This window comes from Anoplophora glabripennis, unplaced genomic scaffold (genome assembly GCF_000390285.2).
Source record: "Anoplophora glabripennis isolate ALB-LARVAE unplaced genomic scaffold, Agla_2.0 scaffold251, whole genome shotgun sequence".
In the NCBI taxonomy this organism is placed as follows: domain Eukaryota; kingdom Metazoa; phylum Arthropoda; class Insecta; order Coleoptera; family Cerambycidae; genus Anoplophora; species Anoplophora glabripennis.
In genome coordinates, this window is record NW_019416333.1 from 566,501 (window position 1) to 710,679 (window position 144,179).

General features: G+C 32.7%; 4 protein-coding genes across 5 annotated transcripts in view; 2 read left to right on the plus strand and 2 right to left on the minus strand.

Annotated features, from left to right (window-relative positions):
• The window catches only part of LOC108909515 (protein obstructor-E), a 32,315-nt gene extending 10,549 nt beyond the window's left edge, over positions 1–21,766 (minus strand). The window contains exons 1-3 of the mRNA XM_018713883.1: positions 21,658–21,766; positions 4,667–4,912; positions 2,055–2,255 (exon numbers count right to left, since the gene is read on the minus strand). Of these exons, the coding sequence (XP_018569399.1) occupies positions 2,055–2,255; positions 4,667–4,912; positions 21,658–21,703 (493 nt within the window). The 5' untranslated portion in view covers positions 21,704–21,766. The remainder of the gene's footprint in view (positions 1–2,054; positions 2,256–4,666; positions 4,913–21,657) is intronic.
• Positions 21,767–27,750: 5,984 nt separating this feature from the next.
• Positions 27,751–44,536, plus strand: LOC108909513 (zinc finger protein 235-like). Its single transcript, XM_018713881.1, has 7 exons — positions 27,751–28,002; positions 29,442–29,606; positions 29,699–29,918; positions 30,207–30,679; positions 32,567–32,889; positions 37,447–38,189; positions 44,239–44,536. Exons 1-7 carry the CDS (start codon positions 27,841–27,843, stop codon positions 44,460–44,462), a joined length of 2,310 nt encoding a protein of 769 aa, XP_018569397.1. The 5' UTR covers positions 27,751–27,840; the 3' UTR covers positions 44,463–44,536.
• A 114-nt stretch (positions 44,537–44,650) lies between these two features.
• On the minus strand, positions 44,651–121,171 carry LOC108909535 (aquaporin AQPAn.G). 2 transcript variants are annotated; one of them, XM_018713910.2, is made up of 7 exons: positions 121,032–121,171; positions 69,951–70,163; positions 63,301–63,444; positions 60,351–60,450; positions 48,826–49,019; positions 48,407–48,550; positions 44,651–44,805 (listed from the first exon to the last, which is right to left on the minus strand). In XM_018713910.2, exons 2-6 carry the CDS (start codon positions 70,152–70,154, stop codon positions 48,407–48,409), a joined length of 786 nt encoding a protein of 261 aa, XP_018569426.1. In that variant the 5' UTR covers positions 70,155–70,163; positions 121,032–121,171; the 3' UTR covers positions 44,651–44,805. The 2 variants fall into 2 exon arrangements, with proteins under 2 accessions (XP_018569426.1, XP_018569425.1); XM_018713909.2 differs by having other exon boundaries at positions 48,419–48,550; positions 121,032–121,170.
• LOC108909512 lies at positions 81,655–86,277 on the plus strand. The gene is given in 7 exon segments (XM_018713880.2): positions 81,655–81,849; positions 81,915–82,051; positions 82,053–82,207; positions 82,262–82,459; positions 82,532–82,863; positions 84,320–84,527; positions 85,571–86,277. Coding segments are annotated over 7 exon segments (1,932 nt in total).
• Positions 121,172–144,179: the final 23,008 nt, after the last annotated feature.

Sequence of the window (144,179 nt, forward strand, 5' to 3'; positions counted from 1 at the left end):
ATTTATTGACACTATTTGTGGCATTTTTTCTTAGGCGCGTCCATATTTATAAATTTGATTTTAAAATGCATGCAAATTTTATAAAAAATTAATTTCAAAAGTACAATTCTTAAACTAAAGAATATTATATAAAAATAAAATAAAGACAACATTGGGTGATTTTCATAAGAATATGTCATATTTTATGACTAAATCAGCACCAAATTTAATGCTAGTTGCTTTACTGCTAGGTACCATAATAATAAACCTTTATTAAAAAAATATTGAATAAAAAAATCAATTACAGCAAACAAATTCACTAAAAACCTTACGAACGTCAGTACCGTGTCCTAAATTGTGTTTTGTAGTGTAAAAGATTTTTTTATTAGGGTAGGTATGGTATAGTAAATTAATGGTTCCCTAGAATATTTAAAAGTATTAATATTTTATATATAATTTATACCAGATTACTTGCTTTTTAGAGGAAAAATAACGAATAACTATTCTCGTACGATTTCTACAAAATTGTATATGTAATTGTAATATCCATTGTTTTACTGCACATGAGCTTCTTTAAACACAAGTTACGTGATCTTATTTTGAAAGAGATCATAAAAATGTTTAATACCACCACACATTTTGTTGAAAAAAATACATACTCGTATATTCTAGTATTAATTGTCATATTTTTACTCTATTGTAGGTGTTAAGTCAATTAAAACATATTCAATTTCTTTTCTAAAAAAATCTTATCTAATGAAATCAAAGAATACTTATCAGAAATCTAGTAGTTGTTTCCCGCAATATAAGATTTTTTAGAAAAACTTTTGAATTTGATTTAATTAGTTTAATGTCTTTACAATAGAGTAAAGGGCATCATACAAGCTAGACTAATAGCAGAAAAGTCTGAATTATGAAAAAGTTATCACAAAATACAATAATACAAAATAGTATCGTGATCCATTTACAGAGTTCCATTAAAAAAAAACTTTACCATTTTCCCTACAGTTTGCACAGTTGAGATTCACCTTAAATGGACCCAAAAATGGGGTGGAGGGTAAAAAATTTGACTTTGATTTTTTCCAAGTTTTGTCAAGAAACTCAAAAGGGTTAAGTATGTTTTTTTGTTACAAAAGAAAGGAGCTCTTTATGGACTAAAAAAAATATATTGCTTTCAAATAAAAATTGATCTTAAGAGTTGAACTCATGAAAATGTAAAAGTACAAATCATGTTTTTTTATTAAACAAATTTCATCGTCATATTCTACGTTTAAATAAGAAAAAAAAAGTTCTAATAAATATAGGAACAGGTTGAGACAATTAAGGACCCATCAGTTTTCAAAATCCATAATAAAATCAAATTTTAGAATGACGTCTACCCATCTTGTCGGAAATAAAGTAATAAATCTCGATTATTTATTTTTAACAAGTTTCGGAGACAGAATAAAAACCATTTGTTTATCGTGATCAGTTAATATTTAATTGAACGTATTGTATATAGGTGTGACTTTAAATAAGGATTAGTTTTTTAAGGGTATTAATACGTTTTCTCCAAAATTCGGATCTGGTATACAGGGTGATTCACAAATGGTGACCAAAAATGAAACTACGTATTCTTTGGTGAATTTTAAGTGGTCTTTCCTATAAAATTTTTATTTAGGACGCTTCGTTAAAAAGATACAGGGTGTTAAACTTCAAAAAATATTTTTAATTTTTTTAAATAATTTAAAAACTAATAAGTGGAATAATTTAAAATATGCACATGTATTTATGTAAACATTGTTCAAAATCAGAGGGCTTTTCCTATAATGTACATGCTCCAGTGGCGGAGATACAGGGTATCGGTGTGTTTGTGTGTCTTCATTGTTAAATTTCTATGAGTTATGAAAAACCCGTTTACGAATCGAGAAAGATGAGGTCTGGGATACGTGTTTTAAAGGCTTCGTACTTATAAATAAATAAAATACACCCTGTATGTTTAGTACTGCCACATTATTTCCTTATCCGTAGTGAATATAAGAATTATGAGAAGAATTTTGTGGTGAAATATCGATACTGGTGAAATTCTACTTTACCTTCTGATGTGCATCCCCCACGCTTGGCTTCATCTGGCCAGGAGCAGATACCAGCGTTCACATTATAGACCAGACCATCCGGGCACGTTATCATGTTGAATTTCCCGTCCACGCAGAAGTAGAATTTATCGCAGACGTTTCTTTCTTCGTGAGAGAAGTAACCGTGCTTCCTGGGGCAGTGCTCGCTGGGTTGGGGTTCCTCTGAAAATATTTCAAAAATAAATTTTAGGCTACTGAAACTTTTTAATGAAAAACAGATTTTCCAAAAAAGACGCATTCGAAATTATTTAACCAAACTTAAAGATTGATATCGGATCAAATAAGAAATAATGGTGGTATGAAGAAATGTTTGTTTTCTAGATACAGGAAATTTTGAAAAAAATCGTGTATTCTAAAATACTTCTAACGCACAATGATGACAACCGTTAGTTCTCACAGTATGCCATAGGTCAGACGACTGACGCACAATTTGGCAATTTGAGTTAAATATCTACTGCATAACTTATGTCAGGTCATATGAACCCTGTCCCTTTCTGGCGATCCTACTGATGAAAGAATTTAGCTGATTACTAGAGCTCGGGACTCGGTCGGATGATCATAGCCGTCGCGTCGGCCTTTCGCTACAGCGCACCGTACGAAACCTGTAATAACGGCAGTTATTGGCTTCGCGTTTGCTTCGTGTATATGTGTTTTAATATTCTAATAATTTCGAACGCGCCAAGGGGTAAAAGACGACTTTTCGCTGATAAAGTATGCACATTTATTTATTTTTATTTATATCTACCTGTTTATTTATTTATTTGTTTATGATGAACACGCCTGTGACTAACTGACGAAAACCCCGAGCTCTACTGATTACTAGGTATTAGAGGTGTAATTCTCTGCTAGATGGGGCATGTAACCCGCAGTTAAAGAGTTTATTTCGCCTAGTGCAGCATTAGTTATGATTTCATGGTATCTACAGATTAGCAGGTCACTCTCTGTCAGTTAATCAAATCAATATTTTGTTCCAGTAGGCATTGAGCAGCAACGATAAAGATACAACGTACCTTGTAGGTTATACTTTTTTATTCGGAAAACCCTTCGTTTCGTTTTAATTTATTTTTTAAATTTACATTACCGTTACCAAACGTCTCAATGAACCTAAAATGTAAAATTTCAAATACAATATGCAGGCACAAAAAGTCACAAAATGTTTTTACCACCAGAATATTCCATTAATACAGACTCAAATTTTCTTTAAATTTGTTTGATCAAAATAGTTTGCCATTACAATTTGAATTTCATGGTACCTAGAAATTAGTAGGTTGCTCTCTGTTAGGTACAAAGCAATGCTTTGTGCCAGTGGGCAATTGAGATATAATACAGGGTGTTAGAAGTTTGACTGCCTTAATTTTATCATACGGTAGAATAGAATTAAAATAAACAAAAAAACCTTATATGACTTGGGTCCTAAACTCAACCATTTCCGAGAAAAAAAAATTATCAAAATCTCCAACTTGATGTACAAAAGTTCGAATAATTAAGGAATATTGACATAACTCCGTCCATAAAATATAATGTTTATCACTTTTTTGAACTTCTTTATGCTTAATTCTAAAAAAAATAATTAGCGTTATAAAAAATTTAAAATTCAATAAAATTCATATCGAGCAATGTGGCAACGGCGCGGCGGTTAACACGAGGTATTAAGCAGTCCAGCAACCAGCAATACACAATTCAGTTGGTATTTGGAATTCGAAAGTGACGGAGTGTTTTTTGTGTACCACTATTTCTTTTTCTTGAGGTGTTTCTCGCTTTTTTAAAATGTTTACTATACGTGATAATTTTCCAGCGAGTGCACGAAAATTGGATTCGAAGGTGTCGTGCGTGCATAGTAAATTTTGAGCATATGTTGTAGTTTGTTTTATACTTGAGCGTTTAAAAATTACTGAATCTCCTACATATTTTTCAAATTCATAATTTGATTAAAAGTTAAGTTCCTGTTTTAAGAGATTCATAATTACTAAAATTCGAGCTAAAATTTAAGCACAACACTATCTTCGTACTTCAGAACCGATACATTTTATTTTATTTATTTAAAAATTGGAAAACAATTGTCTTGAAATTTATTAAATGTTTCACAATATTAGTTGTTTACATTTTTGTTATGCCAGGACAAGTCTGCCGCGTGCACACGTGGTGTGCATCAGCTGTGCAGCATTAAGTTAAGCGTTGTTGCCATGTTGTGATGAAACTCCCCAATATTAATACTCTATATTTTAAAAACTGTCAATCTTATGCCTCTGTAATATACCACTTTTTTGTTCATTTATGATTACTCTATCTCATGCTGAAGCAACGACAGTCAAACTTCTTACACCCTGTATATTTTATAGGCAGTTCTAGTAGCATGCTGAACCAAACCTTATATCTCACCCACAATCTTCTGTTTTACTGGAAAACCGTTTTCGGGTTATAACTTTCTTTAATTTACATTGCCGTTACCAAAATGCTTACATAATTTTTACGTGTAAGCCCAAGTTACATCACTTTTCGTCGAAGCGAACTATTTTTTTTTTTAGAAAAAAACTATGAAAATATACTGAAATATTACTTTTTTGTGCACTTACGCAATTTAGGTCTCGCTGAGCAGTCGATATTGAAGGGCAGATCGCATTTTTCGTATTCGGTGCTGTAGTCGTTGAATACCTGACCATCAGGGCATAGTTTTTCCGTTATTTGGCCGTCTGAGCACTGGTAGTACTTGTCACATTGTTCCGCGTCAGGGAAAAAGCCGTCAGGTTCGGGACATTGGTCTGAAAGTTCTGCTTGCTGAGCAGCTCGGTTGTTCGATTTTTTTGCTCCGCTGACTATGGCTGAAAACAGAGACATGAATTAGTAAAAATAGTATCAGATAAACACAGTTACTTTAGCCGTCTACAGAACAGTGATATGCCGTCCTTCTCCCGCACTAATATCAAACTCGGCTAATCCTTAAAACTAGAGCGAAGGGTAGATATTTTAAGATTATTACGGAATATTTAACTAAGGTAATAATAACTAACATACTTGTTTTTGAAAATTTTACAAGTATGTTTTGCAAACGAAAAATCGTTTAATTTGTAATAAATCGCTCAATGTGGCAACAATGGTTCCGTCAATTATCGAAGAGACCGTAGAGACACCTAGTCAATTAATTTATAGAATCCTGCCTAAGAATCAGCGCAGGAATCGCTAACAATGATGTCACGTACCACAGACAAAATAGCTATCACCACAGACCACTACTGGAATAGGCCAGCAATTTTATATTTCCTTCTTGCCGATAGAGTACACCACCAGCAGAATTTTAGGCAGTATTTTAGGAAGAATCAAATGCAGCGACCTGGATTCCTACATGTGTCCCAGCGACATATAAACAACGGTTTGGCAACGTTGTCACGTGTACATTTTTGTGTTACTGTATTTACTTAAATGAAGGTATTGATAAAAATGTTTTAAAGAATGAACGAATAAGTACCTACGTAGTCAACTTAGACGATCAGATATTCTGCAGCGGTTGTTTAATCATAATTTGGTTAATTAGCTACTATTCAATTTTTGGTATTGAAATACTGTAGAAAACATACAGGGTGTCCCATTTTTATTCTGAAAAAATTCAGGAAAATATAGATCCAATTTAAAGGGACTTTGCTATATAAACTTATTTTGAAATCTGAACCCTTTCCGAAATACAGGGTGTTGAAGTTGAGTTTATTTTTTCATTTTTTGTTAATATCTCTTGGAGTTATAAACTAATTGTTCTCAAATTTTATGTGGTGAATACCACAGTGCACTAGTACTAATACACAAAACCCCAGCTTGACAGAAAAAGCCAGTGGCGTGCATTCCGCACTTATCGATACCTTTTATAAAAAGTATGTGTTAGTGCATTGTTCTGTCAAAAAGCATTTTTACGTTTTCTACATAATAGGCACAGCTACAGAGTAAACCGACATTTTATAAAATCATCCCTGATCTTAATTTTAGCAGAACTCGATCACTATTCCTTATCTAAGAAATGCTGAAGCGCACTCCTGGCTAATTGAATACTATCTGTGATTACTAACAATGATGGTTTTTTATGTTTGAAAAAATTAAAACATTTAAAATTCTATCAGTGATTTAATAACAATAATTAATTATAAAATTAATGCACATTAACGTTTAATAAACTAAACAAAAACTGTATCATTAATGTATCAATGAATATTTAAATATTGTTCAAATATTCTCAAATCTATTCTTTGATTTCTGTGCTCTAATGTTCTAATGTTCGTACATTACCAATTTCATGGAGTCTTTGAAATGCATCAGTAAATAATTGAGAATTTGGATGTCGTCTATCAGGAAACCTTCGTCTGTATTCTCGAGATGCCTCCAATGCGTTACCATTACACAATCCGTAACAGAACACAATATCAGCATATTCAGCATTTGAAAATGTATAAGGCATTATTAAAGCACTTAATGGTATTTTATAAAAAGCTAAATCCGAGTAATTAATGTAAAAAATTTTCGTTTCTCAACAAAGAGTGATCATGTCAAGTTTATTATGAAAACCAAAACTGTTTTCAAAGCAACTCTGATTTTTAATTTTCTGTCACTACGAGTGAACAAAGTGTATTGCAGCCAGTGGCTTGCAATTTGAACATTTAATATTATTAAATTAACCAGGAATGTGCTTTAACATTTTTTAGATAAGGAATACTGAAGCCAAATTAAAACAACCTGAGCGTTTCAGTTGTTGATTAAAACAGTTCTGCTAAAATTAAGATCAGAGATGATTTTATAAAATGTCGGTTTACTCCGTAACGGTGCCTATTATGGAGAAAACGTAACAATACTTTTTGGCAGAACAATGCACGGACAATTGAAATTATTTATTATTTTAAAGATCAGTCAGTGACGTAACACATACTTTTTATAAAAGTATCGGCAAGTGCGGAATGCACGCCACTGGTTTTTTCTGTCGAGCTGAGATTTTGTGTATTAGTATTAGTACACTGTGGCATTCACCACACAAAATTTGAGAACAATTGGTTTATAACTCCAACAGATATTAACAAAAGATGAAAAAATAAATTCAAATTCAACACCCTGTATTTCGGAAAGGGTTCAGATTTCGAAATAAGTTTATATAACAAAGTCCCTTTAATTTTATCGGATCTACCTTTTCCTGAATTTTTTCAGAATAAAAATGGGACACCCTGTATTTCCAAATAAACTAAATTCGTAATAATATTTTAAACAGTTTGTAATGTAATTTTTTAAATATTTGATGATGATGATAAATTTATTTACTAATAATGTATTTTGATATCCACTTATAAGTTTAATAATTAAATATTGAAAAAAACTTTAAATCCAAATGTACGACTTTTCCTTTGATTCTTTTGACATCAAAATTTGCTGGCATAAAATATATGTCTAAACTAAAAAATCATTAAAAAAATTAAAATTCATCCTTATTGAAATAACAAACAACGATTTTTATATCTAACCCATAAAACAACATAAGGAGAATATCTAAAAACGAAATAACATTAAAATACCTACCTAACATTAAAATACCTACAAAATAAATTTTGGAAACAAGAGGTGTGTGACGTAAAAAGGTCGTATAACTCGGAAACGGTGCGTTGAATTGAAAAAATAATTAAAAAAGTCTTCCCTACACCTTGGTTCTGATTGACCCTTCTGCGTTGAATGCAAAAGGTCCAAAGTCCGGATGCCGAAAAACAAAGTTAGTAAAAAATTGCAACAGCAGTAGCGAACGCATTATCTTATCTCTGTAAGGGATCACTGATTGTATCCATGATATGCAAAACTTGTGTCAATAATTATTTTATCTATCTAAAGAAATCAACAATAAGAGAGAAGTACCCATCTAAGGATACACAACCTGTATAATGCATTTTTTTTAAACATAGATGTTAATATTGTACCAAATTGGAAGTCGACGGACAAATCTAAAAACACTAATTTCAAGTTTTTAAATTCTCCCATTCCAAGGTGATATAAAATAAATAATCAATTAGGTAAATTCATAGTTTTAATTTTGCATTTATCACAAATGTGATTTCCAAACAAAAGATAAGTTTCATATCTCTTTAATTACATAATTGAATGCATTAAATTTATTTGGCAGTTATTATTTGGCAACAAAGCTACCGCTGGAACTGCCGCCTATTACCAAGTAGAAGAGTTACCACGCTTTTTAGTGCGGGTTGCCAATTTCCAGCATTTAACACGCAGTCTGTGGCGATAAACTATATCGTCTGCGCACATACAATAAAATTTCAAATAATCTTATATTAAATAAGAGGAAATTGATTTTAATTCATTCATCTAATAAAAGCTTGACATATAAAAGATCAATTAATCAATTAATTAGGAACAAAGCGTTGGGAAATATTTTAGAAACATTCATTATACATATTGTATGTGACATTATGAATTCAGGATTGAAACGAGATACCTGAGACTGTTATTCCTAACAATAAATTTATGCTGTTTTAAAAGGTCGTTGCCTCTTCGCAATTTATTTTGTTTGTTGAGGATTTCTTAAATGTATGCAATCAGTTACCGGGTAACACGTAACCTTTACTTGCCACATTCTATTTACAAACTGGGTGCCGGTTTGGGCCCACAGATGTTGATGATTATTGAAATATATACAGATTCACCTCATACTCAACCTTTAAAGATACTGGGAGTGTACTGCAGAATACTTTTTTGATGCTCACGTCATTAAAACAGATATTTACCGTTGATGTAATATAAAAGAAGAAATGGCAATACCAATTTGTTTTTTAATAAATGACAATTGCGTTTTTAGGTCAATTTTGGCGAATGCAGTTTTATTAAAATCGGCTGTTCTAAAATCCAGCGCTTTCCGAAATAAATTTAATTAATCTGAAACGCAATTGACGCTTTGCCAAGTACCTAGATCTGGAAAAAAATGGGCTAGATACCGGGTGTCCTGAAGTTAATGCAACAAAATTTGGTCACAGATTCTTAAGACAAATTTAGGGGACCCGTATTTTTTATTTTTGCCAAGTGGCCCCCTCTTTCGGAGATACAAACCCCTGAAATCCGCCCTTAATAATAGAATACACAGGGGTTTTAAGGTGGTATCTGAAAGTGCTACGCTTTTTGAAGGAGAACCTCCATAAGACGCTTTTTCGTGGACCTTCTTGTCTTCGGAACTAAAAAAATTTGGTCGCATATTTGAATTTCTTATAAATTAGTCCGCTAGAAAGCCATTGCATTTTAAAACTTTTTTGAATCTTTATTTTTTTCGTAAAACGCAATGTTTTCAAGAAAAATGGGAAAATGTGATCAACTGCATATTGTGATTCATATGAAATTCTACCTATCAATCGTATCTATAGTCTGTTTAGAAATGAAAGAGAGTAATAAAAGCTTATTATGTATGCAAATCGTAAATAAATGTAGTACTGGTGCTTATATTCAATATTTTTATATTATGTATTATCGGTATAGATGAGGTGTACTTTTAAAAAAACTTTGTGTGACCGGGTTGTACTAAATTGTAGCAGGTAGCTAAAATTTAATCCCCGACAATCCGTCTTTGTCTATGCCGCTTCAATTTCTCGGTCCATTTCTCTTATAAGTAAACAATATAAAAACAGCATTTCAAAACATGAGGCTACTTTAAGCATCATAACCGGGTTAAGAGGGTTTTTAGTAATTCAAATAAAATTATTCAATATTATTATCAAAATATTTATTTAAATTTAATGAATAGACTTTTATTCCACACAAAAATATATGTATTTTGAAAATTCAAATTATGGTGAGTAAATGTAGTGTTGTATAAATGTACAATAAAGAAAATAAAAAAGTAGGTATATTAAAATTCATCCTCTGAATATTCTGATGAATTATCTTCGTCTCCTAGATTGATAACGATAGGTTCCACAGTAACGTCAATTAAATTATCGAGTTCCCACATTTTCTCCTCTTCTTTTTGTACATGATGTATACATCTTTGCCAGTTATCTGCAGTTACTCGTTCCAAGGAATTTTTTAACAAAATTTTCACGTCACTTAATTTAAACGTCGTATTATTTCGCGCTACATCTCCTTTTACCTGCGCCCAGACTAATTCGATTGGGTTAAGTTCACAGTGATAAGGTGGTAACCGTAGTACCGTTATTTGGCGATTTGTTGCCATTTCATCGATAACATATTTTTTCTGATCTTTATTAAGATTGACAAGTGTCAAAAGTTCCTTTTTCACCATATTTGTTTCAAAAGAAATGTTTTTTCCGGATAACCATTGAATTATATCGGCTTTCCTCCAAGCAGTCGTAGGCGTCCGCTCGGTCTGCCGTGAATGGTAACTGGCATTATCCATGACAATTACAGACCCCGGAGGAATAAGATCCAACATCTGTGTAAAATACTCTTCGAAAACATCTGCGTTCATGTCTTCGTGATAGTCACCTGTATTTTTAGATTCAAATAAAAGTAAACCGCCATCTACAAAACCACTGGCACTACCTATATGTGTCACTATTAATCTTCGCCCTTTACCTGAAGGTGCCTTGAACCCTGTTGAAAGTCCATCCAAAAATGCTTGTCGAAAACTTTTTACATTTTTATCTTGCCATACTTTTGTTACAGTATATCCCTCGTTGACCCAAGTTTCGTCTAGATAATAAATATTCCTCCCTTCGTCACGGAATTTTCTAATTGATCTTAAGTAGGATCTTCGCCAACAAATAATTTCATCTTTATCGATAAGAACTGACTTCCTGTTCTGCTTTTCCCAGCAAAAATTCAACTCTCGTAAGACGGCCCATAATTTGCTTCTACTGATTTTTGGCAAATCGTTGTCCTCTGAAAGTTCACTTAAAATTTTGTTTAGCGTTGGTATTTCTTTTTTAAAATAAAATGAGTGTACTTTTCTGCGAATGACATTTTTGAAGAAATCATCTATAACGACTTTTGACCTCCCTGTAGATGATTTTGGGGGATTTACAGTATCTTGTTCATTTTTTGTTTCCTTTAAAAGTCTGTAGATAGTCGATTTTCCAATCCCTGTCATTTTTGTTAGCATTAGTGTTACCCGATAATTACCTGAAACGAAATATTACCACGTCCATGGCCGGTTCTTATCTCGGGGTTTTATTACTCTCTTTCATTTCCAAACAGACTATAGAAGCAAATATCTTGAATTTAATTGAAGAAAATTCGTTGGAAATATCGATTCCCGATTAACTGTTGCGTTAGAATCGTCAGGAAATGGTATTATTGAACTCAGAAATTTACCTGCATTTCATGAAAAATAATTGTAAATTAAAAATAAACATAAACACCGTTTTATTACAGTTTTTGTGAAGTTTTTATTAACAATTGGGTTCTTAAAATAAAATTAATTAGAATTTCATACGAAAAAATTCTAAATTCAATGGCTTTCTAGTGGACTAATAATTTTGAAGAAATTAAAATATGCAACCAAATTTTCTTGGCTCCAAAGACGAAGGAGGCCCACGAAAATGCGTCTTAAGGGGGTTCCCCGCCAAAAAGTGTAGCACATTCAGATTCAGTCTTAAAATCCCTTTGTCGCAAATTTAGTGATTCTTGTACAACAGGGTATCCGAGATATAAAAAAATACTATTTTTAGGGGTCAATTTCAGGGGGCTGTAACTCCGAAAGAGGAGGCCAATTGGCAAAAATAAAAAGTACGGGTTCTCTAAATCTGTCTTAAGAATCTCTGACCAAATTTTGTTGCATCAATTTCGGGACACCCTGCTTATATAATTTATCGATTTTTTACTATATTTTACTGATATCCAGGTTGCATCTATCTATAGACTAGGCGGTATCTGTTTTGGTTTGGGTGAATCGTATATCCACGGAGATTATTGGCTTTTTGGCTTTCAAATATCACTAGAAATTAAAATTTTTCTATGCGCATAAAAAAACCGTGGGCTTAACTTTTGGCGGCACAATATGTTAAAAAAATTCGAAAAATATCATATTTTTCTTCCTATTTAATTATGTATCTTTTGAAGAGTTGATTTTAGGTGAACATGGAAGAGGAAAAAAATGTTTGTAATTAAATTTTTTACAAAACATGACTAGTTACAAATCGAATGAATCATGATTATTACGGTAAAAATCGAAAAAATCGCAAAAATGGGGTTAAAAAACAATACTTTTTAGGGATTTTTTTGGGGTATTTAAATTGGGTATAGGACCATTATACTTGGCTCAAGAAAACTTCATGTTATGTAGAATCATCCCACCAAATTTCATCAAAATCGGTTCTATATATTTTGCATAATAATTTTGCAATCCAGATTTTGAAAAAAAAATTGCAAATTTTCAAATTTTTGCACAGCAAAAACCAAAGCCCTTAGATACTTGAAAATTTAAGCACATACAGAAGGGCTCTCAAGCTTTCAAACTTTTTTTGAAAAATTCGAATCCGTCAATTAGGAGAGCTTTGGCGCTTGATTAAACATTGCTCGAATTTTTGTACTTAGTAAGCAGAGAGCGCGGCCGCTTCGGCCTGCTCGAAATTGAATCGGCGAGTTCAAAACCGCGATGCGCTTAAAAATTTTTAATATATCACCACTAGAAAAATGTTCATTTCTAGTGGTATTTGAAAGCCAAAAAGCGAAAAATCTCCTTGGCATATACGATTCACCCAAATATGGCTTTTTGAAACAGATACCGTCTGGACTACTATATGAGTTACTTTGTAAAGTCAAATGATGATGAATGTGTATACGGAATGATTCAAACAAAACTTATTAAAAAACCAGCCGATTTGAGTATTATTATTACTGTGGTTTTCATAGTTGACAATTACTTTTATTGCCACGGTTTATAGCTATCAGTTAGCCCTATCATATACAGCGTGTTCAAGTATTGTTGCTACCAGCGGAATACCAGTTATAGTATATTTTGTAAATGGTTATTGGGGATAGGCTCTGAAGTGACAAAAGCTAGTTTTTTAATAATTCGCTGTATATGAATATCAATATGCTCTGGTCGGTCGAGCCTTTATTAGTCATAGGTACACTTTCAAACGTCTCGTGAATACTAAGGTAGTCAAATATGTTTACAAAAGCTGAAACTATATACAGGGTGTCCGGTAAGTACCTCCTAATCTCTCGGGAGTGTATAGGGGAGGTCAAAATAAAACTAGTCCTTCCTATAATTTTTTTTCCTAATGTGCCCCCTAACGGAGTTATGGGGGGTCAAAGGGGTACCTAGAAATTAACGTTTAGGGTTATAACTTTGAAACCACCCTGTATATTTTAATAAAATTTTCGTACGTTGTATTACACATGGAGCTCTACGATTTGATGCTAAAATCAACTTTTTGCTATTATCAGGTGTCCAGAAACGGACTGGCCCTATCACAATTTTTCTCAAAATTTTGACAGAAGTAATTTTATCAAACTGAAAATATTATTATTAGATACTCTGAAGGTTTTTCTTTAAAAATGGTACTCTTTATTTATTTCGAAAAAATGAACGGTTTGCGAGATAAATCGGTTTTGAAAAAAATTGGTAACAAATACAACAATTAAAATTTATTTTTTTTACATATTATTTCATGCATTTAATTTCTTTAACTTTATCAAGTCCAGAAATCTTTGAACGGGTTGGCTATACTTTATGAGCAAGTAGTGACCAATTAAAAATAACATTTGAAAAATAACTTACTTACAAGACATGCAACAAAGAACATTCAACAATGAACAAAGGTACCTAAATGTTACTTCGGTAGATGTTCAAAATGAGCACCCCGTACTTCAATGCACTTTCTAATCCTACGAATGTTTTCCCGGTGCACTTGAAATAATATTCCGTGATTATTGCGGAGATGGTCACAGTTCTGTGTTAGCCTCAGCAGAAGTTCCTCTCTACTATTTACGGGTGTTGAATAAACGTTATTTTTTAAATGACCCCACAGAAAAAAGTCTAATGGGTTTAGGTCGGGCGACCTAGGTGGCCATAATACAGGTCCGCCTCGACCTATCCATCGATCACCAAAAACATTCGTCAGATGTTGACGTACTAAACGATCAAAGTGGGGTGGTGCACCGTCATGCATGTACCACATTTCAGTTCTTATTTGAAGGGGCACTTCTTCTAACAAAATATTTAGATTTTCCTCTAAAAATTGCAAATAAAGAGCACCATTAAGTCTTTGCTCCAGAATAAATGGACCAATCAAATGATTCCCGATAATGCCAGCCCACACATTCACCATAAACCTTTGTTGGTAGCGAGTTTGAACTAAAGCGTGAGGGTTTTCTTCATCCCAGACATGTAGATTATGCGAATTAATTATGCCGTCTCTTGTAAAACCTGCTTCATCGGTGAACAAAATAGATGTACCAAAATTATGATTCCGAATATGATGCTGTAAAAACCAATTGGCGTATTGAAGTCTTTTTGGATAATCATCTGGAGACATAGCATGTACTTTTTGGATGTGGTACGGGTAAAGCAATTGTTCTTTCAGAGTTTCATGTACAGCCCATTTTGTAACATTGTTTTGCGCCGCAAGCTTCCTTATGCTATTTGAAGGATTATTAGCAACGTCTTCCAATATTTGTTCCTCTACATGAGGGTCTCGTACTCTCCTCGGGGCTCCTGCTCCACCACGGCGTGGCAAAAAGCTTCCTAAATAAAGGATTCGGAAGAAATTAGTTTCACTAACGTTTTTCACTATTTTTTTTTACCTGTTTCTCTTAAACTACGATCAACTCTTTCAAAAGTTTTTGGACTCGGCAAATGTCGACCCGGAAACCTTTCCTCATAAAGTCTTCTTGCCTCCACGGAGTTGCATAATGCTTCCCCATAAATTAGGTGCATATCAGCATATTCTGCACAGGAATATTCTTCCATTTTTAAATGTTATTTCTAACGGCTTAAAACGAATACCACAATAAAATTGAATTTTTATTCTGTCACGCGCCTTTGACAAGTACTTTAAAATCAACAGGGTCTAACAACGAAAACAATAGAAAAGAACTCCATGGAGACAAGAGCAATAATAATTTGTAGATGTATTTTGGTCATAGATGTTGATTTTACAAGAAACGGCATTATTCATTCCCTTAATTCACCACCAGTAAATGTTTATGGTGAATCTGTAGGCTGGCACTAGCGGGAATGATTTTATTGTAAAAAAATAAATTTTAATTGTTGTTGTATTTGTTACCAATTTTTTTCAAAACCGATTTATCTCGCAAACCGTTCATTTTTTCGAAATAAATAAAGAGTACCATTTTTAAAGAAAAACCTTCAGAGTATCTAATAATAATATTTTCAGTTTGATAAAATTACTTCTGTCAAAATTTTGAGAAAAATTGTGATAGGGCCAGTCCGTTTCTGGACACCTGATAATAGCAAAAAGTTGATTTTAGCATCAAATCGTAGAGCTCCATGTGTAATACAATGTACAAAAATTTTATTAAAATATACAGGGTGGTTTCAAAGTTATAACCCTAAACGTTAATTTCTAGGTACCCCTTTGACCCCCCATAACTCCGTTAGGGGGCACATTAGGAAAAAAAATTATAGGGAGGACTAGTTTTATTTTGACCTCCCCTATACACTCCCGAGAGATTAGGAGGTACTTACCGGACACCCTGTATATCTAGGTTACCTATATATTAAAGTAATGAACAATTATATATAAAAATATTCTTACAGGTACTTTATATAATAAAAAAACAAAAAAAAAATAGTCGGTCAACTATCTGATAGCTTAGACGCGTCGCTATAGTGGTAACGGGACTAAAAAAATCGATGAATTGACGTCCGCTATTTTATTGTTGAAATGTGCAGCGGAAGGCAGTAGAAAAGGTGTCTCATCTCGTGAATCAATTTTTTTCATTAGCAATATTATTTTTTTTTTAAGAATTTGGGTAAAAAATCAGTTAGTTTTTTCAATATATTGGAAAAACTATTGCTTTTAAAGAAAAGTTATTGCAAAAAACATAAAAAAACGTGGAAAAATAGGATTTTATTAAATTATCCATAACTTGGTTGTTATTTGTTGAAATTTTATAAAAAAATAAAGGTTGTGGTTTTATTGTGCGAAAGATGGTCGCTGTGGGCCCAAAATTCTATTTTTTATCCCGTCAAGGGCAAAAATGCATAACTTTAACCTTCTGTCTCTCCGAAAGTTATTAACAAAAAAGGGTTTAGAAAGTCGATTTTTCAAGCTTAAAACCTAACCTAGCTTTGTATTTAAATGGAATTTTAATTTATTGCCAGCGGCCTTTTTGATTTTTACATTAAAATAGTCATTTTTAACAATTTTTTTGATAAACATTTAGATTATCTCCAAAACCATGCTTAATATTTAATTATAAAAAGTGTGACTGTATAGCCAATTAAAAAACACACATTTAAAAAAAATTTTTCTGCGCCCTTTAGGAGCTGAGTTTGACTGTTCTTTTTTTCAAAAAATCACAGCGCCTCTGTAAAAATCAAAAGGGCCTCTGGCAATCTATCAGGCGGCATTTTGTAGATCTTTTTATTGCGCATATTTCGTCTGTTGAACACTTTTCTTTAAAATCAATAGTTTTTCCAATATATTGGAAATTATTAAAAAAAAACAATGTTGCTAATGAAAAAAATTGACTCACGAGATGGGACACCTTTTCTACAGCCCTCCTCCGCATCGATGTTCAAATATTATCTATAGCTGGTCAGTGAATAAAAAGTGATAAGTTATCAAAATTGGAAAAGCAGTTTTTGAGATAATTGAAAAAAATCATTAACTTTAATACCCCGTATCTTGAAAATGAAGCTTTAAAACATACAAGGTAATATGAACTTTTTTTTTTATTTTTTAATAAATTTTTCGGAATCTGAGACACCCTGTATATGATGGCTTGTGAATCATCCGGTATAGATAGACCGTAAGCCATATGGCTATAAATTACGTTATAGGTTCTCCAACATGCTATAAATATTAATCAACGAGTTAGCAAACCATTCTTAAACAATAGGTCGTGTCGTTGGTAGAAATATGTCGTAGGTAACGGTGTTGAACTTCTTAATGCACGTGAAAGCGATACTGCACAAAGGAATCTTATGGAGTAAAGGTCAACCTGTACTCGATTCCACAATTTTTGTTCTTATTGTTAATTACTAAGTACACACATGCTTTACGCCACATATGCATTTAATTCATGATAATCTATTTCTATTATTATTCTATTATTTCTATTCTGCTATTTGGTTATAAAATTTTAAACTGTCTCATTAATGCACCAAATCCGCTCTCCCGTATACTTATCAATGTTCCTTTCAGAGACACCCGTCAAAACCAATTTCTGCATATCCCGTTACACAAGACATCATGTTCTCCTCTTGCAGTTATGTTTAAATTAATTAATCAAGTTTCATCATGCAACTCCATTGACTTGTTTTCACCCCAAACAGTATTCTTAAGGTGGCCATATCCCTGGCCGAGAAATGGTGAAATTTCTGACATTTTTAGGTACTGAAATCTTGAAAAGTAAAACGTGTAGAACAAAAGTAAGCACAAAAATAAAATTCTTGATGTTTTTTTTATTCATTGTTACCATTTAAATTTACCCAAATAAAATAATAACTAAAAAAAAGCATTTGTAAAACATGCGTTTTCTGTTATCCTAACCCCACATTTTAATAATTATTTTCACGTACTTATAAATAAAAGTAAATAATTTTATATGTAGGACTAAGCAAGTAAATGTTATAAGAATATTTACATGTGGAGTTATGTCTAAAAAAGTTAGTATTTTCGTAGACTTCAGTACCTAAAACCTTGATGGGTTGATCGTTTTTTGCACCTGTTTATTCGTTTTACTGCGGCGTCTTTGAAAATACTCAGGTGGCATGACATAACATTCCTATTATTTGATAAGCTTTAGATTATTCAGTTATTAAACACTATTTAAAGAATATGGGGCCCTTAAAAGAAATTAAACTAATTTTTGTTAACAATTTACCATAATCATGTCTTATTATTGTAAAATCGTTATGTGGATGTTGTTGCCCTTCTGATATAGTGCTGCTATGTATTTAGAATATTACCATTCGTTAGTGTGCTTGATTTACGTACATATTGTACAATTCAGTGAAGTAATTTTTTTCCCTGTAATTAGATATTCATGCCTGTTGGGAAAATAAATAAATAAATAAATAAATAAGTATTCTTAAGAAGTGAAATCCATCGGAAATATTTTATTTCAATGTGAAAGATGATTTGGCATGAAAAAAGTTAATCTAATTTAAATTTTGAGGAGATGAAGAATTGACAGAAAATGTTTACGAAAGGGGAAAATATGAAAAGTCAGGGTGCAATTTGATATTGTATTTAAGGGATATAATAATTATAGGCCTAAGCCGATTCTGATGTAAGTTGCATATTGCATATACAGTTAGCAAATAGAGGTAGGTATACTGTTTCCATAAGTTTGAATATATCAATAGTTTCTCCATAGGTCATGTTGGTCAACATAGGGACACAATTTAAAATGTATTTTTAAGCAAACAATTTGCCATTATATTTTTTACCTCAAATTATTCGTAAAAACTAAGGGTACATTTCCAAAATGGCCAATACTTTATGTTTGGTTGAAATATTTGGTGTAGTGTAGTATCAAAAGTGACGAGATTGTTAGCTATTATATATGAAAACATAATAAAACATTCTGAACATAGTGAAATATAATCCAAGGTGTCCCTTGGATTATAGTTCAAGTGTAGCTTCCTTGGATGGAAATAAACCGATAAATCAAGTTACCCAGGCATAATCTCGCTTCCTTAAAGAGTTGCGGGCTTTCAAAAAAAATGTTTCATTATGTCGTTCTAGGATAATTCCTAACCTTTTAAGATACTTTAAGGGAGCTTGGTGAGATATAAAAACATTTTTAGGAGAGCCTCAGATAAATATAGACCCACTTTTTTACTAAAACATTTAAACATACACGAAACGATCTGTTTCCCATTTTTTGTATATACAGGATGTTCCAGAATAATGTGTACAACAGAAGACCACAGATTCGTGGACTCAAAATAGGCAGATTTAGACTAATTCACCTAATCCAAAATCGCTTCGTTTGGCCGCTAGATGACCTCAAACTGCTCATTTAATCAAAATTCTATAAGAGGACCAAAAACTTCCAAATGGTATCACCTATCAAATAAAAAATAGTTGTCGTTATTTAAAAAATTTTCACGAACTTCGACGCCATCTAGCGACCAAACGGTTTTGCCGCAACCAGCGCTTTTGGATATAGGTGAATTAACCTAAATTTGCCTATTTTGAGTCCACGAATCTATGTCCTTCCATTGTACACGTTATTCTGGGACATCCTGTATATACAGGACGTTTGTAAATAAGTGCAAAATATTTTAGGGGTGGTTGCCGAAGTTATTTAAACGTAAGTCGAAATATGCTTCTTTTCCGATGTACAGAATTTTAATTTTTTATTTATTTCTATTAATGTTTTAAAGATATTTGCTCGAAATTTGTTGCTTGTATTTTATTTAGAAATATTGAGAGCAACCTACTTATCAATTTAAAAATACATAACTTGCAATAAAATATGTTTTATTTTTTTCCTCGAAAACGGTGCATCCTACGAAAAAAATTGAAGAGACCAATTTCATTTAGAATTGATGGCGGATTTCTAAATAAATATCAAAATGGAAAAAAGTCAATGGCGTACCATTTTTTTTTATTAAAAAAGTTGTGGTATTCTCGCATGAACGCCACTGGTGCAAGTAGAAATATTATAGGATCACCCCAAAAAATTAACATCTATCCCTTCAAAGCGTTTTTCAAATTTCGAGTCAATATCTTTAAAACACTTTGAAATAATTAATAATAATAAATAAAAAACTAAAATTTAAACACTATCTCGGAAACGAAGTATATTTCGACTTACGTTTATATGAACTTTTTTTCACAAAATAACTTCGGCAACCACCCCCTAAAATAATTCGCACTTATTTATAAACACTCTGTATATTAAGAATGTATAAACGTTTTCATCCATTCGTTAAAATATAATAACATTATTTCAGGGAAAAAATGTATTCGATTTTCAACTGCTGTTGTGAATTACATAAAACTGAATATTTAAAAACATTCTAACTTGAATTAAACTTTATCTTTTTGCTAAATTTTGTATACTTTACTTTGAATGTAGTTTCGCGAAATAACATTTGGAGATTCGTATCTCAGTAGGCGCTGTTTTTCGAATAGACGCTAATCGTACGGAAGTCTTATAAAAGTACTTTGGCATTTTAGGTTGAATATTAATTACATTAGTGAATTTGCATTTCCTTGAATTATCATAGAAATATATATGACAAAAAACAGAAGATTGTTTCAAGTATATTCTTAGCGACATCTATGTTGTAAATTTCTTTTAAGTAAAAAATAAGTTCATGTTCTTCAGCTACTTCAAAACCCTCCTTAAACTAAATTTCATTGAAATATCTCAAATACTGAGACAACTATCTTAAAAAAGTTTATTAGGAAAAATATATATTTTGTGGGTTCGCAACTTAAAAAAAAAAAAACAATTGGTAATTTGATTTGAATCGATTTATTTTCGTCAAGGAAAACACCATTAAAATATGGCCCATTCGGTTTTGTACCCTATGTACAAAGTGAATTTTATAAGTGTACAGTTACAAGATTTTATATTTTATTAATACATTTTATCGAAGAAATCACACCCTCTGCCTTTTGTATTTCATTAAAAATGTAGATTTCGGATTCTTACGATTGCGAATAACAAAATTATCATTCTAAATAATAACAGTTTCCTTGCAAGCAGTTTTAAGGTGCAACCGTACCACATACTCCAAGCAAGGACACACATTGACGACTACAGATCATAACATTCTCTTTCTGGTCGTAAAACAAACTGTCTTACAGCTATATCTTTGGCAAACAGGATCCAGTTTTGTAGAAAAAAAAAATGAATAAAACATATGCAAAGAGATATGAGGTATGCTTCTGGATACGCTATTGTTAGTTGTATTTGTCAAAATTGGAATTAAATTAATCCTTTGTTAAAAAATGGCATCGCACCATATTGTTTTCAGTTTTATAAGAAAGAACTACTTTAAAATTATATTTTGAAAGCAAAAGCATCAGAACTATGAACTGTGAAGTATGACAATATGATACGTATTATTTTTTGTTAAATACGAAAGCTATTTTTGCAATAACAGTAACTAAATTTTGGGTTTTCGACACAAGGCGTTCAAAACTAAAAAAACTGACCACAGCCTCGTTACTTTATAAAACATTTTAAAGACTTTTAAAGAAAAGTTGCGTACATTCACTTTTACATATTGTTTTCTTGGGCAGGCGTAGAATTACAGGTAAAAATCGTTAATTATTTTCTTCAGCGACTTGCATAACTGACCACTCGAATTCAAAATTCGGACGAAACTGCAAATATTTTTTCCTTTGCGAAACACTTTAAACATTACGTATACATCTATGCATTACTTTCACTCGTACCGCTTAGTTTTTGTAAGTGATTTTGAACTCACCAGCACCGGCCAACAGAAGGAAAGCTAACACGGGGAACCTCGTCATGGCTGCCACTCCTGCACTTAACTAGAAGCGTTTTAGAGACACATAAAGCTTATAACAGCATTCTCCCTATAGCATGACCTTGCGGTACCCGGAGAATCGACTGCATTGTCCACCGAGGGCCAATTTAAAATTAAATACTTTCCGGTGTAATGAGGCAGGTTGCATGGTGCTGTGGTTACTCTAGATATACGTGTTATACATTATTTAGACGATTTTTTTTTAATATTCATTCAAGATTTGCCGATTTCACTTTCGTGGAGATTGAGAAAGTGCGGCGAAGGGGGAGTGAGATGCGAGGTCTCATTAATGCGTACTGTAACTGCTTGAAAGAGCAGAGACGCGCTTCTTGCACAAGAGAATTACCATTTGTGAAAAGATATATCTATACAAAAGTTTACAACAGTATATCGATGCATGAGACAAACAAATTAGTCTAACTAGTTCTGGTATTAATAACTGTGAAAGTTATTAAGGAATTAACGTTGATATTACCTTCCAAAATTTTGAGGGAAGGAGATACCTATGTGTTGTTCAAAAAGAAAAAAGTCAGCGGTGTACATTTATTTTAAAAGACCGTGCTAGTGTATTAGCATATCCACTTAGTATTTTAATTAATGTGTGTGGAAGAACGTGCACTTTTCCAGACACATGGAAGTATTCAAAAGTTTGCTCCATCTATAAAAAAAGGAAATAAACAGGATGTATCAAATTTTCGCCCAATTTCAATTTTTTTGTAATTTCAGTAAAATCTTTGAATATTTGCTTCACGGTCGTATTTATTATGTCAGTAGTAAAATTTCAATTTATCACCATGGATTTATGAAAGTTAGATCAACAACTTCTAACCTAATAACAGTTACACAGTTTATAGCTGAATCCATTGATAAACAATTACAAACAGATATTATTTACACAGACTTTTCGAAGGCATTCTACAGACTTGACCATAAAATATTACTATCAGAGTTTAACAAATTTGGTCTCTCGAATTCCCTATTACAATTATTTGAATCTTGTTTGTCAAATAGATTTCAGTATGTCCTACTTAAAGGGTATAAGTCTGTAGATTACTTAGCCACGTCGGGGGTCCCGCAAGGATCTGTTCTTGGACTACTCTTCAACATTATTATCAATGATATAATCGTAGATATTAATTACCTTCTCTATGGTGATGACCTGAAAATATTCTCAACCATTGAAAACATCGACGATTGTATACATCTTCAAAGTGCCTAATTTGATTAAAATTGATAACTGGTGCCAATTGAATAGACTTCCTATGAATGCTGAGAAGTGTAACATGATATCTTACACTTCAAAATCATCAAAAATAATGTTTGACTATAATTTTAACGGTCTTACTTTAACTCGACCTAACACTTTTTGCGATCTCGGCGTTATTTTCGATTATTCGAATATCTGAAGCTTATTTGTATGAAAATCAGCCTTGGTAAAATGACAACCCTCAAAATGCCACGGGCTCTCGGACTATAAACTAACGAAGCAATCTGAATGCTATAAAGAGACAATTTGTAGAGAATCGAAATACGAATAAAACGAGAGATCGTTCCGATCGAATAATTAGAAACGAAGACACTTTTTGCAAAATAAAATGTAAATGGTCGAAAGAATTATTTTTATTAGGCCTTTTACACATCAATTAAGTAAAAGGAAATGTAAAAAAGTAGGTAATTAAATAAAAATAAATGGTTGACAGAATGAATTCTAAATTAAATTAATCTACAATCTTGCAAACAAAACAGCTACAAATTACAATAAATGTTGAAAATGTTCACCATTTACCACAATACATTGTCTAACCCTATTATTCAAGTATTGACATTGTCTAACCCTATTATTCAAGTTTTGACTTGCGTTAAAAATTACTTTGTTGGACTCTGATATTGTTAACTCCTACAAATGTTTGCCATAATTCCTGGCAGTTGATTATTTTATTTTTATAAACAAGTGATTTTCAGTAGCCCCAAAAGTAAAAATCTAAGCGATTTAAATCGGGACTACGTGCTGGCCATATGTGTACACTATCTCTACCAATCCATACTTATGAGGGCAAACTTCATCTAGATAATTCTTAACATCTAGGGTTAGGGTGTCATATGGTGGGCACCATCACGCATGTACCAAGAGTCACGTCTTAAAGTTAAAGGTACATCTGAAAGAATTTGTAAATCATCTCTCAAAAAAGCTTAGATATGTTGCTCCGTCAAGTCTAAGTGGCAGTTCAAACGGTCCCACAATATAGTCATGAAGGATGCCATACTAAACGTTTATTGAAAATTCATGTTGAAAATGGTGTTTTTGTGGATTTTTCATCGCATAGGCATGGCTATTGCGCCATTTAAACACACCTCTTCGAATGAATGTGGCTTCATCAGTATATAGAATTTTGTTGTAGAACAGTAGATCCTCTAAATGGCGCTCTCGAAGAAACTGACAAAATTGGAACCTTGCTGGAAAGTCCTAGGGTAATAGCTGCTGGACTGTAGTCTTCTGAACACCGAAGATTGGCTTGTACCCATGGCTGCAGCAACACATCTTGTGCTGGCTTCTACATATTCGGCAATACTACTACAATTTCATCTCCCATATCCGCATCAATTACTCTCGGTCTTCACTTCACGCATTCCTGTTTTTGGGATTAGTCCACAGTACAGGCCTCCTCTGGAAAGTTTATTACCACATACTTTATAACTCCTGAGGCGCTTCGTTTTGACGAGTCTACCACATTTTTCCTCAGCGACTTTTCTCGATTCCTCCGCTTTTCCACTCGGAAAAGTCCAAAAACATGGCAATTTCCCGGGGTCTTGAAAAATCAAGACCACATCATTTATTTTTAGCTTAAGTAACTGGAAATTTTGTTGCAAATGCGGATTTAAATTTGTCCGACAGAAATTCTTCCGACACTGACGTGTCTACCGGTCGAAACATGCCAAAATAACAGGGTATTGAAAATCAATTACGACATAGGTAATTTTTAGTAAAATTAATTATAAATAATTAATTCAGCCAAAAAGTATTGTTGTCCGACAAATTTCAAGTCGTGTTTTTTCAGTCCGACAGCTGGAAATCGGAATTTTCACGGGGTATGAAAAATCGATTACCACATATCTAATTTTCATTTTTTCCACTTTTATATTTACTGTACAAAATAGTGATATAAGTGTCCGACGACTTAATGTCCGCAAATTATTAAAAAATCAATAAATCAATAATCGTGATGAAATTTACTTTTTTCACTCCAAAAATTTCATATTTATAAATGGTTATTAATTATTATTATGTAAATTATTATTTGTTTCAAATAAATAATTATAATATTGCTTATTTTATGCTTAAAAATTTAAAAGTTATAAACAAATGAAGTTATTTTTGAGGTGATTAATACTATCTTAGTGCATAATGCATTATTTCTAAATAAATTAATATTATACTTGATATAAAAATCCTTTTTTCTCTTTCAAGTTTTCATTCGCGTTTGTTATTTTTCCTTACAAAAATTTTCCTATTTTTCTAAAAGAAAATCCCAAAACTTTTGAGCATAATTTTTTTACACCATACATACTTTTTTGAAATCGTTTAATTCTTCTCTCGATATTTATTTGGCTAAATTGAGCATATAAAGATTTACAAGTACAAGAATAAAACGAAAAATATATACAGGGTGTTTCAGAAAGACCTCCCGTAAATAAAGGGGGTGATAGTACGACAAAAAATGATAATTTTTTGTCTTATGAACTATATGTCTTGTTTTCGAGATACAGAAACAAAATAAAACTTTTTAAATAACATTTTTATGAAAATTTCCAAACGGTGCGAAATATTTTTATGAAATTTGGTAGTCCGGGGTCTTTAAGGGTGCCAAAAATGTTAGTCTAATTAATTTTTGTATATTTTATAGAGGGCGCTAGTTATGCTACATTCTTATTACATTTTAAGTTCTATTTTTTTAAGGTTAGGTTTTTTACCATTCGCGCTACAATTTCTATTGTACAATTTTATTTTCTAAAAATAATGTACTTTTGTTAGAACTTCCTAATATGGACGATTTTCGAGAAAAATACAGTTCATAGGTATAGTTCATGACAAAAAATTCTTATTTTTTGTCGTCCTCACCCCCTGTATTTACAGGAGGTCTTTCTGAAACACCCTGTATTGTATATTTACATGGAATTTTGCTTAATACATAAAAATACCTTATTAGCAATTATAAATACATGTGCACATTTTTACGAAATTTTTTTCATCATTTTTTGTCGGACTGACGATTTGCGGATACATTTTTGTCGGACATTACAATTTTTGCTTATAAAAAACACTTCCCTATCGTGTGTTATTTTTGTCCGACATGTGCATGGTAATCGATTTATCATACCCCGTGAAAATTCCGATTTCCAGCTGTCGGACTGAAAAAACGCGGCTTGAAATTTGTCGGACAACAATACTTTTTTGACTGAATTAATTATTTACAATTAATTTTACTAAAAATTACCTGTGGTAATTTATTTTCAATACCCTGTTATTTTGGCATGTTTCGACCGGTAGACACGTCAATGTCGGAAGAATTTCTGTCGGACAAATTTAAATCCGCATTTGCAACAAAATTTCCAGTTACTTAAGCTAAAAATAAAAGATGTGGTCTTGACTTTTCAAGACCCCGGGAAATTGCCATGTTTTTGGACTTTTCCGAGTGGAAAAGCGGAGGAATCGAGAAAAGTCGCAGAGGAAAAATGTGGTAGACTCGTCAAAACGAAGCGCCTCAGGAGTTATAAAGTATGTGGTAATCAACTTTCCAGGGGGGGCCTGTACTGTGGACTAAATGAAATGAGCCAGTTTATCGTAGTCTGTCGTACAATAACTTGAAAGTTTTATGGTTTGGTTACCTTCTATCCGGATAAATCTCGAAATAACACTGCGCTGCTCTGCGAAAACAAAAATTTTCCTGGGCATACAGGCAGACCATACCCCGTATTTGTGGATTTGAAAAAATCATTATGACGTGGCATTTTAACGCAAATAATAATAATATATTACTGATAATAATTAGGTGGTTAATATAGTAAACAAATTGTTTTTAATAACAAAGCATACTTTGTAAGAAATAAATGTAAACTTATGCATCTCATTGAAAAATTACGTTCAGTTCGAAAACGGTCTACTTTTTTGGCTTCAAAGAAGTACCTAAGTATACCTTTTTTGTGTGAAATTGAATAATATTCCTTTATTTTTGTTGAAGAATGGACATACAAGGTGAACAAAAAATGTATGGCCATGTGAATGGACCAATAATGTTGCTGTAGGTGGGCGTCATCTTGCGGCAATGGTAAAATTGAATTGATACCATTTTCGTATTACGCATGCTGAGTAATAACAATAACACGATACCAAATTTCATTGACATCCGTTGGTTGAACAGCTTTTAAAATATTTCAGAAAATAGGAAATTGCAAAGAAAGTTAATGAAACACCCTGTAGAACGGAAGCGAGTAACATTTTGCAAAGGTATATTGGGCCCAAAAGCTTTATTTTGCTGCCAGCTATCACCTCTCAGTGGCACCCTGTATAGAGTACTGTAAATAATCTTCATTTTCATTAAGGGGTTCTTGTATAAATGTTGCAACACACAAATTTTGATAATCGACGTTCGATTCTATTCATTGATGGGTTCGTAGAGGTCCTGTAGTCGAAGTCCGCTTTAGTTTGGAATTTTTTTGGATTGTAGTCTCCTGGAACGGGTGATGGACTTGTCCTTTGACACGATACATTAACTTTGTATTGCGATTTTCAAGTTCGAATGTAAAATTATGGAATCAATGCAATGAAACATTTAAATTTTTCAATAACCACAAGTCCTGCCACCTACTTTGTAGTAGTATAACTAGAACTGCATAGTACAGATTCCTACTTGATCACATTTTAAGTTGCCATCTACAAGGCGAGGGACACATTATTATTGATTCGGAGCTCTGGCGGAGAAAGTGGCAATCACCTCTACAATTTATGAGAATGAACGTAAAGCCAAGCCGACCACCATTTTAGCGCGTCAGTTGTAGATTTTCCAATTATTTTGATATTTCTATTCGTGTACTACTAAGAAAGAATAAAATAATTAGCGTACGATGGAGGAAGATCGTGCGAACATACTACGGGAGATGAAAGTTTGTCGTTTTTGTTTGTCGAGTGAGGAAAGGGAACTAACAAACATCTATGATAAGCACGGAATGGACACGAAACATTATGTACCGCTTCCGCTACAAATCATGGCCTGTATTGCAATAGAGGTTTGTAAATTAACTAAGTTCGGTATGCATGTAAGAAAAGTTTGCTTTATTTCATCTATGCCGTGGGATGTAGGACTAGGATAATTATTAAATTTGTGTCGCTGCTTTCTCTAGGCCTTATGATTATTTAGATTGTAATTTTTACCTTCCTACCTTTAAGAGAGAAGAGAGATTTCTTTTTCCATGATCGTGTAGGAACATTTAAATTATTTTGACAAATTTGACAATGAACAACGACAAAAATGTCACTTTGACTGTATTTAATATATTTTTAAATTCAGTGTACTAAATTTTTTGGCTGTATAAACAAAAAAATATTTTTGTACACGGACAGAAATAGTATTCTTCGACATTCTAAATTGACAAATATGAATTTAAATTGTAATTTTTAATGCGAAAAAAAGGCACAACTGGCAGAACGTACTTAATTTTTTAAGTAAGTTTTCTTACTGCCAATGGTTTATTGTCTACAATTAATTTAAATAATTACGTTAACATATTTTAAATAACCACTATGAATTGATCACTTAATTTCGTGTCCTACGTTTTCATTACCAAATGAATATCTATTTTATTTTATGATTTTGTAAGAGCCGCCATTTTAATTCTAATCTCGTTATGTTATGTTCAGGGTTGTAGCTAGCTATAATGAACATTTGGGGTAATTGTTTAGAAAAGTTGTGTGTAATATTTGTATAGAAGTTGAAATATTTAATTTTTGATACCACTACATATATTCTCGGTATTTATAAATTGAATGGCCATGTGGTTAAATAGGACTACATTTACTAATTTGACTGGTTTTTGGTCTATATTTCTATATAGACACTTATTTGTAAAAATAATACATTCCCGAATTTGCTATAAGAAATGTAGCCTATTATATAAAACATATACGAGTATGTACATAGAATATACCATATCATAGCATTGGGATATAGTCGAATTAATAACTGCCAAATATCTTCATCCTCCTAACAGTCCCAACCTTATTTTCATTGTTATAGTACATTTTTCGGCACTATATATTTCTACAAAGACTCGCCTATACATTTTTAATTAGGACATTCTACATAAAACCTGTATATAACCATTTTTCTTAAATGTGTAGAATTCGTTACTGTTCTAAACAATTACCTAATAAATTTAATTATAATTCTCGGGACATTTAGCCTGCATTGACATCCCTCTAATTACGGGCCTGTGCCCGTTATATTTCTGGCTCTGAATAATAGATGGCAGCAGAGTTGCAAATAGGAAAATATGATATACTGGGGGCTCATTTAAAAGTTGCTAAAGAATTTATAAGCTCTAAAAAAATACGATATAAATTTTCTTTATTTTAGGAGGGAAAATAAATCTTATTGAGTGGACAATTTACTAATTTTTAAATTATTTAATCGATGTTTTCTGTTGAAGTACTAAGCTATACTTTTTAGGTATTTAAAAATGATGGGATGCCTCAACTTATATGCAACTATTGTAGAAAACTCACTTTACAAGCATACAATTTTAAGACCAACTGCAAAAAAGCAGACGATGCCCTAAAATTATTCCTTGCCACTGGACAATTTTCTAAACCATACATTCAAAAAGTGGAAGAGGTATGTATAATATGATAACTAGTAAATGCTTGTCAATATGAATTATTTGTTTCTTCAGAAATGTACGGAAATAATTTGCAAAATTCTTGCAGATAAAGACAAACAGGAAACAACCTGAAAGAAAAACCACAATTGTAAATACTTTCGCACCTGCCGAACCCTCCAAATCCAAACGGATGAAAATGGAAGATGGTACCGAAATAATTACCTTAAATTTCACATCTGCAGATGACCGAGGGTCTGTTCATCCTGGAGAAAATGAAAACGAATCAATTTTAGGATACGAAGACAACAGAGACAGATGTGATGAAGGTAAAAAATTAAATAAATGCTGACATTTCACATAGATATGCCTATAGAATCATTGTGCAGCAACACAGATCTGACGTCAATACAAAAACTCTGGATTTAATGTTAGTTTGCCAATTTCAGTAAATGGGGATCCCTTATCTTTTGTAAATGTTAATAAAAGACGTCCTGTTCTTTTAACTAAAATTGATATAATTATTGAACAATTCAGAAAACAATTTTAATTGTTTTTAAAGTTTAAACCATGAAGTTTTTTAAAGCATCAAATTACAATTTTTTCAAATAATTTAGATACTACACTCGAAGAAGAAGACTATTCTAATCTAGACGAGGACGATAATCCCGTAAACGCCGTATTAAAAGTCAGTCAGGTGAAAACCGATTGTTTTCCCTGCCCACACTGCGACAGAACGTTCCCGTTGAAGCAGCTGCTCGACTTGCACCTCCCTAACCACGATCGGGAAAGAAGCTACGAATGCTCCGAGTGTACGAGGAAATTCTTCACTAAATACGATCTGCAGAAACACTTGCAGACCCACAACGGCGACAAGCCGTTTGACTGCATCATCTGCAACAAGTCGTTCTCGAGGGAGTCGTTGCTGAGACGGCACGAGAAGATACACGTCGATGTTCCGAAATACGTGTGCAATCAGTGCGACAAGACGTTTTTAACCAAACAGTATTTGGATGCCCACCAGGAGAAGCACAAGAAGAAGAGACCTTTCACTTGTCAGGTTTGCAACAAGAGCTTCGTTTTTAAACAGGTAGGCTTAATTAATAAGTAAGTAGTTAGGTATCTAACTATCTAAAGAAAACAAACACGAAATAAAAATGCGACTATGAAGTTTTAAATGATTCACAATAAGAAAAAAACAAACAAATTATTAAAACTCAATGAAATAAAAGTATGTTTGCAAGTATCTATGTATGTTTCGACTACCTAAAGACAACAGATACAAAACAAAATTGTGACCTTAAAATATCGAACGCAATTATAACACCAAGAAAGAAAACACAGTCGTCAGTCGTCACCTCCATTCGCTCAGTTTATTAAAGGATAACGCGCGCGTTATCGTTCGACTTATTAGCTAAACAGTAGGCAAGACGGTGCGGGGGGAGGGTTGACGATCGCATCAAGCGAAGCGAGGTGCTTGAATTTTATTCTCGCGTCCGTAATTTTTTTGCGATTACTCCTAAGATATTCATTTAAATTATATAGTGTAAAAGAGTAAAATAATGTACATGAAATACTTAAAGCCCTTAACTTATTTAAAATGATAAGGATTAATACCGTATTTGTATAAATAGCTTTTACATTACCGCTTTATGATTGCCAATTTTTTACTTTTTTGTAGGCATATATAAGATACACAATTCCACCATACATTGATACACTACATAAACTTTCGGACCCCCCCGGCTCGGACGCGAGGCGCGGAGTCACGGGACGCCCGCGCGGCCCGGTCGAATTACAGTGACACGAAATTAATTTCGTTGCACATTATTTTGATTTTGCTATATCTCCTAAGGTATTCATTTAATTTGCATGGTGTAAAGGGGAAAAATAATCTTCATGAAATGCTCAAACCAACTAACGTATTTAAAATGATAAGGATTAATACCGTATTTGTGTAAATAGCTTTCCAATTACCGCTTTATAATTGCCCATTTTTTAAAGTATTAAAATGGATACAGTATGTTATCCTTAAGATATAGACATATGCCATCGCGGACTTATATAAGATACCCAATTCCATCATACATTATTTTGTTATATCTCAAAGGGTTTAGACAGCGTTTTCGTTGAAAGCTCCCACACGGCTTATTTTTTTTCCGACACCTCCAACAAATATCGTTAATGTATACAAAAACTTAACAAATTATATACTAAAACCTTCCTCGAGAACCACTCTATCCATTGGTCAAAACAGCATGAAAATCGGTGCAGTAGTTTTTGAGTTTATCGCGAACAGACAGACAGACAGACGTGGCGGGGGACTTTGTTTTATAATATGTAGTGATTATGTACTATAGAATAAAAATCAATAGCAAATCACAAACTTGTACTTACTTCAGAATAAGTAATAAATGACATAGAAGTTCTGTTATAAAGTTCTATTATCTCAAATTTGCTATAATTTATTTATAACTTCTTGACCAAATTATTGGATAAAATATTGATAAGTAAAAGCAAAACAAGTTTTAATTATTTTCGTGTTAAAGTTTGCAAAATAATTAAGATAAAAAATTATGCAAATACTATTTGCCATTTAAACATTAAAACTACATAAAATTTATTCAAAATTATCAGAATCATTATACGAACTTTAAGTTAATGTCCTTATTTTACTTTCAGCAAAATAGCATATCTTTCCCAAAATTAGTAAGGTTTTTACTATTTTTTTGTCTGAATTATAGTTGTTTCTGAATTAAAGAAAGAAATTCAACTTGATTGGTGTAATAGTTCTGAAGATATTGTTGCCAAATATAAGCATTTTTTAAACTTTGATAACCTGTAGTTGACAACAAGTTTAATTTTATTAATGTACTTTTTTTCCCAATCGTCCTACTTCATCTTAGCAATTTCCATATTTAACTTGTGAAACGCCCTAAACTATTTTTTTTATACAAATTTGAACAAACTCTTTTAGGGCCTAGAACGTCACGAAGTCGTCCACAGTGAGAACAAACCCCACAAATGCAACTACTGCGAAGCGAGCTTCACCTCCGCCATAAAACTGACTCGCCACATAACGTCCCACGCTGGTTTGAGACCGTACCCGTGCAAATTGTGCGGCAGGACGTTCCTCTTGAGTCACCACCTGACCCGCCACATGAGGAGCCACTACGCCATGCAGTCTTCCTCGCCGGAAGCCGCGATCGGACAACATAAGTGTGACATATGTAGCATGTCGTTCAGGAGGAAGGACTCGCTGATCAACCACAGTGCCATACACTCCATGGTGAATCTTAGGTGAGTTTTTTTGGAAATTGTACGTTATGTTCTAGGTAGAAGTGTACAAATTTTAAGCAGACATCGTTCGGATGGAAATAAACAAGAAACATACTTTTAAAAGTTAATTATTTGTAGCATAGTTTTAATTTTGTATTTATACATGTAAATACAAAATTTAATCCAATTTCTTAAACAAATATAAAACTTTTATCTCCATCTATACACCTATAAACACGTAAAAAAAGTATTTATGTATTTTGCCACCTGTGACAGAATTTAAAAAATTAATGAAGTATGAGGAGCATAATTATTACCTTTATTTTCATTTTTCATTTCCATCTGATGTCTGTGTTTCATAAAATATATGTAATAATTTGATGAAATTTTGTTCTGCTGAGCCCTGGTTTTACGTAAAAAAGATGGGATATCTTCCTCCAAAATATTTTGAATAGCTGCGAAAAGGTTTTCTTGATGCGGACTGATTCCAGTTTTTTTCAGTAAATTTTTATGAGACATAAGAATTTTGGTGCAAGAATTACATAATACTATAAGGTTTTAAATTAGTTTTTTGGTTGTTCACTGCCATGACTTAATTATAAACAATTAGACGCTAGAGAAAATGACTGTCAACGTGACGTATAGCGAAGACAATTTTGATATCACAAGCCTACTTGATTACAGTTATGATTTTTTTAGAATCATTGATATATTGTCATAGACATCGGTTTTCCACAAAAACCTACTTTCCTTCTATTTTAGTAATACTAAGTGAATTGTATTGCAAAGGTAAATATTTGAATTCAAAAATTAAATGTCTCATTTATTACTAAAGTGAAAGGAATGTGTTGTTTTTTATGTTTCATTAAGAACCATTTTGTTTTACTAAAGATTGAAACATTTTTTTTTAAAAGTTTGTATTTATGTAAATGAAAGTCTTAGGGCATGACAATTAATCTGATATTTTTCAAAAAAAAAAGTTTGAAGTTGTTTTGCGGTAGAGTTCCACATAACCTAAAACAAAACAAGAACATAATTTTAGCGGTTCAATATTTTTTGCAAATTTGCTTTTTTTTTTCAAATAATCTAAAAGTACGTAATTTACCTTAACGACAGATTCTTTGTAATCATCATTTTTCTTTTTCATGTTAAACGCATAATCTTCAAAAAATGATGACAACACAGTCTTCGATATTGTTGGATCTTCAACATTGTAGGATCTTTCCGCACAAAAAACTAGAAACTGCCTCCATACGCTTAATTTCGACTTCTTCGTATTTTGGGGAGTTAAATTTGCCACTTCTGCTTTTATGTTTTCGGAATTTTCATTTCCAAAACGAGCCATTTTTGAATTTAAAAAAACGCGTGAAATGCGATTAAATTATGTGACGTTTAAGAAGAAAAAAATATGTCATGCACCACCAAACAATGTCTATCTGTCAAGCCAACTTTATTTTGGCAAAATAAGTTTCAAAATGAACCATGTCAAATTTTTAAAATAAATTTTGGTTGTAAAATTTTCTTACAGAATCCCCCACGTCCTTGAATTAATGTTCGAAAATTTTTTCTCAATCACGCATTTTCCTAGAAAATTTTTCCTCGTCTGCAACTTGGGGAAAATTAAAAAAAAATGCGTTCCTTCGGAAAAATTTCTGGAAATAATTCAAGCACTAGGGAGATTATAAGTGAAAATTGTTTTGCATTTAAAAGTAAAGGAGGATATGAAAATAAACAATTTTTATTCAGTAACCTGGGGTTTAAAATGCCTTTTTCTGAATAAAATATGTCAAATCAAAGAAAAAGAAAATTTTGAAACCGGCCCCGTTGTGTAGAGTGCACGTAGCAATTTCAGGGACATCAACCTGGCGACATATTTTGCCAGTAGTAATGTTTACTTTAAAACACTTTTTTATGGGCTTTCGGTTAGAAAGCGACGGAACACCACTGGGTCTGAAATTGAATAATAGAATTAAAGTACTTACCATAAGTCAGTATTAGGAAATTCTACAAAAATTGTTCGAAATTATTTCCACAAGCTAATAAGTAGAGTTCGGGATTCGATCGGCTGATCATAGCTGTCGCGTCGGCATTTCGCTACAGGGCACCATACGAAATCGGTAATAACGGCAGTTATTGGCTTCGCGTTTGCTTCGTGTATACTTGTTTCAATATTCTAATAATGTCGAACGCGCCAAGGGGTAAAAACGACCTTTCGTTAATAAAATAAGCAATAAGTTAAGCAAGCAAGTTAAGGTAAGCAATAAAATAAGTTGTTGTGCCACTTGTTGCTGAAATCAACATCAAAATCCTACATGCGGCTGAAAATCATTTGCAGTCATAACTTGCACACAGATGATAAGGGTTCTGCTCGCGTAATACACACCACATGGTAGTTACTTCGGCTTGTGTTTTCCTTGACAAGGTATAAAATGTCCTCCTTCCGATTTTAATCACGTTGTGGTTTTTCTTGTCTTTGCCCTTCATATGTTGGGTAGACTCTATAAATATCCTATAGTCTTTGAACCGCATTTTCCACTATTCTGAGATTCATTTGTTGTCTTTTTATACAATGATTAGCAGACAAACAACAAGTATAGTCTTTCCGAAGTCAGTTGAACATGTATAAAAACGCTTGGCAATAAAATTTAATGGTTTCATAGGCACCCGTAAAAAAGATTACTGCTAAAGGTAAAAAATAATATAATAATTAGTATATAATGTGTAAAAAATATCTATTATATGTTCATTTTCTTTACGTAAATTATAAATTGTCCACGGAATGTTGTCATGTTATTGATGTTTTGAAATTTTTGTTTTCGCTTCCTCTTTACGCATTGACCTTGTTTAATAACACGAAAAATTGTGGACACTGAAACTTTAGTTAATATGTGAATTCTATTTATAATTTCATTATCTGATTTTTCATTTTCTTCCCTTTTTAAACAATCGTAAATATTTAAAATGAGACGCTGACATTGAACATGTAAATCTTTATTTTTAAATTCTAAATCTGTTTTATCAACAACCGGTTTTACTAATTCAATATTGTCTGGCGGTATTTTGTTTTGCTCCGTTTCAAAAGGTCTCCAAAATGCCATGTTGTAATAATATTAGTAAACAAAATATCCCACTTATTTCTTCCTTTCGCAGTTGTAATATGAATGATTATTTGAAGATACTTATAATAAATTAAAGTTACCTGAATCACACCAAATTTTGCATTGCTGCACTGCACTGCTAGGCAATTAGTCAACAACTGAAATTTATGGCCCAGTCGCCCACTGCGGCTGTGTTTGAGCGCAGTTTTCCACGTTTAGTTCGACCAGACCTGTATATGGGTATGACTAAATAAATGTGGGAACAAGTTTTTCAAATGTTTCAATGCCGAGTTGCTGCATAGTGACCGAACCTGGTACATATTGCCTAGCTCTTTGGTCTTCAGTTGAGATCGAAAAAACTTTAATATTTAAATCATATCCATACACTATGTAAATTAATGCCATACTCGCTAATTCTTGATTTGATATTGTGAAATAAAGTAATGTAGATCAATCCACAGTCATTGAGAGAAAGCAAGCAAGTGTCTGCTCTGTGCAAATAACCACTTTGAACTTGATCTAGTTACTCCATTGTAAACAATTGATTAAGTGGGACAATGCAGGTTCTGCCTAAGTTTCACGTAAGAATTCTCACTTCCTCTACTATCCATTCGAAGGAACAACTTATTGAAGTCCTAGTAATGATTGGAAAAAAATGTTATGGTGGATGGAGTCTTTCTTTTATGCTTTAAAGGGTTAAGTTGTTGAAAAATATCCCTGATATACAAATATCTTCAGATATTTGACATAGAAAGGCGACTTAATGAATGTAAAAGTTTATTAAATTTGTAACCAGTTATATGAATCAGTGGTAGATATATTGTGAGACACTGTCACTAAAAGCTTCACAAATTTTAAGCTACTGAATATTTTCTATATTGTATTTAAAAGGAAAAATGTATATTTCTAAAACGAGTCATTTCTGAGATTTTTTTTTTTATTTAAAATATGCTAGCCACATAGTTCAGTATATCAAAAATAATTCTACCGCTGTTCATTTCATAAAAAGAAATAGGAATTTTTGTTATAAATACAATTCTAAATATAATGTAAAAATTAAAAATTAAAAAAATCATTGGCATAGAAATTTTAAATTTTACCATTTTCTGAGGGTTAGTAAGGGGCAAAATTCCACGCCACTGACTTTTTTGAACCCTTAATGATTAGATAGGATTTAAAATTGCATTTGGAAGGAAAACATCCTGTTCTTTATTTGTGAAATGAACAGATGGTAAGTTTGTTTTATGCTAGAAAATAGTAATAACTCAAAACTTCAGAGATATTTACCTACTAGATGTACCTAATATTTTTCAAAATTTTTCCTCGAAACTGAACAAGAACACTGCGTTTTTTTATACTTTTTGTTGGTTTGTCTGCTTTTTTCAGGGTGAAATTTTTAGACATAAAATTATTTTCATAAACATATCCTTTGATCGTTCCTTTTGGTGCAATGGCTTATTTAATAAATTCTCATTTCCAGGTGCGTCATTTGCAACACTACGTTCAAAACGGCGAATATGGTGAAGGAACACATAACCACCCACTTAACCGGCCTCCCGCATCCCTGCGAGAAGTGCGATTACAGTTTCGAGACCTCAGAACAGCTGGAGGAACACGAACTCAAACACGCGGAGATGGAATACGAGGAGCAGATCGAAAAAGAGGTCATATCGGAAGCGCGGCAACAGCAGGAAGAAAACATGGATGAGTACGAGGAAGGAGAAATCACGGAATACACGATTACCGACATAAACAACCCGGAGGTGATTCCCACGTCGAAACACCGTGAGCAAACCGAGAGAGAACCGGGCGAAGACCTGACTAGATTCGGTCACTTTCTCAAGGACGAAATAGACTCGGAACTTGAGGATAACGACGATGGCGCTGGTGATAACGAAAAAACTTCCGCTCAACAGCAAGAAGTGGAGGAAGAGCAGGAACTGGAGCCTATAAAGCCTATCGTGAGGCAGGAGGGGACGAAAGTTTACAAAAGGAAAGCGCCCTTGCAGAGGAAAGTGCCGCAGATTGTGAGGGAGCCGCTCAAACTCGCGCCTCTGGAGCAGATCAATCAGGCAGAGACGCAGATCGAGAATGTCAACCTTAGTTCTGATATTGGTTCATTGCCGAGTAAGAAGTTCGTTAATATGAAGGTGGGCGATAAAGTGGTTCGGGTACAGAAGTTCATCGTCACCAAAGAGGAGATGAAGGCCATGGCAAAGCAAGGTATTAGTTAAAATTTGTTTGTTTGTAGTAACATAAGTTAAATACTGGTATTATTCTAATTGACATAGAGTTTCCTAAACCCATGTCATAACTTGAGGATGTTGTAAATCATTTTCGTTTAGACTAAAAAGAAATAACGAACCGAGGCACACCGGGGCGAAAACATTTTTTTTGTTTAAAAATACTCATAATTGAATTCCGAATGGAACCTCGAAGCCTGATTTTCGAAATACACAATAACCTCAACCTCATAAACTCAACCTCCATAAAACTATATTTGAAATATTTCATTGTAGTCCAGACAGTATCTGTTTCAAAAAGCCATATTTGGGTGAATCGTATATTCACAGAGATTTTTGGCTTTCAAATATCACTAGAAATGAAAATTTTTCTATGCGCATAAAAAAAAACGTGGGCTTAACTTTTGACGGCACAATATGTTAAAAAAATTGGAAAAATGTCATATTTTTCTTCCTATTTAATTATGTATCTTTTTAAGAGTTGATTTTAGACGAAAATGGAAGAGGAACAAAATGTTTGTAATTAAATTTTTTATAATACATGACTGGTTACAAATCGAATGAAGCATGATTATTATGGTAAAAATCGAAAAAATCACAAAAATGGGGTTAAAAAACAATACTTTTTAGGGAATTTTTTTGGTGTATTTAAATTGGGTGTAGGACCTTTATACTTGGCTCAAGAAAACTTCATGTTATGTAGAATCATCACACCAAATTTCATCAAAATCGGTTCGATAGATTTTGCATAATAATTTTGCAATCCAGATTAAAAAAAAATTGCAAATTTTCAAAATTTTGCACAGCAAAAACCAAGGCCCTTAGATACTTGAAAATTTAATCACATATAGAAGGGCTCTCAGGCTTTCAAACTTTTTTTGAAAAATTCGAATCCGTCAATTAGGAGAGCTCTGGCGCTTGTTTAAACATTGGTCGAATTTTTGTACTTATAAACAATTAGAACTTTGTGAATATTCAATCAAATCAAATTTTTTAAAGCAGGTTTTAAAAGTTCTTGGAAAGACGCTTCTTTAAAAAAAAACAGATCGATTGATCAATTAGTTACGTAGTTATAGACGATTCAATTTCGAGCAGGCCGAAGCGGCCGCGCTCTCTGCTTCCCCCACCACCACCACCCGTACGATTTTATTGAATTTCTCGCTTGCATAAATAACTTTAAACATGTTTTAAAGTAGGTTGCCAATGAAGAAAAGTATTGTAATCTTAGACCTGGTAAGTACTCGGAATACCAAAGGTATTTTTCGAAAAATTAGCCCGGATGTCCCAGTACATTTAGTGTAAATGACGGCTATAACTACGTAACTAATTGATCAATCGATCTGTTTTTTTTTAAAGAAGCGTCTTTCCAAGAACTTTTAAAACCTGCTTTAAAAAATTTGATTTGACTGGATATTCACAAAGTTCTAATTGTTTATATGTATAAAAATTCGACCAATATTAAAACAAGCGCCAGAGCTCTCCTTATTGACGGATTCGAATTTTTCAAAAAAAGTTTGAAAGCCTGAGAGCCCTTCTATATGTGATTAAAATTTCAAGTATCTAAGGGCCTTGGTTTTTGCTGTGCAAAATTTTGAAAATTTGCAATTTTTTTTTTTAATCTGAATTGCAAAATTATTATGCAAAATCTATCGAACCGATTTTGATGAAATTTGGTGTGATGATTCTACATAACATGAAGTTTTCTTGAGCCAAGTATCAAGGTCCTACACCCAATTTAAACACACCAAAAAAAATCCCTAAAAAGTATTGTTTTTTAACCCCATTTTTGTGATTTTTTCGATTTTTACCATAATAATGATAATTCATTCAATTTGTAACCAGTCATGTATAATAAAAAATTTAATTACAAACATTTTTTCCCTCTTCCATTTTCGCCTAAAATCAACTCTTAAAAAGATACATAATTAAATAGGAAGAAAAATATGACATTTTTCCAATTTTTTTAACATATTGTGCTGTCAAAAGTTAAGCCCATGTTTTTTTTTATGCGCATAGAAAAATTTTCATTTCTAGTGATATGTGAAAGCCAAAAAGCCAAAAATCTCCGTGGATATACGATTCACCCAAGCCAAAACAGATACCGCCTGGTCTATTGGTACTGTTGTTATATTTCAACAAATCAAATGTCTGCTATTGCATCTCATCCATCATTTTTGATAAATCCTTGTAGTAGGGCGCAAAGTACAAAAATTTAAAACAGGGAAAATGGCAAAACGTTATACTCGTATATTAGTGAATTTCGATGCTTTGACCATACTTTCGAAACGGAACTCCTCTAAACTCCACTACGTACGGAAAGGAGCAATGTATCATTAGATTCCTTAGAGTGTGTACTTTAAGAAAAACTGGTGAACTTTTGCGAATATTCACATAATTCGAAGAATTTTATAATACGCCATGCGAAAACGCGCTTGACAGAGGTTAACTCTTTGAACCATACATTTTATTTCTCGATGGAAATTTTTTTTAATGTGGCATCTGAGTACTTTCGGGGTCGCTGATTACGAATCAGAGTCAGAATTGTAAAATTGACAATGGCCGATTCAATATGGCGGATCAATAATTCAAAAAAGTTTTTAATTTTCATACCCGGGGGTTTTTCGAGTCGCTGATTACGAATCAGAAGTCAAAATTGTAAAATTCAAAATGGCTGATCCAATATGGAGGACCAATACTTCAGAAAAATTTTTAGTTTTCATGAAAATCAGTACTCGGGGGTTTTTCGGGTCGCTGATTATGAATAAAAAACCCCCAGGTCAGTGTTATAAGAAATATTTCAACTACTTACTTGGATATACAGCTGAAAAAACCCATTTTTTTTTTTTTTCTAATAATTTATAGTAATATCTATTAATTTATAATAAAAAACGAGGCTGCGAAGAAATCTGAAAAAATTCTAAAAAATTCTAATAAAATCCTAAATAAGTGTCTAAATCGGCGTTCCGATATTGGCAATACTTTAAGGGAAAATGCATGTCTCATAAAAAGCACAGATTTTGAACATTTGAAAAATTGAGCTTATGAATTCTGAAATTAATGTTCTATGTAATATCTGTATTACTAATATTTGCATTTTTGCATAGGAGTAGAGAGAACATTTAAAAATCTGAGAATATATTGTCTTTGTGTACAAGGATGACTGTTTTTTCCCTGACCCCATGAATTCACCGGTCCGGTGAAAAATCATATCTTTTACAAACGGCCTTACCCCTCAAAACTGACACTTAAAATTACTTTCTGAATAATTGCTTATTATTGAAAATTGCAATATATTTTGCTTTATTGAGCATTAGAATGTCATATTTCTGTCAAAATAATCAAAATTGTTCACTATAGAGTCTACATGCCATAATTTTACATATTAAAATTAGGATGTATTATAAAAATATCCAGTATGGTAGCTGTAATGGTCGATTTCTGTTATGCATTCAACTTTCAATATTTGTTTCGCATCACTAACACCTCCAGTCCGATAAAATTGTTTCACAAACATGACATTTTATTTCAGCTCTATCATGTTATGTTATTTTCTTATTTTATTAACAGTCAGTTTGATTCACATTCCTGTAAAAATAATCAAAATTGTTCTATCAACTCTACGCGAATAGCTCCTTAGAAAAACTTAAAATCAATGACTTTTGACTGGATGATTACACATTGTATTTCGAATTGGATTTCACACAATAAAATCTCATATTTTATATTATTTTTTTAACGAATATTTATTAAAATATATTCCAGGTTCTTTAAAGCGTATGCAGCACTCACGTATAAGTCACGTGGGTACCTATAAGCGTCACTTGGCATTTAATGTATTAAGTAATTCGACTCGCAGCGTTCCAAGTTGCGATAAAATTCTCCAATATTATATCTCGATGTATTTTATGAATGGTTAATTACACAGATGTAATATACAGATTTTTTATTCAGGGGTAACATCACTCTAATGGTTTGGAAAAAATTGTTGTTTTCGGGAATTTTCAAGGCAAAAACCAATACAAGATATAGTGTCGGGAACAAAAGGGCTTTATTGTACACGTTTTCAGGTAGTATTGTGGACTTTTTCAAACAATTTGGATTCAAAATGGCGACTATAGGTGATGGTAATCAACGAACCTTATATTCAGAGGGCTGTATGGCCGGAAAGGTTTCTTATTAACGGATGGTCTTGGAAAAAAAATTCCTGATATTTTATACTTAAAGCCAGGGAACTTCGTAGGGAAATTAAAAAATATTAATAATTGTTGATTTAGTGAAAAAAAAAGTTCAGAAAAAGACCAAAAATTTGCATTAAATTGTTAATAACAATGAAAATTGTTAAACAATCGAAAAGCTCCTACGATGTTTTCTGAATTATGTTATTGTGAAGCTCTGCACAAAATTTCAAGTTGATTGAAAACTTTATGAGTTATGTTTTGACCAGTTAAAAAAGTGAAAGTCTTGAAAAACGCTTTTAAAATTTTTGCTGCTTCATCTTCTTTTCGGCTTGATCTAAGACTCGACAGCAGTGGCGGCCCGTGTGTTTGAATACGGGGAGGACGCATTTTGAAAAGAGGACGTATATCATAAGAGCTGTGGGGGGTGTGGGGGGTGGCAGCCACCCGCCTAGCGCCGCAGGCGAAAAATTTTAAGGAATTTGAAGGTCATTGTGTTTTGCAAGTACCCCAAAATGAATACTGTCAGTGTGTACAGTAGGTATGTACTTAGATACAATGCGAAAAGTAAAATTCCAACGTGTGGGGGCTGAAGTGGATAATCGATCAACCAACCCAGTTAGGATATAATTATGTAGATTACTGTAATAGTTCATTCTGTATAGTTTTTGAAGTTCCTATAAAAACATGGGCATCACTAACATGTTTATCAAAAACGGGATCAATTTTTGCACTATAGTCTATCAGTTCTAAAAATACCCCTTTGTTTACCGAGTCACTTTTTTTATTATGTCCACGAAGAAGAAGGTTACATGTACCACATAGTTATAAGATATCTATGATTTTTGAAAGAAGCAATCGATTTTTCTTAACTGTTTCGTGATGACTATTTATTTGTTCTGCATAAGCACTATTTAAACAAGAAGCAATATTTACTCTTCCTAAAAGTAAAAAACTCAACAACTTATTTTTGTGTTTAGAAGAATTTTCATGTTTCTTAATTTTGTCCGGTAAATGTTTCAAGTCAGAAACTCCAGTTTTCGTCCGGTTTTCTTCGCCTCCTCCAAACAATAAACATAAAAACAAAAAAATCTATTTGTTTCGTCACAACCACACAACACACTCAACCACAGGGTCTTATCATAAATGTTTTTATCAAATTTGCGAATAAAAGCCAGCCTACTTTTGCACTCTTTCTGCACCTGAACTAAATTCAACACTGGCATTGGACGTCCGTTATTTTTCAATTCGACTTTTTCCTCTAAACTTAAATTACTAATAACAAGTTTTTTATTTCACAAACCCTCATTTTAAACTTAAACTTATAAAGTATAATGCCTTAAAAAGTGCCAAAGCAAAAACAAAACACGTATAACCACACTTCAGTGATACGGGTTACTGCCTCATGGAGTCCCAAGACAAAGCGCGCGAGCCTATCGTCGCCTATCCCCTCCACGTGCCAATTTGTCCAATCATATGAAAAAATATGCTTGCATGATGGACTCAGATTTCACAGTCCGTGATGGAGTGGGGATTGCGCGCGCGGTCAAACATAACTCTTTGGTACGATCATAGATGGCAGATAATAAATAACTACTATAATAGTTAGCTACCTCTGTGGATGGTTGCGCCCCACCTCGAAAAAACTCGTTTTACCGATTTTTCCCCCACCTAAAACTTGTTTCCTATATTCTTCACATAAGCATTGCTTAAACCATTTATCCAACAATCGATTCTTTCAAAATTCTCGTGTGGTTTTACCCCTTAATCTATTTCATGCTCAAGTAATGAGAGTCAAACTTCTAACACATTGTGTATCTAAATTTAACAAACTAATAATTATTTTTGTTGTAGGAATTCTGGAAATGAAGGGTGGGCAGGTCGTGTTGAAAAATCCGGGACAACCCATTTTAAATGCCACCCTGAAACCCATCCAGAAAGTCGATATAGAGTCTCTTATAGATAAAAAGTCAAACGCTAAACAACAAATTAAGAAATACCAGGCGAGACCAGGGCTTGAAAGGTTATCGGAACAAAATTCTTTATTTTCCGATAAGTCACAGGATAAAAACACATAAGTGTTGAACATCCAATGTTATCTTTTGTTATACTATTTTTTTTGTACATAATTAAAATAAATATGCTGTAGTTTAGAAAATAGTTTATTTATTTTGTGAAATATATATATTAAAAATAGAAATATATACATATATAATAATAAAATCTCTTAAATAGTTGGTCTTATTATTAAAATGTTAATAAACATGCATATTTTAAAATCGTGGATACAATAATGGCATAATAAATAAAAACATTTACAAAAATGAACTTAAAATGTAATTTGTGCTTAGCTTGTGAGATTCATGGGATCTGCGGCCTTTAGGCCAGGTCACCGTCTTTGGCACCGTCTAACCTCCTAAGCTGCAAAAGAAATTGGAGTTAATCGGTGCATTAAGAGGGCTCTATAGCAATTAGGCAACCAGCAATACATTTTTATAGATTTTGTTGCACAGTTTGTCTAAATATGAATCAATGCACAAATAACAGACTTTCCTCCATTCTAATGCACATTTTCTACAAAATGGAGTTAGTTTGAAAATCAAATTACTTTTTATTGTGAAGAAATTTGTAATTTGCCACTTTTGAACAAGCTGCATCGGAAATTACAAATTTCTTTACACCAAAAAGTTATTTGAGTTTCAAATTAACTCCATTTTATAAAAAATTTGCGTTGAAATGGGGGAAAGTCTGTTATTTGTGCATTAATTCATATTTAGACAGTGTAATAAAATCTATAAAATGTATTGCTGGTTGCCTATTTGCCCACTTAAAAAAAAATGCGACATAATGTGGCACTCGTAAGTATTTCTAAAAGTTACGAATTTTTACCATTTTGAGCTGGATGGTCTATTACTGATATAATTATTCAATTGAAAAAAAGTGGAATATTGTCTTTTACTAGACTTTTGAGAAAAGAAGCATAATAAATTATTGTCTCATTAGATTACACAGTATGTCCTTTAATTCGACAGTCAATCTGCTACGGGGTGCTTGTTGGTCAAAATTAACAAAAGTAGTTCAAATGAACCGGATATTTTTCATTTCGACCTCACATTTAAGATCTACAAAAAAGAAAAAATATGCATTCCAACGTCATTAAACGAAAATTTCAAATTCAGGGCCAAATGTAAATTCTAGAATATTTTGGTCTATTGCAGTGACAATTCTCACATATCAGCATCATTGTTTCACGTTTTTATGGGCAATTCCTTCAGTGTTTTATCTCTGTAGGACAAAAGAGATGGAATTGAAAGATTTCGACAGTTTTCAGAAAAAATTAAATGTGTTACATGATAACAGTTGTAACCAAAGCTGAACATTTGGATTCAATTTCAAAGTTTCTTCTGAAGAAGAGATTGACAAATCACTAGAAACATCTAAAGTAGTCTAAACTTGATACCACAGAAGCCTGCATTTGTAATCAAGTGTAAAACACAAAAAAAGACTCAAGTTCATCTTCAAATATAAGTAAATGTTCCTTAAACACTAAAGATGATTATTTTAGATGTAATTAATGGAATAAATTACCTTTAAATATGTAATGTAATAAATATTTTGTCCTTTTTGAGATTTATTTTCCTCTTTTTTTTTGTATAGGTAACTTCTTAAATGTCGTAAGTAGTGGTTATCTAAATTCAAACACGAATATATCTGCCCGATGCATTATTCTTGGACTAACCGCCATGACATGATAAATTTAAAAATGTTATTTGAAAACCTTGTTTCTTCAAAATCGTTTAAGAGCAATAATTTTCCTAATTATCATCACTCTTTCACACTGCAGGATCTAAATTTACAATTTTAAAGAGACATTTTATTACTGAGGTGACTAGAAAAAAGAAATTCTATGTAAAATATTGTAAAACACATTTTTTTGTGACCTTGTATAACTTTGAATGATGTATATCAAAAAACACGTGTATCAAATTAAATATTGAAATTTTTTAAAATCATTACCTACAAATTATCGTAGAATTAATGGACAACCTGTGTAGATAATTATCTAACATGATAGCACAATTTTATTCAAATGAAATCATCCCAAAATTGTTTGTTCCATATATTGCAATGATGTACATCCTACTACATGTTCCAGGTCAGTATTTATCTTTATCAAACAGTCAAATTGTTTTTTTTTATAACTTGAAGATATCTTAGTCTGTGTGAATAATTGTTGCTGAAATATTGTTTTTTTTTTTATATTTATGTGTTATATAACGATTATAAAATATGATAAGAATAGGGCGTATTGTCATTAGTTTTTTATAAACTCGATGAAATTATCAATGTAATATGGAAAAGTACCAGAAATATGTAAATATAAATAGTAAAATGAATAATAATAAGATATAATGTGAATATAATAGCGGTGGTATCAGGGCCCGAGAACTTATACTTGAAAATATGGGGACACTGGGAACCACGTGACTTGAGATGGATATACAAGTTGGGGAAAGAGTCTATAGATGTCGCCACAAAGATTTTGTAGAATAAATTTTGACAATTGCAATTATGAATCATTTCATGTCATTCTTATTGCTCATGTTTATTGTTGGTTAGGTTTGGCGAGTGTTGGTGTGTGTTTTATTTGTGTTTTTAGTGTGTTTTATTAGATATTTCATTCACATTTATTTATATAACATAATAATGTCTGATCATCATATAATCACATTTTTTTATTAATAATAAAATGTTTTGTTTTGTTTGTTTTTAATAAAAAATGTGATCAGAGGTAGGTAGTTTTTTTTATGGATATCAACACAACGAAAAATTTAAAGTTGCATAATAAATCTCTATTACAAGAATTAATCAAAAATTGGTTTAGTAAAATTATTTACTTGTAATATTTTTTTATTCACCGTGAAAGCTAATACAATATAGAAAGCACTGAAACTCTATAATCATTTCCACTATTTTTTTTTCAAAATATGTACTGAAATTTGAAATTTTTTCAACAAACATTTTAAAAAGTTACAGTATCAAATTTATTTCTTATTTTCAGTAGGAAGACTATTAGAGCATTTAAAAGTGTCTTTAATGCTTGAGTGATTTTAATGCTTTTTATCAAATGTACTTATTTTCTCATGGTGACAAAAAAAAATTATCTACGTGAAAATTATTTTGCAAAATCAATTTCTGAGTGATCTGTGTAGGGTGAGATTTGTTATGTAATTTTAAATTTAGCGGCGGCATAATACCTAAAACAAATATTGAGTAGGTAGGTATATAGTTGTAGAGCGTACAACTAGATGGCGCTTGCATCTTTTACCGGCTACAGGTAATTTAACTCACTGTATTACCGATAATTCCTAGAAAAGGAAAGCAATAGAAGTTGGAGAAAGTGTCAACAGTTAGCGTTGTTAATGACCACAAGTTTCCTATCTATAGTATCATTTATCTAGGGGTGGTATTTATAATTAACTCTACGTCCATGTTATAATTCTGTGCCTACAGTATCGCGATCTTAAGGCCTTTCGATTTGGCAAAAATAGTAGCTATTAATAGCTAATAGCAACTTAGAGTTACTCTGAACTGATATTAGTTGCTAATAGGTACTATTTTTGCCAAAACGAAAGCCCCCTAGGTTGTCGATGAGGTACAAACACTGAACTTTGCTTGTAGCAGTGTCCGCTGTTTATATTTATCTATGGTGAGGAATGAACTAAATGGATGAAACTAAAGTCCCTAGATTGACCATCTAGAGACTTTAGATGAAACAGGGACTTTAGTTTTAGTAGTGTTGTGTTATCTGTATATGGAACAACGGTGTTGAGGTAGGTCAATTTTAAATTTAAATTATTATCATTAGTGTAAAATACTTCACACGTTTTGTGGTTTAAACTATTATGTTGCCCCTATTTAATATGTAAACAAAATTTGTAAACTTACATCGTCCACGGTAAATATTCCGGGTTGCTTGCAAGTTAGAATTGGTTATTTTTCAAATCTTAGAGAAAATTACCTATAATTTTACCTCTTTTTCATTTGTAGCAACTGTAGTGTATCGTTCGATGATCTTCAAGGGGCCTAAACTGGGGGCTTGAAAGGCATTTTGGTAGAGGAGTGCGGCACCTATACCTCCCAAAATTGGTCCAACCCAGTAAACCTGAAAAAGACAATACATATTACAGAGTTTTATCTATAAGTTCTTGTAATTTCAGGATGTTTTTTGTTGCATAATTTTAAGACAAAAAACCAGTGAACCAAAAAGGCTACTGATTTTCGAGATATAGTGTTGAAATAAAAATATTACATACTCGAATATCTGTTGATATTTGTTGTAAGAGAGATTTAACAAATTAAAGGTACAAATTCACTGTAATGTTATACAAATAGGTAAGAGATATTTATAAATTAGGTACATTTGGTACATTCACTTACCCAGTGATCTGCCCATTCATTGGCGATGACAGCTGACCCAAAGCTACGTGCTGGGTTCATGCTGGAACCGGTATATTTGATGGTGGCCAAGTGTCCTAGAGCCACTGCCAAACCGATCGCGAGAGGTCCTGCAGGTTTGGCTTCTGGCCTGTTCTGATCGCAGACGCCAAACACAGTTAATACCAGGACGAAACCTGAAGATTTAGTTTGTTAGTTTAAGATAGTACACCTTAAAGTTTCTAAAATTTTAAATTCATTTTCATTGCCACTTGATTATTTTATTATTGATAAAAATATAAATCTAAACATACTTGAACAAATGTTTTATAATCTTTTATTTCCGACCTGTATACGTTGACCCACTTAAAACTACATTTTTCAACATTTGATTTGAACAGTAGAGTTTTGAATAAGAATTACTTAAAAAAATATAGATGTTATAGACATCTCCTCTGGTATCTGGGCTAAATTTCATACATTTTTTAAATCAAGTCTTGGCAACATCCTAATCGATGTTCGCGGCGAGCATTTTGAACATCTCCTACATTGACATTAATGTTTTTTTTGCTTTTTTACATTATCAATAAATAAACAGTATTACCTATTAGTTTTTGAGTGTGTGTAGCGAATTTCTGTAAAATATTTTTTTTAATGTCAATTTTTGCAATAAATATGAAAACACTTAATATTTTCGAAACAATTGAATATAGGTATAGAGTATAGGACATTGTACATGAAATATGTCTAAAATTTTTTGAAGAATCCAATAATTGAATAATATACAGGGTGTTGCATTTAAAATAAGAAAGTTGGTATTGACCACTGTTACATAACACACCCTGTGTAAAAAGTTTTTGTTAAGTAAAACACGGAAATACAAATACCAATCGGCGTGTCCGAGCGTTTTTTCGAACACGCCCTCAGTTATTTATTATTGAATTTAAGTATTCCATTTGGCTGACACATAATGTATATGTAGAAATGTTGTTAGATGTGTTTGTGCCTTTCAAAATTAATGATTTGATTGACTACAACTGGAAATCAAAATCATCCTTCTAAATCATCGTCGAAGACTCGAAAGCGAATGAGAAAAAATAGTCCCAGTTCATCGAATAGTAGTTCGTCAAGTTATTCAAGTTCCTCCAGTGCATCCAGTAGTTCTAAAAAGGAGAAGTTCAAAAGACGGCGAGACAAAAAGAGAAGGACCCAGAGAAAAAGAGTAAAACAGCTGCAAGTGTATTATCCTGGTGTGGACGAGAAGGTCATACCAATATTTGATCCTCGACAGGATACATTATCGGTAGAGCAATGGGTTTTGCGAGTAGAAGAACTGGCGGAACATTACCAGTGGCATCCGTCAACCATAATTAAATTTGCCGCGGCCAGGTTGACAGGTATGACAAGAAGATGGTATGATGCGCAGTTACTAACAAAAACTTGGAGGCATATGAAGAAGTTACTAGTGAAGCAATTTCATAAGCCACTGCCATTTGCCAAACTCTTGAAAGACGCCGCATTGTATGAAGCGACGACCGGACAGGATTTGGCGGAATATTGTTTTACTAAGTTGGAGAAATTAAGAGCCTTGCAACTACCCATACCAGAGGTAAACCTAATTGACGCCATCATTGGGGGAATACCCGATCAAAATGTGGCTAGGGCTGCTCGATCATCTAGGTTTACTTCCACCAACGAGGTATACTCCTTCCTAAGTACGATGGGGAAAATGCCAGTGAGAAGAGCGGAAGTGAGAACAAGAAGTGCGGGTGAAACAGATAGAGAGAGGGTCCCTATTAGATGTTTCAATTGTCAAGGCACTCATCGTGTGGCAGATTGTCCAAGGCCGAAAGTGGAGTGTTTTGGGTGTGGCCGATTAGGACATAGACGTAACAGATGTCCGGAACGAGATATCAATACCAAGGACGCAAAATCCTGACTAAGCGGAGAGCCGGAATGTAGTGTAAATAGTCCGGTGGTCACGAAAATAAACATATGTGGCAAGGATATTGATTGTTTAGTGGATACGGGAAGTTCTAAAACATTGATCAAAGACAGTTTGTGCCAAAGACTTGGTTTGTTGATTGAAGAACGGGTTACTGTATTGCGGGGTTTTGCAGGCGACGAAATAACAAGTAGTCGGGTGGCAATGATGCACGTGCGTATCGGTGAACTACCTGTTGACATTTGTGCGGTAATAGTGAAAGACTCGGAAATGCTTTATGACTGTATAATCGGTTGTGACTTGTTGAATTTGCCGACTATCACATTAGTCAAAACAGGAACAGATGTGAGTGTCCGATTAGTAGAACCAAAACAAAAAATTTACACAACAAGTGAAATAACCAGCAATGTAACCTTTGGTCAAATCCCTGACGAAGCAAAACAACAATGTTTAGAACTGCTAACCAACTTCGAGGATCGGATAACAACATCTATGGCGAATCTAGGCAAGACGGATTCTGCAAGGTTCGCAATTAAGTGTACAACAGAGACTCCTACATCATGTCAATCTTATCGCATGGCACGAACTGAGAAGGCAGTTCTACAAGGAATTATTGATGACCTTCTAAATAATAATATTATTAGAGAATCAAATTCGCCTTATGCTAGTCCAGTCTTACTCGTAAAAAAGAGGACTGGCGATTATCGAATGGTAGTAGATTATCGGCGTTTAAATGCTATTACCATTAAAGACAAGTACCCATTACCTTTAATTGATGAACAAAAAGAACGACATGATAAAAGCAGAGCAAATGCAGAACGGTACGACGTAGCAGACTTGGTGTCTGTACAAATAACTAGCGATCCTAGTACGGGCAGTAGTAGAAAACTAAATCCAAAATTTAAGGGACCGTTTAGAATAAAGTGCGTGTTACCAAATGATAGATACGTTGTGGAGGATCTACGAGAGGGTTTCCGCAATGTCACCACCGTTGTGGCAGTGGATAAAATAAAGAAATGGATAACAGTTCAATTGTGAAAGTTATTTAATAAATATCGTGTGATAGTGCGAAGTCGATGGCTGATTCAATTCTAAGCAACGTAAGCATCAATGTTGAAGTGATAATATTTATAGACGACGTGACCAAACGAAAGGTCAGTTATTATTGACCTAGGTCAAAAAAAAAATTGAGCTGATGTTTACTGATTCTACTATAATTATTGTTGATTCTGCTTAGAATAAGAGCTCTGTATTAGCTTAAGAAACCATACATCTTAGAATAACTATTAAAAATGTAATTTAGATATGTTTTAAGAAAAAGGTATGACTAGACTAAGTACCGATGCGATTATAGCCAGAGGGGCGGGCCGACTGGGCCAATGTAAATCGCCGAGGTGGCTGGGCCGACTGGGCCAAGGTAATGTTAATGTTTGCCAGAGGGGCGGGCCGACTGGGCCAATGTAAATCGCCGAGGTGGCTGGGCCGACTGGGCCAAAGTAATGTTAGTTAGTGGGGGATGAGACGCTAAGGTCGGCCAAGGCCAAGGCCGGCTGGACAAGTATGTCTTCAAGAATGAAGGCCAAAGGCGAGGACGCCAGAAAATGCAGGATGGCCGAGTGTAAGCAAATTTTGCGAAGTCAACCTTGACGGCGCCTGAACGCGCGAATGTTTTGTCTACGAGACTGAGATGGCGGGTGATCGGAGAGCATTGGAAAATATAGGGAGTAGTCTTGACTCACGAGCGGTAGGCGTAAGAGTTAATAAAGTATTATTGATTATAAATCAAGTGACTATTATTTACATCATTTCCAAGTTATTTCTTACACATTTCTCCTTTCCCTCTTACCCTTGACAAGGAAGAATAGATTTTGGTTAGTTTTTATTTTTTATCCATTTTTTTAGCGTACAATCCACTTGAAAGGCCTATTTGGTCCCCACCAGTTTCTGTAGTTTCAGTAAACACTTAAACTTCGATAAAAGTCGGCAGCATCAAAGGAACAGCGCAGTCATAATTTAGCGTCTTATAATTTATGGAACTAATAAAATAAATAAAACGGAACATCTTCTACGTCACCAAATGACGTAAAACACATACGGTTAATAGTAGTTTTAAATTTAAAGCGTTATTAAAGGTATTTTTGAAATTAGAAAAGTACTAAATTCACCGATTGGATGTAATTGATTTACTTATAATAAAGATAATATAAATCATTTGCAGTGTGAACTATATTCGTAGATTTAAGAGAATGATCGAGTTACTGAGTTCAAAAAAACCTGTTTTAGATTTATTAATTTTTCATCCAAGAAATTATCACGATTCTCTATTATTTATAGTGCTATTTTACACGTTACAATGATTTGCCAATTACAAAAATCTGTAGCAAGCTTCATTCATAATAACTGTTTTACATTGACAATTTATTCATGAATAAATTCACGAAGTTCTTCAAGAATTAATGCATATTATGCAGTTTATTCACAAAGGGTTTGGTTTTACACTGCTACAGACTTCGTGAATCTCTTTGACAAATAAATCAGTTCTACCAACAAATGAAAGTAGCAAATGAATTTCAAATTTCGGTACCGTTTTGACATTGTTTATAAATATTGGTTTTTGTAAGCAACAGATCAGTAAAAACAATACAAAAGTAGTACGATGCCACACAGTTATTTACATATGCCAATAATTTAACCTCATTACTGATCTGAGGCTGAAGATTTGTTGGGTTGGTACTTCTGATCTTCACGAAGAAATTCATGAAAATTAGAACATGTTCTAAAAGCTGTTTTACTTAGCGAATTTATTCATGAATTAATTGATGAAGTCGCCTCGTGAAGAAATTGGACAAGTGTAATGCATCAAATCTGCTATCAAATAACTTCGTGAATTTATTCATCTCTTAAATCTATGAACGTATTTTATTTATAATATAACAGAGCAGAATTATTCTTATGACGCATGTAGAATTGGAGCTATAAATTCTATAGCAAAAATTCAATTTATTTATTTTTTTAACTAACACCGGCACCTTCACCATATGTTATAGGATTTTCAATTTTATTTATTGAACTGTCAATTTAAATTCTTATAGGAACTGAATTAGATTTTATTTTTTGATTCTCATTACACTTGAATTGTAACTTTTTTTAACTACAATAATTATATTTCAATTTCAAAATGACTTAGATTTCAATTCGATACACAGGGTGTCAGTTTTAGATTCCACAGTATAGTAATCTGAAATTACGTTTTTTAAAATCAAGTTACTAGTCCCGTTGATTTATAATTCAACTGCTTTTAAACTCTTGTCTACGTCGCCAAAGTAGTCTGTTATTTTTTTAAATTAATAATATGAAACAAACAGGATTGCAGAAAGCTAAACTGCAATGGAAAATAATTTCGAACAAATTGTTTTTGTATGATTTGGCGATATGTTATTTTAAAGTCGCCACATCTTTTTGATGTCACTGTGCACGAAGCACTGACAATAAATTTATTTTTTTCTGTTTAAAAAAATATACTTGTTTTTTAAACGATTTATTAAATGTTTTTAGTATTTAAATATTATTTATTATAAAAATAGTTAATAATCTGACAGATTTGAAAAGTTCTTTTTCCATTTTCAAAATTTTTTAATAAAAATTATTTGTTACTATTTTTTAAAACTTCATGTTTAGTTTGTGAAACTTATGGTCAGTAACTTCTGACATTGACCAAGTTTAGGTAAACTACATAATATCCATCCACCTAATGTGATATAACGAACTTTGATGATGTGCCTCCATATAAATACATATAATTCCTTAGACCAAGGCGGATCTGTCAAAATATTCCACTTCTTGGATGTAAGAGGGGGCAAGCTAATTTTTGCTGGAATACCTTTAGTGCTACTCACATAATAAAAGTGTAGATGCCTAGATCTGGGCGAAGTCCGGAACATTTTCAAAATTTCAAAAATGTTTAAAATATTTAAAAAAATATCTATTTTTTACTTATATTTTGGAATCAATACATTTTGGAAGAGTATTGAAGAAGAAAAAAAGTTTTAGAATTGAGTTTTGCACAGTATACCTACTGTCAACTATAAGTATATTAGAAGAGTAATATTCAAAATTTAAATAATCACCCTGTAAATATAGCCAAAACTTCGAAAGATAAATATGTATGGACATATGGCATTATTTTACTTGGACACGTTTTTCTTTAGTAGATTTTTACAAAAATACCCTCAGTACAAATACTTATTCATTTAATTCATTTCATAGAATAAAATTTATAAATATAATTCGAATCAACTACATGTCAGTATTGCACAATAGATTTAAAAGCAACGAAAAGTGTCCAGTTGCAAATTGAATGCATATTGAATTGACCCTCGCACTATCTCCATCTCGTTCTCTCTCTCTATAAACTGGTAAACTGATTCATTGTCAGACATTGTTCCCGATTCTTCTACCGGTGGTTTAATTCTAATGCACTCAGCATTTTGTAAAGAATATTTAAACCCCGGAAACTTGGTGAATCGGGGCCAGTCCGGAGTCACCTTGAGAGCCAGTTGATGGCCAGGAGCCTCCACTTGATAAGCAACCCCTCGGAGTGTAAGTATGTTATTTTATAATAAACTGTAAAAATTGATTGATTTGTGTGTTTTTCCCTCTCAACAGCCAAGCGAGTAGCCCGAAGTAATAATAATATTTTTTTACTTGTTATTTTTAGTTTTTTTAAACGGGAAACGTGACAATACTGCAAGTTAAAAATGTTTAAATTTATTATCGATGTTGCAAAATAGCAATAATTGGTGAAAAAAGGCAAAATAATCAAGTTTTTTGGATAATTTTTTAAAAATATTTTAATTGCTGCGAAGGCATTCTAATTTCGTAAAAAATTTTTTAGAGTATAATAAAACAATACACCAAATTTCATTAAAATCGGTTCGATAGTTTTCGCAAAAGAATTTTTTGTAAAAAAAATTTTGAAAAAGTTTTAGAATTTTCAAAATGTTGCACAGCCTCAAATAAAGCATTTAGATACTTGAAAAATTTTTTCACATAGGAAAGACCGCTCACCCTTTCAAATGGTTTTTGAAAAATTGAAATTGGTTGATTAGGACGGCCACAGTAAATTATTAAAGTTAACACTTTTTTTTATTTTTAAACAAGTAGATTACATTTATCAATTTGCAATTTAATTTTTTTCAAAAATTATAATTTTAAAGTACTCGGAAAGACGCTTCTTTTTTTTTTAAAAGTTAAATTCCGTTTATTGATTCTTGAGATATGAGCGGTCAAAGTTTAACGGCATTTACCGTTAATTTATAAACAATAATCTTTGATTCAGTAGCTTCGTTTTCCGAGTTCTAAGCTGGAAAAAATTTTCATATCCATAAGTTATCGGCAACATAGATAAATCAGCGGAAAAACTGTCGCTCGTACGCGCGAAAAGTGACTCAAAACACGAAAAGTGGATGGAGGAGGGGGCTTTCGCTCCGAGACTGAATTCGGAGGTTCATAATGCGAAGGTACGAAAAAATTGCATTATCTCGGCTTCAATGGACCAATTTCGATCTCTTCTTTTTTAATCCGATGTCTCGCGAGCCAAGGAATTCGAATATCGTAATGCTAACTGTCTAATTTGCACATATTTTGTTATAAACAAAGTTTATTATTTATGCATTAAATATACTGTATATTTTACCCTATGCTATTGCATTTTTTCAATGAAAAAATTTGTTTACCTACGACCACTACTGTAAGTACTTAAAAACACACTGTCTGCGATCAATGTAAGATTCCTATTACGTACGGTAAAAAAAAAACGCACAGTTTTCCTAGCAACTGCCTAGCAACGGCCAATATAATACTGTTTGTATTGACCGTTGCTAGGCGGTTACTAGGAAAACTGTACGATTTTTTTACCAAGCTGTGCGATTTTTTTTACCGTACGACGTAATAGGAATCTTGCATTGATCGTAGACGGTATGTTTTTAAGTATTTAAAGTAATGGTCGTAGGTAAAGTATAGTACGTAATACGTGGTGTAATGCAATTACGCACTCATAGAATTACGCACTCGCCGCTACGCGGCGTTGTGCGTAACTTTTCCATTCGTGCGTAAAATGCTTTTTTACAACACTTATTACGTAATATACTATTACGTATATATTTCAACACTGAATATGAATGTATTTAGTTATAATTATTACAATTATTTAAATAATTATTGTTTAAACAAATTAAAACAATTTTTTTTTGCAAATTAATGTGTTTGTTAAATGCAGATAAAATTAAGAAAAAATAGTACTATAAAATTATAATTTTTGAAAAAAACTAAATTGCAAATTGATAATTGTTTAAAAGTAAAAAGTGTGTCAACTTTAAAAATTTACTGCGGCCGTCCTAATCAACCTATTTCAATTTTCCAAAAACCATTTGAGGTTGAGCGGTCTTTTCTGTGAAAATTTTTTCAAGTATCTAGATGCTTTTGAGGTTGTGCAACATTTTGAAAATCGAAAATTTTTTTCAAAATTTTTTTTCAAAAAATTATTTTGCGAAAACTATTGAACCGATTTTAATGAAATTTGGATGAATTTTATTATACTGTAAACTTTTTTTTACCAAAATTAGAATGCCCTCGGAGCAATTAAAATATTTTAAAAAATTATCCAAAAAACTTGCTTATTTTGCCTTTTTTTCATCAATTATTGCTATTTTGCAACATCGGTAATAAAATGAAACATTTTTAACTTACCGTACACTGTGCAAAATTGAATTCTAAAACTTTTTTTCCTCTTCAATATACTTCCAAAACGTATAGGTTTCAAGGTATAAGTAAAAAACTCAGATAAAATAGGTATTTTTTAAAATTTTTTAAACATTTTGCAATTTTGAAAATGTTCCGGACCTCTCCCAGATCTAGGGATCTACACTTTTATTATGTTAGTTGTACTGAAGGTAATCCAGAAAAAATTTGCTTGCCCCCTCTCACATCCACCTCAAAACAGATCCGTCTTGGTCTACCTGTATATTAAAGTTCGTTGTATTTCAATCCCTAAAAATGTCGAATTTGAATCATCTTGTATATGTATATTAATTTATTGGTCTTCGGAAATATTATAATTTTCTATGATGGACGAGAACTAGTCCATTGAAAAGTTACATTTGGGGTTGCAAAAGTCAGAGCACGCAATTTTAATTTTTTGGATGTCAAGAAGGGGTTAGTGTGAAGTTAAATCCATGTTTGTGGGGTCGCAACCCTTGTGCATCGGCCGCCATCTTGTAAAAAGGGCTGCGAAAGGTTTTTATACTACTACTTACTATATCGGGCAAACTATTCGTCGCACAGAAAAGTTGTAAATACATTTTTTGTTGCAAATTAAATTCTCTACAAATTTGTTCCCGTAACTTTTAGCCGTAGAATAAAAAATAACAATGTTATTAACGAAAAATAGATACAAATTTGGGAACCAATTCTCTTTTGGTCGTTATAACTTTTTTTCTGGTCATTTTACAAAAAAAAATTACATCAGAGCATTTTCATAGAGGTTTTCAAGGAATAATTTCCATTACAAACTTTTTTCAAATTTTATTTACAAACTTACACTATTCTCCAGTACTGTTAAGTATTCATTAATATGAATGATTAGGCATAGGAGGTGTCCTTCAAAGTTTTCTTCCAGTGTGCTAATTGTGAAAAGTATTTTGAGATTTGTGGACACTATTTTGAATTTTGTGGACAAGAGGTGAGTTTCAGTGTCGACCAAGCAGAATCAGATGCAAATACCCTCATCGTTCGCTCCGCTCTTGCTGAATCCCAATCGTTCCACTCGGTCACTATTGTCGCCCGAAAATATCGACATTCTTGTCTTGCTCACGGCATTTGGAAGAACACATTCAAATGTATTTTTTTTAAACCACCAAATGGACGTACAGCCGAACAATTATATTGTCCGTCAAGTTTTATGTATGGAGACGTCATTGTGGATAATCTGTTGTTTCTCCATGCCTTCTCAGGATGTGATATGACTTCAGCAGCTTACAACATCGGTAAAATGAAATTTCTCACAACCCTGGAGACACATCTTGAGTTAGCTAGTGGAACAGCGTTATTCCTCAATGAGAGAGTCAACCCTACTTTGCTCACTGCCGTTGGCGAACGTTTTTCCATCTCTTTATATGGTGGCAATAAAGATGATGATTCACTTGACAGTTTTAGATATAAACGATTCGCCAAGCCAGTGAAAAAGAATACATTTAATTTGTCTTCGCTTCCTCCAACACAAGACACAGGCCGCTTGCACAGCCTCCGACTCTATCATCAGGTCCAGTCGTGGCTCGGGAATTACAACGACCCTCAAGACTGGGTCTGGAAAAAGTATAGACAAATATTGATGCCTGTTCAAAGTTCAAAACCTCCAGCACCCCCTGAGCTTCTAAAGTTGATATTCTGTCGATGCAAAGGAAACTGTGGAGCAATATGTGGATGTCGGAAGGCAAGCCTCAAATGTTCTACAGTGTGCCTGAATTGTTCTGGGAAGACATACAGCAACATAATGAAGATATCAAAATTGATCGAGGAGAATGATTTTGAAGATGAACTGCCAACAATGACGTCACTTCATTCTCCATCCTTCCTCAACAATTCAATATCGGAAGCTCAACCAGATCTGAGTCGCAGCCTGGCCCATCAAAGAGACTGAGAACACAGTAGATTGGGAAATATATTTCGATATTTTTAATTACACTAATTATTATGTCAGCTAGAAAATGTCCGTGGATTCTGCCTACTAGGGATACGACGTAAAAAAAACGCTCCACCAGACTCTGCCTCGTAGGGGGTGGGGAAAAGAGTCAATAACTAATTAACAACATTGCAATGTCAATCATTAAAATGTTTCTTATAAATATAATGGAAAGATGAGAGAAGACTATGCTTGATCATTCATATTAATGCATACTTAAGAATAGTGTAAGTTTCGTATAGTTGTGAAACCCTAATAAATAAATCAAATTTGAAAAAGTTTGTAATGGAAATTATTCCTTGAAAACCTCTCTATCAAAATGCTCTGATGTAATTTTTTTGTAAAATGATCAGAAAAAAAATTATAACGACTAAAAGAAAATTTGTTCCCAAATTTTTATCTATTTTCGTTAATAAATTTGTTATTTTTGGTTCTACGACTAAAAGTTACGGCAACAAATTTCTAGAGAATTTAATTTGCAACAAAAAATGTATTTGCAAATTTTCTGTGCGACGAATAGTTTACCCGATACAGTAAATAGTAGCATAAAAACCATTCGCAGCCCTTTTTACAAGATGGCGGCCGATGCACAAGGGTTGCGACCCCACAAACATGGATTTAACTTTACACTAACCCCCTCTTGACATCTAAAAAACAAAATTGCGTGCTCTGACTTTTGTACGCTAAGCCCAAAAAAATGTAACATTTCAATGGACTAAACTGGTATTGCAAAAGCCGTTATTTTTAGACGCGGAGAATGTACAGTGAACATCAAGACGATTTCATCATTATTACGTTTACGTCACGGTGTTATTTTTAACAGCATTAACCGATGACATAACTTACCTAAGAAAAATTCGATGCCGAATGCCTGCGCCGGACCAAATCCTTCCGTCACCGTGGTAATTCCCAAGCCACCTTCGTGTTTAGAGGCCGGGGTTAGCGCCTGAGAATATTGTAATTATTAAACGATATCTTCCAAAAAGGAAAAATAATTAGTTTTTGCAAATAAGCATAAACTCAAGTTTGGTTTATATCTCCGAAATGCAACATTCATTTTTTCAATATTTGTCTAAGTCTAACATTTTTTCTATAGATGGAAGGTTAAAAAAGATAAGAGGGATAAAATGTGACGTGAATATTCTTGTACACTACTTTAAATCTTGGCGTCAAAATTATCAAAACTGGTAAAATACATATTTTAGATGCCAAAATTTTACCAAAACTATTTGTGAAATGAAAAAATATATACAGGGTGTCCCAGAATAACGTGTACAATGGAAGACCACAGATTCGTGGACTCAAAATAGGCAGATTTAGGCTAATTTACCTAAATCCGAAATCGCTTCGTTTGGCTGCTAGATGGCCTCAAAGTTCGCGATTTCTTTTTTAATTTTGTATACAGGGTGTCTCATAATTAGCTGCCAACCCTGAACAGGCCGATTCTATGATCAAAACTAAGTAAAAAAGTTCATATGAACATTATTAAATTACTATGAAATTGACCAAAGTGGGATTAATTCAAGAGCGATTTTCTCAGAAACCGTTAAAGATAACGATTTGAAACAAGAGTACCTTTTTAACGTAAAACAGTTCGGGAAAACGGAATTCCAATTTGTTAAAAAGTCAAAGATGAAAAAGTTACACACGCAAAGTACCAAGGGCCCCCCCGTACCCACCCCAATGGACCTTGTGGAAATAAATGGATTAGTCCATCAAATTGCTCATCAAAATTTAGCTGTATATACCAAATTTCATTCATTTATCACAACGCGATTGAGAGATATTGCAAAAAAATGATTTCCATTCCTCCCTCTTCAATGCGTCCCTGTGCCCTTAGGAAGCATTTCCGGACCCATGTTCATATGAACTTTTTTACTTAGTTTTGATCATAGAATCGGCCTGTTCAGGGTTGGCAGCTAATTATGAGACACCCTGTATAACTCGAATACGTATTTTTGGGGTGTGGACTTTTGCTTTCAATCTACACATTTTGGTGTCATTCAGATCAGAGTGTTTTTTAAAACATGCAACTCCTACAAAATTGATATATAGTGATAATATCCGTTCATAACTTTTTCCTCTTTCGGGCAATAATGACAACTATTTTTTATCTAATAGGTGAGACGATTTGGAAGTTTTTGGGCCTCTTGTAGAATTTTGATTAAATGAGCGGTTTGGGTACAAGAAAATATTTTTTAAATGTCTACATTATCTAGCCACCCATATTACAATACTTAACAGTGCTAGTAGGCACTGATTTTGTAGGTTGACTGTAATTTCAGTTTGATCTTTAAGTCATTGTACCTGCCAATTCTTAATGATAAGATATACCACATGTTACTTCGATATGGATACACGCACACATACGACGAATTATTTACCACATGCCTAATTTTATTGAGATAATTAGTAAAAACAATCAAATACAATAAAAAATACTGGAGACAAAAGTAACAAAGTTGATGTTATTAAAATTAGTAAAACTTATTATAAAAACTGTTCACAATGACCATCTACAACAAGGGTTAATTCGGCAAAGAAAGTTTGCAGTTCTTGAGGGCAATTTTTTAAAACATTTATGGCAATTTGGATATGTCTCCACAACACTTCTTCAGTGTTAGATGTGGAAGCATACACTGTTGCTTTCAAAGTACCCCATAGATAATAGTCACAAGGTGTTAAGTCTGGTGAACAAACAGTCCAGTTAACAGAAACATTATCCCCTCTACCGATCCGTCGACGAGGGAATCTTTGGTTCAGATACTGCCTGACATTTACAGTAAAATGTGGTGGAGCTCCATTATGCATAAACCACATGTTAGCTCTGAGCACACCTTCCAATAATTCGCGTAAAGTGTTCTAAAATTCTAAACAAAATTCGCCATTCAGTCTATTGGGTAGAATAACAGGGTCAATAATAATACTATCATGCGTTGTATTTGATTATTTTTTCTATTTTTTTCTAAATCGGCGTATGTGTGTGTTTCCATATCGGAAAATTAAGTAACATGTGGTATATCTCATCGTCGTAAACACCCACTAAAAATTGTCAGCTGCAATTAGTTAAAGATCAGACTGAAATTATAGTCAACCCACAAAATCAGTGCCTACTAACACTTTGTTAACTATTATAATATGGGTGGCACGATACAGGTTTTAAAGAACACATATAACACCAAAATGTGTAGGTTGAAAGCAAAAGTCCACACTCCAAAAATAATCAAAATCGATTAATACGTATTCGAGTTATTTACAAAATTAAAAAAATTTTCACGAACTTTGAGGCCATCTAGCGGCCAAACGAAGCGATTTCGGATATAGGTAAATTAGCTTAAATCTGCCTATTTTGAATCCACGAATCTGTGGTCCTCCGTTGTACATGTTATTCTGGGACACCCTGTATATTTCGTTGCAGGCAATTTTGTTGCTTGTCATTTTTTAATTTTTAATCCATTTTATTATTTTCCGTGTCATCCATGCATGAAGGAATATGCAAATTAATTATTTCTTTCATTAGGGAGCCATAAATAATTTTATTAATATCATAAACTGGCGTTTCGCTGTAAAATACGTAATTTTTCAATTACGGTAGTAATTAATTAAAACAATAAACGTTAAAACGTTCTTTATAATTTACAGTCACTATTTCGTTTTATTAGATTATTTGAGCATGAGTATTGTATGTTGTAGTCTGCAGGATGTTTCGTTTAAAAAGAAACAGAGCAAACTTATTTTCGGAAAATGAAACAATGTCAAAAGTACCTTAAAATTCTATTAGAATAAAATAAATTACCTTTAACACGGCCGATCCTGCCAAAGCTCCCAGGCACTGGACTATTATGTACAAAATACCTTTGATGATGGCTATGTTTCCGGTAGCGAGCATCCCTGCTGTGACTGCTGGGTTAATATGTGCTCCGCTGACATGACCTAGTGACTGAAAAAAGACAACATACATAAAAAATGCTTAATTGATTTATTTATATTGTTATGTATTTTTTTATTAGAATTGTTTTTTCTTTTGAGTGGTGTAGAGAAACTAAGACACGGAGCCTATACCAAAGATTTGGCGCTTTTGATATCAGAGAAAGGTTAAAAAATTGTAGTATGCCCTTCTAAAATTTCAATAAGAAAGCTGCTATTAAGAACTCTTAGTCATTTTATAAATATTTAATTTTAAATATGTCAATTTAATAAAGAATTTGTTTTGAGAACTGTAGCAAATGAAGTGCCTTTAATATTTTGATACCTGGTACGCATGGGTGTCGTCCAGGGAGTCCAAAGGGGTCAGATTTAAAATATCAGAACAAATAATACCTTTTTAGGTTTAAGGTCCGTGAGTAAATGGTATATGACGTAAAATGTAGGGACACCACGCTGACATTACACATATAAAGAACTGATGGACGATATATTTTAATGGGCGGTTTGTAAAAAAATGTGTAGCGTTTTGTCACTGAATACTATTCCACAATCAAAGTCAATACGAACTGTAGTACCTACTGAACTTCTCTAATAACTCACTATATGATATTGTTTTTAATTAAAACATTTTTTTATTCGAATCGCATGCTATTGTTACAACATTGTGTGACTACGAATAAGTTGTTACAGAAAACTCTTCTCTGTTTCTCTGTTACTAAATAAAAGCAGGAAGAGAGTGGTATGAGATTTTAGTTGAACTTCCTATTAACACATGGCACATTTATGTTAAATAATTGCCAGTTAAATAATGGTCTCGTACAAAAATACAAAAATACAGGTCAAGTTTTTAATTTTCGGCATATTATTTTATGGAAGTATCCGAAAATGTGGCGATTTTGTAATATAGCAAAATGAAGGGAATGAAGGGGTGAAAATAGCAGGGCTGGATATACAGCAGTGCACATTTATAAATGACAGAATTAAAGAAAATTAGCAAGTTTTTTTAGTTAAAAAATGATATTCCTTTATCTAAAGTCTGTAGAGAAAATAATAATAATAATAATAATAATAATAATGCCTTTATTTAGATCGCAATTTTTTTTTATACAAAGAAGTATTTAAACGATGGCGATTTTCACCATACGGTGCTCTTCCATTTGACCATCTAGGAAAATAAGGAAGCATTACAAACTCACGCTATAGCAAATAAAGTAGCAAACATAAAAGAGAAATAAAAACAATTACTTAAACACATAACACACCCAAATGCACACTCAAATTACGACAAAAATTAGATTCAGTAATAATAAAAATAATACAACCAACTGATGCAATAATTAACTAATATAGATTTTAATATTTTAAAACTGTGAATAGACTTGCGGGACCTGACATCATTAGGCAAAGAATTATAATTTTTTACAGCGTTGTAAGGAAATGACCGGTGAAACAGAGCAGTCCTATGCTTTGGAACACAAAAGTTACAACGGTTACGCGTGGACAAATGATGCACATCAAAATTCGTAATGAGCTTTGAGGTTAAATATTCAGGTTTATGATATAATAATAACTTAAATGTCAAACGGGACAACTGGATCCGAAATCTAGCACTGAGGTAAAACCACTTCGTATTTTTAAAACTAGGAGAAATATGATCAAACTTACGAAGACCATAACTAAACCTGATACAAGCATTTTGAACTTTTTGGAAACACTCTTTATCCCTGAGGAATAAAACAGGCCAATATACGGCCATGTAATATGAAATGGTGAATGATATCAGCGAATCACAGATTTTTAATTTAATTTTAGTACTAAGAAGATCTTTATGCAGGTAAAGGACTTTCAGCTTGCCAAAACATTTCTGAGTAAGATAGTTGATATGCTAAGCAAATCTAAGAGAATTGTCTACCCACAACCCAAGATTTTTGCAGTTATCAGTTGGAACAATAGTAGGTATGTCCATTCAAAGTAATAGTAAAATCTGGGTTATATAGAATAACGTTCCTTTTATTTCCAAACATTAACATTTGAGTTTTAGATTCATTTAAAATAAGATTATGAGCCAAAGATACCTGATATAGAGTTTAAGTTGTATTAACCAGGGCCACAGCTGAAGAGATGTCAGAAGGACAAAAAGAAAAATATAATTGAATGTCATCTGCATACTGATGGGACTGACAATAACGGAGATAACTACAAAAATCAGCAGTATAAATAGAAAAGAGAAGAGGACCCAGAACACTACCCTGGAGAACTCCGGCAGATATAAGATTAAATCTGGATACGTCAGCGTTCAAAGTAACCCTCTGGCGTCTGTCCAATAGATAACTTTTAAAGAAAGCGACAGCAATGTTACTAAAACCGAAATATTTTAACTTAATACAGAGTGTTGTATGACCCAAAGTGTCGAATGCTTTACTAAAATCGATATCACTTATAAGGTCATCTGTAACTTTAAGCAGTACAAGTACTACATTGAGCTCGAAAGCCAGACTGAGTATCAGGCAGTATATTGGCTTTATTACAATAGTTGCTCACTTGTTCAGAAACTACTTTTTCCAAGATTTTTGATAGGCTAGGAAGGATACTAATGGGACGAAAGTTTGAGATATTTGTGGGGTTATTAATTTTCGCGACAGGTATAATGTTAGCATCTTTCCACGCAGAAGGAATAACTCCAGCCGCGTGGCATTTGTTTATAAGAAAAGTAATATGATCGCTTAAACATGGAGTTACAAGAGATATTTTTTTTAAATCAATACCATCACAGCCCTTAACAGAAGATCTAAGTTTACCAATGATTTTGTCAATTTAATCCATAGTAACATCAGTAAATACAAGCTTATTATAAATGATGGCATATTTAAAATATTTCAAATGAAATAGTTGATACATTTTTACATTACATCTCAGCAAACTGAAAGTACAAATAAGCTGGAGTGATATTCCAGGAAATAAGCCTAGTTTTTAATATAATTAAGGTTTTGTATATTTTGATATGCCGATATTTTGTGACAAATTTCAATAATAGTTATAATATAAATATGAGATAATTTTGCCCGAAGAATTCTTTAACTTAATTAGTATGTAGAAGTAGAATGTATAGCCAGCTAAACATCTCATCCTGAATTTCGACTAATTGTCGGATACGTCCATTAGAGGCAATTACCTTTTGTTTTGCCACCAGTCGAAGATCTATTGCATTGTAATCTTGCTTTTTGTTTATGAATAATAAAAAATGCTCGATTTCTTTACCTAAGGTTATAATTAACCTTTATAAATATGCCCATTAAAAAAAATAAGTACGAACCTGGAATGTACGATTTACTTTCGGACCTTAGAACATTTTACGGCTATAAAGTTTTATTTAAATTAAAAGAATAGGAACAAATAGTAATGAAATTTTAACAGAACAATAAATGAAAAAATGTTTTTCTAGATGGCAAAGCAAATAAGATTGCCCCCCTTACACCTTTTAAATAGCACCGAATACACTATTCAAGAGCATCTGGTTTTATTCTAGTTTCGGAGACATGCCTATAATTAGACATAACTAAACAGCAAAACAGGTTAATGATTATGAATGAATGAAACGTCGGTAAGTCGGTGTATTTGTTAAAGCGAAACCAGTAAAAGTCAACCGAATAATAAATTGTTGAGATATTCCTGTTAATAACCTCGTCATTTTTATTTATAAAAATTATAGATACCTATATATAAAAGAACAACACGCCTTATATGGGTTTGTTAATACGTGACAAACCATCCCTATTTATATACAAAAGAGATGTCATTCAAGAGAAGCCGACAGCTCAATTATTAATACACTGTTGTTATTTTATCTTCTTTATCTTTATAATACATTATTCGCTATAAGTGTAGCCCCTAAAATACCAGAGTAACTGTAACATACCGGACTAAATTTAATAAACGAGGTAAGGTAATTTATTACAGACACAGGGTGGCTCAAAAAATTACCAAATATGTTGCGCAATATTTTGTTGAGACTTGTGGTCTCTTTTTAAATAGTTCTGACCCGATATAGCACATCAGTTGGTTGTTGTGTTCGCACGCCAACAAGTTTGTAAAATTTCTTAGGACATTGGCATTAAAACTTTGAATCTACATAATACTATAGAAGGTGTGTTCCAATATAAACAGGACTTTTCAAAAATAGGTATTTCTAGTGAGGCCATCTATTGGCAATTACATTAGTCGGAAAAGTAGATGCTTCACTGATGTACTGTCAAAATTTCGTGACATTTGGACGGATAGAAGAGTTATTGGTCTGAAATGACAGTATGTTTGTGTCATTGGTACAAAAATGAGCATCGAACAAAGAGCTAATATTAAGTTTTGTCTTAAACTTGGTAAAACTTTTACCGAAACGTTTCAATTGATGAATCAAGTTTATGATGATGATTCTATATCTCGTAGCAGAGTTCATAAGTGGTATACGCTGTCGCGATGAATAACATGTTGGCCAACCGAAATCCGTGATCACCGCAGATTCCATCAAAACTGTGCGTGAATTCAAGAAAGATCAGCTAAAAGCTTAATTGAAATTCATGAAATTGGTATTGAGCATCACAAAAACATCATTTTATCACATTTTGACCAAACAATGTGGATACTGACCAAAAATTGCTCATAACTCATAATTCGAAGAATATCATCAAGGAGGCCGAAAATAACAAAAACTTGCTTTATATCATTGTGACTGGTGATTAAACTTGGTGTTTTCAATATGATCCAGAAACCAAGCGCCAAAGTGCCGAGTGGAAGGCACCAGAGGAGCCAAAATCCAAAAAATCTAGTTTGGGCAAGTTAAAAGTGAAGACAATGTTGATTTGCTTTTACGATTCCAAGGGCATTGTCCACAAAGAGTTCATTCCATCGGAACAAACCTTTAATGCACAATCTTGGAGTTTTGAAGCGTTTGGCGCACCGTATTCGTCGTATTCGATCAGAATATCGCGCAGAAGGAAATTGGCGTTTGTTGCACTGTTCCACCTCATCAATCGACACTTGTGACTAATTTTTTCACTAAAAATCCCATTTTAACTGTCAACCACTCCCCGTATTCGCCTGATTTGACATGATGCGGCTTTTACCTTTTCGAAAAAATGCATTTGCCGATGAAAAGAAAACGTTTTGTGGACGTAGAAGCCATCCAAAAGGTTTGTATTGACATCCTGAAGGACATCCTGGCCGACGATTTAAAACACTCATGCGACATGCTTCTAGACCGTACAAATCGCTCTGAAGGATGCTATTTTGAATAAAATAAATCGGTTTTGCCAAAAAAAACTTTTTGTTGTTCTTATTTTTAAGAAGCACTTTGTAGCAAGCATGTGACACGATATAGCTGAGCGCAGATCGACCGTATTCCTGGTTGCCTATTTCCTATTAAAAGCAGTGTACAAACCGAAGTTAGTGTAAAACCTATTTTTATTCCAACATATCTTTTTGAAAAGTGCTAGGATTTACACAGCATTGAACAAAAGATAGACAAAAGTGACATGGTAAAAATTATTTTTTTCATCTTTAAAAATATATGATTATTTGTAGAGTTACCAAAGTAAGTTCATACTTTAGTTAGTTAGTTCATAATTTACTTTGTTGTCTTCTAATAAATATGCTGATCAAATTTTAATTCTTGTTTTGCTGAAAATTTCTTTATTAAATAAGTTATATTGGAATTAAATTAATAAATATTCATTCATAACTTGCTGTGAACCTAACCTAGCAAGACCGTATGCTTTTACAGGTGCGGGGCGATTAGTTAACCCTTGTGGCTCCCGAATTGTAGTGCAATAGACCTCTTAAGTAGTGACGTCACATACGCCAAATAATAGGCAACACCATAGTGCACACTGTCATGAAGAATTTCTCAATATTTTTACTAGATCGATATTCGACCTTATGTACGACAAAAAAATGGCTTCTTTGTCATGACCTTAAATATCGCGATATTCTGGCAATATTAGAAATATTTAAGAAGTTTCAGACCCCAAGTGACAAACTAATAGAATTATAGAACAATATTGACTTTTATAGTATAGTTTAAGCACATTAGTCTATCATTTCTTTAATCCTTGTGTAAAAATAAATTAATATGAAGTTGTTCATTTTTATAGTATTTATGTAAATAGTGAACAAGGGACAGATTCGGTCTGTACAATTTGAACTATGTCAATTTGTTGCGGGTTGCCTAAAGATGTGACGTCACAATAAAAGAGTCTATATTTAGTAGAAACGTATTGTGTCTACCGACGCGACATCTGCACGAATATTGCGTTAGAAGAAATGGAGTTTCAATTTCTAATCTTAGATTAGCTACCCATAATCATTTTGGATTGTAATATTTATATTAAAATTTTGCTATAAAGATAAATATTATGTCTTATAATTTTTGCCACAATTTTTATTGTTTTCGAAAACAAGATGTTCATGTTTGAATAAAATTCCAACACATTTTAATTTCTAGTCTCAACTTAAATGTATATTTCTCACCTGCACTATGATGAAGATTGTCAGTCCAAACGTTAAAGCTACGAGGACGATGTCTTGTTGCTCGCTAGGAAGACTGACTGCGGATGCACAACCGAAGAAATTCAAGAGGAAATTTCCTAAGAATTCCGCCAAAAGGGCTTTCCAGATGCCTCCTTTCTTGTCTTTAAGTTCGCTGATGCCGAGCTTTTCGCGAAAGTTACCCATCGTTTATACCTGGAAAAAAAGTACACTGTAAACCTTGTACACAGGACAAAAAAGTGTCAAATGCGATAGCCTTGTATATGCAAATCGTAACTCACTGCAACTTGTTAATTTTGCATTTAGTAGTATTTGCCACCAAGATAATTATTTTCCGAGCAATGATGCATTTTTATTAGGGGCAATTGGTGGTCATCAGTTTTACGTTTTATTTATAAAACTATGAGCGAGCTATTTATAACCCGGGATCAAGTGGGGAAAATTACTTAATAATTTTGACATTACATTTGCATTGGAGTGTAGGTTTCATAAATTATTTCACATTAGTTATAGCGTTAATAATAAAAAAGTTACAGTTTATTGATGTGAAACAGATATTTTATAAGAAACTAATTCATACTGATTGAAAGAAAAAAAAGTAATTAGGTACTCTGTTGCATAAAGACGCACATAAAAGAATAATATATGCATCCAAATTAGGACAAATATACTTGTCCTATTATCCAAAGTTGGTGAAAAAATCTTGTACAACATTCCTTTTGAGTCCGATGTGCTCATTCTTTGTGGTAGTTTAAAAGATTGTTAAATTGTTTACTCGTGCATAACCATATATCGGGTGTCCCAAAATCCACGCAAAATTTTAACTTTACACCATTTTTGCAGTAAATTGTTGCTAACGAAAAAAAATATGGCGTGATAGCTGATAGTTCAGGGTTATTAAAAATGGAAACATTACTAGAGTTTTAATCCCATACTCATAGTTATTTCTAGGGTTCTCGAGTGCTTAAAATTCAAACAAATTTCCATCAAATATTTTCAGGATATTCATACAAATACATGCTCTTTCACACTTGCAGTTACAGGTATAATAAATTCCGATCATATTAAGCTTATCTTCATTTTCAATATTTGCATCATTTCAAAACGGAAACGTTTTTGAACATTTACTGTAAGTATAACATTCGTTTGGAGTTTTGGTTGTTTAAATGCATTTTTAATAACTAATTTGTCATAATGAAATTAAAATTGTAATAATGTTTTAATTTTGACAAAACAACTTATCGAATTATGTATGACCAGGTGATGGAGATTAAAACTCTAATAATGTTTTATTGTAACGTGTGATGGAAATAGTTTAAATAACTAGGTAGATTTCACAGGGTCTAACGACACTTACAGTGTACGATAATTCAATAAACAAAGAAATCTAAATAAAAAATTTAGATAAATTTGGAACGAACACATTGAAGACAAAACGTCTGAATCTGGTTAGGGCTGAGGCAGTACAGTATTGGGGGTTATGAAGGCTTGCAAAAAATGTAATACAATTTCGAGGGTGGTATTTAAAAAAAATGAATTTGATGGTCCTGGAGAGACGAAACGTTGCATATGAAAATTGATTATGTCATTCGATAGAGGGCAAAAAGTTGCCTTGAGAAAGTGTTCTTTTTTTTCAATATCACCTCAAACAAGGCTGAAATGAAACAAAAACTGATTTCCAAAATTTAGGTTTTTTCAAATATTTTGAAAACTAATCATGTTAGCCTTGATTTTTTAGAGGCATAATATTGATTCCCTGAATATGCAACTTTGCCCCCATTTAAGCTACTTCGTATCTCTTACGGTTTCCGAGATTCCTGTAGTGAGAAGCGAATTTGTAACAGCCTGTAAAAAACCTGTGTTTTCTATCAAAATTACTTCTTACATACATTTTGGGACACCTTTTATTATGTATGAAATATTTATAGTCCAGTCGGCAGAGGACGAAAAATTACTGTTGGTGACATTTTCTTGATAACTGCAATAACAAAGCCGTGAGATTGAAAAAACGGTATAAAACGTCAATTTTTTAAAGTTGCTGTAAAAATGTCAATTATAAACAAACAGTGATAAAACTTTCGAAAAATAGTTCAATATATATATATATACAATAATGACGCTAAAGCCGAAAATCAGGAGAGCAAAACTTTTTGTTCTATAAGGTTTTATACATCCATCAGCATCGGAAACTCGAAACTTTGCCAAATTTGTTTGAAGTTTTGCTGACACTTGAAATTTGGTATCTTACACATAGTGTAAATATGCAGAAACCAAAAGCAATTTGCAAAATTCAATTATCTTCATTTTTGCAGCTTTGGTAAGGTTTTATACATTACCGTTTTTTTTAATTTTTGGAAAAATATATATGTACCTATATTTATAAAATATTCCATCACGGTAGATTAACCAGCACAATTACCAACAATTAAAAAAAAAAATAATTTTCATCGTTTAGATCCAAAGCTACTTAACATTTTGCGCCTGTTAGCCGTAGTCGGCTAGACATTATTCAACATATCAACATAAAGCAAAATCGTAGGTACGTGTGGGGTAAACACTTTTCATTTTCGAGCGCGAGCTCCGCTCTTCGGCGCTTGTATACTATTAGAAATATGCAACAGTCCTAAATTTAAACAATTGTTTACTTAAAGTTAAAGGTTTACCCCACACGTACGTTTTTGTTTTATGTTGATATGTTGAATAATGTACGAGTATGGCTAACAGGCGCAAAATATTTAGCTTAGGATCTAAACGATGAAAATATTTTTGTTTTTAAATTGTAGGTAATTGTGCTGGCCAATCTACCGTAATGGAAAATTTTTATAAATATACATAAATATACGTCCAAAAATTAAAAAAACGGTGACGTATAAGACTTTACCAAAACTGCAAAAATGAAGATACTTGAATTTTGCAAATTGCTTGTGATTTCTGCATATTTACACTATGTGTGTACCAAATTTCAAGTGTCAGCAAAGCTTCGAACAAATTTGGCAAAGTTTCGAGTTTCAGATGCCGATGAATATATAACACCTTATAGAACAAAAAGTTTTGCTCTCCTGAGTTTCGGCTTTAGCGTCATTATTGTATATATATTGAACTAGTACTAGTTTTCGAAAGTTTTATCACTTTTTGTTTATAATTGATATTTTTACAGCAACTTTAAAAAATTGACGTTTTATACCGTTTTTTCAATCTCACGGCTTTGTTATTGCAAATTTCGTAATCGGACCACCACTATTTTTATTAAGACCAAAATCATGTCCTAAGCATTTTTTCGTACAAAGTCATTCCGCTGAGTTCTTTAAAGAAAACTACTAAAAAAAATTTTTTTCACGATTAAATTGTTAATAACTTTTTTTCCTGATAAAATACTTTGTCAGCAAATTAGCCTGTTATTGTACTCATCATTTAAAGTAGGCCTGTGTAGTTATTTCCGGGTTATCAATGTTTGACACAGGCCGAACCTCTACCAACTGGACTATATACTAGAGTATAATCTCTATAATCCGGCACTTCACTACACCGGCACGTCCAGTAATCCGGCGTTATTTTTTCCGCGTTTGTTTACTATTCTTGAAGAAAACAGTTTATACAGTTATAATTTAGTTGAAAGATTATTTTACAGAAACATAAAAACATTACAATATACACATAATTATAAGCATACACAACTATAATATGTATGTATCTATATGTACCAATCTCTTTGTTAATAAACAATTAAAAGTAACGTTTTTTAATTTAATACTGTTTACATATACATTTTCCATTAATCCGAATTTTCCAGTACTACGGCACTTTTAGGTTTTTAATGGTCCCGGATTAGTGAGATTGTACTGTATTAACATTTGTAATATTTGCTAATAACGATAGTTACGCCCAATAATGGAAATTAATTACTTTATTATCTGTCAAGATAAAAATACAGTACATAGCTATTAAATTCATTTTAATCTAATGAAGCAAAGCAAACACATCTTATTTATCTGTGATATTGTTCTAATATTTACATGTCGACACTTACTAGATATTTATTCACACATGAATAGTCTGTTATCGATCTTGGTGGAAGGTATATCATGTTATATTTTTCACTGAATGAGCACACCGTGCTTTGTATCCGACTAGAAATTACGTCTTTGATAAGGAAGAATCATTATGGCCTTTGCTACGTACAAATTACTCAGTAATTGTAATATAAAAAATACTTTTCTTTATTCCTTCATCAACCGTATTCAGAGATGAATTGAAAGTTTCTTATGTCGCTAGCAATAATCTAATCATATGATTACATCGTTCTCGTTTATTCTATTGCACACCTAGGACCCGCGCTGCCTAGGAGACCGCCACAATTATCTGCGAGTTTCTGAACGTTTAAAATTTGCGAAAAAATTAGAAATTAAAAAAATCAATTTTAAAATAAATATGCCCGATTTTTTAAAAGAAAACTAGTTGAGAACCGCTGATTCCGCTGTTGGTAAAAGGAGGTGGACAGTAGATATTGTTTTGAGGTTCAAAACCCCGTTTTACGTAATAACTTTTAAATAATTTATAAATATTGCTACACATTTTCTTGAATAAGTACATAAAAAGGGAATAATAACAGTTTCTCACACTTTAAGTAATACAGATTGCTTCCAAACTTGGTTGAACTGAAATTAGTATATTTTTTACCTGAAACCTCTACTATATCTCATACTGATGTATTTTTTCTTTCAAATCGATTAACGTTATTACAACAGCGTCAAAATATCAATTAAAAATATATTATTCACCGTTTTATTCGTTGTAAAACGACAATAAAAGTGTAATTACATATAACTACGTCTCGCTCTATGATTTTACTATAATGGATTCCTTTGTCCGCAGGATATGTTACAATAAGCACGTGACGTGTGTAAAATAAAGCTTTGTGAACTATTATGCATGTAGCCTGCGTGCACATTGCTATATCCTGCCTGAAATTAGTTCATTAAAGTGCACTGGCAATGACATCAACTGATTCTTATGTTAGTTTTAAAACAAAAGTGTATAATGTAGCAAAATAGTAAGGGCGCCGTATTCTTTAAATAGTGTTTTCCATAAAGACAAATAATTTCAAACATTTAATAACTGAATAATCTAAAGCTTATCAAATAATAGGAATGTTATGTCATCCCATTTGAGTACTTTCAAAGACGCCGCAGTAAAACGAATAAACAGAATAACATTTACTTGCTTAGTCCTACATATAAAATTGTTTACTATTATTTATAAGTACGTGAAAATAATTCTTAAAATGTGGGGTTAAGATACCAGCAAAAGCATGTTTTATAAACGCTTTTTTTAAGTTATTATTTTATTTGAGTAAATTTAAATTGTAACAATGAATAAACAGAACATCAAGGATTTTATTTTTGTGCTTAGTTTTGTTCTACATGTTTTACTTTTCAAGATTTCAGTACCTAAAAACGCCAGAAATTTGACTATTTCTCGGCCAGGGATATGGCCACCTTGGAAAGCGTTACAGCGGCATAAAATGCTGAAAAGTCGATGAAATTTCAAAGTTAGAAGTTTTAAATACCGCTGAAATTATAAACGACAATGATACATTATTGGAAACTAGATTGTTCAACTTATAGTAGTGTTAGTAGTGTTAGTATTTATATTGTTAAAAGATGACGATTTGGTGCTTCAAAAAAAATATATTGGAACTGATGGTTTATATGGAATTTCAACAAAAAAACCCCGAGATCCATTTTTCCAGTCATTCGGAGAACCTTGCAATCTCCGTGCCCCCCGCGCCCCCAGGCGGCCGAAAGTCGCCCCCCGGGGGGTCGGGTGGACTGGATATATGCATATTCGAATTCTGCGCCCCTCAAAACCCCCGAGTACCAATTTTTGCGATATTTCGTGCACTTTGGCAAGTTTCCCGGATGCGAAGCACTTCTAGATGCACTTTATGCACCCGCGATGCATTTCCGTCACTTCCGGATAATAAAAAAGGAGGGACTTTTTTCCGACGGTCTTTCTAAACAAAATGCAAAAAACCGCATTAAAATCGGACCGGGCCGCGAAAATCTAGATATTTTGGGGTAAATCGTTCTTTATTGCCTGGTCTAGAATTTCGTTGACATAGCGCTCAATTTCCTCCTTCAAGGCGTGGATGGTCGTAGGCTTGTTGGCATAACCCTCAGACTTAAATAAACCCGGAAGAAAAAAGTCCAATGGTGTTAAATCGCGTGATCTAGGTGGCCTATTTTGATCACCAAAACGGGAAATTACACGACCAGGAAATGACCCATGCAGTAATCGAATTGTTTCTCGGGCTGTATGGTATGTGGCATCGTTCTGTTGAAACCACATGTTGTCTACATCCATGTCTTGACATTTAGACTAAAAAACTGGATTATCTTGTTGCGATAGCGAGCACAATTAGGTAACTGTTGCAGGACCAGTTCTATTTTCAAGAAGAATGGTGCGATGATCGTTGAAGATGCATGCACTTGTTGTTCCATAAATTAATTCAACGAACTGTCTTCATTCTGCGTGGTCAAAAGACTTCAGTTCTTTAGTGAATTGAACGTTATGAGTATGAAGATGCAAATCTTTCGTGGGAATACGCTACAGAGAGCTTCTCGACATATCCAGTTCTTGACCACGGTACTAAATTGGTGTTCTTGGACTCTCAGCAACACTCTCACGAACTGCTTGGATGTTTTCTGTTGAACAATTTGTTGAAGGATGGCCAGAGTGTTTAAGATCACTAATTGATCCAGTCGCCCTGAAATTTTCAATTAATCTCTGCACATTTGATGAGGTTAAATCAATATTCCGACAATATTTTGTGCGGATATTTCACTGCTATCAAATAAAGTGTCTGTTGTTATGTAGAATTAAAAACGTCTGTCTGGAATTTAAAAGGAAATGTGTTATTGTTATTCAGTGAACTATAAATGGTTAAATTAGTATTTAATAATTGAATCATTTAACGTTTGTTAAATCTGGTGTCTCTAGGACACATTATTTTGTGGGAATGGCGCCTATAATAAAGTACAATCGTGTAAAAGTCAGCAAAAGCGTCGTTTTTTTCGTAATGTAAAGGAAGTACATATTCATATTAATAAGAAGAAAGCTGTCGAGTGGATTCATTTAACAAAACTGAAGGCCTTTTTTTCTGTTTATTTCTTTTATTTGTTTTATTCTGTGACGATGATTTAGACTTAAAAAAAGACTCAAAATTGAAAATGGCTAATTGTAACTAGAGACACTCACACTTTGTTGTAGACAGTCATTACGGAAAATGACCTTTTTCGAAAACTGTCAAAATGTTGACAAATCCTGTTTCCTAAGTGCCCAAAAGATATTTTAGTTAAATGGAACGAAAAAGGACTCTTTGTAGTAGTAAGTTGTAGGAAATAACTTGATTGAGATATATTTACAAATAATGCTTTCCGGTGTTGTCAGATTTCTTCAGTAGCTACTAAAACATTATCTTTTTTTATGGCAACACCGTATTTTTTAACATAATTTGACAAATCTTCAAACTCTAAATAAAAAATGTCATGTCACATTTCTTTATTAGAGTAGCCATTTTAGAACAGTCAGCAAAAATAAAGAAAATTAAAGGAATTAAAAATATGCCTTGGAAATTTAAAAAAATGCGTTGTTTGAAAGGAGTCATCATTATTGTGCTGTCATTGTATTATTTGACAGCTGTTGTATTTGAATCTATATAAAAATAACGTTTTAATTCAGTTGCTAAGATGTTTTAGAGCCTTTTGCAGATCCTTGGGCACATACTACCAACTGTTTTTAGTTATTTCTTAAAAACTCCGGATTTCTAAAACGCTTATCTTACGTGGAATTCAGCGCATGGATTGCGTAGACTTAAGCCACCAACATGAAGAAAAATTAACTCAACTTTCCCTTTTGGATTATATAACTGATTCATATTGTTGCCATTCGAAGAAATATTGTTTTAGTAGCTACTGAAGAAATCTGGCAACACCGGAAAGCATTATATGCACATTTTTCTAAGTCAACTTATTTCCTACAACTTTGCATTTTGAAGTACTAGTCTATCACTTCAAATAAAAAAGTTAGCCTATGTCAGGTTTTAAAAAAATTACACTGTATATGGTAACAATATAAGTCACATTACAAGATAATCGTATAAAAAAACAAAGTAATGATATTGTGACATTAAAATACAAGAAAATATAAAAAATAACAAAGGAATAACAAAAAAAATGGAATAAAAAAATTGAATTGAATGAAATTAACATTCAATATGACTTAATTTTGAAAATCTATTTATTTCAATTGACCAAATTTAAATTTCAAACCATTATTTTCATTGTTAGATTAAAGTTCCCATATTTATAGTTCTTAATACTTTAATGTAAATGTGAAAGTTTGTACTTCCTGTTTTGTCGATTTTAACAATACCTCGAAGCAGTTTTCGAAAAAATATTGTCCGATATACAATCACGAAGTCGTTTTTGCATTTTCGGATGTTTTTTTTTTTACTCCTTGGCGTTGCAAAAAACTCTCCTTTCCTGAGTACAATAGCACTTTTCCTAAATTATCATTTATACTATAACTACAATAGAGGAAAAATTAATCGTATACACTTTCTCTCGCCGGGTCTAAATTAGCTGACTTACACGACGGAAAGAGATATGGGTCATTTAATTCTTCCCCAGTTTTTGTGTAAATAAAGTAGAGAATGAACAACAATTACACGTCAAAGCACTCTAGTGTAAAATGTAAAAACTCGATTTTCGATGTTATTAGACGTGGCAACCACGCGTAAAATTTCAACTTCGCTACGGTTAGCGTGGTGAAAATTTGTGTAAGGTCGCATCCCACTTGCGCGTTTTAGGCTTTTTAGACACGAAATAGCTGTATACAGGGTGTTACTTTGATGGTAAACTGAAACTATACCAATATTGGTCGGAACATGCTGAAAGGTAGTCCCCACCAAAGGCATGCACACACACATCGTGTAATAGTTTTCATTCCATGCGTATTATTCGCGGCTTAATTTTGTTGCTGTTTTATGTTGTTTGGAATTAAGATTAAGATATCTAGTACTGATTTGACTGATAGAGTGGCTGAATAAAAAAAGAGTAATAATATGCCGTATTTTGTTTAGAATTCTGTAACATTTTAATAATATGTTTTAATTTTCCTAAATGTATACCCTCTCTACATTTGTGGTAATGCCCTAGCTGCGTACAATTGTTTACTCCATTGGAATATGTAAAACTCATGTAATGTAGGTCAATGTCAGAAGTCATTGACAAAGATATTCGCAAACTGGTGTGGAAGAGTACACAAGAGTTTATGTGCAATTTAAAGAACGAGTTATAATTCGGCCACTTATTTGCTTAAAAAAACAACATCATATTATTATGCTGAGGATCACGTACGTACAATTGCCCCTAGAAAATTGACTCGCACTTAAAGTTACAGCCTGTGTAGTGTTTATCGTTAACGTACGAAGAAAAAAAACTGGGGATATTCTCGAAAGTTGTGGTTGAAATTAATAAATACGTTTTAAATTGATATGAAATACAGACAAAGTAATAATTACGCTATATCTGCGGCCCTGAAAATATCAGTTACACTTACAACCTTCATTAGCAGTGTTTAGGTATTGGAATTATTTTTAAATATTGAAGGTATTAATCACCGTCACGAAGAGGCATGCAAAATACATTGATAATTTTTTTTACCGATAAAATAAGGTTGCTTTGTGACGGTATACCAGAATTAACAAATCCACGTCTTCATGAATTTCTTCTATACAGGAGGTTAATTTAGTAGATAGACAAATTTTAAAAGGAATTCTTACAGTGATTTCAAGATAAAAAAGGGGTTCACACATCAATAATTCGGAGTGCTGACATTAAACAAAAAATTCAACTACGTATTCTGAAATATCTATGAAGACGTTTGATCCAGAACGATGAAACCTATGTTAGTATTCTATATTGTTAGTATCTATTTAAAAGTGATGAATTATGATATACGTAAATGCGTATACCAGTGGCGTAGACGCCGGGAGTCGCTTTCACCGAGAACCCCAGAAATTCGACGCCACTGGATATTTTTACAATTCGATTACTACCTGTAACGTATTGTTGTATTTCTAAGAAAAAAAGATAACTTTGATAACTTCGAAAAATAAACCATTTTCGATTTATACCTTTTTTTAATCTTCATAGTCCAATTAAATGAGCCTTTAAATCGCAATTTTGGTCAACTTGCCTGAATTTTTGATATATGTTTGTTTGAGGTATATAATAACAATAAGTAACAGTATCTTTTTTCAACCCCAGGCCGGGGGTGGAAAAATATAAAATAAAGGGGTTTTTCAAGATAACTCAAAAGTGGTAAGAGCTAGAAAAAAGTTTCTTGTAAAGGTTGTAGGGCATTACATTCTACATAATAATGGTCGATAGACTTTTTCTTGTACTATTAAAATTAACAGAGTTAGGGAGACTAGAAGTTATAACATTTCACAAAGCAAAAGTGCCCAACTAACACAAATGCTACTATTACATCACTCAAAGTTATATAACTGTTTTTTAATAGCAGCAAATGTATCTTTTTAGATTTTTAATGCCTTAAGGGGCCCATATTCTTTAAATAGACAATAATTCCGCAAAGACAAATAATTTCAAACATTTAATAACTGCATAATCTAAAGCTTATCAAATAATAGGAATGTTATGTCATGCCACCTGAGTATTTTCAAAGACGCCGCAGTAAAACGAATAAACANCACGTAACTTCTGATAGACCATCGGTACTTTCCTACACTGTATATATGTCGTCGAGCTTAGGTACATACTCAAATCACACTGCCAGGCTGTATATTCTTTTTAAACTCGTTACAGTTGTTGTTCAAAGATGTTTTGCTATAAGGCTTATATAAATTGTATAACATAATTTAGTTTTGTTAATCTAAGATTAATATCTTGCCGTTGGCTAGACCCTAGTGAGATTGTGAGATTACACTACGTTTTACCTCGCTCCATGCACCTCTCTCACACTTGTACGTCTGTTCCTCTCCCACGTCTCAAGAGCCGTCCGAATCCGCCACCCTGCCCAACGTCGGGGACCGTGTAGATCTTCTTCAGTCAGGGATGCCACAGCTACCGAAATTTCGGTAGATCTACCGATTGTAGCTTATATCTACCGAAATACCCATTTTTGTCCAAATAAAAAATAAAATATATTATCCAAATTTAATTTTAAACGAAAACAAAATTTTTGCAATTCTTTGTCTGCCACATTCATCTGCAAATGTCGAGAGAATATCAGATTATAATTTAACAAAAACAAGAGCAACCTTGAACACATCTACTATTTCTGGTTTCCTTAATACCAGGCGACAACACGTGTTACGAATTTACCATTGGAAAAAGAACTCTCATGCCCGTAAGCACCGTATAATTTTAAGTTGGCTTTAGAGTTAAGACAGCTGAACTTCACGTTTTTGTATGCACCGTTCTCTTTTGCCGACTTAAGCATTTCTAATGTTAAGCCCACAATTTTGGCGGCTTAAGCTTGAGATTGGCTACTTAACCTCAAAACAATTTTTGTTTTGCTACGACAGATTATTGTATATGTTATTTTTATTCTTTATAAAGATCATAATTAAATTTGCACTACGTAGATTGAAGATGAGATGTTTGTTGAAGATGATTTGGATATCTTGCATATTATAGATTATGGTTTTCCACGTAGATTTTATAATCGACAAAATCATTTTGAAAATATGGCTGACCTATCATTTTGTAGAAGATTCCGACTACAAAAAGAAACTGTTTTACATGTGTTAGAACAAATTGAACATAATTTTGAGTTTAACAATGATTTGTAAGTATACTACTTTAATATTATAAATTATTTTTGTTCGTCAGTCCACATAAGTAGATAGATACATAGACTGTGATTTTTAATATAACTGTTTCTCCTATAAATCAACTTTTGACGACACTGTGGTTCTATGCTACGTGTGGGCATCAAACTGCAATAGGAGATTTTATGGGAATTCACCAATCGGCAGTTTCAAGAATAATTACCAGTCTCACGAGAACTTGCCAGATTGAGAACCCAGTATATTAAAATGCCAAATCGTCAAGAACAAATTCATATTCAAAGTAGAATTTACGACATATCTAGATTTCCACGTATAATTGGGTGTATAGATGGAACACATATCAAAATACAAAATCCAGGTACAGTTGGTATTTGCTAGGATTGTTATTTTATTAAGCGTATTTTTTTTATAGTGCAAGATGATGGTGCGGTTTTTAGTAACCGAAAAGGATATTTTTCCATTAATGCTCAAGTTGTTTGTGATGCCAACTTAAACATAATGAATGTTGGAGCCCGTTGGCCTGGATCTACCCATGACATGACCATTTTTAATAATAGTACAATTAGAGCACAATTTGAGGTTCGTGAATTTGAAAACAGTTTTCTTCTAGGTAAATTTTTCATGGCTTTTAATAACTATGTCGTTATACAACTTATAATTTTTTTAGGTGTAATTTTTTTAGGTGATAGTGGATATGCAGTAAAGCTTTATGTACTTACGCCTCTTCTGAACCCTGTAAGCCCTGAAGAAATACGTTACAACGAGGCACATATTAGGACCAGAAATTCGGTGGAGAGAACATTTGGTGTGTGCAAACGAAGGTTTCCCGTTTTAGCGTATAGATTGCGATGTAAATTAGAAAATGCTCTGACAATGATTATTGCTACTGCTGTGTTGCATAACATTGCTCAAAGGCAAAATGAAGGAGAGCCACCTCCACCAGAACACATTAATTTTGATGAGCTAAATTATTTAATTGGGCAAAGTGATATTCAACCAGGACCAGAAAATAGGGTGAATCAAGATGGGGCCAATCAAGACAATAGAAGAAATTTAATAGCAAATTTTTTTACATATTTATAAAATTGAGAAAAATAAAAAACATACAATAATATTTATTAACTTTTTATTTTAAAATATGGTTTGATTTTAATTACTTCTTTTGGCTTTTAACTCTTCTTCCAATAATTCGATTTCGAGTTTCCTTTTTTAACATTCAGTAAATGTTCTGCTCTTCCCTGCACAATTTGTTGCTCCACTAAAACAAATCGACGATCCTAAACAATTTTATATTTTTCGGCAACTTGTAATGAAGTAAGAGTTTTCACACCAGTTGTTGGTCTTCGATGACTTGTCCGGGAAGGGGTGTTCTGAAACAAGATAATAATATGTACAAATAACTCTGACTACGAATTAACTAAACATATGGTGGCTTTATAGAACTGGTGTGGTATAACCACTGCCATTTTTTACTCAGAACGTGACCAAAAAAAAAGTTGACCACTCTATGGCTACTATAAATAGAAATAAAAAAATGCTTACTTCAGATATTTCTAGTACAGGATTCTTTTTAGTTTGCAAATCTGCTAGTACAGATGATAGAGAAACGCCCCCCCCCCCACCCGTGGCGCTACGCCCTTTTTTTATAATATCTGGAGAATTCTTCGAAATAAATTGATAAAATTTTATACAGAGGTGCCATTTATTACGAGAAATTACTTTATCTAAACCAAATTGACAAATTATTTTGAGGGGCGTCCCTACCGGGGGGGGGGGGGGGGGGGGGGGGGTAGTTCAAAATCCGCAACTTTTGGCTTGCCCACATAGGGCCAGTTAATGTTCAATTTAGCAAGACAGAATCAGTCAGTTCGCTATCAGCAGCTGCTACATAGGTTGTCTTTATTTTTAAACACGAAAACAGCTATGAGGTTTGTTTCAAATAGCCATAGGGATTGATTCGACCCGCCATAAGGCTCGTTCTGAACAGCCGTAAGAGTCGTTTCGAGGTTCATTTCAAGGAACCGCATGGCTCGTTTCAATCAGCCGTAAGGCTCGATTCGATCTGCCGCAAGGCTCGATTTGAGCAGTCGTAAGGCTTGTTCGGTCAGCAGTAAGGATCATTTCGATCAGCCGTAAGGCAGCCGCTGCCTTCCTGCTTGAAAGGCAGCGGCGATCCCTAAGAGCCCTCATACACGAGCCACATTTTGCAGTCGGACCGACGACAAAATTGCGGTCGCATGTTGGCGAACTGAGCACTACCATAAGAAATAGTATACCCTCCATACACGGGCGTCAACAGGAGTCGGAACGGGCATTTGCAGTTCGCTTGCGGCCGATTCTCGCCGGGTGGTTACATCAACGTGCGCGCCGGTGTAGCCGTACACGGACCACGGACCACAATCTTGCGTTCGTAGTCACCGCGATCGCGGGAGTTTATTTTGTTCGTTTATTCCGAGTAGCCGTTATACAGAAAGGACCTTTGTCTCTGTTAAAAACAATGGAAGAAACATTTGATACGGATTTGTTTATTAGCGAAATCCAAAATTATCCATGCATATGGGATTATAAATGCGAATCCTATAGCAACAAAGTGGAAAGAAATAATGCATGGGCTAACATTTGCCAGAAATTCACAACAAATTTTGCTGAGAAATCGGTCAAGGAAAAAAACGACATTGGTAAGTTTTAATATTTAATATTAAAATCTATTACAACAAAGGGAATGAAATAGTTTTAAGTGTGTTGTATGCCAAGCGAACTATTTTATTTCATATAGACTTAAATTTTACTTAATTGCCATTCTACTTTTCCCTCGTCACTTATAAAGTATGCAGCAAATTCATTCCGAAGAGAATTCAAAAATCGCCCACCCTGTCTATTTTCAACAGGATTTCCTTCTAGATCTTGTAAAGATTCCGGCAATGTCAAAGTATCTTCAAATCGATATCCATCCCTTTCACGAACGAAATTGTGAAGAATACAACATGCTTTTACAATATCAATGGCGAAATCAATTTGTACATTCATTGGTCTATGAAGGATCCTCCATTTATTTGCCAATATTCCAAAAGTGCACTCAATATACCTCCTAGCACGACAAAGACGATAGTTAAAAATCCTTTTAATATTACTAAGATTGTTTCCTCCGTATGGTCGTAATACATTTTTAGAAAGACTAAAAGCCTCATCAGCTACAAACACATACGGCAATAGATTTCCTCCACCCACAAGTCGCCGGGTAGATGGAATATTAAGTGTGTTCTGACGTAGTTTTTGGTAGAAAGTACTTTCTTCGAAAATCGATGAATCGCAATGTTTACCATAGGAGCCTATATCCACGAAAGTAAACATATAATTCGAGTCACAAATAGCTAGCAAATTAAAAGAAAAATATTTTTTATAATTGAAGTATAAAGATCCGCTATCTGTTGGCTTGATAATTCTGATGTGTTTGCCGTCTATGGCACCTATACAGTTGGGGAAATTAGCTCGTGTTTGAAATCCTTTTGCAATGCTTAGCCATTTTTCTTTCGTTGGTTCCGGTATGCAAATATCTTTTAAATTTATCCAGATTTGTTGACAAACATCACGAACGATTCCTCCTATTGTTGTAGATCCACATCTGTACGAATACTCCAAATCCATAAATGTACATCCGGTTGCCAAATACCTGAAACAAAATAAAAACTTTAATGTAATAAAATATTTTTTTTATTTGCAGCCAAGACATTACAAAGAAAGTGGAAGACATTGAGGGATGGCTTTAACAGAGAGGTGAAAAAGAATAAATCCACGAAAAGTGGCTCCGCAGCATCCAATAAGAGGCCGTACGTGTTTTTCGACCAATTGTCGTTTTTAATGCCACTGGCAGAAGCCAGGGCTGAGACATCGAACAGCTTAGAAGATACGTCTTCTCAAAATAATGAAGACGAAGAAAATCGGGAACCACCGAAAGATCAACCGAGAAAACGAAAATCATGCCATTCTGCTGAAGATAAACTTATCGAAACATTGTCTAAGCGTATTGATAAAAAAATAAATGACGATGATGGTGATGATGATGACAAGTATTTTCTTTTGTCGCTCCACAAAGATTTAAAAAACGTCCCGGAGGAATTTAAATTGGAAGCAAAAACTGAAATAATTGGGGTATTGAAGAAATTTAAGGCAATGTCCTCTTCTCAGTTCAATAGAACAGAACACGTGCTTCGAAACCCATATATCCAGTACACAAACCAGCCACTCAGCTACAACACAAATCCATTGCACAATCAGCCCATAAACCATCACATCAACTCATACATCCCTACCACATCCGGACAATTCCAGCGTAACAGTGTTAGTACTCCGCTTAGCTCCCCACAGGATTCATTGTCAATGGATTCTGTACGCACAACATCGTCATTTGAAGATGTATTTCAGTTATAGATGAGAAAAATAAAAAATTAATAAAATGCAAACGTTATTTCATTATTTCAGAAAAAATAAAAATTTGGCATATAGAAAGTTGACTACCGAATTGAATTTATTTAATATCTAGTTACTTACCTCAATGTTATAGTAAGCCTCTCTTCAGCCGGAATACTTTTTCTCATGTTTGTGTCACAACGTTTAATTTTAGATTTCAAAATTCCAAGTAGTTCATCAAACGAACTAATTGACATTCTAAAATAATTAAAAAATTTTTTGTCATCTTGCTTGAGTTTTGCAAATAAATTATAAAAATTTCCTTCTTCTCGTCGAGTAGTCAGAAGTAGATGTATCCAGAGTGATCGTATTTTTCTACGTCTCCTTTTTCTCCTCAAAATAAGAAATAAAAGTGTTTCTTCTTCGAGAGGCATATTTAAACTGATCTGTTATGTGGTCAGGTTGTAGTCGCCTCGACTGTGACTGCGGTTGATACTACCGCAAGTCAACCACAAAAATGTAGTCGGGATGTGTTCGGGTCAACCGCGAGTTGCAGTCAACTTGACCACAAATTTGTAGTTACGTCAACTGCAAAATGTGGCTCGTGTACGGCGGCCCTTATAGCTGCATCCTTGTTTGTTATAATGTTATATAAGCACTTATCGGTCAATTGGTAAAGCTTTAATATAATATATTGATTGCACTATAATATTATCATTTAAATAGACTATATGACTAAATTATAAAGGTAAATAATATCACAACGAACTTTAAAAAAGAATCTGTAAAAGGGATTTATTACAGCTGTAAGCAGAATAGTTAAACAGTTTCTTCTCAACTAAAAAGCTATTTTTGAGAGATAGAGCAATATATATTGTACTTATAAAACCACTATACAGGGTGGTCCGAATTTTATGCAGGAAAGTTCTAGGGTAGATAGATCTCTTTAAAATAGTAAGTGTTTGCCTTATAAACATAGGTCTGGAACGGCCTCGTTTTAGAGATACAGTGTGTTGAAGTTGTTAAAAAATTTTGATTTTTTGCTTATATCTCCGGAATCTATTAACCGATTTCAATAAAATTTAGTACAGATAATGTATGATAGTAGGCCTTGTATTTCCTAAAATATGAGCTCTAAAGGTTCAACCCGTGGTGTACAACCGGATAGGGTCATCCCCTTTTTTATAAATAAAACCTACGCCACTGTATTTTTTACACGCTATTGTAACGGATTTATATTCTATTGCACGAAATACGTAAAAAAGGTAACTTGAATTTTTTCCCTAAAGTTCGCCGTTCTCAAGTTATTTATACCAACACAATCCTCTTGTAGAAGACACTTCTAACCATAATATTATACGAATATTTATGTTTATGCTTAAAAGTAAGTGCAATTTGTAAGCATATCAACAAAATTCTTTACACTTGTCGCTTTAATCTTTTTGGATTAAAACGATATTTGGAAAATCACAATGGAGTAATGAAAGGCACAGAAATGAAATTTTAAGAGCATTTGACGATGATCTTTGACTAAATACACGAAGAACGTCTCGGCAACTTGAGGTGAGTAAATCGAAAATTTGAAAGGTTCTACATAAGGATGGCAGAAATCCGTACCATCTGTGCAAAATTTAGTTCCGGGACCTGCCGAGAGACGCCCGAATTTTTATCAGTGGTTTTTAGAATTCTTACTAGAAATATTGTGGACCGATGAGGCTGCGTTCACAAGGCGAGAGGTAGTGTATTTTCACAATTTGCATATTTGGTCACAAGAAAATCCTCATGAAATTCGGACAAAATCTTCAACTCGAATTTTCTGTGAAAGTATGGCTCGGAATAATTCGCAATAAAGTATGTGCACCTTTCTTCTTGCCGCCCCATTTAAATTCCCAGCCACTTATAAACTTTCTAGAAAACCATCTATTTGAATTATTAGAGGATGTTCCATTAAATATACGACAAAATACTGGATACAAGTGGATGGTGCTCCTTGAAGAGAATAATACGAGAATGGCTTAATGAAAATTATATGGGGTGATGGATAGGCAGAAGACCAAATGCCAATCTCAACCATAATGTTGGAGAGGGTCCAGTGTCTCGGCCAGCCAGATCGCCAGATCTAAACCCCCTGGATTTCTATGTTTAGGGTTACCTATCTGAAAAGTAGAGTTTACTCCAATAGAGATACTAGACTACAACTACTGTAGCGAATAGAAGGCAGGTGTAATGAATTAAAAGAAAACCACCACATGTTATTAGCTTCAATTAGTTCCATTAATAGAAGATGTCAGAAATGTATGGATGTGGGTGGTTCGCATTTTGAATAATTGCTGTAAATACGTAACGTTAATTTTGTTTCTTGTTTAGTTGTTGTTGCTTGGTAAATGTATTTTTATTATTATTTTTATAAATTATTCTTATTTGTAAATATTAGGCCTCCAGGTGAAACTAAAACACACCAGGAACACTACCTCACAGGTGATATGGAAAGAATTTTGTTGATGTGCTTACAAATTGCACTTACTTTTAAGCATAAGTGCTACCACAAGGGGATTGTATTGGCATGAATAACTTCAAAATGGTGAATCTGAGGGAAAAAATTCAAGTTACCTTTTTTACGTGCATTAGAATATAAATCCCTTACAATACCTTGTAAAAAACACAATGGCGTAGGTTTTTTTTTATAAAAAGGGGGTGACCCCTGTCCAGTTGTACACCACTGGTTGAAACTTTATGGCTCATATTTTAGGGAATACGAGGTCTACTATCATACATTATATGTACCAAATTTTATTGAGATCGGTTAATAGATTCCGGAGATACAAATAAAAAATTATTTTTTTTAACACCTTCAACACCCTGTATCTCTAAAACGAGGCCGTTCCAGACCTATGTTTATAAGGCAAACTCCTATTATTTTAAAGAGATCTATGTGTCCTCGAAGTTTCCTGCATAAAATTCGGACCACCCTGTATAGTAAAACTTTCAAAGAAATAAAGATATATATATGGAGAGATTGCCCCTAACCTAAAAATCAGTGAATCAGAAGGTTTGTTTGTAGTAATAAAGTAAATGCCGATACAATTTGTTTTTATGGCTATAGTATTTTTAACGTAATAAATATTTTGATAACTTTCATGAGATATTTTGATTTAATCGGGGACATGCAGTGATTTTTTTATCGAAAATCAAGCGATATTCGAAAAAGTGAGGTGACAGGTTTTTCAGGAAAACACTGGAATTTAATCGTATTACATTCAAATAAGCCCGTTATTATTTCAAACAAACGTGCCATGTTTCATTAAAATCACCGAAAGTATAGTTTGTTTATACGATAGGTACGTCGTTGCTTTTACAGTCACTGGAAAATTATTTTGTGCTGCCAACAACAACATTAATACTGTTTACTGATTATAATAATTTCATTAATTATTAATTACAAATAACACTAACTGATAATGATTTAATCTTTAGACATCCATTCACGTCTCATCTAGAATGTATTTGTTATTTGCCCATATATGATTATTGATTATGGTAACTTGTGACCTTGTGACAGTACTTCGTACATTTGTACTCTACTAACAGTGCTATTAGTTGAAAGTGTTTTATCATTCAAAATCTTTCAGAACATTTTAAAATGCAAGAAAGCACTTACAATGTCTACTGGCCATACCATCTACCCATCATACTTACATTCTACTTTACTATTTGTTGCCTAATTAAAAAAAAAACTTCTTTTCTGTTGACGTGACTGGAATTGTAGCAGTAAGCAGTTTACGCAGAATTTTTAAACTGACAGTAGATTAGCAAATTACTCTACAAAATACTATATAAAATATTTAAAATCTTAATTATTTTATAATAGATTTATAGTTACTGTGGTAGAAACATCCTCCTAACGGCCATATTTTTCAAACATGCTTAGGTCAAGATGTCAGCCATATTGTACACCAGAATTACGCCAAAAAGAAATTCAATTTTATAATATATGTATCATAAAATAATTAGTTTAATGCATGTCTATTGAATTATATTTAATAACTTATTATGTACATATTCTTCATTTTTTTATTAAATCGAAAATTGTGTCATCATTTTTCAAAATTTATTACAGATGATTGCCAAATTTGCTTAATTTTAAATGCGCTTAGTTCCTTTTTAAAGTATCGTGGTATATTTCATCAATAAAATTTTCGATGCAAGTAGTTTTTGATTCTCTAGATACATATTTAATTTTATTGTTAATGACTGTATATTGGTAAACATTAACTCTTGAGTAACTACCTTATGTGGCCAACAATCAACCATAGCCCAAAGCTTTTATTAATAAAACAATTTAGTATATAAACGCATGTATTATATTGCTAAAAAGCCTATGTTTTCTGTACAAAGGTTTTATAGTATATTTTATAAATGCTGTAAGAATGTAACGAAAGAACACTAATTAGTGGAGTAAATATTGTATGCACAGCTTTTATAAAATGGATATATAAGCTGCGCCTATTTTGGATTTATAAATGCTTATTTAATACTGTATAACTGTTCTCAACACCTTTTCATAAAGCTTTTACCTGCGGGAGAGTGGTTATATAGATATTCTTAAAGCTATTATAAACATATTTGTGGTACTGGGGTGATTTTTTACCTTTGTCGTAATACAAAATTTCGAAAACAACTTTTCATTATTATAAATAACAGCCACACAAAAAAAGAAAAGTTGTACTATGTACTTTATTACCTGAGATTAGGCAGAAAACCCGTTAATAGATCTTTTACAGAAAAAAGAACAATATATTGCCGAAAAAAGAAGGCGAAAACATGATTGGGTGCTCAGGTTATAAAGTAAACAACAATATTACAAACTGCGGCCCCGAAAACCAACGTATACCAAATTTGGCGCGAACGTTATTCTTTGAAAATTTGTTAGGCCATTTTGGATCCACCATCTTGAATTTTGCAAAATTAACCTCGGATCCGTGATCAGTGACCCCGAAAACCCCAGTATATCGAATTTGACGCAAATGTGTTATTTTTTTTAAATTTGTTCGGCCATCTTGAATCCGCCATCTTGAATTTTGCAAAATTGACCTCGGATCTGTGATCAGCGACCCCGAAAACCTCCGTACACCAAATTTGGCGCGAATCTGTTATATTTTGAAAATTCGTGATATCTGACCTTAATTGACACGTTTTTTTGACCCTTCACCCTAGGTTTCCGAGATATTCTAACCTAAAAGTGTAAAAAACACGTACTTTTACTATATTCAAGGTTATGTAACTTGGCGAAAAAAAAATTTTTCTCAAAACTGAAAACATCATTGGAAACGACTATCTTTCCCCTTCAAAACGCAATTTTTTATTTGGAAAAAGCTCTATTTTTCGCGGAGATATCGTCAATTTAAGATGACCAGTATGGCTATATTATTACATCATGGCTAACCCCATAACACTGAGCGCTGCTAGCCCTAATTGTTAGGAACGTTAACCCCAAGCCCTATAACCCCACAACACTAAGCGGAGCGAGCCCTCATCGTCAGGAAGGTTAACTTCAAGCCCTATAACCCAATAACACTAAGCGCTGCGAGCCCTAATCGTCAGGAAGGTTAACCCCAAGCCCTATATGTCTGGAAGGTTAATCCCAAGCCCTATAACCCCACAACACTAAGCGCTGTGAGCCCTAATCGTCAGGAAGGTTAACTTCAAGCCCTATTACCCAATAACACTAAGCGCTGCGAGCCCTCTAAGGCTCGTAGCGCTTAGTGATATTGTGTTATAGCCATGGTTTAATAAGGAAGCTATACTGATCATCTTTAATCGACGATATCTCCGCGAAAAATAAAGCTTTTTACAAATAAAAAAATGCGTTTTGAAGGGGAAAGATAGTAGTTTCCAATGATATTTTCAGTTTTGAGAAAAAAAATTTTTTCGCCAAGTTACATAACCTTGAAAATAGCAAAAATACGTGTTTTTTGCACTTTTAGGTTAGAATATCTCGGAAACCTAGGGTGATGGATCAATTCTGAGGCCAGATTCGGATTCAGCGCGCCAAATGCCTTCGGAAACGTATTGTCTGATCTCTGGAATTTTTTCCTTGTTGGCCTGTGTTATATACGTTCTTCGAAAGGAAGTTCTCTACTTCTATTATTTTCTTTTAGCAATGTTTTCCGATGATATTTATTCAGTAGATCCTTTTCCAATTTTGTACATTTTTTTTGCAAAACAGTTCTTATTCTTCTCAGTTGAGGTATATTCATAAATATAAAAGATGCGTTTCTAAATGATATAACCCGTATAACTTATAATGACTGTTTAATTTGACATATAAAATAAAAACATACTTATGATCTATATGATGAAAGCAATCGCATTGTTGCTAGACTGCCACTTTTTTTAAACAGGAAACTTAACATTTTTCTACCTCTAATAGTAAATATCTAAAATATTGAAAGATGCATACTAGAAAGAGGATATTAATAGTTTCTTGATAATAGTCTTTGTCAACCTTATTGCACACTATTTTGACCATTTATCTTTACTATTACAGCAAGTGCTTCGTAAAAAACGCCATAAGCTATAAGTCCATCATTTTTGGTCCCAATAAACTGTAGGTTTACTTTTTCAAATAGAACGATACTGGAGTTTTTTTTTCTGAATCCAATGATAGAAGACAACTTGATCTTTGACTTAATTTTCGTCAAAAATGTACGAGAAAGACAACATGCAAAATGCTTATTAATATCAATTTAGGCGTTCCAACAAAACTGGTAAATGTACCACCCAAACAATCAATTCATTATATCATTTTTAAGATAGAAATATAGGCTGTCTTACGGTGGTAGCCCATTAGAATATTTCAGATTTGAATTTTGAAAATTTAGGTTTTTTAAATTGCAATAATAATGGGCTATAATAATATATAGGGTGTTTCGTTTAAAAGAAGCAAGTAGTTGGCACAACAGTGGCATTATTAAAGAAGACCCCGAAAACCCCAGGACCCAAATTTTCAAAACGAAAATCGAAGTAATCTCAAAAATATTCTAATGGGCCGTCACCGTAAGACAGCCTGGATATTATAGTCACGTACCTGATAGCACGTATATGTTTCTGTTTTTAAGCTTTTATATTAATTTTTTTATTTATTTTAATTAATATTATGTAATTAATAAAAAAACATTATCCAGTGGATCAGAATATCAAGTTACCACATATTATTTGATAGTTTTGATACAGAAAACAATTCTTTTTCAAAATAAATACAAAAATATATGTTGTTTTATTTAGAAAAACAATTGATAATCGCATGCCATTAATGTAGTAGGCCTTGAAAAAAAATGATAGCGATTGCTAGTTTATTGTACCTATTTAGTTTTGAAAATCGGAAAAGAGGGCTAGTTATGGGAAGCATTGTTTCTGTTTAAAAAAATAGTTTTCTGTTATGTTTGAAAAAGTTACATTGTCAGATTAGACATCAATCAGGTAAATCAGTTTTTGAAACATCCTGTAGAGTTTATTAGGTGTGTCGTGGTTTTAATGGGTCTCTGTACATGAAGATCTCTTAAGGTGTTAAAATAATCGACGGTGTCATCAAATTGATTGATATCTTTTCCATTTGGTATCGTCAATAAAGATATCGGTTTTGTTTGTTTACATCGTAACTTTTAAAGTTATTTCTTGATTCGTCCTATAAAAAGAGATCAACATTGAACGATGGAATCCTTTCTATTTCAATTTTCAACACGCGAGGTCTTTAAAGGGAGCGGTCTATGGGGTGCGCCTTTCCTACCGTTTCTCAACCATCGTTTTACGGAAAAGGGTCGTACTGTTACGTCATTGTGAGGCTGAGAAATAATGAAGAAGAGACATGCAACGGAAACGTTAGCCGTGATGTGATTTGGATTAACTTTTCACTGGTTTGCCTTGGGTTTGTTGTTTTATCAAGAAGTATACACATATAGAGACGTGACCGTTTTTTATCGTCATGCGATTGTTAGGATGTTAATTTTGGTAGAGATAGTAATTATGGTAATGCCAGGTAATATTTTATGAATAATATTAGCATGTAATCGAATTATAATTAATTTTTGGTCACCAATGATCATTATTATGATGAGGAGTAAGTAATCCGTTTTCAAAAAACTAAGACGTATTTTTCTTGTCGTGAAAAAAATTTGTGACGTGAAATATTTTGAAAAAATTTCTAAAAGAGTAGTAGCAAGGAACATGGAAGTTTTATTTTATATTAACTGACGATATTGCACGAAACAGTTACTCTACGAACTACATGCCCCGAATAGTATTGAATTTATCAGAAATTAATAATTATCTATAAATAAAAATGGAATATGTCTAATTGTAAATACTATTATCTGAAAAATATTAAATAATGTAATCTTTCAAAGAAATGTGTTGAATTCTATTGTCCTAACATAACCTTTGACAACGACCAACATATAAATATAGCTAACTAAACTGAAAAAAAAGTATGTGGATCAAATGAGCAGATAGTTTTAAATGGAATTATTTGCCGTAAATGTTATTTTATTCTATTCAAATGTATATACTTTCGTCAAACTATGTGAAATATTTGCTGTAATCTATCATTTTTCTTAGAATTTGTATTATTTGTAAATATATATAATTTAATTCAAATCTTATATAGTTCTGAAATTTATTATCTCGGACTTTAGCTACAATATCTCTTACAGTTCATTATAAACTGCAAACATATTTGTTTCAAAACTACTAGTTCCTTAAAATATACATATATATATATATTTAAAATTTAGTATTAATGTAGGAATTATTCAAGACAAATGTAGCATATTTTAATCAAACTTATATTTTCTTGAAAGCAAATTGTAGCTCACAGAATGGCGTAGGTTTGAAGTAGCACGATAGATGGAGCCAGCACTTACGTTCTGTGTATACACATCTTGTGAGTAACGACAGTAAAGCAGCTGGATCGTTTTAACGACATAATGTTGAACTAGGTGTTGTGGGTTGTGGGTTTGGAACAGAATGTTGTTTGTTACTGAGAAATATTTAATTATTTGTATCCAAATATATACCTTAGGTATTACCTTAGTGAGGTCAAATACAGTTACTTTTTAGTACTCAGAGTATTCGTTACTTTTATCTCGAGTACCCGTTACTTTGTATTCGTTACTGAGTACAGTTACATGTATAGTCCGGCCGGCACGATATGCGGCTTTTTTTCTACGCCGACTTCCCCCAAAAGTCAACCACACGCTCGAAATACCCTACATTGTCAATATTAGCAAATAAACTTTTATCCATCGTGGCTACATCTGTTCCAAGTATATTCTCTAAGGCAGGTCAAATAATAACAGAACGGCGCAAAAATAGATTACTGAAATCCAAGTATGTAAACAAAATCTTTTTCTAAACTGCAACGATTTTTTGTTTATTCATAAAACTTTGTAGTAGTAGGCATTTGCACAAAACAGTAAATAGTTTTGAATTGATAAATTACGTTATTTGTTATTTTGGATATATATTTTTTCGTTAGGTATTTCTATTTTTATAAGACTAATTTCTATAAGATAAGAGTAGAATATAAATATTTTTTTTTGTGTTTAAAATAAATAAATTTAGAAAATAATTATTTATTTAAATGTTAATAAATATATAAATAATTTAAGTTTTGTATGTTTATATATTATTTACGTTCTTCAGGTGCAGTATCTACTATACTGCAGCAAACTGCGAATTAAATAATTACATTGATTAATTACTGATTAAATATATTTTACAGCTGTTTAATTAAATGTCAACAAAAAGGTATTTGATCTTAAGTAACAATCCTATAGGTTGAAGACTATGCGACTACTTTTTCCTTGCGATACTCGTCGAACGAGTAGGTACATGATAAATATTCCGAACCGAGTCCGAGTATTACCGATTATCGTGATTACATGTATCGAAACTTGGAGAAGAAAAAGTATCAGTATCGAATACTTTTCTCATCGATTACTCAGTATTCGTTACTTATTCAAGTAACGGATAAAAAGTAACGAATAATTACAATATTGACATCACTAATATACCTAAAATAAGTATTTACAATAAAAAACTATTCAATTTTGCATGAAACAAAGGATACATTAATATACAATTCAAAACATATAAAATCTTTGTAGATCATAATAGAACTCGTTTAACCGTAAGTATAAAATATTTATTATAAATGCTACCTATTTTTAAAGTAAGAAATTATACTTCTGGGTAGAAATTTAAAGATTTAAATAAATAAATAATTTTCTTGAAAGAAGAAACTATTTTCTGGCGTGTATATAAACTTGCGATACCTTAAAATCAATTGTTGTACATTTGAAGCAAGAACTTTTTACATACAATTTTTATGTGTATCTAGTAAATAGCCACGATCATTCGTCAGCCGAACTACTAGATATAAACTTGCTTCGAAATTATTAATTCTCATCAGTATGACATAGTCAAAGCAATAGCAGAATAAGTTCGAAAGCGGTATATGTCTGGTGGTTCGGCTGTCAAAAAATCCGAGTAAAATTGTTTCCTGCAAAATTATCGGTTTAAAAATCTAGTTTTCTCAAAAATTTTAATGAAAATGACTGAAAACAAATAGGGCAGTTTTTTTGTTTTTTTTACTTCTCTTTTAAAATTGTTTAAGAGAGTCACGTTTCCAGGACTAACAATATGCTTATTTCAGAAGCAGTATCTATGGAGCAGGTAGGACACCCACTTTGGTTTGTTAATGTGATATTTGCAGATCAGTGATAAGTTTTTTCCCATGATATTTGTTATGAAGATATAAATAGGCCTAGTGCACATGCAGAGTCTAACAGAGCCGGCATGGGGGTCGGTGGCCTTCACAGCTGACTCGCGTTTTGAACAGTTCAGTTATTTACGGAACCTTGTAGTAGTTGGTATCGCGTCGATACATTTCTTTTTTACGTCTGCTGTAAATTGTATTCGCCTTGTGTATTTAAATAACCATTTATAAATTGTAATATAATTTACATTAACAACTATTAGTTGTGGGGAAAAGTGAAGTAAAATGCCGAAAGAGAAAAGAAATAGACGGAAATTATTTCAAATGTGGTTTGACAGTGATCCCGAAGGTTACAGAGACATACGTATTAAAGAAAATGATCTGTTTTGTACTGTGTGTGAACGCATTATAAATTCTTGTGATAAACTAAAGTGACAAGACATTTGAAGAGCCATGCCTCGTCCAACGCTGAAGACTCTGTATTTCTCTATGAACTTACAGACGCCGTTCTTTCAAGCAATATTATATTAAACAAACTAGAGAACCCCAAGTTCCGTAACTCCGTAAACTGGAATCACATGGACTCTCCCTAAATGAACAATTTGATGTAATTCATGATGTACTAACAAATATATGCGATGCCAATAATATACGCCCAGTCAGTAGTACAATAAAAGAAAAAATGCAGAGTGTTGGAAAAAAACCTAGGATACACCATTTTGGAAAACATATGTAAAGTTTTATATTAATATATAGTTCATGCCTCAACAATTTCTCATATTGTCCGTTGCCAACAGTAGACGTTGAACGGTCATTCCCTACACAAGTTAATATTAAGTGATAAATGTCAACGTTTCACTAAAGAAAACTTATAAAAGAACGTAGTAATATGTTTTAACTCCTTCCAATATGCCACGGAAGTCTTGTCTCAACACTAAGGTTTATCTTGATATTTGATAATAGTACTATGTTGCGACATATTTTCTGTATACATATTAATATTTTCATTCGTAATCTGACTACGGTCCTGTTAAACTCCGCGCCGCACTAAGCCTATTATAGTTATAAAAATATTATTTTATGAAACATGTTGACAAAAAAAGTTTAAATGACCAGCCATAGACATCTCAAGAAACACACATGAAGTAAATCTGTCTAAAACGGTCTACGAAAGAAATTCGATTAATTTTAGATAATCCAAAATGTACCCGTTCTAGAAAATACTTCTAATAATTGTCTAAATTAAAGTAGCATATTTCAAAATTCGATATTATTTTGAAAATGAGTATAAAAATTCAACATAAATATACAAATTATTTACTGAAATATTAAAAAATTTATATAACTTTTGGTTAGTCTTTCGTCTAAATAAAGTTTAAAGCAATACAAAGTTAGAATATAAAAAATAAAATAATATATTTCAGGATAAAAGTGCATTTAAAGTATATAACAAGTCGTATTACATTAAATTACTTAATATTTTAAAACTTTATTTTATTAATTACGTATATAATTTACAACATTTATTATAAAAAACACCCTGTACAGAAAATCGACTACTAAAATATGGTTTCCAAGCGGACGTTTAGATGTCGATAAAACATTAGAAGATAAGAATGTAAATGTTTTATTTACATCAGTAGAACAGCAACATTCACAATCATTAATTCACAATTATTAATTTAAATTATTTTATGTGAACGAAATAATTATATTAGCGGGGATTCGTGAATTCAAAGGACATGTAAAGTTTGTTTTAAAAATTCTTCTCAAAGTATTCTAACCAGCATTAATCGACGCATTATCGTTATTTGTTAAATTTAAATGTGTTAAGTCGACTTCTGTTAAGTGCAGAGTAAACACGAAAAAATTAACACCATAGAAATTAACACCACTAAACAGCAAATCGTGGCTAGTGAATTTTAACATTTTTATTAAATTTAGTAAGTTTTTCCCAACATGTGAAGTTCTAGACACGTTATTTCAATTATTATCATTAAATGATCTTCATTGATTTTTTGAGTTGAACGTTGAATTTATGGTTACAATGTGGTTGATGAAGGTCGATTAATTTAATATTTAATAGAAAATTATATCATAATTTTTATAGGAAAAACCCTACATCTACTTCAAATAGATCAATTTTTTCTAATCTACTTTCTTGACCACTGTCCTTGTCAAGTTTCGAATCAGCCTTTTGTCAAGAGATTACTAATTGTCGATAAATGCGCATTTTTCTTTGTGATGCATACTTCCTGAGATTAAAATCCAAGGCATGCAATTCGTGGAAAATATTGTGGTATTTTTACCGCAATAATAATAGTTGTACCGTGATACAGAACTATTATAGAGGAATTGCTACTAAACCTACAATTGAAAATAATGTCCTGTTTGCATTTAAAAGTTTAGGTAAATTATTTAATAGCGAATTTCTGCAATATCATAATATTTTTTTGAAAACTGTCATAAAATGTTATTTTAATTGATTCCTAGGTGCCAAAAAGTCACATTAGTTAACTGGAATGACAACCTCCTTTGTAACCACATGTTCTTCGATTGTTAATATTGCATTTAGTGTTGGTGACGATTTTTGAAATGTGCGATTTTCTGGAACAACGATGCAAAGTAAAATTTTGCGTGAAACTGAAGAAAACTTTCACGGAAACGTTTCAACTTTACGGAGATGATACTCTGGGTCGTACGCAATGTTATGAATGGTTTTCACGATTCAAAAGTGGTCGTCAGTCAATTGAAGATGATTCTTAACCAGGAAGGCCTTCTACTTCAACTGATGACTCCGACATTCTGAACGTCAAATATCTGGTGCGTGTAAATCGCCGATTTACAACAGAACAACAGAAAGAAAATTGTGTGGACCTTTGTGGGCAACTTCTTGAACAATACAATGACGATGAAACATTCATTCAAAGGATCATCACGAGTGACGGAAGCTGGGTTTACGGCTACGACATTGAGACAAAAGTTCAATAGACCTTTTTAGTAGTGACGTCACATACAAGTAGACATGCCTTTATTAGCCTTGAAACTAGATGGGAATACTTTTCGCAGGCCTTTCTTTTTAAAATTTGACGTAAATTATCATTTTCTATACCTAGATCTAGCCCTAGAAAAAACATTTTATTTATCAACTCCTCGTACTAATGTACTCAAACATTCACCACTTTATGAAATCTGCAACAACTGTAATAAAAATGCAGTAGATATTTTTAACTGTAGCCTTAATGACTTAAAAATACTTTACTTTTAATGTCTGGTAGTTTCAAATATGTAATTTTAATCTTCATTTATGTGTATTATTTAGTGTACAGATTTTATTTATTTTCTTCTTTTTTATGATGGTCTGTATTTTTTTGTTGTTTTTAGTTTTGTTTGTAATTAATGTACTTCTTTTATTACTGTCTGTAAAATCCCTGTTCTATAATTGGGTAGTACCTGTTGAACAGATTATTAAATAAAACAAAATAAAATAAAATAAAAATTACCTTAATCATTCAATATTCTTTATCGGAAGCTCCAGTCTAAAATTCTTCAATATGTGCTTTTTCCAGTACTGCAGCTTTTTTGCTTTTTATCCTCTCGATTCACTGTTCAAATAAGCAGTAAGCTTGTAATATTTTCCAGTATCTATATTTTTGTAGACCTTTATAGTAGCCTTCAACATCGAATACTTTGACCACATAGATGAAATTGTATATTTTTTCTCCAAATTTAAAAAATGCGATAGCATGACTTCATTTGTTGTTATTACTCTCCGTTTTTCCCTCCATTTGTTAAAATCGGCGAACTTTTTCGTAATGTTCCCTGGATTTCTCTGGTAATAAATGGAAAATTGCTTCTAGAGCTTCTTCAAAAACAACCACAGGAACACAATTACTTTCTTGCATTTTTACCAAATTCAAATAGAACTGTTTATTAAATAATTGATAATAAACAACGTACCATAGCAACCAGTAGGTATAACAAAATCTACCACGTTTCTTTTCTTTACTGGTGCTCATTGAGCACTAGTAAGAAATATCAAGCCGTGCGAATATTTTTTTTATTAAATTCCAATAATTCTGACTCCACAAATATGATTGTGGTGTGATTATGGATAAGACGTTGTATTGCATTCGTGTTTTAATTGCCTTTTATCCACTTAAGAACATAAAACGCTCGAACTACGTTCTCGCGTTTAAACATTTTTGCGTAGATAAAATGCTACTTAAAACACTTATACAATAAATGACTACCTATTATCATATATGTCCAATTTTTTTAATACTCTGTGCTCTTTTTTTTCCAGTTTTAATAATCGAATCAGTTTTCAAAAAAATATTTGTTGAGATGCAGTTGCAGTGACTTTAGCAATATCGAATATTTTTTTGTCTGGCGCTCGTAAAACAAAACTCTATTCTTGTATACAAAAACGATTCTATGACGATTAGCCTTCTGTATTGTAATCAAAAGTGTGAAAAAATTGTTTGATTGGTATTGACTTTTCTTTTTGACACAAACAGTAAATTTAAATAGAAATTTAAATTGCAGTAGCGCATATAAAATATTTATATAGTAACAAATACAGGGTGGCCAAATGAAAACGAAACAGAGCCATTTTCAGGAACTGCGTCAAAATTGTAAAAAAACGCTCAGACCCGTCGATTTTAGATTAAAGGGGGACATTCTTTGCTGGTATTTTTGACTCCGCCACTTTCACCCCCAAGCAAGGGTAAGCAACACCCACAAATATTTAAATGGCATTGGGGGTTGAGTAATATTTCTTTTGAAAGCTCTTACAATTCTCTTTACAACAGACTTTAAAATTTATAAATCCGACAATTCCGCCCAATACTTATTGAGAATTTTGATTTTAAAGTTGAAACTTATGTACAAACAATTAGTAACGGTAAAAATGTCAAGTCATTCGAGTTAAGTACGACAATGGTATAAATTTAGTATTTCTTGCGTCACATTGCTTTTTGGCGATTTGTTATCACTTTCGTAAAAAAAACACAATTGTAAAAAACAGAAATGAATGCTATAGGTACCCACACAATGAACGTAAAATTAGTAGATTCCAAATCTTCTAGTATTATTTGGAAGCGTTGGTTGGTAGTTTATTTAGTTGTGTTTTTGAAAATTAAACACTATGGTTTATTCCATTGCGGAAAGGGTAGATATCATTTCGCTTTACTTTATGAACAGTAAATGTGCGAATAGAGCAGCTGAGCTATTTAATGAACAACATCAAGATCGACATGTCAGCAGGAAGTATGTTCTAGAGTTAGTAACAAAATTTCAAGAGACAGGGAACGTAGCCAATAAAAAACGAGAAATTGAAAAACCTATAGTTAATGAAGCTAGTGAAGTTGCAGTTTTGGGACAAGTTCATCTTGATCCTACATTAAGTATGAGGCAGCTGGCATCTGTGTCTGGGATCAATCGAACTAGAATACAAACCATTTTGAAGAAGAATAAATTCCATCCATACAAAATACATTTAGTCCAGGAATTTAGGAAATAATGAGTGAGCGAGCAGGGAACGATCTACAGTTCCTTTGTAACATCTGTTTTTCTGATGAATGCAGTTTTTTCTTGAAGGGACGGTCAATCGTCACAATTGCCGCTATTGGTCCGATTCAAACCCAAGAGTTTTTCACGAGGTGCATACACAGCAACCGGAAAAATTAAATGTATGAGCTGGAATTTTCGGTAACCGGCTGGTGGGTCCTTTTTTCTACCTGATAATTTGACTGGCCAAATGTATTTGCAATTACTGGAAGACGCTATTGATCCTGCCTTGACTGATATTATTGAAAATGTTCCAGAGTATGATGAAGATCATTTGATTTTTCAACAGGACGGTGCTCCTCCGCATTATGCGTTAATTGTCCGTCAGTATTTGGACCAACGTTTTATACGGAATTGGATTGGGAGAAGAGGTAGCATTGAGTGGCCTCCACGATCACCGGATTTATCGCCCCTTGATTTCTTTTTGTGGGGATACCTAAAAAGTAAAATATAAAACATAGCCAGCGTCGCTGGAAGATTTGCGTCAAAGAATCGTCGACGAATGCCGTCGAATCACTCCGGAAATGCTTCGGAATGTGCGCGAACGTTTCGAACAAAATCTTGTATGGAAGCGGGCGATCATCACTTTGAACATTTAATCAACTAAGTAGTAAGTAAGCAACTAAACATAATTTAAATTTTAAAATGTAATTTTTTTTTCAAAATATTGGGCGGAATTATAAAATTTAAAGTCTGTTGTAAAGAGAATTGTAAGAGCTTTCAAAAGAAATATTACTCAACCCCAATGCCATTTAAATATTTTGGGGTGATGCTTACCCTTGCTTGGGGGTGAATGTGGCGAAATAAAAAATACCAGCAAAGAATGCCCCCCTTTAATCTAAAATCGACGGGTCTAAGCGATTTTCTGCAATCTTGACGCAGTTCCTGATAATGGCTCTGTTTCGTTTTCATTTGGCCACCGTGTATGTCCAATTTTTTTAATGCACTGTGCTCTTTTTTTCCAGTTTTAATAATCGAATCAGTTTTCAAAAAAATATTACTTGAGACACAGTTGCAGTCAGTTTAGTAATATTGAATATTTTTTGTCTGGCGCTCGTAAAAAAAAACTCTATTCTTGTATACAGAAACGGTTCTATGACGATTAGCCTTCTGAATTGTAATCAAAAGTGTGAAAAAATTGTTTGATTGGTATTGACTTTTCCTTTTGACACAAACAGTAAATTTAAATAAAAATTTAAATTTCAGTAGCGCATATAAAATATTTATACAGTAACAAATACAGTCGCGATGTTTAAATAACTTAGGTTGTATTTATTTCAGTCACACTTGGTATACATAAATTTTATTTTAACAACTGAAGCGAAATACGATTGTAACATTTCATATTAATTCATGTTTTACTTCACGTTGTTTACTACAGACCGGTACGTCTATAGTCCGAGATTTATTTTTAGAACTGTTAATCTTATTGTCGAACATTTTTGTAGATAGGGAAGAGAAGATTAGTTTGGAAACAGAAAACAGAATATAAATCAAGTTTGATTGAACGATATTTGATACATGTAATTATTCAAAATTTGGCGTCGGGAACTAAAATCGGTTTCCAATTTTGATTTAACGTTATTTCGAGTTCCAAATCTTGACTCCAATATCTAACGTTTTAAAACATACTTTGATCTTGTCTGCCTATGTTGGTTTAGAAACTGGAACAACTTTTTATGGTTGATTTGTAACAGATCTCGTTACGTCGAGGAATAAAAACACGACCTCTACGGATATTAAACACGTAAAACCAACGGTCAAAAAAATACATTTAATTGAACAAAACAAAAACCGCCAACTGCAATAACACGACACAGTAACAGTAGTTAGTAATGATTTGTTTTCTCGGGAAGAGGACCTTGAGATCTAATCCACTGAAATTATTCCATTTATGCATCGCACTTATACTATTCACAGAACAAATTCGTCGTAATTTCGCGAGGGATTGTTTTTTTGCGTGATTGCCAATTGATCGTAACATAACTTCTTGATCTCTGATTCGTCATAACTATGAAACATTTAACACAGTTAAGATATGGTAAGTTTCGTGATGCATGTTTAGATGAAAATTAAGGAATAAAACATTACTCGCATACGCACGTCCCTTACGTGTACTGACTTTGTTGCAATTTTCAGTCCTTGTTTCTTTTATTAACGAGACCTTAAGTGTTCGTAGTGATTATAAAAATAAATAGGTATTTTATTATTAGTTCTCGAATTTTTACTTTTAAAGTATTAAAACTAATTCAAATAAATTCAAAGGTTAGGTTAGGTATTGTCGTGGAACAGCAAGATTGGCTCATCCAATCAGCAAGATAGTTCGAGCTGTTGTGGAACTAAAAGATTAGGTATTGGCTTATTGAGCCACAGAGCCTCACGTTGGGTGCCGTGTCGCTAGTTTAGGGTGTTCAGCTAAGAGTTCGGCTAACAAGAGTTGTTGGTTATAGACATTCGCATATAGAATAGTTGTAAAAATTTTGTTCGTGCTGCAATCACTGGCCAGGCACACATCTCTGGTTATATATCTGCTATTCTCAGGGTCGATGTTCATCCACAAAACGGCTTTTTCTGCATGTGGCTTCTCTTGCGAGTCCCGGTTTAGTGCGGCTTTCTGGACCCTGGCTGGATTCCTCATCTTACTGTTTTGGTATCTTAGAAATATGACATCGTCCTGGGTTATCTATTTTAATGTTGTACAGGGTGTTTTATCTCCGAAATTTGAACCTAATATCGGCTTCGCGGCCATGGTTTCGAGCTGTTGGGGATGTGAGCTGCTGTGTCGGTGTGTTTGGGCTGTATGGAGCGGGAACTTTGGAAAGTGAAGCGATTTTTTCCGCGTCCCATCGTTGAAGTTGGGGCGGTGTCGACGGCCATGTATGGAGCGCTCTGAGATGCTAGGAGCTGACTTGAACGCGACGATGGAACTTTGGAAAGTGAGCTGAAAAATTTCTTTCTCGCGACACGCTCTCTGGATCGTCGCGCTGGGGTTCTGGTTCCTTTGGGACATTGTCCTTGGCTTTTTCCAGCTTCGCAGTCCCGAATGGAAAGTATGATGAATTCTCGAAATACATTCGGGACTGGTAATACGACAATATCTTAAATCTTAGATATTTTTAGGTTAGGATTTAGGTTAGGTTATATATCCTTGGCATATCTACATTTTTGGTACCGAAGAACGTTATCTGGCGTTATTTGCTAGGATTTAATAAAAATTTTTTGAATTTATTTGAATCAGCTTATTATATTTAAAGTAAGTAAAGTAATTCATTTATTACATTAATTATGTATTTATAGGCCAGTACATGCAGTAGTTAATAAACTGAAGCAAATAAACATATAGGTATAGACCGTCATGAATAAGTTCGCGTTTCTGACTCGGGCAGAAGATTGAGAAAGAAGGCTTTCGACTAGAACGAATAAGAAGTAGGCGCAACCAAATGAATATTTGAAAGTGTATTATGACAGGGTAAATGTAGTCTTCTTCTTATTCTGATACTTTCTGGAGAACTTGATTAATTATTATCCTGGACAAATTTTTGCTGAATGGTCAGTATTCTTGACTGCCCCGTTAACTTTTTATTTCTCACTTTCGAAACAAAATCTATTACGAAGTCGTTTTGGAAACTTTAGTACAGCCCTAAGTACTCGATCCCATTCACTCGAACTAGATTTACAAATATACCTTTGGAGAGGTTTCCCTCGTTTTGTCTAGTGCGCACTAGTGGGTGGAGCTATCTAGATGCATACTTATTTTTGATGGTCTTGTACCTTGCAACATTTTAGTTTTTAGGTTTATATCATATATTTCTTTTATTCGAAGATTTTATATTGTTATTGTATACCGCTCCTATTTTTATTAGTTTTTAATATTTTACCTATATTTACTTCAAACTAGCAAATTTTTTAAATTGCAGTTTTTATAATTGTTCCATGTCAGAAGTAAAATGTTGGGTAGATCCTGATTAAGATGATCAATTTCATCTATTTTAGTGTTAAAACTTATTCTTCAGTTTACCTTTTAGTATGACACGATTTCGAAATTATTGGCACAATTCAAAGTTGGCCGGCACGGATGATGTTATTTACTGATATTTTCAAAACAAGGTAATTTTAACTTTCTTATTATTCTTGTTTATGTCAAGAGATATAACATTTCATGGTTAGGTAGGTAGTCATTTTATGTAGCGGTAGATTCCGATTTGACGCTTTATGATCTGTATTTCGAAATTAATTCCCAATAATTTGAAAGCTACAAAAAGAGATGAAAATCTCTGGGTGACACTAGTAACCATCCTACCATAACATCGCACTATATGATTTAAGTAATCGTGTTTGTTTCTTTTTCAAAATTTTATCCATATTACCTGTCTTTATGTCAGAGAACATATTACATACATTATACGAGTATTTAGTTATATGTAAAAAATTTGAGTTTACAACAATTTCTCCTTCAAAATAATCAATAAAAAGAGAGAGTGGTAACCATGTTGTCAAGTCATACCACTCGTAACAGTGGTTGGGCGCACATATTTGAATCGGTAACTCATATATCATATATCTGTAGCTATGGAAGCAGACAAAAACAAACAAATTTAGTCTATTGAATCTACTTAAAAACAACATTGTTACAATTTTTTATAAAAAAGAAGTTTACAGTATGCCCACGGTTAGAGTGGAAAAGAGGGAAAATATTTTTATTTTTCATTTTACGAGAAAAAAGTCATTCTTGATTAAAATTTTTGCTTGTCTTTAAAATGCGGTTGGCATGGAGAACATTCATCATGCATGTATAGGGTGATCAGAAAATCGGTAAATACAGGGTGTCCCGAAATTCATGCAACAAAATTAGGTCATAGATTCTTAAAACAAATTTAGGGGACCCGTATTTTTTCTTTTTGCCAACTGGCCCCCTCTTTCGGAGTTATAGTCCCCTGAATTCTGCCCCTAAGAAGTCGTTTTTACATCTCAAAATCATGTTGTACGAGAATCACTAAATTTGGTACACAAGGGTTTTATGACATGTGGAATCTCACAGTGCTACGCTTTTTGGCGAGAAACCCCCTTAAAACACTTTTTCGTGGGCCCCCTTGTCTTTGGAACCAGAAAAATTTGGTCGCAAATTTGATTTTTTTTAAAATAATTAGTTATCTAGAAAGCCATTAAATTTAGAAACTTTTTTGTCTCTTGATATTTGTTTCGTGAAACGCAATGTTTTTGAGGAAAATGGCGAATCACGATATGCATTCCATCACATTTTGACATTTTTCTCGAAAACATTGCGTTTTACGAAAAAAGTATAAATAGATAAAAAGTTTCTAAATTTAATGGCTTTCTAGTAGACTCGTAATTTTTAAGAAATTTAAATGTGCGACCAAATTTTTTTATCTCCAAAGACAACAGGGCCCACGAAAAAGTGTCTTAAGGGGGTTCCCCGCCAAAAAACGTAGCACCATCAGATTCCACATATCATAAAACCCCTGGCTACCAAATTTAGTGATTCTCGTACAACAGGGTTCTGAGATATAAAAAAAAGATTATTCTTAGGGGGCGGACTTCAGGGGGCTTTAACTCCGAAAGAGGGAGCCACTTGGCAAACATAAAAAATACGGGTCCTCTAAATTTGTCTTAAGAATCTGTGACCAAATTTTGTTGCATTAATTTCGGGACACCCTGCATAAAAATCGTTCAGGAATAAACTGCCTTTGTTTTTAAAAATATGAAATTTAAGTATATTATAATCTCAATTAGTGTATGAATCGGCCTTCTTTGATAGAAACGGACAGTAATACGTTTTTCTTGTTCAGTTTACGGGAAAAAGGCATTCTTGATTAAAATTGTTGCTTATTTTTAAAGAGATTTTAAAGATATTTTAAAGACAAGTAAAAATTATAATCAAGAATGCATTTTTCTCTTAAAATGAACAATAAAATATTTTACTGTCCGTTTCTATCAAAGTAGGCCGATTCATACACAAATTCAAATTATAATATAAATTTTTATTCTAAACAACTTTCCTTAATAACATATTTCTGTATTGTTAAAAATAAAGGCAGTTTATTCTTTAACGATTTTTATATTTACCGATTTTCTGATCACCCTGTACATGCAAGATGAAAGTTCTCCATGCCAACCACATTTTAAAGATAAGCAAACATTTTAATCAAGGATGCCTTTTTCTCGTAAAACGAACAATAAAAATATTTTACTATTCGTTTCTATCAAAGTAAGCCGATCCAGACACAAATTGAAACTGTAATATAAATTTCAATTGTAAGCAACTTTCTTTAATAACATATTTCTGTATTATTAAAAACAAAGGTAGTTTATTCTTGAACGATTTTTATGTTTGCCGATTTTCTGATCACCCTGTACATAAAAGATGAAAGTTCTCCATGCCAACCGCATTTTAAAGATAAGCAAAAATTTTAATCAAGAATGTCTTTTTCTCGTAAAATGAAAAATAATGTTTTCCCTCTTTTCCACTCTTGAGTAATATTTTATGAATTGTAATTTATCATGGTTAAAGCTGTCGCCATGATTGTTTCACCATTTGTTAAGGGGGTTAAGTGCTCACGGAAAATGTAAAAACAAATTATAAATTAAATATTACTGACTGAGCCCATTAGGTTTTAGATTAGTCAGTTTTAAATCAGAAACTATAAATTTTATTCCAATAAAACTGTTTATATTTTAAAGTAGGTAGCATATATCCGTTGGTCACATTGGATCCTGAATAAAAAGTATTGTTATATCTTTTTAATAATTACAAAAGCATATGTTTAGGATCATTGCCTTACACGTATAATAATAAATTAATTATGGTAATCAGTTGTGCATCGCTCATCTTATCAGCAAATATTAGTTTACCGTAAACAACCGGATTAGAAATCAATATCAAACAAGATTTGATAAGCCAAAATATATATATAAAGGGCTATGCCAAGTTTCGATCCTGAAAACTGCATACTGCTTTCTCGCGTTCTAAACGCAAGTAGCACGTTTCCAAGTTTTTCTTAACCTGAAGTTTATTTTAATCATGGAATCCGTTCTTAGTCATTAGATTATTATAGAAACCGTGTACGAAACAAAAAATAATATTGTTATTTGTCAAACAACTAACATGAATACTGTTTTTCTTCATGTATATTTCATGAGGCAATGAAAAATGTTTAAAAATACTTATACATATGCTTTACATATTATTAATTACAAAGCGGAAATGACATACGGTCGATATGATTACATCATGTCCATTTAAAAATAACTTATTTTAATTTAAAACTACAATAAGAACAAACTTTTATGAATAAGAGTTATCCTTGTAGCTTTTTGCAGCTTTCCTAAAAAGAAAATATCTATATCTAATTTATATTTTTATAAATGATATTACTTTGGGTACATTAATATAAAAGAACATACAGCATTAGCACAAGTGTGTAAATTGTATGCACAATGATATTTTATGTAATTTTGCTAATATCTCAAAAGCTATGACAACTCATATTTATTTTTAAAGTTATATAAATTAAACTAAAGGACATTAGCGGAATTGTGAAATCATTTCTGTTTGTGTTTTTGCCAAATATATTTTTCATCACTAATTTGAGACGATGATTTTCTACTGTTCCATGAAAATTAGAAACAGATTTTCAGCGCCAGTAACAAAATAATTTAGACAAGGCGAAAACCTCGCATTCGTGGGAGAAATTTTCCGGCTCGATTTTTTTGCATGTTCAGATTCGTGAGATGTTCCTTAACATGAATCAAGATGATGCCGGCCGGAAATCTGGTGCCCATTTGTTTAAACACTTTTTTAAAACAAATTGTAAAAATTGTTTTTTTTCACTCCGGTAAAATTTTAGTTTAGGTTTTTTGGCACATTATAAACAAAATAGTTACTATGCACTATGCCTCTAAAATTGATAGTTTTAAAGTTATAAATAATTTAAGTTGCTAAAAATGCGAAAATGACGATTTTGAACGGCCGATTTCCGGGTTAAAAATTGTTATTTTTGATGTTGCCAGGTATCTAAATTAAAGTTTAAACATCCCCCTATAAGATGCTGAAGAGTTTTTCGGACTTGCATTTTTCTAAAGCCTTGTTTTTTAATTGTTAATAAATTAGTATAATTTAACAAGTAATGAATGTTAACCCAAGGTTTTTCGACGTTAGCTGGACAGAACTTTCTGCCGTAAACTTTTTTCACCATATATCCCCAGGAGTTTTCGATAGGAGTGAGAACAGGAGACTTTGAGGGCCAAGGTAAAACATCGTTGTTGTTATCAATGAACGATTCAGACGCAACTTTTGTGTGAATTGCACAATTATCCTGCTGAAAAGTGAAATTCTGAGGATACAGCATGGTCACGGATGGCAGCATAACTTTTTCCATTATGCGCACATAGCTTAGTCCAGTGAGGCGCTCTTCTATTCTCCAACAAACCCCAGGACCTTGACAGCTTATCCAAGCCCAAACGTTAATGGATAATCTTCCGCTGCGCTGTGTGGGTTTCACATAAGGCTCTGAATACCTTATAATCTCTGGTGGGTAGACACCGACAGAACCATCGGAGCAAGACTGAAAACTTTTTTCGTTCGAAAATATAATATTCCCCCAGAAGTTGTTTGGGCTTCCTACAAATTGTCTTGCAAATTCTAGCCTCTGTTCTTTATACTGGGGAGTCAAAGCAACTGTATTTGCGGCCACATAATTCTTCAGCTTCGAATCTTTCACCCGCTTCCTTGCAGTTCGCACTGATCCAGGAAAATTCGTTATAAGGGAAGCCGTTACTGCCATGTCAAAAGGATTTATTCTTAGGTGGTGCTTACTTTTCGACGTCCACCTCCGTGAACATAACGTACGTGACCCTCCGCAATCCATTTTTCTTTGAGTTTAAATATGCTGTTCTTGCATACATGCAGATCATCCGCAATGACCAATCATTCTGAAGTAAAGTTATAGCACTCACTTTCTCTGGTTCCGTTAAACGCGGCATCTTGAATTACCAAGCAAATTACTAATGACACTGACATATAAAAATTTGTCATAATAAGAAAAGTAGACCATATCACATTAGAAAAATAATTCGTCCACTTTCAAAGGGCCGGCAGATATCGGAATTTACTGGATTTTTATCTTTAATTACATAAATCATTAACCTACATTTCATCATTCTATATTAAAGATACTTTAGAAAAGTTTTTTTAAATTTCAATGTATTCCGAAATCTATCGATTTAAAATCACGCAAAGAAAAGTACACCTTCAAGTGTACCGATGTAATTGACATCCTGTATGGTAAGGTAAAAGTGTACACGCAATTTGTTTCCATTACCAAGTATATATTCACGCCAAATGAGTGAATTCTAATTACTTCATTTGTAATTTGCTGATTGCAAACTGCAGAACACTGTCAGGTATGTAATTAAATAATATCAGTTAATGTGGTGGAATTATCACGACATTCTTGGAACATCATAATTACTAACAAGAAGTTAAGACGTAAATGATATATTTAATAAGGATAATTGTTTCGGTATAAGTGTAATTAGTGTGACTAAAGAAAATACACACTAGATACTATCGTACCTTGTTTTGCACTGATAAAAATTCAGGAAATGTACTATATTTTCTATATATTTGCAACGGTGTTTATACTTAAAAACTGTAAATGAATTGAACAATAAATAATACATTGTGTATAATAACTAGAGATCGGAAATGTTAGGGCGGTTGCAATACGGTACATCAGGGTTGGCTGTACGCCGGATTCTCTTATGTAATTCTATTCAAACAAAAAGTGATACAACCGTTGCTTTCTTATAACTGGGCTTAATGCAGCGCGAAGTTTAACAGGACCGTAGTCAGATTACGAATGAAAATATTAATATGTTTACAGAAAATATGTCGCAACATGGTACTATTACCAAAGAGGAAGGGTAAGTAGAGGATAAAATAATATGTACCTAAATAAATTTAAATGACACCACTTACTCAATAAACCTTAGTGTTGAGACAAGGCCTCTGTGACATATTGGAAGGAGTTAAAACATATTACTACGTGCTTTTCTATGTTTTCTTTAGTGAAACGGCGACGTTTATCATTTAATATTAACTTGTGTTGAGAAAATGAGATTATTATTATTATTATTATTATTATTATTATTATTATTATTATACTACTACTTTTTATATTATAAAAATATACAGGGTGTTTGTAAATAAGTGCGAAATATTTTAGGGGGTGGTTGCAAAAGTTATTTTGTCAAAAAAGTTCATATAAATGTAGGTCGAAATATGCTTCGTTTCCGAGATACCTACAAAGTGTTTAAAATTTAATTTTTTATTTATTTTTATTATTTATTTCAGTTTTAAAGATATTGACTCAAAATTTGATGGTTGTATTTTATTTAGAAATATTGACAGCAACCTACTAGGATCGATAGAAATTAAAAATACACAACTTGCAATAAAATATGTTTTTTCCTCAAAAACGGTGCATCCTACGAAAAAAAATGAAGAGACCAATTTCCTTCAGAATTGATGGCGGATTTCTAAAAATATATCAAAACGGGAAAAACTCAGTGGCGTACCATTTTTTTAAAGATTGTAGCATTTATGCACGAACGCCACTGGTGCAAGTAGAAATATTCGGATCACCCCAAAAAATACACATTTATCCCTCCAAAGCGGTTTTCAAATTTCGAGTCAATATCTTCAAAATTATTTGAAATAATTAATAAAAATAAATAAAAAATTAAAATTTAATCATGTTTCGACATACGTTTATATGTTTACTATTTTTTCACAAAATAACTTCGGCAACCACCCCCTAAAATATTTCGCACTTATTTACAAATACTCTGTATATAGGTAAGTATTTGCATAATAGTATGAAACAGAAAGGGGCAGTGTCTATTTTTCTATACCATAGGAACTTACCATAAGATATACAGGGTCGGAAAGTCCCCATGGTACATCGGCCGTTACTATTAGACGCCTTCATTATAGCCATCTTTCTCTATCGCACGGATTTCTATGACTTACTTTATCGCTCTCACGTAACGGCCGATGAACCATGGGGACTTTCCGACCCTGTATAGGTATAGTAAGTAATAATAAGTAGCAGCAAAAGATAATAAAATAATAATTTCTTACTCATAAGAAAACCGATTCCGCGGTCAATCGTCTCAGCGATCGGTAAATACCTATTTCAAAAACGAAAATGATCATTCAACATTTACCGAGGTTACAGGCGCATATCTAAAATAGTCGAAGTTTCTACTAATAATAGCGAATCATCAACTACTTCACATTTTAGTAATTCCATTACCCGCGTTATTATACAATAATACGTACATATTTGTCTCTGATCTGAAGTCTCGCATCGATCAATTTATTCGATACGAATTTAAAGCCTGCCCTGTCGGCCTGGCGTGCCGGTGAACAATCCAGGTTTTTTGTTGAAGGATGTGGCCATCCATTCATTGTCGTATGCACGTGTGTGAATGAGTTTGACGCTTTGCTTGGTCGAGTGTATGGCACGTGTTTTTATGGTAGTCAGTAGCTCAGTAAATACTGAGGTAAGCAGAGAATATACATTTTTTGATATTTAAAACGTTTGTATATTTAAATGCCAGGTATAGTGTTTTGTTATTTAAATAATAGGTATTTCGTTACTGACTTTATTAGTGTAAACCCCTCGGGTCAAGTTTTTCATTGCACTAGTATTTTAAGAAAGCAATATTTTCTATTATTCGTTTTTATTATTTAAAATTATTTTTATTATTATTTAAATTATTTTTATTATTTAAAAATTTATGTTTTACTCTGAATTAAGTGAATTTACTTTAATATTTAATTGATTTAATCCAGTATATATAAAGTTTTTGTGTGGGGTATTTTAAACTTTTTTGAATTGTGTATCTCAAGCTGTGAACTATATATACAGCGGGCCCATATATACGTCAAACTGATTTAAGAGAATAAATTTGAGTAAATATTGTTTATTTATGATAATGTGTGACGTACTGCTTACAAAAATAAATACATAAAGGTACGTAAACATCTTCTAATTATAACCTAACCGATATACAACTTTTTTTCATCTGACTGGGTGGTGTTTAATCCACTTAATTCATATGTACACAAATGCAAGTAGTTCAAATAAGTTAAATTAGGTTTATTAATTGATTTACAGTATTAGGCATTATCTTAATCATAAATATCAGATTTGAGAAGTGTGGTACGAACTATTTTTAAACCATATATTTAACATATTGATTTTGTCGAACACAAAATCAACTATTTCGTATTGTTGTAATTATAGTCACGGCGAAATCTTTAGAAGAAGCATTTTTTATGCAAAATCTGTTCGCCTGCTCGTTGGTCAGTCTGGTCACGGCTTTAGTTAGTTAAAGGAAACAGCGATGATAGATCGAAATGCGCATCTGAACTCATTTTTAAATAGGCCGGTATTAGACTATAAAAGATATTTGACAAAGATCTTCTATAAAAGATATTTTATAAAAGATTTGACAGTGTAATATCACTCCTTTTATAAAATATTTGTTTTATAAAAGATTTGACAGTGTAATATCACTCCTTTTATAAAATATTTGTTTTATAAAAGATATTTTATAGGAAGTAACAACAAGTGATTACCTTTGATAAAATATTTGGCAGTTTCAAAACAATATAGCAGAAGACAAGTTTGTTTGGTGCGTTTCGGTTACCAAATTGTTAAGCGTCACAATTTCCTTAAAAATATACAAAGTTCTTTGACAGTGTAATACTACTCTACTGCTCAGAAACTTTTGTTAAAGAAATATTATCAAAAAAATATTTTATAAAAGATCTATGTCAAATATCTTTTATAGTCTAATACCGGCCATAGAAACAAAGAAATTATGACAAACTTATGTTGGGCGGTTAGCTAGACACGTTAATTGTCAGTAATCATATCAACAACCGCGGCACAAATAGTGATAATGCTGGCTTATTCTATGCGTGTTTATCTACAGGCTCGTAATCAAATAGGTGAAACTAATAACAGAGGTCAACATTTTATCTAGGCTTGTGCACGGGAATTGAAGATGGTATCCTAGAGTTTTTGGGGTCGCTAATTACGATGCGCGGATCGGTTAGGCTCCATCACGTCAAGTTCAAGATCATTTGAAGGTCAAACGGTCAAAAACCTTCCAAAAATCTGAAAAAATTCAAGGACATGTTTTTGAGGTCGCTGAATCCGAATCCGGTGTTTATTTTTACTTCGCATGCATCCTCGAGGTCATTCAAGGTCATCTCAAGGCAGGTATTCTAGTTCTGTGGCACAATTGTGGAAGGTTTTTTTGACCATTTGACCTTCAAATGACCTTGATATGAGGTCGACTGACCTCAGATTCAGATTCAGGGTCCTCGAAAACATATGTATGAATTTGTTCAGATTTTTCGGATGGTACTTAGCATTTTTGTCTCAAAAACCTCTCAAATGACCTTGAGATGACTTCGAGGATGCATAAAAAGTAAAAATAAACACCGGATTCGGATTCAGCGACCTCAAAAACATGTCCATGAATTTTTTCAGATTTTTTGAAGGTTTTCTGACCGTTTGACCTTCAAATGACCTTGAACTTGACGTGATGGAGCCTAACCGACCCGCTCATCGTAATCAGCGACCCCAAATACCCTGGGATCCCATCTTCAATTCCTGTGCACAAGCCTAGATAAAAAGTTGACCTGTGTAATGTATGTTTGAAGGTAAAGAAAATAATGCGAGTTACGTTTAATCTGAGTACCCTGTATAACCAAAATGAAAAGAATTCTTTTTATTTCCATTGTTATTACGTCTGAAATTTTTGTACCTAATAGCGATTTCTGATATAAATATAAAAAGATGATTTGCGACGGATATCATCTTAATGAGAATTTCGACTTAATCTAATGTCATAAATAAAATATTTCAAAATCAGTGTCGATTCCACATGACAGCCTTGAGAAGTGTTTGATTTTGATTAGCACAATTTTTTATTCGAAAAGTAACTATTTGGTATATAATTTGCGAATTAATTTATCACGGCGATTTTATAATAGCAGGTAACGTATACAAGATGTTTTACAATTCGTGAAAAATACTACAAGGGAATTAATGCGCGATAGAAATATGTCATGTTTTAAATTCATTTATTGCAAGTAAAATTATTTCCAATAAATGTTAGTTACATGGCAAAAATTTCTTGGTGACAACAAAGTTTGGCAATGAAATTTGTTATATAAGTTTATTTTATGTCTGTTATAATTTACAAGCGCTAATAAATATATCTCGTACCACTATGACATTTAGGTATTGTGAAACATGGAAATATGATATATAAGAACTACATTCAAGTTTTGTGGTTAAAAATTAAATAAACATTTGTTAACAAATTGTTGTAATCTCAAATTTTCATTACAGTTTCTAAATTTAAAGTCTTTTTCAGGCCGAGTATGTATCCCATTTACGCTAAAACGTTATGTAAGTAAATAACATGCCGTAAACGGCCGCTATTTTATGTTGTACGTAGGTACCTGCTATTTGCGCTCTACGTTGTATTTGTTTCATGTTTCATAACCTAAAAGAACTCTTTTAGTTGTATGTGTTTTTGTCTATTGAGTCGGATATTTATAATAATTCTGCATTATTATTATTAAATAATATGTTGGTGAAATACATTCCCAAAGTTCGCCCCTAAAAACAGTTTTTTCTAAATCTCTGGGATTCTAATCAATATTTTGGAATAAAACAACATGCAAAATTACTTCTTATAAAAAAACAGATGTTTCATTAGTGATTTCGTGTTTGGGGGTGGCTACCCTTTTTTTTATTTCAAAAAAACTATATTTTTCAAACATTTTTTATATATAAAAAATTCATACTTGTTAAAAAAAATTAAAAATATAACTTATGTAAACAAATTGGCAAAATTAAGTTCTCGAACAACCCCCCTAGTGAGCGAAAAATGTCTACACGATTAGAATTAACATTACAAAATAAAAAGTTTTTACTTTTCTCTAATCATACGAATGATTTGTTCTATTAGCCACAAACGGATTTAAACGGATGCAAACTACCCCTCATGTTCACCCCCCAAAAACAGTATTTCTGTGACATCTCCGGTTCTAATCAATATTTTGGAATGAAACGAAATGGAAATTACTTCTTATAAAAAAAAACAGATATTTCTCAAATAATTTTTTTATTGGTCTAAAACGGATTTAAACTGATGCAAACTACCCCTGATGTTCATCCCTCAAAAACGGGTTCGGTAATTTCCATTTTGTTTCATTCCAAAATATTTATTAGAACCCGAGATATTACGGATTTATACTGTTTTTGGGGGTGAACATCAGGGGTAGTTTGCATCTGTTTAAATCCGTTTTAGATCAAGAGAAAAAATTATTCGTATGATTAGAGAAAAAGTTAAGACATTTTTCGCACACTAGGGGATTACTAGGGGGTTGTTCGCCCCCTAAAATGAGAAATTATTTTTGTCAATTTGTTTACATAAATCATATTTTTAATATTTTGAATCAATATAAATTTTTTATATATAAAAAATGTTTGAAAATATACTTAGTTTTCCTGAAATAAAACCCCTAAACACGGAATCACTTGTGAAACATTTTATTGTTTTAAAAGAAGTAATTTTCATTTTATTTCAGTTCACAATATTGAGATGTAACAGAAATACTGTTTTTGGGGGTGAACATGAGGGGTAATTTGCATTCGTTTAAATCTGTTTGCGGCTAATAGAACAAATTATTCGTATGATTAGAGAAAAAGTAAAAACTTTTTATTTTGCAATGTTAATTCTAATCGTACAGACATTTTTAGCACACTAGAGGGTTGTTCACCCCCCCAAAAAGAGAACTTAATTTTGTCAATTTGTTTAGGTAAATCATATTTTTTATTTTTTTTTATCAAATATGAATTTTTTTATATATAAAAAATGTTTGAAAAATATAGTTTATCTGAAATAAAAAATAAGGGTAACAACCTCCAAACACGGAATCTAATGTGAAACATTTGTTTTTTTTATAAGAAGCAATTTCCATTTTTTTTCATTCCAAAATATTGATTAGAACCCCAGATATTTAGAAAAAACTGTTTTGGGGGCGAACTTTAAGGATGTATTTCACCCCCTAAATATGTTTTTCCGCAGATAAAAAAAAATATGTCATTTAATTTTTTATGTTCTACAACCGAGTCTACAACATATATAAAAATATTGTAAATCGGTTCGGGTTGGGGTAGTTTCCTTGTTAGATCCTTCTTCGTTTGATTTAATCTAACAATAATTTTAGGGTAAATACTTACCCAAATTACTTAAATTTTACAACTTACCTTCGATGTGCGTTTATAAAACCGGCAAGTAAATGTAAATTTATCAAGCCGTTTATTTTCATTAGACAAATAACACGTACGTTAAACTATAGCGACACCAAATTCCTTGCCTTTAAGAAACTCTGTTATAATTTAAGATAACGTGTTACAAACTATTTTATGTCGTACTTACCCGTTATTTACGAGTTTGCATTTGTTTCATGTTTCATAACCTAAAAGACATCTGTCAGTTGTATGTGTTTTTGTCTATAAGTCTCTTGTTTATAATAACTTTGCATAATTATTATTAAAAATGCCGACACAAAAGCGTCTTCAATAAACAACAAAATTGCAATATGAGTATTTGCTAAAAATGGTCTTAATTCCTCAATAACATGCACGTTATATCATAACAGTTAACGTTAACCTTAACGTTTAACCCTGAAATAACGTAACTGTTATTATGATAAAATGGGATACATACTCGGCCTGATTATCCACAAAACCTAAAGTAATATAATTAAATCTCAAGTTACGATTTTAAAATTCTCTTGTTTATCGCATATCCCGAAATAAAATGCTTTTTAAATACGCGCAACTAATTAAATTTAAATTTGAAACAATCAACTTTAGTGATTTAATACCAGGTAATCCATTAGGACAACACATATGTCCTATTTATACGATTTATGAAAATAAACTAAAATTCATTCGAGTAGGCGGTTTTGAATGAAAACACATCTTACTCTCAAAACAATAAATAAGGCTGTCCAAATCAATGTCAGATCGAAAATTGTGATAACACCTATTATTGTTGTATTCATTAATGGAGATCTGATCAAAATGTAGGAGTTTAAAATGGGAATATGTAGCAGTTTTTTTAGTAGACCTTTTTAAAAACAGAATAATCAATGGGGACTTTTACTAATACCAATATATTATTTATTAAATTTGAATAGGTTCTACATTTGTAAAAAACAATTCAGTTGAAATACCAAATAAGTATATTATTTATATATTTATTTCAGTTCATGTTCTTTGGCTGCTTAGGACATGAAACAGGTACTAAAATGTATAAAATGGAATTAACACTAAGGTTAACTCTATTTTATAATTTTTACGTACATATTTTACTTTTATTTGACAACCTATCATTAACCATCGTTGTCCCAAGGTAGGTTTTTATTCTTTTTAAGCTCGAAAAAGATCTTTCACAGCATGCGGTAGAAACTGGCAATGTAAGAACAATTTAGGTTAATAGATTTTTGAAAGCTGGATAAAAATTATGTAAAAGTTTACATAGGTCTAACATTGATTTGATATTTTTATTTTCGTCTGTGGCTAACATCTTTAGTTACTTTTGTAATTTAGGGGTGGCCGATAAATTTTTAGGGGTGGCCTGGGCCACCCCTGCCCCCCCCCCTAGCGTCGCCACTGATAACCTCCTCGTAATTAAACAAATATTTTATTATTTCGATTAAAAAGATTTAATTGTCATAAAAAATTGATTACATATTTGTGAATTTCAGAAAATTGACATCGAATGTTCCTTCACAAAAATGATTACTAAAGTACTTATCTAATTCATAATTCCGTAAAAAAAATCTGCAGTCTCTAAAATTTAGTAATTATTTTATTAAGGCTGAAGAGAAGACATAATTTCTTTGAGGACAAGAAAAAGTTGCGTAAATTTACTCGCGTAAGTGATTTAATGAAAATGGCACATTGTTCCAGTTGTGATGAGCACAAATAGAAAATAACCCGTGATTAACCTGGTTTTATAAACTACTGTCGTTATTGTTGCGTATCGTATACTTTAACTCCTTAAAACTTTTTGATTTGAACAACAACATAAAACAAACAATTTATGCTACAATCAACGTCTTACTCTCTAGATAATTTTATATCAACAAACTAAACACGATTTGAATTTTTAATTCATGTCATTATAAAACGTAATTCTATATTATAATTTTTTTCACGAAACGTTCATAAATTGAAATTTAAAACGCATTAAGGAAAATTAACAATGGTGACTTTTAATTCGACTTTGAAAATCGACTTACCGCGCTTCTTGTAGACTTCTGCACAAGTATTAACCTTGCTAAGGATTCGGTGTGACACTAGAGCTTTTCACTGCCTGAGAACTGGAGTTACTCTGGGCGTCGTGCACACCTGCTGAATCGCCGAGTGGAATCTAGTGAGCGAGTTAAGGGGGGGTTTTGGTTTTTGAACCATTTAAGTCGTCGGGTGGTGATTTATCTCGAAATTTGTAATAAAAAAATTATGGGCCAATATAAATTCTTGGGAATTTTTCTGGATTTATCGGTCGATAATAGTAGGGTTTTATTTTAATTCCTGACATAAGTACGTGCTGGTTTGGTCTTCTACAGGAGGCGTTTCTAGAATTCATTCATCATCGAGTTACGGACGCGTAAAGTTTCCTAACTATTAAATCGAGATTGTTCAACACAGTCGCTTTTTTTATGCAGTCGAAGGAATTATAGAATGCCTTGGAGCCTATACCTTTTAGGTCAATATACTTTAAGTGTACGCTGGGGCGTAACGAATTAGTATTTTGATTTCTAAAATTGTTTATACCCAGAAGAGGAAAAATGATTATCAGTAGCAGCATTTAACTGTTGATTATTATGATAAACAAAAAATACTTGCTTCTTAATGTTTTGTAATACGCAACTTTTTGATTGGTAACAGATCTATTTCGATAATTGTAATTATTATCTCATCTAAAAACCTTGTTTAAGATTTCAAAATTATAAGATTTGAGAATATTTCTTTAAGAATTTCGTGAAAAATGCGAATTTTACATACGTTTTTGAATTGTTACTTTGGAAATTCTTGAATGTCGCAATAAAATGTTTAGGAGAAAAATACATATTTGTAATGGTGTAAATTTACTTTTGATGAAGGTTAAATTGCAAACATATTAATAGATACTTAAATATTTATTTTTAATTGTTTTTAATTGCTCATATTTTAATTTTTTTATCCAACACTTGTGATACTATAATTTCTTTGGTTTTAAAGGAATAATGTGGCCTATAAGTCACTAGTGTTATAGTCTGTTTGGAAATGAAAGAGAGTAATAAAACTCCGAGATAAGAACCGGCCATGGGCGTGGTAATATTTCGTTTCAGGTAATTATCGGGTAACACTAATGCTAACAGGTAATGGGTGTACATTAGTATATTTTACTGGATACATCATAGGGCAGGAGCCAGTATATTGTGACACATCAATCCAGTCTTAGAGCTGAATATACGAAGACGTGCTAGTGCAGTAGAGTAAAATTCGACTTGTGTTTAATGACTATTGTGCCAGTGGATATAATATTGTTTGGGTAAAATGTCGAGCTTATCAGATTACGTACCTGCTAAACGCGTGAAAAGATGTGCGCTGTCTCAGAATGAGAAGATTATTATATTAAATGTATTTAATGCATTTGAAACACCAAAATCCTACCAAAAGTGTTGACGACATCGTGGAAAAGTGTTCCAAAATGACAGGGATTGGAAAATCGACTATCTACAGACTTTTAAAGGAAACAAAAAATGAACAAGATACTGTAAATCCCCCAAAATCATCTACAGGGAGGTCAAAAGTCGTTTATAGATGATTTCTTCAGAAATGTCATTCGCAGAAAAGTACACTCATTTTATTTTAAAAAAGAAATACCAACGCTAAACAAAATTTTAAGTGAACTTTCAGAGGACAACGATTTGCCAAAAATCAGTAGAAGCAAATTATGGGCCGACTTAGGAGAGTTGAATTTTTGCTGGGAAAAGCAAACAGGAAGCCAGTTCTTATCGATAAAGATGAAATTATTTGTTGGCGAAGATCCTACTTAAGATCAATTAGAAAATTCCGTGACGAAGGGAGGAATATTTATTATCTAGACGAAACTTGGGTCAACGAGGGATATACCGTAACAAAAGTATGGCAAGATAAAAATCTAAAAAGTTTTCGACAAGCATTTTTGGATGGACTTGCAACAGGGTTCAAGGCACCTTCAGGTAAAGGGCGAAGATTAATAGTGACACATATAGGTAGTGTCAGTGGTTTTGTAGATGGCGGTTTACTTTTATTTGAATCTAAAAATACAGGTGACTATCACGAAGTCATGAACGCAGATGTTTTCGAAGAGTATTTTACACAGATGTTGGATCTTATTCCTCCGGGGTCTGTAATTGTCATGGATAATGCCAGTTACCATTCACGGCAGACCGAGCGGACGCCTACGACTGCTTGGAGGAAAGCCGATATAATTCAATGGTTATTCGGAAAAAACATTTATTTTGAAACAAATATGGTGAAAAAGGAACTTTTGACACTTGTCAATCTTAATAAAGATCAGAAAAAATATGTTATCGATGAAATGGCAACAAATCGCCAAATAACGGTACTACGGTTACCACCTTATCACTGTGAACTTAACCCAATCGAATTAGTCTGGGCGCAGGTAAAAGGAGATGTAGCGCGAAATAATACGACGTTTAAATTAAGTGACGTGAAAATTTTGTTAAAAAATTCCTTGGAACGAGTAACTGCAGATAACTGGCAAATATGTATACATCATGTACAAAAAGAAGAGGAGAAAATGTGGGAACTCGATAATTTAATTGATGTTACTGTGGAACCTATCGTTATCAATCTAGGAGACGAAGATAATTCATCAGAATATTCAGAGGATGAATTTTAATATACCTACTTTTTTATTTTCTTTATTGTACATTTATACAACACTACATTTACTCAACATAATTTGAATATTCAAAATACATATATTTTTGTGTGGAATAAAAGTCTATTCATTAAATTTAAATAAATATTTTGATAATAATATTGAATAATTTTATTTGAATTACTAAAAACCCTCTTAACCCGGTTATGATGCTTAAAGTAGCCTCATGTTATGAAATGCTGATTTTATATTGTTTACTTATAAGAGAAATGGACCGAGAAATTGAAGCGGCATAGACAAAGACGGATTGTCGGGGATTAAATTTTAGCTACCTGCTACAATTTAGTATAACCCGGTCACACAAAGTTTTTTTAAAAGTACTCCTCATCTATACCGATAATACATAATATAAAAATATTGAATATAAGCACCAGTACTACATTTATTTATGATTTGCATACATAATAAGCTTTTATTACTCTCTTTCATTTCTAAACAGACTATAGTTATAAGTCATAAGTCACTATTAAGTTATGACTTATAACCCACTAGTGACTTATAGAAATCATAAAAAGACAAATGTTTGGTTTATTTTCCTTGTTTTTATTAGAAAACCAATTTGAAAAAGTAATAAGTCAACAAATAACATAAAATGCCACAAACTTACAATCTACCTACTTATTAATATTAACATTAACATTTATGGTAAAGCCGTAATTTGATACCAAAGGATTATTGGAATCATTTTGTGATTGTGACAATTTTACAACAGGTTGCCCCTTTGCTGGTGCTTGCTTCAGGAGTCTGCAACACTTGTACCTCTTTAACAATATGAAATTTGCGGAAATTGACTCTTCTATACAGGATCGAAAAGTCTCCATGGTTCATCGGTCGTTACGTGAGAGCGATAAAGAAAGTCATAGAAATCCGTGCGATAGAGAAAGATGGCTATAATGAAAGCATCTAATAGTCACCGCCCATTTCGCCCTTCCACAAATAAGAAGTGGATCTTATTTGTGGAAGAGCGAAATGGGCGGTGACTATTAGACGCCTTCATTATAGCCATCTTTCTCTATCGCACGGATTTCTATGACTTTCTTTATCGCTCTCACGTAACGGCCGATGAACCATGGGGACTTTCCGACCCTGTATAACCTTCTGCCACTGTAGATGACTTCCATCCACCGTGGCGTTTGAGGATGCGAGTGTCAACCTAAATTGTGTCTGTAACCAAAGGTTTCATAACTCACTAGTGACTTATGACTTATAACTCACTCGTGAGTTATAGGCCACATTATTCCTTTAAAATCAAAGAAATTACAGTATCGTTATATGCAAGTGTTGGATAAATAACTATTATTTAAGATAAGCTTATTACACGGTTGAATTATTTTAAAATATTTCAAAAGGTATTCGTTTCACAACAGAAATGAATAGGAATTTTTTGTTCCAAATAACATTTTTACTACAGTGTAATTATCACAAGTAAAGAAAAGGACATAAGGGTAGACGTATTTTTTTTATAATTGGACCGTTGAAAAATGGTGCGAGGACCTTGTCTGTCAACCCCAGGAAGACGGAGATGGTCCTCTTTACGAGGAAGAGGAAATTGGGGCCAATAAAGGCACCGACTATTCTAAACATCACGCTAAGCTTTGCAACGGATGTGAAGTATCTTGGAGTCGCACTCGATGCAAAGCTAACATCTTCACTTGGAGAGAAGAATAAAAAAGGCGTACATATCCTATGAGCAGTGTTGCAGAGCCGTTGATAAAACCTGGGGGATGAAACCAAAGGTAATCATGCGGATATACACTGCCATAGCGAGGCCAATGTTGACTTACGGAGCTGTTGTCTGGTGGCCAAAAGTCCAACAGCTAAACAGAAGCTCAGTCAGATGCAAAGAATAGCTTGTACCGCACACCGATGTTAGCGATGGAGGTGATGTCTCCCACCCTTAGATATTTATCTAAAGGATGTGGCTTTGACAACTATGCTGAGCTTCAAGAACGTTGATTTGATGTTAAACCAGATGTAGGATGCGGAGAGGTCAGGTGTCATCTGTGGAATGAGGCCATCAGGAAAACCCCCCTCTTTTGCAGGCAGACACTGACAGCATTTCTCCTCAGCTTGTGTTTGACAGACCCTTCACAGTCTCAACAAAAACGAGGAGGAAACCGCCAGTGAGGGTGTAATTAACATCTTCACTGACGGATCAAAAAAGAGGTACAAAAGGTACACTGTGTGGAATCTATTCTAGATCCCTACACATCCGATATCAGTAGACTATGGATGTACGTGCCACCGTGATACAAGCGAAACTGGCAGGTATAATCATAGCTGCTAAAGAAATTGCCCGTAGGCAGATAACAGGCAAAAGTATTAGAATCTACATAGATAGTAGGCAATCAATACTGATCTTGCATAATCGGAAGATAATGTCCAGATCGGTATGGGAATGCCACCAAGCGCTGGTGGTGGCTTCAGCTGCCAACAGCATATCTGTATGCTGGGTTAAGGGACACGACCGGTGCAATGGCAATAAAGAAGCTGACAAGCTAGCTAGGAGGTCATCGGGTCGTACTATATTCCTCCAGTGTGCTGTCGCTGTCAACACTTTTTGAAATGATTAAGGAAAACACCCACAAAGAGTTTGATGAAATAAACAACTGTCAATTTGCTAAAGAGTTCTTAGGATACCTTAGCAAAGATACAGCCATACCTGGTTATGTCCAGGTTAAGCCTTCGCCTGGTGACGGGTATTCATATCGGACACTGTTGGCTAAGGAAACACCTTTACAATATGAGGAAGTGCGAAACACCTCTCTGTACAGGTTGTGAGCAGGAAGACAATTTTTCATGTACTTTGCGAGTGTATTGGTGTCTTGTCTACGAGAGAATCTACGTTAGGAGAACGGTGACCTTCTATGGCCTACATCAGAGAGATCCTCTTGAGCAACGTTTTCATCTTTTTCTCCTTGACAGCCTGGCTGACGGCTCAGGAGAGCTGATCTCTCGCTGGGAGGACGCACAAGGGGCCCAATGGCGCCAAAGTGCTGAGCTACCCTCCAAACTATTCCAGAATCCAGGATCCAGAGTTGAACCGTCTTGCTATTACTATTTCCAAATTTCTATGGTAATTTTTTTCAGTCTTTGAACGGTTATACTGTCTTTAAAAGATTATTTCGAACAGAACATTCTTATACAGAGTGGTACTTCAGTACTTGCCGATAATAAAGGGGGGGGTGGGGGGGAAGAAAAAAAGTTTCTATGCCCTAAACGACTTAGTTTTCAAGGTACAGGGTGATAGCTTTTATAAAAAATTATTTTGCTAGTAGAAAAGGAATGTAAAGAAACTTTATTTCTAATTTGGTACACTATAGTAGCTCCCAGAACGCTTCACTTCTGACATATAAAATAATTATCGCTGCAGGTGTAGTTATACTCCAGTCTAATTAGAGTTTGAAACGTGAAAAAATTATTTATTGCACTTTATGATGGGGTATGATAATATCAAAAAAGTAACTCGAAAGAAGTGACGCTAAGCTGACAAATTGCAAGGAAGTGGCAAATTTACGTGTTTTTTTTGCTACCTACGAAAACCTAGACGACCTATCGGAAAAGTAATTATTTTATCTTTTAGGCAATTAAATTACCTACACTTTAAGGTATCTAAAGTCATATTTGACCGATTTGATAACTGTAAAATAAAGGTTGAATGCGGAAAAATCAGTTTTCAAAAATTGCGGATTATTATTGCAAAAAGCGATGGATACAATATGCACTCTAATGAACATTAATTTCTAACATTCAAATACAATATACATTCCTTAGAAGAGAAATGTTTCTTAACAACAACCTATTAATTCATACATACAAAATGGGTTCGTTTGCCGGCTTAAATATGTTTATAGTTTCGAGAGCAAGGGTCCCTTTGATAAGAGCTCTAATGAATAATAATATGTATACAACTTAAGAAATTATTATGTAAACCTTAAAAATAAAATACAATTGATTTTTGTCAACTACATCGCAGAAGGAAGTTGGCGTTTGTTGCACGAAAATACTCCATCTCATCGATCGACACTTGTGACCGATTTTTTCACTAAAAATCGCATGTTAACTGTCAACCACTCCCCGTATTCGTCAGATTTGGCACCGTACCTTTTCGGAAAAATGCGTTTGCCCATGAAAGGAAAGCGTTTTGTGGACGTAAAAAGGCTTATACCGATATCATGAAGGACATCCAGGCTGACAATCTGTATTGAGTCGGAAGGGAACTATTTTGAATAAAGTAGGTCGGTTTTGCCAAAAAAAACTTTTTGTTCTTATTTTTAAAAAGTCCTGCTTACTCTGGAACGCACCTTTTGTATTCGAGACTTTTACCTTTATGCAGATGATTCTCCTGATTATTCTCAAATATTGTATTTTCCTACTCTATTAGTACCTAACTCAAAACTTAGTTATTTCTGTGAAAGATTTAGGTGTTATAGATTGGACTGTAAATTAATTTTTAACTTACACATAGAAGCTATTAGAAAGCTTACAGAAATCGAGGTTTTTGTAACTAGAATTACTAAATGATGCGAGGAACAATATCCGGTAACTTTTTTGGTTTTTCATCGAAGTTGAATAATAAAAAAAGCCTTATAAACAAATAAAACCAGCATTTTCGTTGAAATTTCACAAATTTGTAAGCTGCCATTAATTGTTAAATATATAAATTAATAAATGGAACTTACCTATCTTGTAAAATAAAGTTCAAGCTTTAAAATGAGATGTCGTTCGTCTCAATCCGTCCAATAGAACCAGAGATATGGTAAAATTTATGCGCGCGGAGACGGAAAATGTAAGATATTTGCACTAAATTTGCAATAACTTTGGTTAAAGTTAATCTTTTTTTAATTTTCAAAAAAGTTTATGTTTGTTATGAGAGAACTATTAACGCATAAATAGTTGTAGGTACTAGCTATAAAAATAAACTTACAGCCATTTAAACATTTAATTTGTTAATAACAATTAAACTGACCACTTTCAGGCTTTGCGACCAAGTTTTTTGAATTCAGGAGGTCAAAATACTTAAGAATAAGTTGTTTGCAGACGTGGCACTCTGATTGGCCACGGAACCCTATCTGGCTCCTAGTTTAATATCCCTGAACCACACAAGAAACATTATTAAAAATATTCGTTAAGGTACCATTCAGGACGCCACTGGACTTAACAAATCTAATCAAGTTAGGGTTAAATTAGCTCCTTAACATTACAAATAACACTGCCAAATTACAACAAAATTGGGTAAAGGGTATTTAAGATATTTACGAAATAGCAATTTTTTTACAAAAGTTTAACAACCTCTATCTTGAAAACGAAGCATCTGCGGCCCAATGGTTATATGAACTTTTTGTCTTAAAATCACTAAAATAATCGTCTATTGAATTTATTGTACATACTTGATTAACACCCCGTATATTATTTATTATTTTCGGAATTTACGTGAAATTTGAGTGTCACTTTATTAAATATTCTCTGTACCTAGGAGTTACAGATTTTCAAATATAAATTTTTAAAGGAAAATTTTGACATGTAACTCTTTTAAGGATAGAAATATGAAATGGATTTTTGGTACCTGTAGAGGGCATAGGTAACACTAACTTATGGTATACCAACAAATTAAAACATTTAATATTCATTTTTGCTGTTACATTTTGATAACTTCAAACAGATATAACTTTGTTAACTTAAGCGGAACACCCTATATCTATTACTCTATCGTATGCAGATTGAAATTTCCTTTCAAGCCATATAAGCATTGTTAGGGTTGCCCTTATTACTTTTAGAGATATTTGCAATTTAAAGTTAAAGTATAACTCTGTAATTACTGCAATTAGGACATCTCTAATCTGTTGAGTCGACTAAAATGTAAATATATAAATAAATGAATAAACAAAACGTGTCCGAGCATTTTTTCATGAATTGCTACTGTTCTCTTATTCCTAAATATCGTAAAAAGTACAGTGACTCTAGAGCCACTGTAGTAAAAAGTTCCTATTGAGCACCTAAAGAACTCAGGTATTTTAAATTTAGTGTTTAAACCTGATGTGTGTTTAAATCTGATTCTTTAAAACTAGTGATATTCATTTAAAATTTAATAAAGTATAATTATTATTTTAATTACTCTATAAAAGGGGCGCCTGAAAGTAAAAACAAGTTAGTTAAGGACATTAAATTCAAACAGTAAAAATGTATCGAAATGTAAGTTGATAAATATGATATCAAAACATTCTCAGTCAGTCGTAAAAGTTGTTTTAAAAGTTCCAAATCATTTTACGGGAAACCTATGACGAGCCTTTTTTTAACTTATAATGATAATTATTCTTGATATGAATGTTAATAGCGCGATTATTATACAGGGTGGTCCTTAAGTAATTGTACATAGAAGTATGGTAGATTTGTGACTTTAAAATATTACGATTTGAGCCAACTTGCCTTAATAAAATATTGATAATAAGAAAGATACAGGGTGTTAAAAGTGAAATTTCAAAATTTATTTTTCGCAATAACTTGAACGTTTTTGGACATTTATACAAAAAAAAATTAACTGGGGGTTTTTTGGTAAGAGAAATCATAATTTGGTATCTAATTTAATGTATCTTTTAGAGGGCGCCACATAAACCACGTGTGGCATAAATGTACGCTAAACTTTTTTGCCCATCAAGGTAGCGCTCTTTTGGGAAGAAAATATTAAAGGCACGGCATTGTAAGAACAAATATGTATACTTGTTAATAACCTCTAAACTTAACGGTTTTCCAGATAATCGAATTTTAAAAATCGGCAGCATAATTCTTCTTTAATTCATTACGAGAAATATTAACGTAGAAGTCGTATACGCTTATCATGTTTTTACATCAACAGGATGAAAATTAAGGTAATAGTAGGAATTGACATCAAAAATTTAAAAAAATTTTAAAAATTAAAAAATTAAATAAAAGCAGTTAAATTATAAGTTTAATAATAATCATAATTAGAAATGAATTTTACACATATTAAGAAAAGAAAAAACTAAGCTAACTAACATTACAAGTTTAATTATGTCAAAGTAAGTGTTCGATATGTCTAACATTCTCTTCTATGCATTTATCCATACGTTCCATAAAAAATGATCTCATATTAAATAACATGATTGGTCCAAAAGAAACTGCAGTTGCATTTATTTCTTCACAAAGTTGGTTGCGAGTATTTATGGGACTTTTATAAACAATTTGTTTCATCGCGCCCCAAACGCCAAAATCGAGAGGATTAAAGTCTGGGCTACGTGCTGGCCAAGGGAAAGGACCACGACCAATTCAGCGTTCAGGAAAGTTGGTATTTAAATATGTTCTGACTTCTCTCGTATAGTGAGGAGGTGCACCATCTTGTAGAATCCATATATTTTGCCTGAAATTTAGTGGCAATTCTTCCAAAAGATCAATGAAGTCATTTTGTAAAAAATGTAAGTAGTTCTCACCATTCAAAGTATGCGGGAAATCGTATGGCCCTAAAAAATGGTCACCAATGATCCCAAACCATAAATTTATTTTGAATTCGTGTTGAAAATGTCTTTCTCTTTTTAAAATGAGAATTTTCAATTTCCCAGATATGACCATTTCTTAAATTAAAAATACCACGGCGCGGCGGCTAAATGTTGCCTCGTCCGTAAATAATATTCTACTAATAAAGATAGGTGGGATCAAGATTTTGCCTATTTCGGATATCACTTGCAAATTGGTATCTTAATGGTAGATCTGCTGGCAATAAATTTTGTACAGGCGTAAAATGGTTTATCGAGGTTTAGTCTTTTTAAAACTGAAGTTTTACTGATTCCTAAAGCTGAAGATAACCATCTTGTACTAATTTGAAGATCATCTGCAACGTGAACCAATTTCATCTTCTTGGTCGGCCTAAATTATCTCGTTCAGGAAAGTGAACCACTTTCGCCTAAATTCCTAAATAGAAATGTTTGGTGATTAGGTTGCATCCTGTTTGGATATCTTCTGAAATATTCCCATTTCGCAGCACGTCCGTTGAAATATTGTTGGCAGTAAATAGTAGATAACCATATCTCTCATTTCTGTATTAGAAAAATTATTGTCTCGGCATTTTCTGCCATTTCTTAATTATCTGAAATATTCAATTAAAACTTTTTCAAACGTCATAGATTATGAAAACAAGAATGTTTAGCTGTTAAAATCATTCGTGACTTCCGTCTACTACGTTACTATTTCTCGTAATGAATTAAAGAATTATACAGCCGATTTTTAAAATTCGATTATCTCGAAAACCGTTAAGTTTAGAGGTTGTTAACAAGTATACATTTTTGTTCTTACAATGCCGTGCCTTTAATATTTTCTTCCCAAAAGAGCGCTCAAAAAAGTTTAGCGTACATTTATGCCACACATGTGGCTTATGTGGCGCCCTCTAAAAGATACATTAAATTAGATACCAAATTATGATTACCAAAAAACCCCCAGTTAAAATTTTTTTTTGTATAAATGTCCAAAAACGTTCAAGTTATTGCGAAAAATAAATTTTGAAATTTCACTTTTAACACCCTGTATCTTTCTTATTATCAATATTTTATTAAGGCAAGTTGGCTCAAATCGTAATATTTTCAAGTAAAAAATCTACCATACTTCTATGTACAATTACTTAAGGACCACCCTGTATATTTCAGGAATTTGGAAAGGTACTTTTTAATTTTGTGTCTATCGGTTAATTGCCAATAGTAGAAGGAATTGCCAACGGTAGAAATTGACCAAAATTGACGGGATGTAAGGAAGTTTTCTCCAAAGTTGCGAAACGATGAAAAACGAGTAGAGATTTCAAATCGATTTCCTAGAAATATAAAAGCAAATATCATTTTACTCTGTTTCAACAGTATTAAGGTAATTTAATTATATTTAATAAATTTTACTGAAATCCTATCAAATGAAGTCGACCAATGTTCTAAGTAAGCAAAATACAGGGTGATTCTCAAACGGTGACCAAAAATTAAACCTCATATTATTTGGCGCTTCGGTAAAAAGATACATGGAAAAAAATATTTTTTAATTTTTTTAAAGTAATTTAAAAACTAGTAAGGGAAATAATTTGAAATGAGGCACAAGTATGTATGTAAACATTGTCCAAAATCTTTTCCTAAAGATGCTCCAGTGGCGGAGATACAGGGTATCGTTGGCATACTGTTCTGAATAAAATAGTACGCCACTGCTTTACGGTAACAATCATGATATTTTTGGATTTGTCTACAATTGTCTACAAATTACTACTCTCTTATGTTTTTCGAAAAAAACCTGAATTTTGAGTAAAATTTAAAAAACAACTTCCCTTAAAATTCACCAAAGAATACGGGGTCTCATTTTTGGTCCCCTCTGTGAGTCACCTTGTATATTTAAAATCATAGACAAAATCCATAACTGATTAATTAATAATTAATTGAAATAAAAAATTAGAAATGATATATCTAAATATTATTAATTTAAAAAAACATACCTGACACGTTGAAATTATTAAATAATGTAATCTCAAAGAAATATATTTTTTTCTTGATATAACATCACTTTTGACATAAACCAACTCGTAAATATAGCCCGTTTCTGCATTTTGAGAATCGCTTTTTCAAGTGCCCTCTTTCTACCTAAATGGAATTAATAAATATTAATACATAGTCCTTCTGGTCACCTAACTGGTTTTGATCCCTTGCTGCCTTGTCAGGACTGGATCTCTGCATGAGATTCCTCTCTGCTGTCTGGTACCGCTTTGGTTTCTCTTTTGGCCTCTCTCTGTCTTATCAGGACTGGAATTACTCACTGCTATCTTGTCTGGATATCGAAGGGACTTCTGGTTGAATATTTGACAAATTTGGCTTCTGAAAACGTTAGAATAATTTTAAGTTTCCTCCGATACTCTCCAAATATTCGTAACTAATTACTATCTTCGTCCTTCCTTTGTTCTTTCCATGGTACTTGATATCCTTATTTTGTTAAGGTCCATCTACTCAATTCTTGCTTCTTTTCTTGAATTTTATTCGTTGCACTTCACAGCACCTCACATTTATTATCTAATAGATTTACAATGGTTATTTATATTTTTCTCTGTGGTCTTTTGTCAAATATTGTTTTAAATTAATAATTTTTATTTTAGATTTCGGTTTATTATCTGTCACCTTGTGAAGCCATCTTTACAACTGTCATTTAAATGACATTTTAACTTATTGATATATGGAATTTTATTTCAAATGATTATATTTCTTTGAATTATATTCTTTAGTGTAATTGATATGTTCTAACTTAAAATTTGGAATTTTAGTTTTGTTTTGATATTATGTATGACACTAGGTTTATCTTTTTCTTTAATTATGTATTCTTTGATTATAAATTGTTCCTGTTAACAATTCTCCTATTTTTACCTGTTACAATACCAAATACTTATTTTGTTTGTACTCTACAATTTTCACTTTAAAAATTCGTTGCTTAAATTTGATTTCATTACAGTATAGTACTTTAAGACCCCATTAATAGCTTCAACAAAAAAATGTACCTACCTTTCGATGTAACATAACCTCAAATACGTCAAAAATCGCGATATTGGCACTTTTAGGTTAGGATATCTCGAAAACCAGGGCAATTGATAAATTTAAACCTCGGATTCGAATTTAGCAAAACAAAGTAAAATATAGTAAAGTACATATTTTAAAAAAAAACAAATGTCATAGTCCTTAATTTTTTTATTTTCAAGAATGTTTTTGACAATTGGGTACGTTATTCAGAATTCCATCGTTCAGGTTTGAAATATCCAACATTTTTGTCTGAGTCAGAAGGAAATGTGCAAGTAAGTGTATAACTAAAGAGAATCAAAATTTAAATTTTTATAACGTATATCATCCAGATATTCTTACTATTTTTAAATATTTTGTAAACAGCCTGACCGTAACCTATTTATAAATAAACTTATTAATTATTCATTCATGTTTATTCAATTGTCAAAGTCGCGTTGCAGATACGCATAGGACAATAATATTAATAAATTAACTCCTACACAGTGTGTAACTCCTACTTCGGATGATATCAGAGCTAATATGCGCGGTATGACAACACTATATTGTATCAAGTGATCTATTTATCCTTATTGTTAAATGCAACAAATTGACAAATTGAGATGTAAGCAAGCGAACTTGATAATATTGTTGCGAATTGAATGTAACTGCGCATGGGGACTCCGTTTCAAAGTTTAAAGTTGTTTTTATTAGCATTGCCAAAATTTAATTTCTTATTTTCTGGACAAAGCAGCTAAAAATTCAGAACAAAGGCCACAAATGAAAGAAATTTTTTATTTTTCTTATGAAACAGCCAAAACTATATATTTTTAGTTAAAAATAAAACATGAATGCACTGAAATTACATTTTTTTCCGTTAATCTTAACTTACCACAAAATAGGCAATAAACTCAATAAAATACAAATACCTAAAACAATACGTTCTTTGTTAAAAATGTAAAAATATAAATATTAAAGTGTGCATAATGTAACAAACTAAATAAAAAATTCAAAAAGATTTTAGTTATATACAGGGTGTCCCAATAAGGTCGAAGAGGTACGATATTAGAGAAAGTATAGGCCCTAAAGCTTAGGGAAAAAATTTGATGAATAAATCGACCCAGAGAAATCGCTGGAAATAGTTTTCAAGTTCGTAGCTCGGACGCTAGGGGGCGCAATCTACATATCAAAACATCATTTGCGTGGATTTAGGTAGGTTCTTTTATAAACGTATTTTGTTTTGGTAATTAAATGTCTTTTCGTTAGCGTCGTGTTCCGCAATTCATTATCATTATTTATTTTTTGCTCACTAATTTGCGAATAACTTGATAACAAAATAAGATATCCAACCCTTTTTGGCGTCAAAATGTAGGTATTTTTATGCTCTTCAAATAAATCTATAAAAAGTTTTATCCTGCTATTTCACTTTTTTAAGAAAACGTGAAACTAAACTTGGATAAATAGCGCCAATAAATAAATAACATTTTATTTAAAAGTTTCAAACTTATACTACATTCATCAATTTTTGTGCTGAATTCATTTATGTAAAGAAAACTGTAGCATTGCATTTAAAATTTTTGAGAAAAATCTATAAAACGGCATTCTTTTGAAATAACGCCACATATAAGATTCATATTGAGGTAAATGACATGTAGTCCTGTAGCCAGGGAGGTCCCAATTTCCTCCTTCATTTAGATGAAGTTACCCAAGTGTTTTTTGTGTATTTTGAGCTGCAAAACACGAATTTTTTGGGTAGAAGTTTGCCCGGATGTCGATAAGTTTTTATTAACAAAAAACTTGCAAAATACTGCGAACTTAGTTAGCGAAAGTATTTTCTTGTTCTTTGACCCATTTTAAGAAGAAAATGTCTCTAACAATTTTTTTGTTAAACGCATAGTTTTCGAGATAAACGCCGTTAAAAATTCGAAAAATGCAATTTTTTCGATTTTCAATTGTTAATAACTTTTGATTGAATAGGGATTTTGTAATTCTGATGACGTCGTTTGAGAGTTCACGTTAAATACTACAAATTATGAGTAATTGCAGTGTGAAAATATGTTTTTTCCACTGTTATTTGAAGCTATAAACAAATAGCGACTGAGCGTTCAGAAGGGTGCGCCGCCATGTATGTAAGAGAGCGGTTGCCTTCTTACAGGCGTTTAATACACGATCTTGACGCTTACTCTTCATTTCTAGACCAAAGAAACGATGGAAACTGAACGAAACATTAACAATTTATTTAATGAAAATTGCAGTATTACAATAATTAAAAGTATTTTCTTTTTAAATAATGCAAAGATCTGATTTAATTAAGCTATTCATCTTGTAACATGAACGTTAATAATTCTACATCTTCAGTGCAATTTTGAAGGGCGACAACAAACAAGTTTTAAAAATAAATGACAATTGTTTAAAACAAAATGCATTAAAAAGGCGCGAAAAATTCAAATATCAAAGATATAATGTTTGTATGGTTAATTCTAATTTGCTTTGTAAACATTATTATACGATTTATATGAAAAAAATTAGCGAAATTATATTAGTTTTATTTATAAACGATAATAAAAAAGTTTATACTTACTTATATTAAAAGCGTAACATCGTATAATTTAGGTATTATTTTTTAAACTTATAATAATATTAATTATTGTAATATTACTAATTTTCATTAAATTGTTAATGTTTCGTTCAGTTTTCATCGTTTCTTTGGTCTAGAAATGAAGAGTACGCGTCAAGATCGTTTATTAAACGCCTGTAAGAAGGCAACCGCTCTCTCAACATACATGGCGGCGCACCCTTCTGAACGCTCAATCGCTATTTGTTTATAGCTTCAAATAACAATGGAAAACACAAATTTTCACACTGCAATTACTCATAATTTGTAGTATTTAACGTGAACTTTCAAACGCCGTCATCAGAATTACAAAATACCTATTCAATCAAAAGTTATTAACAATTGAAAATCGCAAAAATTGCATTTTTCGAGTTTTCAACGGCGTTTATCTCGAAAACTATGAGTTTAACAAAGAAATTGCAAGAGACATTTTCTTCTTAAAATGGGTCAAATAACAAGAAAATACTAACTAAGTTCGCAGTATTTTGCAAGTTTTTTTGTTAATAATGGGCTTTTGATGAGACAATCCTTAAAAAACTGCATTTTTCTGATCAGACATTGGGGCTACCCCCACCCTTTCTGTTGAGAGATATTTGTACTATTTAATATACCTGAATAAGAAACATTTTTGAGAAAAATTTAACTCTATGTTTTCGTATGTAGATTGCGCCCCCTAGTAACCGAGCTATGAACTTGAAAACTATTTCCTGCGATTTCTTTGGTCGATTTATTAATCAAATTTTTTTCCCCGAAGTTCTAGGGCCCATATTTTCCCTAATATCGTACCTCGCCGACTTTAGTGGGACATTATTATCGAGTACCTATATTATGACAATTTTTTTTTACGCATTTATTTACGCGATTGCCGGATTGTGCAAAAATACTGTTTATTTTGGGAAAATTTATAAGGTGTAAAATTAAGGACATTTGGTGTCTTGCAAAAAGTCATAGCAGGACGCAGGGTAACTAATGAAAAATTAGCTCAAATGGTGGACGTCCAACGAAATTTAGAACAGTTGGAAACCCTAGGCTTTGTCTTGCATAATCAATTTTCTTCTAAAAATGTCGTCAAACATAACTTTCTTAAAACAGACGCGTAGATATTTAAATGATATCCGATATATCGGACATCCGTCGACCTCAAGGATTTCGTTATCTAGAAGATATAATGTCGATCCAATTAGGGCAATGTTGCGGAATTTGAAAACGTATAATTCGCCAAAACAAACTTTAACGTAAAACTAAAAATGTCTGTTTATTTTTTTTTAATGTTCAGCTGTTAGGTACTCCAAACAGTAGTGTGAAAATGGTATGATATGCTCGCCAGCCGGTTAAATTTTGTTCTCTCTACCCATGACGTCATCTAAGACCAGCTCAAACGTCAAAGTTTACTATACTAACACCGTACTAGCAATATATTATATTGTATAAACAGACAACTTCAATTGAAACCTGTATTTTCCACAATTACATATGGCATGAATCGTATTTAAAAAGTCAGTGTGTGGAGTTTAAACCTGAACCTAACCTTAAATATCGTGTCAAGTTTGAAATTTATGTAAAGATGTTTACGCTGCAACAATTCTAGATTATTTGAAAAACGACAGAAAATTGCGTTTTTATGCCAATAAATGCGATGATTTCATCTGTCTTGCTCTCAAGTGACGTCATCACATGTCCGTAGGCACACCATACTATTTGCATATTTGTAATTGCCGCAGCGATTGCTCTTCTGTGACGATTTTGTTGATTCTGAGGTAAACATTACTTCCATCAACAGGTATAAGCATTGGGAGTGTACATCAGTGACGGAAAAGTGCATTGAGAATCAAATTTAAGATTTAAATAGAAATCTTTGAATGTGGTTGAAGTTTCTGATTCATTTGATCCCTCAGCATCGGTACTTGGTGATTCATCCAAAAATAATCCTTGCACCATAATTGAAACTGCAGAGTAAAATATGTCTATTTTGTCTCCACATTCGAACTAACTTGATTCACACTGTAGCACTTGGAACTTTCTAAGAAAGAAAATAATGATTGTTGATTAGTTTTAGATAATAAATAGTCGTATTGTTGAAGAAATTTGTCCAATTAAATCAATAATCAATAGCAGAATGAAAAAGACTTTTTTATTCTGAACAAAAAAAGTATCTCGTTCCAGTTAACAAAAATATCGTTTTGGAAACAATAAAAAAGTCAACATTATCTAACAATTTTCAAAAAATGCAATTTTAATCTAAGCAGAGCGAGATTACGACTACTTCAAACTGCCAACGAATTCATTCGAAGAATACTTGACTTGACCGATCTCGTATCTCTTAAGTTAACCTAGATCATCTGGTTTAATTAGCAAAACGAGCTCTCGGTATAAGACGTCTGTTATGTGTTACTCTCTAGCGTCGTTATTAAAAAATTATGGCGAAAATGTCTGCAGGAAAGTTTTGTTTTCTAGCGCCTTTTATAGGTTCAGGGTTCATTGCAAGAATGTTTATTACAACAATTTCATTTCACTTTGAATAGTATCGCGTGGGATCTTTCCGTAAAGTTTCTGGACTACGCATATTAATGTCTCATATTTTCTCCCACTAATTTAAATCGGAATCGTGAAGGTCGGCTAAACTATTTATAAGCTATTAGCGCAATTTTGTACGAAGAATACGGAGGTGCAATAATATAGGTACAATAAATTTTGCAGTGCAGACATAGACACATAGCGATCTATCTATAACGTCCTAAGTTTTATGTAAAGTTGAAGAACAATGTCGGTCATCGACAGATAAAGGAATGATTAGTTAGAACATTGTAATTCAGCACACAATTAGGATGGATTACTCATAGCATATGTCATATTATTTAAAATATGGGTGTTTTACGGAGAAATAGATGGCAAAGTTTGTAGGTTTTCTGTAATCTATAAAATGTTCTAAGTAATAGTTCCAATTTATTGCTTTATTTATCACAGAATGTAGATATTTGCTTTCAGGGCAACGTTGTATGAATGTATGTGTGTATATGAGGAGGGGTGTAGAGGCGTTGAGGTGTCTAGAGGTGTCTACAGGAATCAAGAGGTGTCTAGAAGTATCTAAAGATGTCCCGAGGTGTCTAGATGTTTAAAGGTGTCAAGAGGTGCTAGAGGTGTTTACAGGAGTCGAGAGGTGTATAGAGGTGTCTAGAGATGTCTAGAGGTGTCTAAAGGTGTCTAGAAGTGTCTAAAGGTATTTAGAGGTGTCAATAGGTACCTGAAGGTAGGTCAACAAGAGATACTAGAAGTGTTTACAGGAATCAAGAAGTGTCTAGAGTGTGTCTGAAGATGTCTAGAGTCAAGTTCTAAATGAAAAGTGTTTGTTACTATTTTTTTAAAGTACTGTTTTTAGATTGTGAATCTCTGTATCCTCTGACACTGATCTAGTTTAGGTGAACTATATTCCGCTCCTATTTTGGAAAGGTAAAACATTAACAAATTTTAAAATTATAAACAAAATATAGTTTGTTTTTTCTTATTCACCCGCTTCATCAACCCAATTTGTGTTAGATATCTTAAATAAATCAAAAACAGTAACGAAATTAAGCTGAAAATAATACAGGTTGTCCCGCATAAGAACCTACACAGGGCAGGTGCATATAGGGGTGTCCAAAATATTGTAATTTAACCAAAATTACCTATATACAAAGTTGCACCCCTGAGAAGTTATTAGCCCCCAAAGTGGGGCCCTAAATTTCGAAAAAAATCATATTTCTGCAATGTACGCGGGAGCCAATGGCTCCATCTGTCGTGCGGACTCCCAACTGTGCCATTCAAATGGCTACAGTAGGAAGCGAACTGCTAACTGCAGGTACTTTATTGCACGACTGCCACCCACAGAGGGCGTAACACAATGTTTGACTTGTCAGTGCTGCGAGAAACAACTAAGCTATTTGCCCCAACCGGTATTGTACCATTAACGACAATTTTATTTTAGTTGTTTAGTTTTATACCACGTAATCAATATATTATTCTATTGTGGCACTATAGTATTTTCAATTTCAAGATAGAGTAAATGTAAACATAGACTGGTGCATGCTATTCACGTGATCAGATCGAGCCTCCTTCCTCATCGCATTCTTATTGGCTGATCAGCCATAAACTGCATGAAGAAGTGGGAGGTAGCTGTAGACGGTAGTGGTCAGGGTCGGATTTTGAATTGCTATTTTAGTTTCGATATCTCGTTACTAAATTAAGTACTAAATTAAGTTAAGTAAATAATGCGTTACAGAACATTACACCGGAAAAATGGCAAAAATGTATTGGGCATGTAAAACAAAAAGTGGAAGTTGAAATGTGGAACCTGGATAATATTATTGAGACACAACTGACACAAGTAGAGCGTCTTATTATTAATATAGGTGATGACAATACTTCCAGTTCATCGGAAGAGTTTCTTTTTTTTTCAAATTGAGTTCTTTTTTACAATAGGGAATATTGTTAAGTTTTTTAAATTTATTATTAGATATTATTATTCAGTATATATTTTGGATATCTACTTTCGGCAAATTACGAATTACAAAGTAAAATATTGTTGTTTTATTTTATTCATACCTAGTTAGTTTTAAGTCCGCCCCTGTTCAATTTTACGATTTATGCTGAACACGTGAAACGTGCGTGTATTTGTTTATTTTCACTCTATCTTGAAAATGAAAATACTATAGGTATATCGTACCAACGAGAGGCACTTCCTGAAAATTTGACCAGATTAAACATTCCTGTAGATATCTAACCACAGGCTTTATCGTTGCCTTGAAAGATACTGTTTTTACGGTCAGGCCATCGAATTTAACTATTCAACTAATCTAATTGAAACAGCAATATAATTAACGTTGTTGAGAGACGAATAAATGTCTTAGTTTAAGAGAAAAAAGACGACATTCATGTATCTAAATAATTTAATAGTTCCGTCAGCAAATGTCGGAAGTTTCTAATTTTTACAATTTAGTTAAAAGCCTAAGTCAATCAGTGGCTACGAAGAGATAAAAACAGTCAAATAACTTAATTATAGCAGATATAATTGCGAATGTATTTTTTTTAGTCTGTTATTACAAAGTTTGTGATGGACAAGATTTTTAAACTGTAAAATGTGATGAAAACTATTATAAATAAAATTATTATTCGTGGAACTTAGTAGAAAATATTTATGGAATATTGTCATGAAAATTTAATGATTGTAATTTAGTTATAATTAAGTTTATTTTTATTGTATGATAAATGGAATTACCGTACGAGCAATATGTAAGTTGTCAAAGTTTTACAAATTTTAAACAAGTCATTTTTCCTGTATTTAACTAAATAAAACTTATTTTATCTGCTGGCATGTCATAATAGATACATATGATGTTGTATTTTAGTACCATAAGGCTATTTATTATAGGCAATTGGACTTGATTTAATTCCTGCATTCTTAATAAAAGACTGCAAAACAATTTTTGCAAAACCTTTAAAAATCATATTCAATTCTATAATTACATATAAAGAATATCTACAAGTATAGAAAGAGTCGCGAATATGCCTCGTTTATAAAAAAAGTATTGAGAACGACATAACTAATTATCCGCCCATAGCTATTGTAAATGGCTTTCCAAAAATCCTAGAAATAATTTTACACTATAGACTTTATTTTCATATTGAAAAATCAATATCTTCGTACCAACATGAATTTATGAGTGGTCGTTCAACTACCTCAAATCTAGTTGAGAAAACCCAATTTATTGCTGAAGCTTTGGATGCAGCAAATCATGTTGATTGTGTATACCTATTTTTCCAAAGCTTTCGATCGGCTTGATCATAATTTATTAACATTGAAATTGGAGTCATACGGTATATCCCCTGCTCTATTATGTCTATTTAAATCCTATTTTAGTAATAGGTACTAATTTGTGCAGTACCTACCGAGGCTTTGAATCATGTAAGTTCCATGAATCTTCAGGAGTTCTGCAAGGGTCAATCCTGGGACCACTGTTATTTATTATTTTTATTAATGACTGAACTGAATGCCTCGATGTCAACTATTTACTCTATGTGGACGACCTGAAGTTGTTCTTGGAAGTTAAATTCTCTACTGATTGTACTACATTACAGGATAATCTTGATAGATTACACAATTGGTGTTCATGTGATACTCTACCTCTGAATGTAAGTAAATATAAAATTATGTCTTACAGTTGACGCAAAACTATTCTAGATTTTGATTATAAAATTCGTGAATCTTTTTTAAATAGAGTTACGCAATTTCCTGACCTTGGTGTTGTATTCGATACTAGATTATCGTTTGAAGAGCACGTTAGTTTAGTATGATGACTCCCAAGTTCAGAAAGTCAAAGATCTGGTGCATGCTAATCGCCGATTGATTGTCATAGAAATTGCAGAAGAGGTTGGCATCTTAGTTGGGTCATGCCATGAAATTTTCACTGAAATATTGAACATGCATCGAGTTGGAGCAAAATCTGTTCCTCGTTTGATGACCGAACAATAGAAATCAGACATCAAAGCAAATTCGTCACAGACTTTAATGCTATTTCAAAGGAAGCTATTCAGGACTGCCCCACGAAATAGAAACACCACTGGGAAAAGTGTATGAATAGGGTAGGGGAGTACTTCGAAGGAGACCAATAATGTATAAAATTAATACTTAGTAAAGTTTAAAAAATAGAGTTGGGTTATTTTTTGAACAGACCTCGAACACGTTACATTAAAACAAGCCGAGTATGTATTCATGAAGGTAGTATACATATTGAACATTTAGTTTAATTTATTTAAGTGAATTTGTCTTTTACTATTTGTTGTTAGTTGTGCCGTTTTGTTTATTCCAATTTACTGAATAAAATGGAATGATCATTTAATTTATATTATATGTAATTTGTGACAAACCTAACACATCCAAAAAAGTGCAATAAGTATCTCGTAAACGAAGTCCCAAATCAAAATTTTATAAGTAGGCTGAGTGCGATATTAATATGTTTACAGAAAATATGTCGCAACATGGTACTACACCAAAGAGCAAGGCTAAGCTTTTTTTTCTCTTTTGGCATTTTACTTCACTTTTCCCCACAACTAATAGTTGTTAATGTAAATTATGTTACTATTTATAAATAGTTAATTAAATACACACAGCGAATACAATTACTTAATGCACGTGCATTAAGTCTACTTATAAGAATTAAAATAATAGAATAAAAACAAGCTCTATCTAAAAAAACATATTTTCAAATCATAAGCGTACTCAACAAAAATTGCGGGGATCTGTGGGTAAATACTATAACCCTCCTTTCGTGATATTTTAGACCAAAATTACACA

Coding starts and splice junctions, on each gene's coding strand:
- LOC108909513 (XM_018713881.1), top strand. CDS start 27,841: ATGGAGGAAGATCGTGCGAACATACTACGGGAGATGAAAGTTTGTCGT. Junction 28,003..29,441: donor TGGCCTGTATTGCAATAGAG/GTTTGTAAATTA, acceptor TATACTTTTTAG/GTATTTAAAAATGATGGGAT. Junction 29,607..29,698: donor ACATTCAAAAAGTGGAAGAG/GTATGTATAATA, acceptor AAATTCTTGCAG/ATAAAGACAAACAGGAAACA.
- LOC108909535 (XM_018713909.2), bottom strand. CDS start 70,154: ATGGGTAACTTTCGCGAAAAGCTCGGCATCAGCGAACTTAAAGACAAG. Junction 60,451..63,300: donor CAGGATCGGCCGTGTTAAAG/GTAATTTATTTT, acceptor CAATATTCTCAG/GCGCTAACCCCGGCCTCTAA. Junction 44,806..48,418: donor TTGCTACAAATGAAAAAGAG/GTAAAATTATAG, acceptor TTTCTTTTGCAG/CTTAGGAGGTTAGACGGTGC.